A 107,312-nucleotide genomic window follows, 5' to 3' on the forward strand; every position below is an offset into this window, starting at 1 on the left:
ACCTTACCAAGCATCGTGATATTATATTACATCATAAAATTATGGCCAACTGTCTTATCGTAAGGACATTAGATACTGGAGAATTGAAACCCATGACCTTATCATTTATTTATTTATTTTACTATATTCCTTATGCTGTATTTTACATCCTATGACTGTTTTCTAACTACAAATTGATACTTCTTAAGCCCTTCACTTTTTTTAAGCAGATTTTTAAAAATACATATATTTTATTGATTTTTTACAGAGAGCAAGGGAGAGGGAGAGAGAGTTAGAAACATCAATGAGAGAGAAACATCTATCAGCTGCTTCCTGCACACCCACTACTGGGGACGAGCCTGCAACCAAGGTACATGCCCTTGACCGGAATCGAACCTGGGACCCTTGAGTCCGCAGGCCAATGCTCTATCCACTGAGCCAAACCGGTCAGGGCTAAGCTCTTCACTTTTTCACCCAGGCCCCCAATCCCTCCTCATCTCTGGTAACTGTCATTTTGTTTTATCCATCTATAAATCTGTTTCTGTTTTGTTTCTTCATTTATTTTGTTCTTTAGATTCCACATGTAAGTGAAATCAGATGGTATTTGTCTTTTATTTCACTTAGCATAATGCCCTCTAGGTCCATCCATGATGCCACAAATGATAAAATTTCATTCTTTTTTATGGCTTAGTAATATTCCACTGTATATAAGTACCACCACTTTTTACCCACTCGCCTATTGATGGGTAACTGGGGTTGCTTCCATATCTTGGCTATTATAAATAATGCTGCAATGGACATAGGGGTGCATATCTCTTTTTAAATTAGTGTTGTGGGTTTCTTCAGATAAATTCCTAGAAGTGGAGTTGCTGGGTTATAAGATAGTTCCGTTTTTAATATTTTGAGGACCCTCCTTACTGTTTTCCATAGTGGCTGCACTAATTTGCAACCCCACAAACAATGCACATATTCACCAATACTTGTTTGTTGATTTATTGGTGATACCTGCTCTGACAGGTGTGAGGTGATAGCTCACGGTTTTATTTTTTTTAAATATATTTTTATTGATTTCAGAGAGGAAGGGAGAGGGAGAGAGAGATAGAAACATCAATGTTGAGAGACAATCATTGATCAGCTGCCTCCTGCATGCCCCACACTAGGGATGGAGCCCACAACCAGGCTATGTGCCCTGACTGGAATTGAACCGTGACCTCCTGGTTCATAGGTCACAGCTCAACCACTGAGCCACACCTGCTGGGCGATACCTTATGGTTTTAATTTGCATTTCCCTGTTGATTAATGACCTTGAGCATCTTTTCATATGTCTATTGGCCATCTGTATGTCTTCTTCGGATTGGTGTATATTCAGGTCCTCTGCCCGTTTTTAACTGGATATTTTTTGGGTGTTGATTTCTTTGTAAATTTTGGATAATAATCCCTTATTGATTTATCATTGCCACCCATTGCCTTCGTTTAATGAATGAGTTCAATCTGTCTCTGTCCCACTTTTATAACCAATTCCCTGAACAGGAACAATGCCAACTGACTTGTGTTTCATCCTTTTTATTATTCCTAATTCACACTCATGTGCCTATTGTGGAATGCAGGAGTGAGAGGACTGAGAAACAGGGAGGTAAAATAATATAAAATCTGGATCACAATAGTCTGTATAAAAGATTTCGACTCTCCTGTGAGGGGGAGTCTACCAGGCTTTTTCATAATTCAGCTCAGAGATGGTTCTGTGGTTGTGAACTGGCCTCATAGGGATTCTTCACCAACTTGACACATCGAAAAATCATCACTGTTAGGAAAATAAACAGAAGAACAACAAAGGCAATGGCAAAGCCTTTGTCTACATCAATAGTGCTGGACAGGCTCGACTCATCCATGGGAACACACCTGTCCCGCTGTAGCTATCTCCTCAGGTATATCTTCAGACTTGTCATATTCCTAAACAAGAGAGGATAAAGCAAGTTTATTGGTTTGTATGTGTATGTATGTATTTTCTTAACAGCACTATGTGGAAACCAAAGAGGATTTGAAAAAAATAGGTCAGGCCCTAGCTGGTTTGGCTCAGAGGATAGAGCATCAGCCTGCAGACTGAAGGGTCCTGGTTTTGATTCTAGTCAAGGGCACATGCCCGGGGTTGTGGGTTTGATCCCCAGTAGGGGGCATGTAGGAGGCAGCCAATCAATGATTCTCTCTCATCATTGATGTTTCTATCTCTCTCTCCCCTCTCCCTTCCTTTCTTAAATCAATAAAAATATGTTTAAAAAAGAAAGAGAGAGAAATAGAAAAAAAAGTCAACAAGATTTATTGAAGAAGTGCTTATGAAATGGATAAAGTTAGTATAGGTGATGTTCAAGATCTGCACACACGTAAAAGCATTAAATATCTGCAGAATTTCTCAAGAGCAAAACAGAAGCAAATATGTATAACTCAGAAATCATCTGGGGCTCCCTTGCCCTGCAAGATCCAGGAAAAAACTGTCTTAAACATCCCCATTCTGTGTTAAGTCCAAATTTTTCTCTAAGATTTTTTTTTTCAAATTCTAAGAGTACTTATTGTAACTAATTTGTTGTGGATTCTAGAGATTGGCTGTATGACATTGTACCTATAGTCCATGGTAATATATTGTACACTTAGAAATTCAAGAGAGTAGATCCCATGTTAAATGTCCTTACCATAATAAAATACAATTTATAAAAAAGAAAGGAAGAAAGAGGTTGGCCAAAGCAGCTTATGGCAACAGAAAAAAGGGCAGAATTGAGATTGAATTGATCACAGAGGATTTTTTTTTACTTGTGCCCTGATCAGGAACTGAACCCTGACCTCCTGGTTCATAGGTCTATGTTCAACCGCTGGCTGGGCCAACTGCCTTTTCTTTATGCCTTTGGTCAGCACTGTACTCTAGGCCATCAAATGCTAGACTTCTGCAAACACGCTCTGATTTCCTGAAAACACTTTTAATCTCTCCAAACCACAAAGCAATCTTTATTTATTATTATTATTTCTAATCCTCACCCAAGGAGTGAGGTTATTTTTTTCATTGATTTTTAGAGAGAGTAGAAGGGAGGGGAGAGGAGGAGAGAGAAAGAGAAGGGAGAGAGAGGGCTGAGTCTTGGGGTACTGGCACAGCTGTGGCTTGAATTTCCAGAGTTTGAGGTGGTGGGACTCATCATTCTGGCCAGGGTGCTTTTTTTAAAAAAATATATTTTATTTATTTTTTACAGAGAGGAAGAGAGAGGGATAGAGAGTTAGAAACATCGATGAGAGAGAGAAACATCAATCAGCTGCCTCCTGCACACCCCCCAGCTGGGGATGTGCCCACAACCAAAGTACATGCCCTTGACCGGAATCGAACCCGGGACCCTTGAGTCCGCAGGCCGACGCTCTATCCACTGAGCCAAACCGGTTTCGGCAGCCAGGGTGCTTTTGGAAACAAGTGTTGTGGGGGCCACATGTTTGCACCAACCAAAACCTGGCGCCATTGGCACCGAAGAGTGAACACAACACAAGAGCGATATGCCATCTGCTCTGCCCTGGCTGCCTCGGCCTTCCCACCGCTGGTCGTGTCTAAAGGTCATCATATTGAGGAGGTTCCTGAACTTCCTTTGGTGGTTGAAGATAAAGTTAAAGGTTATGGGAAAACCAAGGAGGCTGTTTTGCTTCTTAAGAAACTTAAGACCTAGAATGATAAATATAAAAAAAAGCCTATGAGAGCTGGCAGGGACAAAATGAGAAACCGTCATTGTATCCAGCTCAGGGGAACGTGCAACATCTATAATCAGGCAACGGTATCATCAAAGCCTCCAGAAACATCCCTGGAATTACTCTGCTTAATGTCAGCAAACTGAACATTTTGAAACTTGCTCCTGGTGGGCATGTGGGCTGTTCCTGCATTTGGACTGAAAATGCTTTCTGCGAGTTAGATGATCTGTATGGCACCTGGCGTAAAGCTGCCTCCTCAATAGTAACTACAACCTTCCCATGCACCAGATGCTCAATACAGACCTTAGCAGAATCTTGAAAAGCTCAGAGATCCAAAGAGCCCTCCAGACACCGTGCAAGGAGATTCACCGCAGAGTCCTGAAGAAGAATCCACTGAAAAACCTGAGACTCATGTTGAAGCTAAACCCGTACGCAAAGACCCTGCCCTGGAACAGACCAAGAACCACAAGCTCTGGGTAGATAAAGCAACAGCAGTGCTAGAAGCCAAATCAGATGAGAAGGGGGTTCCAGGCAGGAAGCCTGTGGTAGGGAAGGAAGAAAAGAAGGCCACTGGTGTTAAGAAGGAAAAGAATCAGGGGGAGGGGAGGGAAGGGTGGGGGTAAAGGGGAGAGATCAACCAAAGGACTTGTGTGCAAGCATATGAGCCTAACCAGCGGTTAAGGACAACAGGGGGGTGGGGGCATGTGTGGGGAGGGGTGTGGGATGGGAATGGGGGGATGAGGACAAATATGTGATACCTTAATCAATAAAGAAGTAAAAAAAAAAAAAAGAAGGAAAAGAAGCCTTTGGTGGGAAAAAGGGCTGCAGCTTCCAAGAAACAGGCAGCTGAGAAGAAGCCCACAGAAAAGAAACCCACCACAGAAGAAAAGAAGCCTGAGGCATAAACTGAATTTTTTTTAATCTTTTTAAAAAAATATTTTATTAATTTTCCACAGAGAGAAAGGGAGAGGGACAGAGAGCTAGAAACATCGATCAGAGAAACATCGATCAGCTCCTCCTGCACACCCCCTAATGGGGATGTGCCCGCAACCAAGGTACATGCCCTTGACCAGAATCGAACCCAGGACCCTTCAGTCCGCAGGCCGACGCTCTATCCACTGAGCCAAACCGGTTTCGGCTAAACTGAATTTGTTTATTCCATAAAGGTCAAATCGCTTTGGACAGCTAATTTTGAATAAAAACATGATCAAAGGTAGTGAAGAGAAAGAAAAGAGTGTCAGCAGATTGGTAAAGAAAATCCAGAGTTAGTGGATTAAACAGGAAAGGGCAGTGAGAAAATGGAGACACTAAGATTTTAAATCATTTACGAGAAGTTCAACTAGGAAAGAGGTAAGTAGAATAGCAGCTAAATGTTGAATACAGAATCAAGTGAGAGATTCCTTTTCAAAGGCAGAATAGAAATTATCAGGGAGGATGTGTTTGGGTGCAAGTGACAGAAAGATCCACTGAAGTGAGATCAAATAATACATTAAATAATCTGTTGACTTATGAGGGTGAAGTTCAGAGTAAGGCTAATTTAGGTAAGGTTGCATCTGCAGATTCAAGGTGTTATCGGGGTTCTGCCTTTATAAGTTTATGATTTTTCTCAACCCCACCTTTCTTCTATGTTGATTGTATACACAGGCTTCCTAGCAGTAGCAAGGATGGCTCCAGCAAATCCAGACCTCACATAGTCCCTCTTCATATTATCTCCTCCTCCCCAATTCCAGAGGGAGAAAGAACACTTTTATATCTGTCAGGATTCTTGTTTACAAGCAACAGAAACAGTCCCTTACTTAAGCAGAAAAAATAAAATAAAATAAAAAATTAAAAATAAATAAATAAATAAATAAATAAATAAATAAATAAATAAATAAATAAATAAATAAAAGAGTTAACATGCAAATTAGGCTGGGACTCCGTAACGGGTCATGACCAGACTGGAGGAGGTTGCTCGCGCAGGTGAGGCCTGGAGCGGAGATGGAGACAGAGGCAGGGGGGCCTGCCTGAGCCAGTGGCTTGGGCGGCCCGGAGCGGACACAGGCGGGGGGCTGGGGGACGCAGTGAGTCAGGTGCCGGTCTGACCTGACTCCTGCGGCAGCTGGCGCTGCGTGAGTCAGGTGTGGGTCCCGGCCCCCCATGGAGTGCCTCCTCACACAGCGGGAGGCGGGGCACCTCCTTGCACAATTTCAATCACACGCTGGGCCTCTAGTTTATTATAAAGAGATCAGGTAGCTTCTGCAATCAAGTAGAAGGAGAACTGGTCTTATAAAAGTGGCAGAACCCAAGAGAGGCCAGGCATTGGGAAGCACAGCCAAGGGCAGCACAGGAAAAGTCTGGTTAGGGCACTGCTGGCACTGGCCACCACCACCATCGACACTGCTATTGCTGAACACTGCTCTACTGTCACCGGATACTGCTGCTTCTGTCATGCCCGAATTATAAATTGTGTCATCTCTGTGTCACTCAGTATTCCGGTTCCTGGCTGGAGCATCCAACTGTTCAAGGCTGAGTCACGCATCAGCACCTTAGCCACCATGGGATAAAAGAGCGAATATTTGGTTCCCCTAAACTTCTGTAGTGGGAATGAGGTTCTGTCTCTTACCGACTTGCCTAAAGGAAGATTCCCCTCAAATAGGAAGGGGGTTTGGGTGTTGGGCAGACAAAAAATGACATCTATTTTTTTGGTCTTGGCTGCCATATGCTGTTTATAAAAAAAACTCTCCTAAAATGTAAAGGCATGGAAAGATTTAATGGGAAAGATATTTTAAAAAGTATGCTAGATAAATACTAACCAAAAGGAAACTGAGATGTTATAGTAATATCAGACAAAATAGACTTTAAGACAAAAGCATTATTAGGGATAGAGAGGATTAATAGATTATAACAAAGGGTAAATAGAATTCAGAGCAAAGACGAAGCAGTTCTAAATTGTATGCACTTGGGGGGGGGGCAATGGTAAGATATGTACACATATAATACCTTAATAAAAAAATGAAAATAAAAAAATAAATTGTATGCACTTAGAGGAATGGGGGGAGGTAAGTGGGGGTAAAAGGGGGCAAATGGTGACAAAAGAAGACTTGACTTTGAGTGGTGAACACACAATGCAATATACAGGTGATGTATTATAGAACTGTACACCTGAAACCTATGTAATTTTATTAACCCATGTTACCCCAATAAATTCAATAAACATCTTAAAAAGTATAAAAAAAGAAAAGAAGAATAATCTAAAATCAATAAATTAAGCTTCCACCTAGGAAAACTAGAAAAAAGAAGAGCAAATTAAATTAAAAGTAAACAGACCACATTTGGCAGACAAAGGTGGAGCTCTTTGATCCCTCAAAGAAGGGGATAAATTACCAGGGTACGTTGTGCTTTTAACAGACTGGGATATATGGATTGTAAGTTCCTGGGTGAAATTCAAAGGAAATATTACACAAAAATGTTCAAAAATGATTGGTATAATAATCCGCAGAATCAGAAACTAACCAGAATTTAACTGTGAGCACCTGGAGTATATCTGAAATGATGAAAAATATGGGGAGTTTTTTTCCAAGATTCTTATACAAATTAGCCTTATTTTCATAATTACTTTAATAAATGTTAATTTGATGTTAAAAAAACCCCCACCCAAAACAAACAAAAAAATAAAAGCTAAATTGTATATACCTAATAAAACAGCCTTAAGCCCTAACTGGTTTGGCTCAGTGGATAGAGCGTCGGCCTGCGGACTGAAAGGTCCCAGGTTCGATTCCGGTCAGGGGCATGTACCTTGGTTGCGGGCACATCCCCAGTAGGGGGGTGTGCAGGAGGCGGCTGATCGATGTTTCTCTCTCATCGATGTTTCTAACTCTCTATCCCTCTCCTTTCCTCTCTGTAAAAAATCAATAAAATATATTTTTTTAAAAAACAGCCTTAAAATAAATAAGGAAATAATAGGACTATAGGGAGAAATTGGTAAAAAACACACCATTAAAGTGGATAGTCAACACATTTTCTCAATTATTGGTAAAATAGGCAAAAATCAATAAAGATATAAAATATTAGAATAATACAATTAACAAGCTTGAATTATTGAACACCTATAGAACCCTGACCCAACACTTAGCAAATCCATACTTTTTCATGTATTGTTTAATTTAGTTTGAATTGGATTTTTGTTTTATTATTATTATTTTTGTCATCTGAAACAAAGTATTCTAATTTCATGGTATTAAATCTCTTTTTACTTAAAATAGTGAGAATGGTTTCTGTTTTCTGCAAATAAACCTCAATGAATACAAATACCAAGTTGAGTTTATCCCAAGAGTGCAGTGTAGTTTACCTTGGAAAATCTGTAAATGATATGTATATATATATATGTATACACAGATTAAAAGAGAAAAAACATGTGAACACCTCAATGGTGGCAGAAAAAGCATATGATAAAATTGAATACTAATATACAACACCCATGTTAATATTCTTAGCTAAATAAGGATAGAAAGAAACAACTGTAACTTGATAAAGGGTATCAATAAAAAATGTATAGCCAACATCCCACATAATGCTTAAAAGTTGAAAGATTTTCCTTTTTTTTTTTTTTTTTGAGATTTTCCTTTTAAAATCAGGAACTTGACAATATGTTACTATCTACTTTTATTCAGTATGATTCTGGAGGTTCTAGCCTGTGCAGTAGAATAAGATAAAGAAAGAAAAAATAGGTATAAGGATTTAAAAAGAAGAAACAAGAACATTTGTTATTCATAGATCTTATTGCCTACATACAGAGTAATCTACAGAAAATATGAGAAATAAGCAGAGTTTAGCAAGGTGTCTGGATAACATATACAAGACAATTGCATTTCTAAATGCCAACAACAAACAGTAAGAAAATGTAATTTTTAAAAAGGCATTATTGGCCCTGACCAGGTTGCTCAGTTGATTAGAGCACTGGCCTTATATGCCAAGGTTGCAGGTTCCATCTCCCATCAGGGCACATACAAGAATGAATGCATAAATAAGTGGAGCAACAAGTCAATGTTTCCCTCGCTCCCTTCCTTTCTCTAAATATCACTAAATAAAATTTTTAAAAAGGCATTATTTACAATAGTACAAAAATATAGAGGGTATTTTAAAATATATCTAGCAAAAGTTGAGCAGGACCTGTTTGGAAGAAATTATCCAACTTTAACTGAAAGTCATTAAAGAACACCTAAATTAAATGAAGAGATATAACATGTTTATGGATTCAACATGGTAAAGTTAGATGGAATGCAATTCCACCAAAATCAGGGTTTTTGGAGAAAACTGACAAACTGATTTTCTTAAGTGTCAATGGGAACAATTTTCCTGCACTACAAGTATATTATCAGGAATCAGAAAGTTCTTTGGGATACAGTACTCATTGACTCCAGAGATCAGTTTGTGAAGGGGTGTGTCCTCTGAAGAGCTGAAGAGAGAACAAGCTTAGGGAGAGCTCATTGGAAACTCCTGCCTGCCCATGCAATGCTATATAATAAAAAGGCCAATATGCAAATCAACCGAATGGCAGAAGGACCGGTCACTATGATGAGCACTGACCACCTGGGGGCAGACGCTCAATACAGGAGCTGCCCCCTGGTGGTCAGTGCGCTCCCACAGGGGGAGCGCCACTCAGCCAGAAGCCAGGCTCATGGCTGGCAAGTGCAGTGGTAGTGACGGGAACCTCTTCCGCCTCCGCAGCAGTGTTAAGGATGTCCGACTGCAGGCCGTCAGTCGGGCATCCCCTGAGGGCTCCCAGACTGTGAGAGGGTGTAGGCCTGGCTGAGGGACCCTCTGTGAGTGCACAACATTCGTGCACCGGGCCTCTAGTAGAATATAAGCCTAGAAACAAATCTTCACTTACACAGCTAATTAATCTATGACAAAGGAGGCAAGGATATACAACGAGGTAAAAACAGCCTCTTCGATAAGTGGTGTTGACAAAACTGGATGGATATATGCAAAAAATGAATTGAACCACTTTTTTTAATATCATATACAAAAAATACACTAAAATTGGATAAATACTTAAATGTTAGATCTGAAACCACAACACTCCTAAGAAAACATGGACAGTAATCTCGGGACACTTCTCTTAACAATACCATTTTGGATATAGCTCCTTGAGCAAAGGAAACAAAAGAATAAAGTAAACAAATGGGACTACATCAAACTAAAAGTTTTTGTACAGTGAAGGAAACCATCAACAAAGCAAAAGGAAAACCTACTGGGTGGAAGAAGATATTTGCAAATGATACAGCCTACAAAGGATTAATATCTAATGATAAATAACTCATACAACTTAACATCAAAAAACCAAACAATACAATTTAAAAAATGGGCAGAAGACCCAAATAGACATTTCTTCCAAGAGGACATACAGACGGCCAACAGACATGTGAAAAAATTATCAATGTCACTAATTATCAGGGATATGCAAATTAAAACCACACTGAGATATCATCTCACAGCTGTCAGAATGGTTAACATCAATAAGTCAATAAATAACAAGTGTTGGTGAAGATGTGGCGAAAAGGGATCCCTCATATGCTGTTGGTGGGATTATAAATTGGTGCAGCTACTATGGGAAACAGTATGGAGATTCCTCAAAAAATTAAAAACAGAGCTGCCATACAATCCAGCAGTTCCACTTCTGGGTATTCATCTGAATAAATTCAAAACACTAATTCAAAAAGATATGTGCACCCCGATGTTCATTGCACTCTTCCTAGCAACCTAGCCAAGAGATGGAAGCAGACTAGATGTCCATCAATAGATATATAGTTAAGGAGGATGTGGTATATATATACACAATAGAATATTATTCAGCAATAAAAAAGAATGAAATCTTGCCATTTGTGACAACGTGGATGGACCTTGAGGGTGTTATGCTAAGTGAAATGTCAGACAGAGAAAGATAAATACCATATGGTCTCACTTATATGTGAAATCTAAAAAACAAAATAAGTTAATAAAACAGAAATAGAGCCATAGAATAGAGAACAAGCCAATGGTTGCCAAAGGAGAGGAGGTGGAAGAATGGGAATTAAAAACACACACACAACACAGTAGGGCACATAATTATATTTTTAAAAATTAAAAAAATGCATATGGTATCCTAGATCATATACAAAAGTTTGGACATATTTTCATCTTTGCCACCAAAATCCTTCTTGATGTATTTTATGGGCTTTTAGCCACAGAAGTCTATTATCCAAAGTCTTCATTAGAATGGTCCACTCTAACTCACTGAAACCTGATATAATGGAGCTTATTATCCTACAATTATAATTTGTATTACAATGCCTAGTTTCCCTAATTCATTAGTTTATACTCATCTTCCCCCAAATGAATTTTCAGGGCTATGCAAACCCTACACACATGAGAAATAGGTGATATATCACTTCTGTGGAATGAACTGAGGAATTCTGGGAGAGTACTTATAAAATTTTTTTAAAACAATAACAACAAAATACACAGTTGTTTCAGTGAGTTGGATTCTAGGCTTTCCAAGTCTGCTTAAGCTGCATTTATTTTTCCCCCATATGTGTGTGTCTAATTCATCTTCCCCATTGCAGATCCCTGCTAAGCTCCCTGCAGCTTTTTCCATCAGACTAATGTCCAGACTTCCAGGATATCCTGCCTCATGAAGGTAGGGAGATAGGCAGGGCTTGTCTACATAAATAGAATTTAAGTTGTTTTAAAACAGAGGTATTTGGAAATCAAACCAATACTGATAGCTATCAGTTGTCCTGAGATAAGAGAAGTCCTTTAATTTCCAGGATGAAAAAATGTTTTTGATTGCTAAAAATCTTTGTGAGGAAAAATAAGTCCTGTGAGAAACTAGAAAAATGAAATATATCAAATTAAACTTTTCATTATTGCATAATCAGAAATTGGTATCAACATTGCCATACACACAAAAAAGTTCTGTGGGATACCAGTACTCATTGGCTCCAGAAATCAGTTTGTGTGTATGTGGGGGTGGGGGGTTACTCTGTCAAAGTGAGAGCAAATTAGAAACTCCTGCTTATCCATGTGATTGTTTTTTGTTTTTTTTAAAAAATATATTTTATTGATTTTTTATGGAGAGGAATAGAGAGTTAGAAACATTGGTGGGAGAGAAACATGGATCAGCTGCTTCCTGCACACCTCCTACTGGGGATGTGCCCGCAACCAAGGTACATGCCCTTGACCCGAATCGAACCTGGGACCTTTCAGTCTCTATCCACTGAGCCAAACAGGTTAGGGCTGATTTTTTTTTTTTTAAATATGTTTTTATTGATTCCAGAGAAGCAGGGAGAGGGAGAGAGGGGTAGTAACATCAACGATGAAAAAGAATCATTGATCAGCTGCCTTCTGCATGCCCCCTACTGCGGATTGAGCCCACAACCTGGGCATGTGCCCTTGACTGGAAATGAACCTGGGACACTTCAGTCTGCAGGCTGATGCTCTATCCATTGAGTCAAACCGGCTAGGGTATCCATGTGATTCTTGATTTTGGAAGGGTAAAGGGCATTCTTTTCAGATAAGTCAACCCCCAATAAGAACAATTTAATGGCAATCGTGAAATGTAACATGGTGGTGAATAACATGGATTCTGGAGCCAGTTCCTCTGGATTTGGATCCTAGCTCTAATAAAGCTTGGTAATCCTGAACAAGTTACTTAATCTTTCTGAGTCTTGGTTTCTTCATCTGTAAAATGAGGATCCTATATAATAAAAGTATAATATGCAAATCAACCAGACAGAGGAATGACCGGTTGCTATGATGTGCACTGACCACTAGGGGGCAGACCCTCAATGCAGGAGTTGTCCCCAGCCCTCAGGCCCCAATCGATCGCCTGATCAGGGCCTGCTGGCCAACCTCTTGTTCCCTCCCCCATGGGTGGCAGGCTCTAATCGCCAGATCAGGAATGGGGAACCAGGGGTGGGTGGCGACAGATGCGGGCAGTGCCAGGCCAAGGTGGGTGCCACAGGGGCCCCAATCGCCCTGCTGGTCGCTCCCCACACAGAGGGCAACTGGCAGCAGTGGCAGGGGGTGGGGTCAGATGCTGGCAGCAGGGGAAGATTGGCCCTGATCACAGGCCAGTCCTAGGGACCCTACCTGTGCACAAATTTTGTGGGCAGGCCTCTAGTAATATATAAGAATCCTATGAGGTAGATGTTGATATTAGATAAATAGGTGCATGTAGAACACATAGAACAGTGCCTGACATATACCACCTGCTATGCAAGTGTTTGCTATTATTATCCTCTTAGGTTTACTATGTTCCTCATTTTTTTTCACCTTTTCTCTTGCTATGGAGTGTCTGAAAATTAATGCCATTTGAATGTTTTATTCAGTGGAGCACACTCTTTATATGTCACGGTTGTGCAGTATTGAAAGTATCTAAGATCAACAGCAAAGAGAAGCTAAGATGGTCTGGAGCCCCTGGGTTTCAGTTCATTGGGTACAAGAATGTAATAGATATCCAGTGTATGATATGACTTGAAGAAAGGATTCCAATTTGAGCTTAGGCTGTGTGTCCCCTAGAATTTTCCTGTTAAAGCCAGTTTTTAAGATGATTAGGAATCGGTCTTCCAGCCATCTGTCTTATCTCTAACCAGAGACTTTCCTGGTGAAAAATTCACCCTACGGGAGACAGTCTGGATTCCTGGGTCTGGCTACAGTCAGAGGAGATATGAGATTCAGGCAATATATAGCCTGTGAGACAATGTGTTCTTTGACCCACTCCCCTGAGCTTACTCAGACCTGAGTCCTAGGGTATGGGACAACAAGAGATACTCCTTGCCCAGCCAATGTGGCTCAGTTGGTTGAGCATCGTCCCATGCACCAAGAGGTCGCTGGTTTGATTCCAGGTCAGGGCACATGCCAGGGTTGCAGGCTCGATCCCCAGTAGGGGCATGCAGGAAGCAGCGATCAATGTTTCTCTCTCTCTCTCTCTCCCTCTCCCTTCCTCTCTCTAAAATCAATAAAAGACATTATTTTAAAAAGAGAGAGATTCCTGCTTAATGATATGTACTTCCCAATACATAATATAAGACCCAAGGTTATATAACTCAAGGCTTTTCATCTAGATATACTTTTATTGCTTAAGAACATAATGAGCCTTGAGAGCCAGCATTTACAAATCTGCAGCAAAGTCAGCTCTTCTTTCACCTAAAACTTCCCAGAAAGATTGGTCACTTCTTCCTTCCTTGTGTTCTCATCCCAAATAACTTTTTCTCCATCTGTAATATCTTATGTTTCTTAAAACAAAAAAAAAAAAAAAAAAAAAAAGACCCAGCTTTTCTCTCCTGGCCATAACTTTAGTTTGAAGAGAGAGATGATGATCAAGAAGTACAATAATGAAGCTTTCTTATTATAATCTTCAAATCAAAGACATCCTCTGGCTAATAGGACCAATAAAAGCCCTCTCATCCCCCTCACTTGCCTCAAAAACAAGACTATGCTTAAGATATCCCCTCTCAAATGAAAGTTTCACCTTTCCCCTCACCCCAAAAAAACTCGAAGAAAAAAAAAAAGGTCTTTTTTTCTGTCAGGTATTTCCCAAGCTTGTAGAAATGTACTATTAAATCTAGAAGAACTGTTGGAATTGTTCCGGTAAAAATATCACCAGGAAGGCACTACAGGTAGTTATTTACCTTTTGAGAGAATGACATTCAAGGCTGGCTGTCGCTAGCGCAGTCTCCTCCTACTCCAGTCCATCTCTTGGCAGCCTCTGCTCTTCTTGTCAACCCCCTCTTACAGAGGAGAGTGTTTGGTAGCTCTCTCCCTTCCCCACTCCCACACTGGGAGGCTTCATTAATAGTTCAGCTAAAACAGGATCAAGTTTCAGACACTCCCATAGTGAGTGAGAAAATGATCCCACCAGATTAAATTGGAGCCTAGATCAGTAGAAGAGTATTTCCACCACTCTGCCAGGGCTGGGGCAGCCAAGGTTAATAGCTCCAATGATACCTTCTAAGTAGGATCACATGAGTGGGAGAAGATGGGTCATAGCCAGCTATTTGGTCTATTCAGTCATTCTCTGGATTGGCAGCATCACCTGGAAAATTGTTAGGAATGCACATGCTTGGGCCCTCATCCCAACCTCAATGAATCAGAAACTGTGGACAGGTTGGCATCGGCGTTTTCACCAATTCTTCCAGGTGATTGTGATGTATGCTCAAGTTTGAGAACTACTTGTCAGCAAGATCAGTGACACGCTAAAATGTCTCCTTTTCCTCAAAAAGAATTTACTTAGGACATTTGGATCAGAAAAGTCAAAACGATTTCATTGAGCTTTAGTTATATTATACATGTTCATATATACCTTGAATGCAAAATTTACTACTGTTTCCTCTAAGGTTTTATTTGGTTCATTATAAAAACTTCTATAGGGTCTGTGTGTGTGTGTGTGAGTGTGTACACGCTCTCATAAATATACAGAATACTTATGGAGGGACACACTCCAGGGCTTCAAGATGAGAAATTGGGTGGCTTATACAATACCATGTGTATGTTATCTACTCAGAATTTCTTTTTTCAAGTAGATAAATTTTCAAAATATCACCTTAAAAAATAACACTCCTGAAAGATGTGCTATATTTAATAAATATTTACTGAATGTCTACCATGTGTCAATCACTGTGCTAGATGCTGGGGACAGAATGGAGAATAAAGTATAGTCCCGGCCCATGAACTCTTATATTTTGAAATAACACTAAATATAATAATTTAAAAATATTTTCAGTTTCCAAATCTCTCTTGATCTTGACCATATGAAATTGTGTGGAAAAGTTGAGGGGAGATAAGGGTCATACCTCTTTCTTTCCAGGACAGGAAAAACTAAAGCCTGAAACAAAACCAGACTTGGGCTTATTATAATAGTTATCATTTATTTAGTGATGGACCTTAAAACAAAATTACATCTTTTTTTTATAATTATAAATGTAATATAAAATCATATCACATCCAAACATTACAGAAATACATACCAACAGTTAGAGATCTAATAATCACACTCTCCAGAGATACACTGTTAACAGTGTGGTGGCTTTCTCCAGCTTTAATTTTTTTAAATTATTTTATTTTTATTGATTGATTGGAGAGAGAGAGTGAGAGCGAGCCAGCGAGAGAGAAATACTTCCACACACAGCCCTAACCTGTCTCCTTGTCTTCCCTAGGGCCTTGCTAACTTCTTTTCTTGTGCACATATATTTTCTTGCATTTTTTATTTGCCCCTCAGTCTACAGACATATTTTTTCTATTCCCACCTCTACCCTATTCTCCACCCAAGCTACCATTTGATCACTTTCTCTTCATTGCCATATTTCTTGAAAGAGTGGTGTATGCTATCTACCTGCCTCTATTTACTCACTTGCTATTCACTTATCACTCACTGGAACTATGGTTTCTCCTCCCTCTACTCTCCTTTGATTTGCTCTTCTCTTCTCTGAACATATGGTGCTGTTGCTTAAACTCTTTTATCTTGAAACTCCTTTGGCTCCTACTGCCCTGCTCTTTCCAGGTTGCCTCTCCCTTCTTCCATAATCTGCAACAAGTATTGTTGAGGCATCCTTTGTGTCCTTTTTCTTCTTTCCTTTAACTTTGGTGCTGTCATTCTCTGCAACTACTAGTCTCCTGCAATTGATGCACAGTTTAGATCTAGGTCTCTCTCTTGGGCAAATGCCCTATGATTTTATACGATTAATAAGCATTTTTACTTGGCGGTCCCAACAAACAGTCCACCAACCGAACAAATCTGAACTTCTAGTTAGCACCTTGTTATTGATATCATCCCAAAGCCTTCTTGGATATCACAGCTTTCTTTTATTCCATATACAATTACATAGAAGGCCTTGTTGGTATTGTCACAATAGCATTTATGGCAATCATTTCCTTTTCAGTATCACTGACCTGTGTTTAGTCCTTGAAATTCCTCCCCTGAATTTTTGCAGTAGCTATTTGCCCAAGTGGATTTCCTGCTTCTAGTCTCTCATCTTCCCAAAATAACCTGGATCAGTATTCTTTAAAATTTTAGCTGCCAGGAGTAGGGTTTCCAGATAAAAGATAAATAATTTTTTTTAGTATAAATATGTCCTGTGCAATATTTAGAACATACTTTTACAAAAAATTATTTGTTGTTTGAAGTTCAAATTGGCCAATCTGTATTTTTTAAAATACATATTTTGTTGATTTCAGAGAGGAAGGGAGTGGGAGAGAGAGATAGAAGCATCAAGGATGAGAGAGAATATTGATCAGCTACCTCCTGCACGCCCCACACTGGGGATCTAGCCTGCAACCCGCTTTGCTGCTGTTTCATTATCTGCAAAATGGAAATAATACAGTAATAGAATCGACCTCACAGTTTTGTTGTGAGGGTTAAGTGAGTAAATACATATAAAGCAGTTTTAGTCAGTGTCTGGCCCGAAGTACTCAATGTTTCCTATTATTAAACAAATCTGTGCAGTCCTCATTTTATCACTTCCTTACTAAAAATCCGTCACTATATCCCCATCTTTGACCAAAGAAAGTTATCTCCACTCAGTCAAAATACCTTCTTGCCTTCTGTTTTTGACTTTCGGTATCTCCCTTATTAGACCGTGAGCGCCCAGATCCTCCTGCACTACCAGTACCATAGCAGACATTTAAAAATTAGTTATTGAATTTTTTTTTTTTCACCAGGGACAAATGTCCTTAAAAGGGGAAAAACTATAGAAAGTATTCCAGATCACCATATGAAATTTAGGCATTAGAGCACCTAGCGCGGATTTTACAAAACCAATCGTCTGCAGAGTGGCCAGCTGGGCGAATCCACTACCAAGCGAAGCATTTTAGTAAAATTGTTTTTCACTGACGTTTCTCATCACTGACCTCTGACGCCCAAGAGGTGGGATTAGGAAGACAGCTGACTTCTTCCTCGCCCTCCCGCCTCCACTGGACCGGCTGGTTCAGTGGCCAGCCCTGCCTGTGGCCGATTTGGCGTTTCCATTGGCCAGTTTCCCCGAGGAGGCGGGCCCTGGTTATGACTCCGCCCCGAGTGGGCGGGGCCTCCCCGCGCCGTAGGGTCTGGGGACGGTGGGGGTTGTTGTGGCCGCCATCTTGGGTTCCGCGGTAGCGGTGGCGGCCGTAGGGTGCCGCGTCGGGGAGTGGCTCTTCCCTCCTGCTCCCCCCTCCCGCCCCGTTCGGTGTCAGTGGCTCCTCCCACTGCGGGGGGGGTGGCGGGACGGCGGTGGCACCTACGGCTATGGCGGCTACAACTGCTAATCCCGGTGAGGAGACGGAGGACTGGGGCTCCTTCTAGGGGAGGAGGGGCTGACGGGGTTGGCAACTGAGGTGGACCCTGGGCTGAGGGGCCGTAGTCGGAGCTGAGGGCACGGGGACGCGTGGGGGCCGGGAGGGGGCCATGGGGGATGGGCTTGACCTGGGGGAGGGGCCCGACCCTGGGGACTTGGGGAGACTCGAGTTGGAGAGGGAGGCAGCCGGCGGGAGTTGGGGGTTCCGCACCCCGAGTTCTGTTGGAGTTCGGTAGGGTCCTCTTTCAACCCTCTGCCCACTGGAGCTGCTTGACGCCAAATCACTGGGTAGAGTGGCTCAGCTTACTTTAAAAGTAGTGTAGACTCCTAAACACTGGCCCACGTTGCTATTTATCTGAAGTGGTACTTTCAAACGTTTAGATTTAAATGTAAAGTTAAGAATATCTGAATACGTTCGCACAGTTTCTCTAGGCTGCACCCTGCCCCCCACCGCACCCCACTGCGCCACGGGCTATCCTTTGAAACTTGCGTTTCTGTATCGGAGGTGCCTCGCAGTGTCTTTGGCTGCCGAGGGCGGAGGTTTGTGAAATGGTCTGAGTTCAGGGCAGATCTTAACAGCAAGCATTCAGAAACCCACGTGTAAATACTGTTAGGTGAGGGTCGAAGCATTTCCCATTTTAAAAGAAAAGTTCAGTTCCATGCCATTTCTCAATGAACATCTCTTCAAAAGGGGGAGCTTGGACATGGTAAAAAAAAAATAAAAATCAAGCCATTCATGTCTAAGAGATGGAGCGAGGTGTAGTGCATCAGGTCTAGATGGATCAGGTCTTCAAATTCCTGGTCCCAGTCCTCTTTCCACTGTGTTACAGTTATGCACCCATAGGAAGTATTTCATTTTAGGGATCCTAGTTTACCTTGGCCATTTTCTTGCAAAATGAAATCCCTTCTTAGAAATCCCTACCTCTAATAGACTTAAGAGGTGGGGATGAATTTCTTGAAAAGACAGTGTGGAAGGGATTCAGTGCTGTTCCCACGTTGCAGTTTAAATTGGGTTTCTTTCGTGTCTGCGAAGTCAGTATTATTTTGCAATACCCAGGTTTTGCTATAATAGTTGAATCACTGTGAAATTTACTGTTTCTTACCACATTTCTGGGAACAGAATTACTTAAGTTATTTTGTCAAATGTCGGTATCGTATTTTTAAATCTTCTAAGTTGTTTTATTTTTAGAGGAAAAGGAGATAAAATTTCATTGTAGGAAGTGCTTAGTGATGGAATCAAATCGGAAAGATGCTATTATTATAGCCTTTTAGTAAAATAACCTAATTCCTAACTGGGGAGTAAAGAAACAAGATTTTAAATTGATAACACATTGCAAAATACTTATATAATCCTAGTCAAGTTGCAAAGCATTTCTGTTACTAAGACGTTGCCTGGGTAAACAAGTTCAGTGCATATGTCCGAAATTAACCCCCCCCCCCCCAGTAGTGTAGGTGGGGTTGCTTTATTTTGTTGTATGTGTGTGTATTTTTTTAACAGTAACCAGAATGACAATCACTTGACCACATTTTCATTAGCTGATTAATATCAACTTAAATCTGTAAGCAAAAAAATATTGTCGAATCCTTGCTAATGAAAGTTGATTTTGTTGATTGTCCATTGACAGTCCACTTCTGCAATTTTTAGATTTACTTTTTGATGTTGAAAAATTCTTCAAACTCTTCCAAGTTATTGATCTCATGTTCAACACATTATAATTAAATTAGAAAATGTATTTTTTTCTTCATTTCTTTTGCTACTTTATATCAAAAGAAAGATCATAGATGCAGTGTGGACTTTTAATAGCCTGTTGCTTTTTGGGAAATGAGGACCATGAATGGAGGGACACAGGGTGGGCATGTACTATGCTCAGTGGAAAAAAAGTAAATAGTTTTCAAGTCAGAATTCTTTGTCATATGGTCAAACCTTTTCTTAGAGCCATTTTAGGGACTAGCGACATCATACCTATTTCTTTGAGTTTTTTCTACTTTTTTTGGTTGGTGGTTATTTCCCTACAGTTTATGGTCTGTCTTTACATATGTCTGCAAAGGGCTTTTGTACTAATTAACTGTTCTCTCTAAGCTTCATTTAAGTTAATTCTTAGCATTAATAACAATGCTTGATCATTTTAATTGTACGTAGAGTATGATTTAGGGACTCTGGGTGGCCCTTTAGTATCTTGCAGGGGACCTGTTTCCTTTGCATCTTCACTGTCTTAACATGATGCTGGATCAAGAGAAATAGTAAGAAACGGGTTTATATCTACTCTCTAATAAGAATTATGCTGGCCCTAGCTGGTTTTGCTCAGTGGATAGAGCATCGGCCTTTGGACTGAAGGGTCCCGGGTTCGATTCCAGTCAAAGTTCGATGCCTGGGTTGTGGGCTCGGTCCCCAGTAGGGGGTTTGCAGGAGGCAGCCAATCAATGATTATCTCTCATCGATGTTTCTATCTCTTCTTCTCTGAAATCAATAAAAATATATTTTTTAAAAAGTTATGCTGAGCCGAAGCCGGTTTGGCTCAGTGGATAGAGCAGCGGCTTGCGGACTCAAGGGTCCCAGGTTCGGTTCCGGTCAGGGGCATGTGCCTTGGTTGCGGGCACATCCCCAGTGGGGGGTGTGCAGGAGGCAGCTGATCGATGTTTCTCTCTCATCGATGTTTCTGGCTCTCTATCCCTCTCTCTTCCTCTCTGTAAAAAATAAATAAAATATATTTTAAAAAAAGTTATGCTGAAGTGATAGTTATAATATGATGATGGCTTTTTTTCTGCATGAATTAATAATTCTTTATATTCTATTATTTTTTACTAATTCTACTTCCATTGGCAAATACGAGTGGGTGGATATGGCCCATGAAGTCTTAGGCTATATTTTTCTTGTCAATAGAATACTAACAATTTTGAGAACACTTTTAAAATTGCATATGTGATTGACTAAGGTGCTGGTAGGGAAGACAGTAGGTATTTGATTTATAATTCAGTATACAAACCAAAGATATGAATGAGTTTGTAGGAGTATAGGTGTTTCCTCCCTTAATTCTGGTATTCTCTTTAGTAGAGTTCTTTTTTTGTGCTATCATTAAGTACCATTTATTGTGGATGGAAAATGTGGTAAAAGGCAAGGGAAAGAATACTGTTAGGGTTTGTAAGGCTGACATTTAGGGAAAAATTTTCACATAATTTTTGCCTACATAAATTACAGTTTTAAAAGCATCAATTAACAATTTATGTAGTGTAAAATTAAGATGCCAAGATACTTTGTATTTTATTCTATTACAAACACTTGAAAAATTACTAATTTACTAATTGAAATATAATTAACATTTTTGAAAAAGAACCTTAATCTGCATACTTTTTATACTATAAGATTTGTAGCATCAACCTGAATCTTCTCCATTTTCTTAGAAATTAAGAAGTAAATACTTCTGCTTTCTTTCGACTCTAGTTTTGTTGTTGTTTTGAAATAGTGGTCTTTCAGCTTGGTTTTTCAAATTCCAATCCTACCCTTCTATCAGCCCAACAGATGAAACTAATGTGTTGTCTTGTGAAAGTTTTTTGTGGTTTTCTGCTATGGATCACTATCTTTTAATGCAATAACAATAGGAATTTCCACTGTAGTTGATCTTCAAAACTAAATTGCAACACTCAAGAAACAAAACCCTTTTTAAAATTATTTTACTTAGTCCATGACATCTTGGGGTTAATTTCAAAACTAGTAAAATTTGAACTAAGCTTTCTTATTTAAAAGACATCTTTAGTTGAATAATCTTTAACATACTTTTTTTTTGCTCACCAATATTTCCTCATATCTATTTCCCTTTTTAACTTTATCTTTTATGATGATCACAGTTTTGTATTCTTTTATGTATTTATATAGTTATCATATCTTTTTTGCATAAAATATTTTGCATGTAATATTTAAATGTTTAAAATTATTATTATTTTTTATTGACTTCAGAGAGGAAGGGAGAGGGAGAGATAGAAACATCAATGATGAGAAAGAATCACTGATCGGCTGCCTCCTGCATGATCCCTACTGGGGATTGAGCCCACAACCCGGGCACGTGCCTTGACTGGGAATCGAACCCAAGACCCTTCAGTCCGCAGGCCGACACTCTATCCACTGAGCAACACCAGCTAGGGCTAAAATTATTTTAATCATAATTATCCATGCATATATTAACAACTGTTCTACATGATTTGTTGCAAAAACAGCAGTCTTCTCCCTTCTCTCAGTTCCTTCCCAGTGACAACCATGTTTATATCTTTTAACCAAACTTTTTGTTTAATTAAATGTCCCTGAAGTAAAAGACTCCAGTTTTCAAACTGGAGGGGCCAGACCAGTGAATGAAAACAAACCACATCAAAGCATATTATCATGAAACTGCAGCATCATATGCAAAGAGCATCCTACAAGCTCCAGAGAGGAAAAAAGAAAATGGGGCCGAAACCGGTTTGGCTCGGTGGATAGAGAGTATGCCTATGCACTGAAGGGTCCCAGGTTCGATTCCGGTCAAGGGCATGTACCTTGGTTGCGGGCACATCCCCAGTAGGGGGTGTGCAGGAGGCAGCTCATCGAGAAGACAACGAAGCAATGCCTTCAAAATTCTGAGGCAAATAATTTCCAACTTAGAATTCCCTATCTAGGCAAACTGTCAATTAGTGAAATAGAAGAAAGGTATTTTCATCCATCCATCCAAGGTCTCCCTTACACTCTTTTTCAGGAGCTCACTAGAGGATGTGCTTCACCAGTAGGAGAGAGTACCAAGAAAGAAGAAACCGAGGACAGGAAAGAGGCAGGACCTTAGGAGAAAACAATCATTTTACATACATTGCCGTTGGTTTCCCAGTTTTCAGTTTGGACCCTCGCTTTCATCTTTGCCCAGTGTTCTCCAGACTGGAGGACCTCTGGTTTACATTCTCCAGAGAATAAATCAGTCTTTTGACAGGGTGAAGGAGGGGCAGTTTTTCTACTAGAAGGAACCAGGGAGGGAGAGGATCTGGGAATCTACCTGCTGCTGAAACAGATGTTGAACCAATCCTTTTAATTTTGGCTTTTATTCATCCTGCACACCCCCACACCCCCACTCCCCCACTCCCATTAGTCACCAGTTCCTAGACTTTGGGAGATTTCACCATGTAAATTGTGTTTTGTTTTCTGCTTTTTTCCTTGCTGGCTTAGGAGTGAGTTCTTGTGGGTCTACCAAGGAAGTTGTTCCCAGTTTCCAAAAATTTATTGTTCCTTTCTTCCTCCCATTTTTCTGTCCATGTGGTTTTATATTGTATAAAACTGTTTTTCTCATATATATATATATATATATATATATATATATGTATGTATATATTTGGGGGGGGGGGAGAAAGTAAAAGTAGATGTATACATTTAATCCACTATCCTTATTAAGTTGCGTAGTTTTACAATTTTAGAGGTTCCTTTACCATTCCATTCTGCTATCATACTAATTTAGGCCTTAATCACCTCATTTTTAAATTTTTTAATTTTTATTGATTTCAGAGAGGAAGGAAGAGGGAGAGAGAGAAACATCCATGATGAGAGAGAATCATGGGTCGGCTGCCTCCTGCAAGTCCCCACTGAGGATTGACCCCACAACCCGGGCATGTGCCCTTGACTGGAATCAAACCTGGGACCTTTCGGTTCACAGGCTGACGCTCTATCCACTGAGCCAAACCGGCTAGGGCTATCACCTCATTTTTTATTAGTCTAATTCATCTTCCTACTTCTCTTACTTCAAACTTTAAATCTATCAGATTAATCTTTTAAATTATATTTTCTTATCATTCTGACTTAATGGTATATCTTTCAGTTGTTGAATCAGATCTAAGATTTTATCATGGCATTCAAAGCCTTCTCACAGTTGGGTAGCACTTGACATCTTATTTTTTTCTCCCAAATATAGACTCTAGGTTCTTTGTAGGCCTGTTTCCCTCAGCTCTTCACAGCTATTTGCTCTTCATGTCTTTTTGTCTATGTGGACTGTCTCCTTTACTTTTTTGAGGCCCTGCTTGACCTACCTTTTTGAAACTTCCTGACTGGCTGCCTGCCTGCCTTGTTTCCTTTGGGTTTTCCTTCCTATTGAGGACCTTCTCTGCACTAGGGACTATGCCAGACCTTAATTTAAACCATGCCAGAGTCCTCTTTTCTTTCTCTAAATTCTTCTAACTATTAGAGTCTATGTAAACCTATTACTAGAAGTATGAACTTTATTTTTTTAATGGGAACATTTTGCTTTTTCTTAGGAATGTTATTTATATTAGCTATTTAACATTTACAGAATGAAATAGAAAAGTAGACCTATAAATTAGTAAAATGCCAAAACCCAGTGCTAGTGGAGGAATGGATAATTTGTTACTGGTGAGGCTCTTAATTGGTATAACCTTCTTGGAGGGTAATAGGCTCTTGTATTTTCATTTGCATTTTAGTTCAGTGTATTTTTATTTCCTTTGAGACTTCCTCTTTGATTCATTTATTGTTTAGAAGTGTGTTTAGTGTCCATGTGTATGGAGACTTTCCTTTTATTTTTTTGTTACTGATGTCAAGTGTGATTCCATTGTAGTTGGAGAACTATAATCTATGATTTCAGATCTTTTAAATTCATTGATGTTTATTTAATGGCTTAAAATGTGGTCTATCTTGGTATATGTTCTGGGGACACTTGAAAAGAATGTGTATGTGTTGTTGAGTGGAGTGTTTCTATAAACATTAATTACATAATGTTAATGTTGTTGAGATCTATATCTTTGCTGATTTGTCTCTCTAATTGTTCCATCAATTTTAAAAAAATATGTTTTTATTGATTTTTAGAGAGAAAGGAAAGGAGAGGAAGAGAGGAGAAAGAGATATAAACATTGATGAGAAACACTGATTATTGCCTCCTGCATGCCTCCTCTTGCGAATAGAGCCCAAAACCTGGGCATGTGCCCTGACTGGGAATCGAACCAGTGACCTCTTGGTCCATGGATCGATGCTCAACTACTGAGAGGCGTGTTGAAGTCTCCAGCTATAATTATTTTCTCCTTTCTGTTCTGTCAGTTTTTATATAACATATTTTTCAGCTCTTTTGTTTGGTGTGTATACACCAGGTGTCTTCTTGGTGGATTGAATCTTTATTATATAACTAGAGGCCTGGCGCATGAAATTTGTGCATGGGTACAGTCCCTAGGCCTGGCCTGCGATCAGGGCCTTCTTCCCCGGCTGCCGCAGCCAGCCTCACCCCCCACCCCCACCCTCACCCCCAATTCCCCCGTTCACCATCAGGTGATCAGAGCCTGCTGGCCTGGGGGAGAAACTGAGAGGTTGGCCGTTCTGCCTGCTCGCTGGCCCTGCCCCCTCCATGGGTTGCCTTTTGTGTGTGGGGCAACTGGTGAGGCGGAGGCCTTGGCCTTGTGCCACCCGCGTCCCCCACTACCCACCCCGGGTTCCAGGTTCACCATTGGGTGATTGGAGCCTGCCAGCTGGGGAAAGGGACCGAGAGGTGGTCAGTGTGCCTCATAGTGACTGGTTGAGTGGTCGTTCTGGTTCTGGTCGTTCCACTGTTAGGGTCAATTTGCATATTACCCTTTTATTATATAGTATGTCCTGCTTTGTCTCTGGCAATTTTATTTGCTCTTGAGTTTGCTTTATCTGATTATTATTAATATAGCCACTCTTGCTTTCCTTAGATTAATGTTTACATGAAATATCATTTTCCATCTTTTACTTTCAACCTATCTCTACTGTTATATTTGAAACAAATTTCTTGTAGACAGCATACAGTTGGGTTATGTTTTTTAATTTGCTCTGCCTATCTCTCTATTGTAGATTGGCATTTAGACCATATACATTTAATAACATTATTTAGGTCACTAACATTTAATAAAATTACTGGTATGTTTGGGCTTAAGCCTGCCATTTATGTTTTGTTTTGGTCTTTGTTTCTTTATTTTCGTTTTTCTGCCTTCATGTAGATTATTTGAATATTTTCTTAGAATTCCATTTTGATTTATCTATAATGTTTGTTAGTGTATCTCCTTGTATATCTTTTTTTTGTAATTGCTATAGTGCCTGTTGCATTATATAAACATAACTTGTTCAGTCTATTGGTGGCTTCATTTTACCAGTTTGAGTAAAGTGTTGAAATCTTACCTTTCTTTACATTCCTTTACCCTTTCCATTTATAATTTAATTGTCTTAACTATTTTCCCTGTATACATTTAGAAACAGCATTGTAGTTTTTGTTTGAACTATCAAACATAATTTAGAAAACTCAAAAGGGGTTATTGATTTCATCCATATTTTTGCATATTCTGTTCTTTCTTGATGTTCCAAAATTCCTTCTTTTATAATTTCCTTTCTGTTTAGAGAATTTTGTTTAGCCATTCTTTTTAGGATAGGTCTGATGACAAATTTTTCTTAGTTTTCCATCGTCAGAGAATGTGGGTTTCCCTTTCATTCTAAATGATGTTTTCACTGGGTATAGAATTGTAGGTTGGCACTTCTTTTCTTTCAGAACCTAAAAAATGTTGTACTAGTATTTTCTTTTAGCTTCCATATTTTTGATGAAAGATATGAATTGTTTGCTATTTGAATTGTTTTTCCTCTATAGGTAAGGTGTCATTTTTCTCTAGCTACTTAACCAGTTTTCATTGCCTTTAGGTTTTAGAAGTTTAATTATAATGGGTATTGGGATGGATTTCCTTATGTTTATCCTGTAGAGATATACTCAACTTCTTGAATCTGTAGGTTACATCTCTTGCCAAATTTAGGAAACTTCAGATGTTATTTTTTAGTGTTACCTTCTTTCTCTTTTCTTTCCATGGTTCTATAATGAAAAAATATGTCTTTTGTTATAGTTATATAGATCTCTAAGACTGTTAATTTGTTTTTCTGTTTACTCCCCTCCACCCCCAGTCTATTTTCTTTCTGTTCAGAATGTATAATTTCTAGTGTTCTGCCTTCCATTTCACTGATTGGTTCATTTGTCCTTGCTGTTAACCCCATCCACTTAATTTTTTATTTTATTATTTTTTAGTTCTAAAATTTCTATTAGAATCTTTATATTTCCTGTTTTGTTTGTTTGGGCTATTTCTTTGCTGAGGCTTTCTATATTTTGTTTCAACTGCGTTAGTAAGAGCTTGTTGAAGCGTTTTTGTCATGGCTGCTTTTAAAATCTTTGATACTAGCGACCCGTTGCAGGAATATTCCTGCAAGACTTCCGGCGGGCTTCCCTCCCGCCACGGCCACCTGTCCTGCCCCACCACCTCTCCCGCTGTGGCGGGCGGGGTGGGCGGAAAGTCCCCCCGCCCGTCCCACCCACCCAACCTAGCCCATGGCCACCGCAGCCTCAGAGGCGGCATGCAATGCTACCACCACAGGGTGACCTGCCGCGCCCGCCTCCCCGGCTGCCTCCCGCCGCCACCGCCTCTGCACCTCGTCCCGCCCAGCACTCACTGCCAGTCCAGCACTCACTGCCAGTGCTTTCCCTCCAGCAGCCGCAGCCACCTTGCTTTACACTTTCCCTCTCTCTTCCTCCGCATATGCAAATTAACTGCCATCTTTGTTGGGTTAATTTGCATACTCACGCTGATTGGCTGTGGGCGTGGCTTTGTGGGCGTGTAGCGGAGTGATGGTTAATTTGCCTATTACTCTTTTATTAGATAGGATAGGTATATATAATCTGACGGGAAAATAAGAGATAAAATGATCTTAACTGATAACAGTGGTTCTTTCTGGGAAATGAGATTGAGTTGGAAGGGGGGGAGCGGGAATAAAAGGTGCAGGAAAAGGACTTAGAGTTTTACCCTATATAATTTTCTGAGTATTGGTAGGTGATATTTATTTTTGGGTTTTCTGTATATTTTAATAAAATAAAATAAATGAGCCGAAACCGGTTTAGCTCAGTGGATAGAGCGTAGGCCTGCGGACTGAAAGGTCCCAGGTTCGATTCCGGTCAAGGGCATGTACCTTGGTTGCGGACACATCCCCAGTAGGGGGTGTGCAGGAGGCAGCTGATCGATGCTTCTATCTCATCGATGTTTCTAGCTCTCTATCCCTCTTCCTTCCTCTCTGTAAAAAATCAATAAAATATATTTAAAAAATAAAATAAAATAAATGAAAGGAGCTAAGTTATATTTGTTGCATGAATGCAATGTATAAACCAATTTGTGTATAAGTTTTAGATTAATATTATGTAACTATTAGAAGTTTTTAAAAGTGAAGTCTGCAGAATATATATAGTACTTTCTCTTCCAACCTGGGAAATCTTTTACCAGTGTAAGAATTCAAGAAGAGCAATCTGGACATGAACATTTGTGTTTTCTAGCAAACTACTGTGATTTTTATCTATAACTTGAGCCTTTCTTCTGGCCAACTTGATCATGATGGTGATGGTGATTATGAGCAAGGACCATCTTTTTAAAATGTGTATTTCTGTTTTTCACTGATAGAAATGACATCAGATGTACCATCACTGGGTCCAGCCATTGCCTCTGGAAACCCTGGGCCTGGGATTCAAGGTGGAGGAGCCATTGTACAGAGGCCTATTAAGCGGCGACCAGGGTAAGTTTGGGGTAAATTGTGTCATGAGTGTCTCTCCTAATAACCAGCCTGACTTATTTAGTAGCTGAACCCTCTTGACTATTCCTAACCCTTTCACTTCAACTGGTTTCTTACTATACTGCTCTTAAGTAACTCTTTTTAAAATATATATATATATTGTTTATTGATTTCAGAGAGGAAGGGAGAGGGATAGAGAGAGAGAAACATCAATGATGAGAGAGAATCATTGATTGGATGCCTCCTGCACACCCTACTGGGGATTGAGCTTGCAACCTGGGCATGTGCCCTTGACCTGAATCCCGGGACCCTTCAGTCTGCAGGCTGACTCTCTATCCACTGAGCCAGATCAGCTAGGGCAAATAACTCTTTTTAGTCCCTGGATTTTTTAATGTTTATTTTATTATTATTTTTATTGATTTTTATTTATTTTTGTTAATCCTCACCCAAGGATATTTTTTTCATTGAATTTTAGAGAGGATGAAAGAGAGGGAGGAAAAGAGGGAGGGAGGGAGAGAGAGAGAGAAACATCCATGTGAGAAAGAAACATCCATTGGTTGCCCTCCGAATGTGCTCTGATCGACTGAACCTACAACCCAGGTATGTGCCCTTGACTAGGAATTGAACCTGCCACCCATAGGTCTGTGGGCTGACACTCTAACCATTTAGCTATGTGGGCCATGGCTGAATTTTTAAATTATAGAATTGATGTTTTTGTCTATTTATTTATTTATTTATTTATTTATTTATTTATTAATTATTTTTTAATCCTCACCTGAGGATATTTTTTCCATTACTTTTCAGAGAGAGTGGCAGGGACCCTTCCACGACCCTTTGGTTTCTGGGATGACACTCTAACCATTGAGCAAACTGGCCAGGGCTTGTCTAAGTTTCCTATAAGTCTTTTTAAAACCAAAAATTTCTGCAATGTAAAGGACTATGAATGTTACTGAGAAAACTTTTACTGCTTTCATTAAACTTTGTGTCTGCATTCTCAAAATGTTTTTGATAGGCTGTCTACTTTTATGAATTTAGAGAATTCTGAACCCTAGAATATTTCTTCTCTAAGTTATTGACATGTTTATTTTTTTTAAATATTTTTATTGATTTCAGAGAGAAAGGGAGAGGGAGAGAGATAGAAACATCGATGAGAGAGAATCATTGATTGGCTGCCTTCTGCACACTCCTTACTGGGATATCTGGGCATGTGTCCTTGACCGGGATGGAACCCAGACCCTTCACTGTGCAGGCTCTATCCACTGAGCCAAACCAGCTAGGGCTGGTATGTTTCTTGATTTCAAATGCAGAGTGTATTCAGTTCCAAAAGTATTTATGAAATGCCTGATTAGCATAAGGCATTGGGCTGATTGCTAGTAGGATATGGAGGTAAATAAGACACAGACCTTTAAGTTGCTTATGAACATAATCAACTGAGAGGGATCATCATTACATACATAAATATAACACAAGGTAAAATATGCCAAGTTTGCTAAGAAAGAAACAAATAGACTGCTGTGTCTCACAGTATGATAATGCCATAATTGGTTGGTAAAGATTGGGAAAGACTTCAGAAAGGAGGTTGCTTTAGAAAGGCCTAGAAGCATGGGTAGTATTTTTATCCATTTTTTGGCATTAAAATTTCCTATTTCCTTTTTATTTTTTAAATATATTTTATTGATTTTTTTACAGAGAGGAAGAAAGAGGGATAGAGAGTTAGAAACATCGATGAGAGAGAAACATCGATCAGCTGCCTCCTGCACACCCCCTACTGGGGATGTGCCCGCAACCAAGGTACATGCCCTTGACCAGAATCACACCTGGGACCCTTGAGTCCGCAGGCCGACGCTCTATCCACTGAGCCAAACCGGTTTCGGCTCATTTTTCCTTTTTAAAAATTATGTAGTTAATATTATAGCTAGTCTTTAAGTGATTCCTGGATTAAGGTGGTAACGTGAGTAACACATTAAGACTTGTTATGTCTCTAAGGGCTTTACACATTTTAGCTTACTTACTGAGGCATAGGGTGGATAAGTAACCTACCCAAGGTTCTAAAGTAAGGGGAAGATCTGAGATGTGAAACTTGGGAGGTTAGCTTTAGAGTCCACTCCCTTAAATATAGTGTTATGGCTATAAAAAAATCACAAAAATTTAGAAGCAATATAAATATCAAAATTAAGGGCTTAGTTAAGTTACAGTATATTTAAAAATGGAGTACTGGCCCTAGCAAGTTTGGCCCAGTGGATAGAGCATTGGCCTGCGTACCAAAGGGTCCCTAGTTCGATTTCAGTTAAGGGCACATACCTTGGTTTCAGGCTTCAAGCACTTTTGATGTTTCTCTTGAAATTATCGTGTTTTCTTTGATCACAAAATCCACATTATTAACCGGTACACCTGGTAGACAGATATTTAGGGACTGCAGGGAGGAAAGGGACAAACACTTTCAGGATTGATGCTGCATACTTATATACCCACCTAGAGGACCATAATACCAATTTGTCACACTAGTGTAGATACAAGAGATCACTGGGTTGAGGTGCTAATATAATGTTTAAGTTTAATAAGAGTACAGAGATTAATAGGAGATTGGTTTTACCTTGTTACCTATAATCTTCCCTAATTTCCTGAAATAAAAGTCACCTCTGCTTTTGGTACTTTCATTGAACAACAGTAGCACATTGATTATGCTCCTTACTTGTATTTGCTTTATATTTGTATTTGTGTATACAAATAGTCCCTTGAAGGCGAGTCTCTTGTTTTCACCTCATCTAGTACACTCAGTGTCTTGACTGTAGCATAAATTACAGGTTTATTAGAAAAAAGAAAGGAAAAAGCAGTATTTAACCTTTTGAGGTATTAAATCACTCTCTTATGTAATATTACTGTTCTGAAAGATGTTTCAGAAATCTGGTAACACAGCTTAGAGTAGATCATAGAAATGAGAAATGGACTTGAATTATTCATATAATTTTTTTTTTTTAGTGTGTTCCTACTCCTTTTGTAGAGATTGTATTACTCAGATGTAAAACTTGGCAAAGGTTGACTGCTACCCTGGGAGAATGTAAGGTAGCAGTAGGTACTCTTTTAAAAGGGAGAGAGGGAGAGATAGAAACATCAGTGATGAGAGAGAATCATTGTATTGGCTGTCTCCTGCATGCCCCACACTGGGGATCGAGTCCACAACCTGGGCATATGCCCTTGACAGGAACATCTGACCCTTCATTTTGCAGGCTGATGCTCTTATCCACTGAGTCAAATCAGTCTGGGCGGTACTCTTTTTTGATTGCCCAGTTTCTTTGTCCAGTTTGGTACAGCTAAGAAGAGGTAACATAGCTTTGTTTTACTTCTGTCTACTTCTTTCCTTCTTTCATTTGGGTGGGTGTTCAAGAAGTTTGTAGGTTGAGAATTTTTAATTTCTTAATGTTCTGTATTGTCAGTAGGCTTACACTATTTATTGTTGGCTTTCCCTAGGTTGGATTTTGATGATGATGGAGAAGGCAACAGTAAATTTTTGAGGTAAGATTTTGAAAAACTTCCTCTAGATTTCTGATGTTAAAAATTAGTTAATGATCTTTATATTTCTGACTTGTATTATTTTTATCTTTAGACCTAAGGAGAATGCTTCATCTTAGAACTAAGTTTTTCTATTATATTGTATTCCATGAAATTTCCAAGCATTCTTTTAATAGCTGCAAAGGAAGGAGCTCTTTGAGGGGAGGGCAGAGAATTTACAAGATCATCTGTGTTAGTTATCTATTGCTGTGTGTTTGGCTTAAAAACAATGATTTCTTATTTCTCAGAATTGTGTAGATTGGCTAGGTGGATAGTTATTCTGCTAATCTTTCCTAGACTCACAATACTGTGTTCAGCTGGCTGGTCAGCTGGGAACTTGACTCAACTGATGTGGGTGGATGTCTCTTTGTGGTCTTTTATTCCTTTTTTTTTTTTTTCATTAGTAGCTGTTTATTGATCATTGGTTTGATATAAAGTTATTTGAGATCTTCAGAATTTGCCCAAATGGATCACAAGCTTTACAAATTTTTATTTTTCTCTTAAAAAAAGGATAAGGGGCAGGTTGGGAGTACTAGCAGTAGTGACATTTGAGAATAAATTAACAAAAAAAAAAATTTAGTTGGGTCTTTTATTCTTAAGGGGGCCAGTAGGTCAGGCTGAGTTTCTTTACATGGTGATGGCTATAATCCAGAGGGTAAGTCCTTATCCTTTGTATTGTAGGATTTATTATACCTTATGATAACTAAATGCTTGTCAAGCCTCTGCTCTGTTTTGACATTTGTAACGTTTCATTGGACAAAGCAAGTCAGATGTCTACATCTGAGTCAATGTGGGGGTCCTATACAAGGGAGTAGATACTAGGGGGCGTAATTTGTTGGTGGGTCATTCTCTGAAACCCATTCACTTCTCCTATAGAACAGGAATTGGAATTTTTTTTAAAATTTCTTTATTGATTAAGGTATCACATATTTGTCCTCATCCCCCCATTCCCATCCCAAACCCCTCCCCATGTATGCCCCCACCCCCTTGTTGTCCATGACAGGAATTGGAATTTGTATTTTTGATTAATGACTCTGTTGAAGTACTGAAAATGGACTTTTCAGTATTTTGATGGAGTTCTTCCAGAGATGGGAAATATTTATTCTTGTGGAGATCAATTACTTGGCTTTGATTGTAAGTAAGGAAAGCAGTAAGAGTCAAATAAAGGAGGATAACCTTGACTGCAACCTGCCTTTTTTCTTTTTCTTTTCTTCTTTTAATTTTTTTATTATTTGGTAAACATCTGAGCAATGTTTAATGGGTAGTATCATACCGAAAAAACTCTAAGGCCTAGTATACATTGACACTATCAATATTTTTACAATTAAACATTATTACATTTCTGAAAATGCTAATTTTATTTATTTTTAATTTAATTTATTAGGGTGACATTAATAAAATTATGTAGGTTTCAAGTATACAATTCTATAATACATCATCTGTATATTGTACTGTGTTTTCACTACCTCAAGTGAAGTCTCTTTCCATCACCATTTATCCCCCTTACCATCTTCTACTCCCCAACCACCTTTCCCTCTGGTAATCACCATATTGTTGTCTGAATCTATGAGTATTTTTTTTTTCTTTGCTTAATCCCTTCTCCTTTTTCATCCAGCCCCCAACTGCTTTCCTCTCTGACAACTATCAGTCTGTTCTCAATAAGAAAATGCTAATTATATTTAGCCAGGTATTCCTTATCTACACTGCAGGAGGTCAGAAAAAGTAGTGTTAAATGATATTGATGTCTAGGCAATTCCTTGCTCTTATTTGAAGAAGTAAGTTTTATCTTCTCCCTTCATTTTATTAAACCTGCTAAGGGAAAGCTAATGACGTACATTCTTTCCCAGGGCCCACACACCCTCTGGTGGAGATGATAAGTAACCCAATCCCCACACACTGATGTCCTAATGTTAACTTTTCAAAGGTAACTCCACATTTTGTTTTACTCTCAGCAGCTTTTTGATCTTCCTAAAGATGAACAGGGCCTGTGGCCTTAAGCATTTATTGCCAGATGATGACATCATATTTGCTGAATATCCTTTAGAAAATGACTTAACCTTTTATCAGTAATCTATAAAATCATTATCAAGATATTTCTCTGTGTACAAGTTTGTGAATCCTCAGTGACCCTTTGCATCTGAGGAGATGAGATAAAATAAACATATGCCACATACTCACTGAGGCATGGCTTGACTTGGCATGAAATCTAGCCTCTTTGCTATTTTCATTATATCAGATTTAGTGGTTTCCATCATTTCTTTACAGAACAGTGTTCTTCCTTATCGCTAAACTTCTACACTCACAGTACCTACCTCTTACCGTGATTTAGACAATCCAGGCATTTCACATACTGTTCGCTTCTTAGGAGGGCATTCTTAGCCCTCATCATCCATATTCTACCCTCTTTTCTTTAAAAAAGAAAAAAGAAAAAAGATTTTTAATTGATTTTTAGAGAGGAAGAGAGAGAGAATCACTGATCAGCTGCCTCCTACATATCCCCCTCCTCCCGGGGATCAAGCTGGCAACCTGGGCATGTGTCCTGACTGGGAATGGAACTGGCAACCTTTCAGGGCATGTGGGATAATGCCCAACCAACTGAACCTCACCAGCCAAAGCAGCCTGCCTTTTTTCTTTCCAAAGTTGAAAATACTGGGCTGGAGAAAAGTAGGCTAATAATAATGCAAGAATAACTTCTGTGTTGCACGTACTCACATCTGTAAACCTGCTTTTGCCCACCTCTCTATGTATGTACATGCATTCAAGTTTGAGAAGCACTATTCTAGTTTCTACTAGTAACTCTAACATTGTACCTAGAGTTTCAAAGCCTTGACATTCTTTTTTTTAAAATATATTTTTATTGATTTTAGAAAGAGGAAGGGAGAAGGAAAGAGAGAGAAACATCAGAGAATCATTGATCGGCTGCCTTCTCTAAGCCCCCCACCGGGGATTGAGCCCCGCAACCCGAGTATGTGCCCTGACTGGGAATTGAACTGGGACTTCCTGGTTCATAGGTTGATGCTCAACCATTGAGCAACACTGGCTGGACAAAACTTCCACATTCTTAAAAACTTTTATAAAATATATATATATATATATTTTTATTGATTCTTTACAGAGAGGAAGGGAGAGGGATAGAAAGCCAGAAACATCGATCAGCTGCCTCCTGGCACACCTCCTACTGGGGATGTGCCCACAACTAAGGTACATGCCCTTCACCTCAATCGAACCCAGGACCTTTTTTTAGTCCACAGGCCAACGCTCTATCCACTGAGCCCAACTGGCCAGGGCTCTTAAAAACTATTTTATAGATGTTGTCTGGGAATATAAAATGATGCAACTGCTATGGAAAACAGTATGGAGATTCCTCAGAAATTAAAAACAGAATTACCATATGATTCAGCAGTCCCACTTCTGATTATATATCCAAAAAAATTGAAAGCAGGATATTGGAGACATATTTGCATATTCATGTTCATTGCTCCATTATTCTTAGTAGCCAAGAAGTGGAAGTGACCCATATATCCATTGATAGATTAATTGATAAAGAAAATGTGGTATATATATATATATCTAATGATTGTTATTAGCCTTAAAAAAAGAAGGGAGTCCTGTCACTACTACATGGGTCATTGAGGACATTCTACTAAGTGAAATAAGCAAAATAAGACAAACACATTTGACCCTTGAACAGGTCAGAGGTTGGAGCGCCAACTGCTGGCGCAATAAAAAATTGTAGTACAAATCCATCCTCTGTATGTGTGGAGTGAAAATAACAGTTAACTCTTGAACAATGCAGGTTCAAACTGAATGGATTCACTTAACTGCGTATACGTGGACCCGCCAGTTCAAACTTGCGTTGTTCAAGGGATAGCTGTGCTCTATGATTCTACTTATATGAGGTATCTAAAGTAGTCAAAATCAGAAAAGCAAAGTAAAATGATGGTTGCCAGGAACTGGTGGTGGTGTGGGAGGTTGAAATGGAAAGATGGTGTTCAGTGGATATAATTTCAGATTTGAAAGATGCAAAAGTTCCAGAGATCTTTTGCACAACAGTGTGAATATAGTTAACATTACTGAACTGTACACTTAATAAAATAGTTAAGATGGTAGTTTTATATTATGTGTTTTTTTGCCATAATTAAAAAAAACAACAACATGAAAACACCTATCTCTAACCTTAGAGAGATGCTGACAGGGAAGTTAGTCTTGCCCTTAAGATATTATCTTTGTACCTATCTTTTTTTTTTTTTTTTTTTTTTTTGAGTGCCTGATAAGTAAGGGGTTTACAAAGTTCTATGGGATATTATTATTATCTGTATGGATTTATGGTGCTTTTCCATTGGATTTTTCCCGTTGAATATTTTTACTCCTTTCTAGTTTTCATTTCAGAGTGAAATGGACATAAGTGTAATGCTTTGAACTAATTCTTTTTTTTCTCCTTCAGGTGTGATGATGATCAGATGTCTAATGATAAGGAACGATTTGCCAGGTAATACAGTAGAACATCTCGGTCTGTGTTGTAGGACCAGGCAATGCAAGCATACTAAGTTTTAATTTTATTTCAATGTGAGACAGTTTTCCTGTCCAGCCTCTTTTCTGTTCTGAAAGCTGACTAACTTAATATTATAATAAATACTAGAGGCCCAGTGCACGAATTTGTGCAGGGTGGGGTCCGGCCGGCCCGCCCCAATAGGGGCCTATCAGGGCAGGCCGGCAGGGGAGACGGGATGTGGGAGGTGGGCCGGCGGGGGGGGGGGGGGGTGGGAGGGAGGGAGTCCAGCCCTGCCCCCGATTGGGGTGGGGGGGCCAGTTGGGAGCGGGGCCTGGAGAAGACCCACTGAGCTAGAGCTGAGCATGGGCCCCAGGCTTTCCAGGGAGGATGGCCTCAGCAAGGAAACAGAAACCACTAGAAGGTTCTGCAAACAGTCCCTGAGCTCCCTTTGGCCAGGCAGACTCAGAGCTGGTATCTCTGTACATTAGACACAGCTCTGCACTCGAATTTGTCTGTTGGTCAAATCCATTGCATCAAAAAACTTGTTCCCCTTCTTCTCTTTGGGCCCTTACAACAAATACAGGCCAATTGGAAGACGCGGGCCCCAGTGGCAGAGCCAGGCCCCACAATCACCCAGAATTTAGGCCTAAGACAACTGGGTAGCAATCTCCACGGAACAGAACACCCTGCTTTAGTCTTAATTCTCCCCTAAAATGTGCCCAGCTGCTCCTCTTTAGCCAGGATAGACTGAACTAAGGAACCACAGACCAAGTTTCCTTTGAGGTCGGATCCACCGGGAGCCTGCTGGTGGCAAGGCCCCTCACAGGCGACTGCCTTCCCCCCAAGCTCAGTGTGCTCTGAACCAGTTCGTTTCTTGTGGTGCCGGGTCCTGGGCTGCTGGTTGAGTGGCAGGTCCACAGGGTTTCTCTCCACCGCCTTCTTGGCCTCCCGAGCAGTACCTGAGAGCGGTATCCTCAGGCCCAGCGTGCCAGGCGACTATTGCGAGAGCCGGGACTCGGAGAGCGAAGGAGCTGGACCCGCAGGTGGCCAGTCCATGCCCTCCCACCCCGCTTCTCAGTCTCGCTTGTGTGGATCGGGCCAACGCCTGCTGCCCGAGACTGGCACCATGTGGGGAGAGTCACACTGGGAAGAGGGCCACCCTGATCTGCCAGCCTTGGTGATGATCATCTCGGTGCTCAGCTGATTGAATTCATCCCACAGAGCCTTCATTTCAAGCTGCAGGCTCACACTGGCCACCTTTGCTTTCTTTACTAGCACCTTGGTGGCTGCCACACAACTGGCCCCAGGGCCCTCGGGCTCAGCAGTGGTGCTGGTGGCGGCCCCTGCGGCTGGTGCGTAATAGTGACCAGTCATTCTGCCATAAGAGTCACTGGGCTTTTATATATATAGATTGTTGATGTTTGGGTAACATGGCTTCACACTGTGACTTCAAACTAATGGTATATATTTTACAGTGTATTTAAAAAAAAAAATCTTCATGTGATGATGTTTTTATTGATTTTTAGAGATGGGGGAGGAAGAGAGAGAAACATCGATATGAGAAAGGAACATTAATTGTTTGCCTCCCACACGATCACCAGACAGGGGATCAAACCCTCAACTTGGGTACGTGCCCTGACCAGAAATTGAACCCACAACTTTTTGGTGTATGGGACAATGCTCCAACCAACTGAGCCACCTGGCTAGGGCAGTTCTTTTTTTTTTTTTAATGCTCATCCGAGGATATTTTCTCCATTGATTTTTAGATAGAGTGGAAGGGCGGCGGGGTGGGGGTGGGGGGAGGCGGGGCGAGGGGTGGGGGGAGAGAAACATCCACATGAAAGAGATTCATTGATTGGTTGCCTCCTACTCACACCCCAATCAGGGCCCAGGATTGAACCTGCACCTGAGGTATGTGCCCTTGACCAGGAATCGAGCCCACAATCCTTTGGTCCACAGGCCAACATTCTAACCACTGAGCAAACTAGCCAGGGCGGCAATTTTATCTTTTTATTTTTTAAATTTCTTTATTGATTAAGGTATCACATATTTGTCCTCATCCCCCCATTCCCATCCCACACCCCTTCCCACGCATGCCCCCACCTCCCTGTTGTCCTTAACCACTGGTTAGGCTCATATGCATGCACACAAATCCTTTGGTTGATCTCTCCCCTTTATCCCCTCCCTCCCCAACCCTCCCTCTGAGGCCCGACAGTCTGATCCATGCCTCCTTGTTTCTGGGTCTGTTCTTGTTCATCAGTCTATGTTCATCATTTCCCCTAGATGAGTGAGATCATGTGCTACTAGAAATACACTTATAAGAACCCAAATGAGACAAGCAATAATGGTTATGCTGAAAGGCAAATGAATCAGTCTGTAAATTTTATCTTTTAAAAATGAGAGCAGAGAAACAGTTTTTGTGGTGACAAGTTTTGATTGAAATAAATTTGTTTAAATTATCCATCGAGATAAAAAACACTTTGTTTTTTATTAAATAAATCCTTTTCAACTTATTGGTTTTATATTTAGAAAGTTTATTCTGTATATTATTAAGTAGTAAATTATTTTTTAAAAATAGAGTTATAGCAACCTCAGAAAAATGAATAATTCAAAATCCAGTGCTTAACTGCACACTTAGTACTTAATTTCTTGCTGATGCTGCTGGTCTGGGGACCATACTTTCAGAATCACTGATGTAGAGGGCTAAGAAATATCAGTCAGAGTAGTTTAAAACTTCTCTGAAGCACTAAGATGCTATCATAGGCTTTGAATGAGAGGATGCTATATAAAATGCATATGGGATTTTTCTATATTTGTAGTATGATAAAAGAAGCACTAAAGTCAGGGAGATAGCTAGAAAGCTATTGAAATAAGAAGGTAGCTATAAAATCATAAGGGCCAGGGATAAAGGTGGTAGCAAAGGCAATAGAAGAGTAAATTTAAGAGGTTTTTGAAGAATTTGTTTATCATAGTAGACACTTATAAACGCTTTAGGATGTAAACCATCTCTAAAATGAAAAGTTAATCATAGATATTTAGGTAATAGTTTTTCAAGCTGCATTAGAAAGTTAAGCCATCAAATAGGAGTGGTATAGGTTCACAGTCTCTTGACTGAAATTCCAAAAAGCTATGAAAACATGACTTGATCTATTTTAATCTTATTTACCCTGCATAAGGTGAATATTTATATATTTCATTCAGCAATATTAAAGTGGACAAGGGGTTATGGATCTATAGTAGTAGGAGGCAGTAATAATAGGAATTTTAGATATTTTAATTTTCTTCCAAACAGCACAACTTATTCCTCTAAGATATGATTTGTTAAGCTAATTCACCTCATATCCTCCTTGGGAATTTAGTAGAGGGTCTTCAAAATCTGAAAATGTATGACTTTTCTCAACTTTAAAAAAATGACTTGTAGTTTAAGGAACTATAATAACCGGAAACTTTAAGCTATGTAACATCACTCAGTTCTCTTTCTCTGCTCATTAGTATATATATATACTTTCACATACGTAAAAGTTCTCATAGTTATTTTGTTATTTGGAGTCTCTATTTTCCTGCTGGCTGTTTTATAGAAACTTTGTCATATATTGATAAAGTCATACATTGATAAAGTGTGCTTGTCATTTTTAAAAATTTTTTTTATTGATTTCAGAGAGGAAAGGAGAGGGAGAGACAGAAACATCAATGATGAGAGAGAATAATTGATTGGCTGCTTTCTACACGCCCCCAACTGGGGATCAAGCCCGAAACCCAGGCATGTGCCTTTGACCGGAATCTGGGGACCATTTAGTCCGCAGCTGACGCTCTATCCACTGAGCCAAGCTGGTCAGGGCTGTGTTTGTCATTTTAAATAATCTGTTAACATGTCATATATAGACATTTTATTTGGGGCTTCTTAATCTATTTACACTGTTTGTGTATGTGTGTTTGTGTTTTGGAATTGATTACTGATAACATTGGCCTACCAACACCTTGGTGTTTTTTCAGTTGCCACCAATCCTTACAGTATTTCAGTTTTCCACACAGATTTAACAGTAATCTTTTGTAGTCCCCTCCCAGGGAGGGAGAGTTGGTACTGGGGATCCACCAGGCTTCATTTCAGAGAAGCAGGAGAGTGGCTGAAGAGAAATTTACTACTTCAGGATCAAATCAGTGATAGGGGAAATGCCAGAAACCTAGCTCTTAGTTTAACTTACATACTTTTCTAGTAAAACCTGGTTGAATATTCTGTCTGAATACATGTATGTGTGCCTATGTGTTGTAGAGAGATTGTATGTGTGATCACTTATTTGACATAGTTATCATGATTTCCTCCTTGATTATCTACCTAATAAAAGAGCAACATGCTAATTGACCATACCTTCACGACACTCACCAGCCAATCAGGAGTGAGTATGCAAATTAACCCAACAAAATGGCGGGTTAATTTGCATTTTCAGGCACTGAGCGGCCGGGGGCAGGGCGGGACGCTTGCATCGTCGTCATGGCGATGACGCAGGCATTCCGCACCACCACCAGCCACTCTGGGCCTCTAGGCAGCGTGGGAAGGGGGAAAGGCGGCTCCGACCGGCGAAGGTGGTGCCAGCAGCCAGGGAAAGGAAGGCCCATTCTGGCATGAATCTTCGTGCATTGGGCTTCTAGTTTAGATATAATTTTCTTTACAGATTGGGACACTGTGTGAGAATGGTATTCCCTGGTTTGGTTCTTTTTCAAGCTATATATACTTGGTTTCTGTAGAGATTAATTGGCAAAATGCTTTCTGTGTTCAGATTATGTTAATTTATAACATTGCTTTTGTGTTGACCTTTGTACTGTAAGTTACTTTTTCTTTATTCTAACAGGTGGCTTTGTAGATTTACAGGCAAGGTTCCTATCCATATTTCCTTTTTTCCTCTGTTCTCTGTATATATTTTATTCTATTTCCTTTTCCCTTTCTTTCCTGTCTTTTCCTTCCTTCCTACCTTTTTTCTTTCTTTTTATTTACATTTTAGCTTAGTTCATTAATTCTGTTTTTAGGTCGGATGATGAGCAGAGCTCTGCGGATAAAGAGAGACTCGCCAGGTAGGAGAACAGTATCTTTTAGCATGATAAAGCAGATAATGCTGCTTTTTCTCTCCTTTTTCTTACTCTGCTCTTTTCTTCCCCTTCCTCTTTGTGTTTTTCCTTATCTGTGGCAAGAGGAGACAATAGTTTTTAGAAGTTTGTGTGTAATAGGAACTTTGGCTTCCTCCATCAGAAATTGAGTGGTGAGTTGAGGGACTTAGGAATTTTAAAAACTGCTATTAGTTTATGGTTTTCTCTTTTCCTCTTTATCTCAGCACTAAGTTTCAGAACAAAAAGCTTTTAGAAACATTGCAGCTGTGCCAGTTGGTGCTCTAGCAGGGACTCTTTTATCAGAAAGTTAATAAATATGCCTGTGCTTGCAATTAGTTCGGGGCCTTTAGGCCTCATCCTTTACTTCACACCTGTCTGGAAAGCTCGCCCTTATTTTCCCGTGTAGACTCACACCGAGGTTCCCATGTCACAGCAGTACTGGTGTTGCTCTGGTGGTTGAATCTTTGGTGGTTTCCCAGAAAATTTCCAGCAGCCTTGATGTGACTCTTTAAAAGATCACCCTTCTGGACTTCATTGTCAGGAAACTGTCAGGTAATAGGAAGAAAGGTGCTTTAAGTTTGAGAGCAGAATTTCCTATTTCTGGACCTCTGTGGTGAGACCTTTCCTCTTTTTTTCTGTTTTCTGGTCTCTGTTTATTTGGGACACTCAATAGGAGATAGCTTGTTGATCCAAACACCTATTTTTACTTCTTTCCCCTCCTTTTATATGTCATTACCTCTTTCAGCTGGGTCACAAGTTTATTTTGCTGCCATTTCAACTCATGCCTCCTACTGACTCACCCTTCTGAAAACTGATTTGCATGGTATGGTGGGAAGAGCTTTGCATTCATTGGTATGAAGGCAGCCCTTGGAACAGTCATCTAAGTAAACTGCTTGACCTTAGTTTGCTCTTCTCATAAAAAAGAGATTTATGTTAGATTAGTTCTATTTTTTCTTTTTGTTTTGACAGAGAACTTTTGCTCAAATAGAATCCTTATGTGATAATAGAAGTAAATAAAATAGAAGTAAATAAAGCTTCCTGTGTAGCAAAAATGCAGCATGTTCTTTGGTTCTCTCTTTGAGGCATCCCCATGAAAACACTGAGGAGCTATTAGGCTTTGCAGAAATCCAATTTGAGAGTACTGGATTATTATTTTTAATGATAATATTCCATCTTAATTTTGAGGATGTCAGTATTAGAGATGTAATCTCCTTACACTGATGAAATACAAAATGTCTATTTATATAGGCCTTTTCATCCTCCTCCCTACTCCACTCCTACTCCCCAATTCACTTTGTCCCAATCTGGGGACCCCATAAGGAATCATTAGTAGACGGTATCTTAACAATCTCTTGAGCTCAGTGCACTGGTACCACACCAAGATAGAGAAGGGAGGACTTTGTACAAATAGAATTTCAAAAATTTTAATAGTCGTCTAGTGTTGAGAATGAGAGGGAAGCTTAGAATAAACATTTTATAGACCAACAGTATCTATACTATCAATTCTTGTATCAGTTGTTGAGCAACATACTTGTGTTGGAAAAAAGTAGTCATTTTATGTTTTCAGCTTTTAAATATCTAAGACTGTCTTGTCTTAAAACATTTTTTTGTGTGTTTTGTTCTGAGGGAGTGGTAATTTACACAGAAGATGACATTTCCAGGAAATAGAATTGCTGATATCTGCTTATTCTCTGTCCCCCTTGTTAGTTTCTATTCCATGCTTGCTCTGCATGAGAAGGTTGGCAGACCTTACTCTAACTTCTGAGACTTAAGCATCCCTGAATCTAAATACCACATTTCTCCAGCAGCTCACTTGGTGTTCATATCACTCTCCTTGCTCCCAAATGTTCAGATGTGACCACCTGGATGGGACTTCTCCTCTCTTTCTATGCAGGGAAAATCACAGTGAAATTGAACGACGGCGACGGAACAAGATGACAGCCTACATCACAGAACTGTCCGACATGGTACCCACCTGTAGTGCCCTGGCTCGAAAACCAGACAAGCTAACCATCTTACGCATGGCAGTTTCTCACATGAAGTCCTTACGAGGAACTGGCAACACATCCACTGATGGCACCTACAAGCCGTCTTTCCTCACTGATCAGGTCTCTGAGATGTACAACTCTGAGAGAATCTAGAAACTCTTGAAAGTTTTTATCTTTTTGGGGTAGATGACCATAATCCTGAATAGAGGGTGTCATAGCAAAGCTGAATCTGTAGATTTTTTAAAGGATAAGAATTCAGCTCTTAAGGAAAAATTTGGACCATGGGAAAATTGAGTTTTGATTCCTGGCTATAACATATTAGCATTGGAACAGTGAGAAGTAGAGATGACTTGTGAAAACTATTTAGCAAGCTTATAAGTATTTTAAAACTTCATTCATAAATACAGCTTATAAGGTAGAAGAACAATGGAATCACCAGAAGTGATGACTATGTCTGTATAACCAGTCATCTTCCTTGGCTTTAGAGTTATAGAAGATGGAAGAAATTTATTTTTTATTCCTGAAGCATCTCCAGTTTTAGTGATTAAAGGAGTCTAACAGGCAGTTGTCATTGCTTAGTGATTTGCTGTTGCATTTGATGCATTATGAAAAGAATTGAGAAGGCAAAAACATTTTCAGCCTTTCATGAACTCAGTCTGAATATGAATATGTGAGTGGCAGAATACATACATAAGTGAAAAAAGATAGGAAAATGCATACAGAGAAGAAATACCTTTAAAAAAATAATTAATATGGGAATAGATACAGTAGATATATACTGGTGGGATTGCTGAAGTGAATAGAATGACCAGGCCTGAGTGAGGATGGTCAGCAAAGACTTCTAAGAGTAAGGAAGCCATGTTCTATTTTGATTATTAAAAATAACACAGGGTTACTGTAGAAAATTTTGGAAAATCTAGGAAGTATAAGGAAGAAAGAAATTGACCTATAATGCCACTCTTATTCAAAGGATTAAAAGAAAGGAAGGAATGTAATTTGGAAGAAAGCAATAAGAATTTTCCAAAAAAGATGATCTATATGAAAGTACATATAGCACAGATTTTATATATATATGTACATCAAAATAGTTAATCAGTTTGTTCTAATAGTACTCATACAGATATTGATCCAACGAACTCCAGTTATGTACCTTTTGTGGGCTAACCAGGTGCTTTGTGCTGTGAAAAATATAAAGAATGATAGGAGATTGTCACTGATGGAAATAACATGTAAATAAGTAAATCATAAACACAGAATCAGCTTTATAATAAAGGTACATTAATAAGTCCTGTAGAAGTGCAAGTATGGAAAACAGAATAGGGGAATAGTATAGTAAATTTTGGGAATACTGTAACTTGAGCAATGTGAGAACAAAGCCTAGTGAGAATGACTGGGTTATCAAAGAAAAGTAGTTTAGCATGCCTTGGGAGATGATAATAGGAAGGTGCTGGGAACTGGTGATGGAATATTTAGGAGATATGTTAAAGAATTTAGATTTTAATATTTAGGCAGTGGGGAGCCATCACTTAAGACTTGAAGGAAAGTATATTTAGAAAGGAAACAAAGGTTGGAGTATGATGTCATAGAAACCAGGGGAAAATAACATTTGAAGGATAGAATGGACAACATTGTCAGATTCTGAAGAGAGCTTGAGTAAAATGATAAAGAGTCAGGAAAGGGGATTTGCATTAGAAATTAAGAGGATTTGACTTGACAATTAGTAACCTCCTGAAAAAAATATAAATGCTATGGTTTAGAGTGAAGATTGCAGTGGAATTGTGGAATGAAAGATAAGAGATTTGAGCTAGTGAATGTAACATTATTCTTGGTATATAATCTTGGCACTGAAAAAGAGATGAGTCAGGCAAAGTTGACACAAGATTTGTGTAGAATTGAGAGAAGTTTATTATACTTACAGATCTGAGGGGCAAAAGAGAAAAAAATAGGAACATTTATAGAGATAGATCTTAAAAAGAGACCAGAGAGGGTGAGATAAAGAACTGTTAGTGGTATTATTTCCCATCTTTAGTCCTGAGGTAAAAAGGGTAAGGATGGATAGTAACATAGACACATTGAGGATAGTAACATCTATTGGGGAAAAAACATCTTGTCAATGAAGGTAATTACATTTAAGGTGCAAAGCTGTGGGTGTGGATGAGGCAGGAGCCAACAATTGCTTCTGGAGAGATACTTATGACTGGAAGTGTCTTCTTTCCATGAATAATAATTATTATTTTCTCAAGAGTTCAGTATTAATTTTTATTTCTCTTCCTTGGACAGGAACTGAAACATTTGATCTTGGAGGCAGCAGATGGCTTTCTGTTTATTGTGTCATGTGAGACAGGCCGGGTGGTATATGTATCTGACTCAGTGACCCCTGTTTTGAACCAGCCACAGTCTGAATGGTTTGGTAGCACACTCTATGATCAGGTGCACCCAGATGATGTGGATAAACTTCGTGAGCAGCTTTCTACTTCAGAAAATGCCCTGACAGGTATGAGATAGGTAGATGGAAATGAATGAAAGTCCTTTCTTTTCTTTCTCAGATAGAAGAAGTGTTTTAGCTCTTAAGTTTGTTCATTGAATTTGGCAGGGCTTCTAGAATTTTCTCCTTTAATGAATATAATCAGTTCTTTTTATTCACATGCAGAAAATACACTTTGTAGCTAGCTCATCCTTAGAAACTTTTCATGAGTGGCAATGCTTTTAAAAGTCTACTTTAATCTTAATATTAGTGTAAATAAAACAGTAAAAGTAAAAACTCCAATAAACTTTTTTCCATTCTGAAAGAATTAAATGATCCATATTTCTGTCTCATTTGTATGGGTAATTACCTGGTATTTTTTCTACTTCATTGTGCTTGGCTTTGTACTGGATTCTATGATAATAGATTTTTATTATAGAGGGGAGTTATCAGCCAGTGTGTAAGGCTTTGTTTTTTTGTATTTGTACTATTTTTCTGTCTTTTTTGGTTTGATCCCTCCCCACCCCCATTGTAATGCTCTTCAGTCTTTTTGCCGGAGTTTTACTAAAAGAAACAAGTCACATCTGTTTCTAAGCAACTCTGGAAAAAATTTTTGAAGTGGAAGCAGATCAAAGCTAGTAATTAAAATAAGACCATTTTGATTATATTAATGTTAGTATTTAGTTTCACCCTCTTTTATGTTTTTAATGGATTTCATTTTGCTATTTCCCCCTCCCCCGCAAAGTTGCCATTGCTTTCTATATGATAAAAGGAGGAGCAATTTTGGCTTGACATAGATACATGCTTCTATTGCTTATAAAATTGTTTTTAAACTAGTGATATTTACTGTTTGTGTGCATCTGTGTGTGCATGCATAGATATAAAAATAATTAGATCCAAGAATACAGCTTTGTCTCTTGCTTGCCAACACTACTTTCCACTCCTATCTTCCCTTGCACAAGGTTATTTCCAGTGCTACCTTTGAACTTAAGAGCAAGATTTATTGAAGGGAATTTTGAGGTACTTTAGGCTTGAAAAAAATCCATCCCCTCCTTGGCCCAGTCTGTTACAAGCAAGAAGATTGGAGGTCATGATTAGGTTACTTAACTATCATTGCCTTCAGTGTCTCTCCCCCTCTCCCTCATATACAAGAATGCACTCCAGGCTACTCTTCCGATTCCTTTTCAGGGCGTATCCTTGACCTGAAGACTGGAACAGTGAAAAAGGAAGGTCAGCAGTCTTCTATGAGGATGTGCATGGGCTCAAGGAGATCATTCATTTGCCGTATGAGGTGAGGGTCAAGCTGAAGATTGTGATGTGACATAGAGAAAATTAAGAGCTGAGGGTTTGATTTTCTGGTCAGAGGAGTTAAACTCTTAAATCCAAGCTTTGGTTGGATTAAATTTAACTCTCAGGACCCAATGGGTTGTAACATACAATAAAGTGTCGGATAAGGGAAGTAACTTTTACTAAATCCCTCCTATGCCAGACGTTATGATGGGTGCATTACGTTTGTCATCTCATTTCCCACAACTATCCTTTAGGGTAGAATTTATGGTTACTATTTTGCTGAGAAAAAAAAAAAAAGACTCAAAGAAATTAACTCCCCAGGATTGCATAATGTCTGATGCAGGATTTTATTTTAAACTCCAGAACCTGTTTGTTTTTTTCTCAGTACATCATGAGACAACATCCATATAGTCAGACCATTCAGATAATTTCTGCTGTTTGTTTTTTTTGTGTGTGTGTGTGTGTGTTTTCCTGTTTTGTTTTGTTTTTAAAGAAATTTGAGACTTTATGTCCTTTAGTTAATATTTAGTGTTTATAAATTTTATACTGTACATTTTAGGATTCTGAAGAAAAGGATGGTGGTACTTTCTACATAGGTAGAAAAAATCCCTTAAAGTCACAAAATAATTCCAGGTTGTATAATAGAAATTGACTACTTTGTTCTGAGAATACGCTTATTAGAAGGGATGAGTAGAATGTTAAGAAAGGTTTCCTAGGAAAGTTGCAAAATTGAATTGTGGCTCTGGTTTAAAGTAGCTTCAGATCCAGACTACTAGATTTGCCACTCACTATCTTTTGAGATCCTGAACAAATTAAATTACTACTTTGTGTTTTGATTATATCACCTAATATTGGGAGTTATATTAATATCAACTTCATAAAGATGTTATGAGGATTAGATGAATAAATATACATAAAGATGCTTAGAATAGTACTTGGCACATATTTTATGTAAGTTTTATCTATTATTTGAAATAAGAGAAGGAAAGTAGAGAGGATGGCAGAGAATGTCCCAGTATGTGGACATGGCTAATGGAAGGACGTAGGCAGGAGTAAGATAAATAATAATGAAATGCAGCAAACAGATTAGGTATAGAGTCAGCATACCACAACTCTTTTTTTGTTTTGTTTTGATAATTCTCACCCAAGGATATTTTTCCATTGATTTGTTTTTAGAGAGAGTGGAAGAGAGAGGGAAAGACAGAGAGAAACATCGATGTGAGAGAAGCACATCAATTGGTTGCCTCCTGCATGTGCCCTTGACCGGAATTGAATCCAGGACCCTTTGGTTCGCAGGCTTTGAATATAATCTGTTCCACTGTGAATATAATATATCCACTGAGCCAAACCGGCTAGGGCCCACAACTTTTTTTTTTTTAATTTTTAAATTTGTATTGATTTCAGAGAGGAAGGGAGAGGAAGAGAGAAACATCAATGATGAGAATCATTGATCAGCTGCCTCCTGCACGCCCTCTACTGAGGATCAAGCCTGCAACCTGGGCATGTGCCCTGACCAAGAATTGAACCGTGACCTCCTGGTTCACAGATTGATGCTCAACCAGTGAGCCATACTGGCCGGGCTCCACAACTCTTTATTTGTGAATAAACCTTTATTGGAACAGCGCCATGCCCACTTGTTTACATGTCTGTGGTTGCTTTCATGCTATAATGGCAGAGTTGACTAGTTGCAACAGATTATATGGCCAACAAAGCTGAAAATATCTACTAAATGGTCCTTTACTGAGATAGTATACTGACCCCTGATGTAGAGAATTTCTGCATTTGAAGAACATGCAGAAAATTTTGACTTCAAAGTCTAGGACTGTTACAAGTTTTGGAAATACATACTTGACTTCTTTACGCTTTCTTGTTAGGAGCATTGTTCAGTTTCCTGTGTCTGGTTGTATCCAGAACCTATAATCTGGCTGTTAATGGATGAAAAGGTCTTTGATAGTGCAGCTAATTGCTTTTAATTTATCTGTTCTTTGAAATAGGTGTGGCAGTAGCTCTGTGGACCCAGTTTCCATGAATAGACTGAGCTTTGTGAGGAACAGATGCAGGTGAGATTCTAAGCAGTTAAAACCAAAGGGATGGCCAAGTACCTGTAGAGTCATCACTTCTTCAACTACCTTACTGTAGTACTTCCTTCAGTAGTTCTCATCCTGATCCCTCACTCTCTGGAAGTGTTTTCCTAAAATTTTAAAGCTTTTGATTATCGTGTTTAAGGAAGTTGCTCTGCCACTTTATCTTCTTTTTTCTGCTACAGTACCTTTAAGTTGCTTGACTTTGGCAAGGGTCAGCAGCAATATGGTGGCCACTTTTGGGAGGGAAAGATCCAAATACAGTTACCCTGTTTTCTAAACATTAAGAGTCTAAAGTTAAAGGTTCTAAATCAGTGTTACCTTTTCAGTGTTACTGGGTAGAGTTTTCTCCTCACATCTGTAATTCTTCCAGGAATGGACTTGGCTCTGTAAAGGATGGGGAACCTCACTTCGTGGTGGTCCACTGCACAGGCTACATCAAGGCCTGGCCCCCAGCAGGTAGGAAAGTTGGGTAGTGGCTTCTCTCTTCATGCAGCAGGTCCCTCAGCGTCCAAGAAAGTTAGCTAATATTTAACATATCCCTCGTGTATGAAATGTACTTTGGTATAAACTAAGAAAATAGGGGAAAGAAAGTAGACTCTTTCCCTTCCCCCTTAAGGATTTATACTCCAATTGATGAGATGATTACACAGACTTGAAAATTACTCAGTGTTGGCTGTCTCACAGAATGTAGTTTTTAAATATGCAAATTCATAATAATGTATACTGAATACCTAAGTTCTAAGTATTTGTGTTTAAAAATAAGTTGGCCTTGAATACAGTTAATTTGGGAAAGCTTCCTAAATTAGGAGCAAGATTTTTCCCTGACTGGGTGGCTCAGTTAGTTGGAGCATCATTTCATACATGAAAAAATTTCAGATTTGATTTTTTTTTCTTTAAATGTATTTTATTGATTTTTAATAGAGAGGAAGAGAGAGGGATAGAGAACGAGAAACATTGACCAGCTGCTTCCTGCACACCCCCCACTGGGGATGTGCCCGCAACCAATGTACATGCCCTTGACCGGAATCGAACCTGGGACCTTTCAGTCCACAGACCAACACACTATCCACTGAGCCAAACCGGTTTCGGCCAGATTTGATTTCTTGACAGGACACATAACTGGGTTGCATGTTTGATCCCCAGTCAGGGCATGTACGGGAGGCAGCCGATTGATGTTTCTCTCTCTCTCTCTGAAATCAATAAAAACATATCTTCAGGTGAGGTAATGAATGAATGAAGTAGGAGCAAGATTTTGAGGGAGAAGGGAAATGGCTTGATTGTATTGACTTATAAAAGGAGTATTTTTTGTTAAGGCTTTAAGTCAGGATGTGAGCAGATTAGCTCAACTTGATGTCAAACAGGGAATGTGAGAAAGGTGGTTGGGATACTGGGGACTAACCAGCCTTTTAAACTAGCTTTTCAGAATTTCCAAATCTTAGCAACTTTATTACTTCATGCTGGATGAGTATAATTTGGAAGTGGATGTTGTAGGAAGACAGAAACTAAGAAAAGAAGCAAGATGGTATATTTTGGTAAGAGATTAAACTTTAGATTTGGAAAAACCTGGGTTTGACTCTGGCATTTACTAGCAGTATAACCTTGAGTAAATTGTTTGACCTTTGTAAAAAAAAAAACAAAAAAACCCTCAGTTTTCTCATCTGTATTTTGGAGATAATATATCTAATATAGAGTTATTGTGCCAGTTAGATTTAATGTAAGAATAGTACCCAAACCAGTGCCTGGTATATGGTAGGCACCATATGGTAGGCAATGAATGGTATTTAAATGTAATGAATTAATTTTAAATATTAATGACATTTGAACTTTTGAGCTAAATACATGGTCTTTTGTACTTCTGTATAGCTCTCAAAGCAATTCTATTTTTCTTGGTAAAAAGAAGATAACTATGCAAAATATAGAGAGAAAATGCAACCTCTTTTCTTTCCACATAAAACAATGAAACATTGGCTTCTCTGGTCATAGAAAGACAAAATACCACATGATCTCACTTAGATGTGGAATCTAATGAACAAAATAAACTGACTAACAAAGTATAGAAACAGAAACATAGGCATGGATATGGAACAGACTGACAGCTGTCAGAGGGGAGGGGGTGCTGAATGAAAGAAGGTGAAGTGATTAGCCAAAAAAACATAGATACATATAACACACAGACACAGACAACAGTGGTGGTAGCCAGAGGGTAAGGAGGGTTGGGGCTAGATGGAGGTGGGAAAATGAGGACAGAAAGAGACTTTGCGAGAGGCGATGACTGCATGATGCACTGTGCAGATGATTGAGTTGTACACTTGAAACCTATATGGTTTTGTGAACCAATGTCACTCCAATAACCTCAATTAAAAAAAAAAAGCATTGGCTTCTCTCTTCTCCAAAGGACATAAATAACTATTGGTGTTTGGTTTAATTTCATTTTTGGTTGTTTGCTTACTTTAAAGTTCATAGGTTGGGCAAGACATCTGTTTTCTGTCTATGATATGGTCACAAAATGAATGGCTATCTTTATATGTGTTTGGTTTGGCCAGCATAATTTTTTGGAATATTTTGGATGGGATCTGTATTCTGCAGCTTATTACAATTAATATGGGTAAAATATATGAATTTATACCTATACACATACATATATACATACTAGTGGCCCGGTGCACAGATTCGTGCACCTTGAAAGGAAATTAATTAGAAGAAAGATTTCTGCGGTAATTACGTTACTGCAAAATATTACGTGTCAAAATAGTATATATAATATAGTATTATAAAATTAAAACACATGTGTGATTGGCGCCAATGAGAGCTTTATATGTATTGCGCATGCGTGAGTCGACGTTTATTTTTAAATTGCCAGTGTGCGTCATATGTACCAGCCGGTCAATCGGATGATCAGATGTGCGTACAGTCAGTCACTTAGCCTTTTATATATATAGATATACATATATACATATGTACCTGTACATACATATATATGCATATATGTATATATATACACTCTTAAAACAGTACCTGGCATATATGGTAAATTCTACATAATTGTTTACCTTTATTCTTTTTTTAAAAAAATCCTCATCAGAGGATATGTTATTTTTTAAAGTTGATTTTCAGAGAGAGAGGAAGGGAGGGAGTGAGGGAGAGAGTGAGCGAGAGAGAAACATCAATGTAAGAGAGAAACCTTTTGGTGTATGAGACGATGCTCCAACCAACTGAGCCACCTGGCCAGAGTCCTTTATTGTGTGGTTTTTTTAAATTTTTTTATTAAGGTATTATATGTATACATATCTTACCATTGTCCCCCCCACCCCACTCCCATACTTGCCCTCACCCCCCAGAGTTTTGCGTCCATTGGTTATGCTTATATGCATGCATACAAGTCCTTCAGTTGATCTCTTATCTCCCCCACCTCTCCCTAACCCTTTTTTGTTTTTTTTCAAATTTTTTATACCAAGCACCTTTTAAAAAATATATTTTTAAATTAAGCACTCTTTTCTTTTGCAGTTTTTAAATTTTTCAATTTTTAAAAAATTATAGTTGACAAAATATGTTAGTTTCAGTTGTACAACCCAAAGATGTGATTTTTAAAAAATATATTTTATTGATTTTTTACAGAGAGGAAGAGAGAGGGATAGAGAGTTAGAAACATCGATGAGAGAGAAACATCGATCAGCTGCCTCTTGCACACCCCCTAACTGGGGATGTGCCTGCAACCAAGGTACATGCCCTTGACCGGAATCGAACCTGGGACCCTTGAGTCCGCAGGCCGACGCTCTATCCACTGAGCCAAACCGGTTTCGGCAGATGTGATGTTTATATACCTTATGAAGTGATCACCCTGATAGATCTAGTAACCATTTGTTACTGTACAAAGTTATTATGATATTATTGACTATATTCCCTGTGCTGTATATCTCCGTGACATTTACTTTATAACTTAGAATTTGTATCTCTTTTTTAAAAATTATTTTTTAAAATGTTTTTATTGGTTATTTTATAGAGAAAGAGAGAGGGATAGATAAATAGATAGAAACATCAGTGAGAGAGAAACATCAATTTACTGCCTCCTCCAGTCCCCCTACTGGGGATCAAGCCAGAAACCCAGGCATGTGCCCTGACTGGGAATCAACTGGTATCCTCTTGGATCATCGGTTGACACTCAACCACTGAGCCACACCAGCTGGGTGGAATTTGTACCTCTTAATCCCCTTCACCTTCTTTGCTTATCCCTGCATCCCAGCCATCAGTTTCTTTTCTGTATTTATGAATACCTATATCTTATCTTTTGGCACTCTTTATTGTTTTACACCTAGCTTCTTCATACCTGCATGTATTTTAAATCTTTACCTATCTGACTTTGAAGGCAGTTGAGTTTGAGATCCCTATTAAATCTTTTAACTTCACCTTCCTAAAGGTGTCTCCCTCCCAGATGATGACCCTGAGGCTGGCCAGGGAAGCAAGTTTTGCCTAGTGGCCATTGGCAGACTGCAGGCAAGTATGAATTTTCCATATCTGTATCATCCCTTTTCAATGAGAAGAAATCTCCTTCAGGACTTGTTCATGTTATTTTTCTTTTACTCTTTGATACAAATGAACAGTTCTATAAAAATCCACATATTTGAAGGAATATGGCATTCATAGTTAACAGTGCTGCTCTTGGATTTAACGGAAACTGAAGAGGATGAGAGAGGGAGGGAGAGTTTTTCCCCTTATTTTTCATATATTCAGCTTTACAATGCTGAATTTTCTATTTTCAACCAATTTCTTTTGCCTGTATACAAAAAAGAGAGAGATTTAAAATTTTTTATTATTACGTGACTAAAAGAGAGAAGTGATATTATTTTGATTCTTCTCATAAAAATAGATAAGTTTCTTGGTTACTTGAGACTATAATTTTCCAGTCTGAATAATGAACACAGGTTAGCTAATTGAAGGTAAGAGGGTTTTGGGTTGAATGAATTTTTCTTTTTTTTTTTTAACAAAGTTGTTAAAGAATATATATTTGGGAATGGGGCTAATGTGCTCTTTGATTGTGATTATCATTTTTTTCTTCCTGGATGAGGTGTGAAAGTTTTGAATTCCTAAAACTGGGAGCTTCATGTCTATGTAAATGACCATGAGGTGGTAGTAAATACATCTGTAGAGAAAAGATGCTATTTTATCTCATTTTGTCTCTTTATTTTCAGGTAACTAGTTCTCCCAACTGTACAGACATGAGTAATGTTTGTCAGCCAACAGAGTTTATCTCTCGACACAACATTGAGGGAATCTTCACTTTTGTGGATCACCGCTGTGTGGCTACTGTTGGCTACCAGCCACAGGTGAGGAGCTGGATCTGTTGCACCACTGATACTTTAGCCTCTTGTTTTCCCTTGGCTTTGTTGAGATTATTCAGGGATGTAATTCCAGAGACAGCCAAACATATCAGTCCCTAGCTCAGAGCTATATTTATTCTCAGCTTCTTATAAAAGTCTAGAGAAATATGGTTCTGAAGCCAGGTGGGAGCAGCAGGTCCGGATATATACATTTTTGTTAATGATGTTAATGCAGATATTGGTGCAAAAGTACTAATTTTAATTAGTTATGCTATGGCCACCTTTTGGTAATTCATCTAATCATTTAGATGAATAGTAACCCACGAGTTATTAGAATTTTATTTAGACTTATTCAGCATACCAGGTAACTATACCTCAGTTGAGAAATAAGTCATTATATAAACATTCAAAACTATAGTGGCTAGGAAGCAGTTCTGGCTATGGCTGTGTGAAGAGGTTGATAAAAAAGTGGTCTTAAAAAAGAAGAACAAAGTCAAAGGATTTACACTACCTGATTTAACAACTATTATAAAGCCATTGTTATCAAGACAGTGTGGTATTAGTATAAGGATAGGTACGTAGATCAGTAGACCAAAATAAGAGTCTATTCTCACATGGTCAACTAATTTTCAACAAAGATGCTGAGAGAATTCAATGGGGAAAAGAAATCTTTAAACAAATGGTAATGGATAAATTGGGATATCCATATGCAAAAAGCATACACAAAACTTAAACTCTTATAAAATTTTTAGAAGAAAGTAGAAAATCTTTGGATCTTGAGTTAAATAAGATTCTTATATGACACTAAAAGCATGATTTGCAAAAGAAATTGATAAATTTGCCCTCATCAAATTTAAAATTTGCCCTCATAAAAGGACATCATTAAGAAATTGAAGGCCCTGGCTGGGTAGCTCAGTTGGTTGTAGCTTTGTCCTGATATGCCAAGGTTGCTGGTTTGATCCCCGGTCAGGGCACATACAGGAATCAACCAATGAATGCATAAATAAGTGGAACAACAAATCAATGTCTGTCTGTCTGTCTGTCTGTCTCTCTCTCTCTCTCTGTTTCTCTCTGTCTCTGTCTTCCTCTCTCTCCTACCCCTCCTCTCTTCCTCTAAAACCAATAAAAAAAGAAAATGAGAAGACCAGCCGAAAACTGGGAGAAAATTTGCAAATTATGTCTGAAAAAGGATTTGTATCCAGACTATATAAAGAAATCTTTTAACTCATTAAGACAGCCAGTAATTTGAATGGACATTTCATTAAAGAAGAAATATAAATGCCACGTAAAATGATATTCATCATCATTAGTCATTAGTTAGGTGCAAATTAAAACCACAGTGAGATACCACTGCATGCCCACTAGAATAACTATAATTAGGAAGTGTTCACTGTGTTACCTCATTTAAGAAATTTAATTAAAAAAATTTTTTTTAAAGTATTGGCAAAAATGTGGAGAAACTGGAACCATCATACATTGTTGGCAGACATGTGAAATGGTATAGCCACTTCGGAAAAACATTTTGGCAGTTTCTTAAAAAGTTAAACATACGCTTATCTCATAACCCAGCAATTCTACTCCTAGTATTTAACCAAGAGAAATGAAAATATTGTTTCACACATATTTATACACAGCTATTCATAGCTCTATTATTCATAATAGCCAAAAAGTGAAACAATTTAAATATCCATTAACTAGTGAATGGATTCTCAAATTGTGGTATATCCATGTTAGAATGCTGCTGAGCAATAAAAAGGAATATATTATTACAGTAACATAGATGAACTTCAAAACTATGTTCAATGAAAGAAGCCAGACATAAAAGATTACCTATATTGTATGATTTCATTTATATGAAATTTCTAGAAAAGGCAAAACTGAAAAAGCAGAAAGCAGATTAATGGTTGGCTAGGAAATTGTACACTAAGAATGAGTGAATTATATATGTAAATTATAACCTCAAATCTATAAAAAATGTAGTTATGATAAACTTACAATGCTCTGAAAGGAAAATGCTCCAGAGGCCAGTTTAGCAGATTCCATCTGTTATTTTTTCTTTCCCCCTTCCACACTTATCAATAATCCTAGGATAAAGACAGGTGAAATAAAATCCAACCCCTCAGTAATGGGCCAGGAAAGTTAGATGCTCATAAAAGTGTTGTTCTTACTCTTCTTTTTCCCTTTTAGGAACTTTTAGGAAAGAATATTGTAGAATTCTGTCATCCTGAAGACCAGCAGCTTCTAAGAGACAGCTTCCAACAGGTAACTTTTTTTCCTGGTTTGGATCTGAGTAAAATTTTTATCACATTCATTCCACAAATATTTATTGACTACTGATTAATTGAGTATTGTGACAGGCACTACAGTTTTACATTCTATAGTACTTAACCTATATTTTTAAGGAACAGAAAAAGATCAGTCTTTGAAACTGAATAATGTCCAAAATATTTTAGTTTGGCTTTGGCTACTGACCATCTTAAATCTAACTAGCTGCATCCAAGGGACTCTTTAAAGTATGTAAAATATTCTATGCTTTACTGAACTGTGGATAGTATTAGAAAAATGCGTTTTATAGTTCTTAAATAGTTAACTCTTAATTGTAAGCGGTCTCTTTAATTGTAATTTTCAGGCCATATATCCTGAAAATATCTGGTGAATTAGGTAGTAGTTCTTACTTTGTACCAGACTAGTTAATTTTTCTCTTTATGCCTCAGTAGTGTCCTCATTGATACAATAGGTATAATAATAGTACTTAAATTCGGAGGGTTGTTGGGAAGATTAAATAAGATAATGCAGTAAAGCACATAACCCAACTTCTGGAGGAAATCAGACATTGGCCGTAAAAAGTCTGTCTCCCGAGTACTCAGCATTATCAGTTCCATCCACTCGGCTGCAGCTCACAGAAGGATCATATTCCTTGTATGTCTAGTCTCAAAACCTAGTCTGACTTGTGTGGAAATTATTCATAGCTAAAGATACGAACCTTCAGTAGTGGGAGAACATATTGTACAGTATATTTCAGTAGTGTCTTCATTGTATTAGTATAACGATGAAGCTTCCTTTTCTTCATTTTGATTATTTTAGTGCTTTGTTTCACACTTGATTTGTAAAAGTTTTAGACATATATTTAAAATGTGCTATTTTATTATTGCTAAGGTAAGTATGTCCCATTTTCTGCTATACTTATTTTTCAGTCAGTTTGTAAGATCAGCAGATACTGTTGCATTCATCAGCTGAAACATAAATGTTATCATTTATTTAAAAAAAATTTTAAGTGTGGATATTTTGAAGTACTGGGCTTATACATCATTGGAATAGATATGTACAGCAATAAGCAGGTTTTCAGAACCAGTACTTAGTTTGTGTACAAACATAATTATGTTCATTTTATACATATTATGCAGTGAATACATTTAAGTTTTAAAAGCTACTTACTATTGTTTAAATGCAGATATTTACATTACTTTTTTTTTTTTTTATTGATTTTTTACAGAGAGGAAGAGAGAGGGATAGAGAGTTAGAAACATTGATGAGAGAGAAACATCGATCAGCTGCCTCTTGCACACCCCCTACTGGGGATGTGCCCGCAACCAAGGTACATGCCCTTGACCGGAATCGAACCTGGGACCCTTGAGTCTGCAGGCCGACGCTCTATCCACTGAGCCAAACCGGTTTCGGCTACATTACATTTTTTAAATCATGTTAAGTGAATGATGGTGTTTTTAAAAGAAAAAACACAAAACCTAGTGGTTGACATATAGAAACTATATGATAAATATTACTGCTAATATTACTTTTTTAGAATGAGAATCAAAAGATTATTTCCTTTTAGACTAGAAGCTAAAATAATCTAAAATTAGTTTCTTTTGCAAAACTAAAGCAAAATAAGAACTAAAGCCAATTTTGTTTAATTTATAGAAACCTTCATGGGTGCTGTGAGAACAGAAATGCTTAGGTTTGGGGGGAAAGCGAGGATTAAGGAGCAATGCATAAGCTAAATTCAGTGTTATTAAATGTATAAATTTCTAGTTTAGACTTGTAAAGCTAGATCAGCATTATCTTTAAGGGACTTTCCAAGGGAAGTGTGGAAACATAGTCTGTCTTTCCTGGAAAGAATTGTTATTCCTTTTTTACTTTGACTAGAGAGGTCAGGTAGTTATGGGATTCTGGGAAGAAATATGATAAATATATCTCCTAATTATTTAGTCACTTAGTTTTCACTCCTCATACTGTTTTATTAGTAACATTGAAAGAGACAGTGACTCAGGAATCTTAGGGTTATAGAGTGGGAATTTTATTTTTTAATTTTCTAAGGATAATTTTTGTGGGTTTCACTGATAGCATGAAAACTTTTTCAGGTGGTGAAATTAAAAGGCCAGGTGCTGTCTGTCATGTTCCGGTTCCGGTCTAAGAACCGAGAGTGGCTCTGGATGAGAACCAGCTCCTTTACTTTCCAGAACCCTTACTCAGATGAAATTGAGTACATCATCTGTACCAACACCAATGTGAAGTATGTACCATAAAGGCCTTTTCGAATGTTGGGATTTCTCCTGGGCCAAATCTGCTTACCTCCTTCTCTTCTACTTTTCTAGTGTCAATAGCATTAGTTTGAAGTTCCTCATCTTCCAACTTCTTACAGTTTGGGTAGTTCATCCAGGTAGAATAAGATTTTAATCAGCAATAGATTAGAGATGAGGTTCTGAGATGTGAAAGGTTTGTATTTCAATTTTGTTTCAATCCTCTCTAGAAAGGATTTTGTTGTATACCCCATTTTATTGCTCTAGTCTGGCAGAATTTTTCTCTACAGCAGATATCTGAAGACTTTCTATAAAAGGCCAGATAGTAAATATTTTAAAGGCTTTGTGGGGCATACACTTGCTATTGCAACTACTGAACTCTGTTGTTATAGCATAAAAGTCCTAGACAAATAAAATGAGCAAAGATATCTATCTTCCACCAAACTTTTATTTCCAAAAATGCAATGGACTGCATTTGCCCCAGGGACCATAGTTTGCTTTAGAGCAGGTGTCCTCAAACTACAGCTCGCGGGCCACATGCGCGTGTTTTTGCCGTTTTGTTTTTTTACTTCAAAATAAGATATGTGCAGTGGGCATAGGAATTTCTTCATAGTTTTTTTTTAAACTATAGTCCGGCCCTCCAACGGTCTGAGGGACAGTGAACTGGCCCCCCGTTTAAAAAGTTTGAGGACCCCTGCTTTAGAGCATGGCTCCATCCACTCTTTTGTTAGCCTCTGTTCTCCTTTATTCCTTTTTTCTTTAAAATATATTTTATTGATTTATTACAGTGAGGAAGAGAGAGGGATAGAGAGTTAGAAACATCGATGAGAGAGAAACATCGACCAGCTGCCTCTTGCACACCCCTTACTGGGGATGTGCCCGCAACCAAGGTACATGCCCTTGACCGGAATCGAACCTGGGACCTTTCAGTCCGCAGACCAACGCTCTACCCACTGAGCCAAACCGATTTCGGCTCTCCTTTATTCCTTGATTTCTTTCCGTTTGAGCCTTCCTTCTTTGTTAAATATACACACAAAAAAAAAATTTTATTGAGCCCTAACCAGTTTGGCTCAGTAGAGCGTTGGCCTGCGGACTCAAGGGTCCCAGGTTCGATTCCAGTCAAGGGCATGTACCTTGGTTGCAGGCACATCCCCAGTAGCGGGTGTGCAGGAGGCAGTTGATCGATGTTTCTCTCTCATCAATGTTTCTAACTCTCTATCCCTCTCCCTTCCTCTCTGTAAAAAATCAATAAAGTATATTAAAAATTATTGAGATGGATTTCACATACCATACAGTTCACCTATTTAAAGTATACATATTTTTAAAGTATGTCACAGGATTGTTCAATTATTACCACAATCTAATGTCATCTATCCTAAATGAAATCCTGTATTTGTTAAGTCACCCCTCCAAGTCCTGTGCAAATAATCTACTCTGTCTCTATAAATTTACCTATTCTAGCTAGACAGTTCATATAAATGGAACCATACAATATGTGGTTCCTTTGTGACTAGCCTCTTTCACTTACTATAATGTTTTAAGGTCATCCATGTTATAGCATGTATCAGTACTTCATTTCTTTTTATTGCCAAATAGTCTTTTGTATGGATATCCCAATACTGCTGTGAACATTTGTATACTAGATTTTGTGTGGGTATGTTTTTATTCTCATGGATATATACCTAGGAGTGGAATTGCTGGGTCATATGGTAACTCTGTGTTTAATCTTTTGAGGAACTGCCCAACTGTTTTCCAGAGCTGCTCTCCCATTTTATGTTCCTGTCAGCAATGTATGAGGATTGCAGTTTCTCCACATTTTTGCTGTCCTTTTTTTTATTATACCTTTCCTAGCAGGTGTAAAGTTACTTCTTTTTCATTTAGTCTCTCTGTGTAGAATTGGCTTTGAATCCACCTCTTAAAGATCTGATTTTATAAATAACTAGTGACCCGATGCATGAAATTCATGCACATTAAAAGGGGATTAATTAGAGGAAATAATTTAATATTGCTATTTGCCCTTTCTCTATAATAGAAGTGTCAGAGATGAAAGAAAATTAGTAAAATGTATATGAAAACCTTCCTCCTGTCAGAGTCTAGGGCACACTACAGGACCAAGAGTCAAGTCCCCGCCCACCCACATGCACCTCAAAATCGCGTGAGACCCAGACCCGGCCAGTCCCACCCTTGTCAAGCCCTGCCAGGCAGGGGGCGTAGCCTGAGGTCCTCCAGCCCAGACCAGGGTGAGGGGCTTGCCTTGAGGTCCTCCGTCAAGCCCCCCAGGTGGGGGACACAGCCTGAGATCCCCTGTCAAGCCCCGCTGGGTGGGAGGCATGGCCTGAGGTCCCCCATCAAGCCCCACCAGGCGTGGGGGCGCGCAGCCTCAATTCCCCCAGCCCAGCACCAGGAGGGGGGCGCAGCCTCAGGTCCCCCGTCAAGCCCCACTGGGTGGGGGCGCAGCCTGAGTTCCCCCGACCCAGCACTGGGGGGTGTACCTTGAGGTCTCCCGTCAAGCCCATCTGGGTCGGGGGCATGGCCTGAGGTCCCCTGTCAAGCCCCGCCGGGCGGGGGCGCGGCCTGAAGTCCCCTGTCAAGCCCCACCTGGTGGGGGGCGCAGCCTGAGGTCCCCCGGCCTGGCGCTGGGGCGGGGGAGCAGCCTGAGGTCCCCTAGTCCAGCACCAGGATGGGAAATGCACCTTGAGGTCCCCCATCAAGCCCTGCCGGGTGGGGGGCGTGGCCTCAGGTCCCCTGGCCTGGCACTGGGGCGGGAGGTGCGGCCTGAGGTCCCCAGCCTGACACCAGGGCGGGGGGCGCAGCCTGAGGTCCCCTGTCAAGCCCTGCTGGGCGGGGGGCGCGGCCTGAGGTCCCCTGTCAAGCCACACGGGGGCGGGGAGGGCGTAGCCTCAGGTCCCTGCTGATTGCTCGTTAAGACTCCTTATGGGAACTTGGCCTCAGCTGTGGGTGCAGCCATATTTGTGATGGAGTGATGGTCAATTAGCATAGTCCCTCTTTATTAGATTACTAGAGGCCCTGTACATGAAAATTCATGCACTAGAGGGAGGATCCCTCAGTCCGGTCTGCCCCCTCTCACAGTCCGGGAGTCCTCAGGGGTGGGAGGTGACCCGGTGATCAGGGGAAGGTGATGCCCCATCACACCTCTGCTGCTGCCACTGCTGGCAGTGCAAGCCTCAGCTGGCCCTGGTTACCTGAGCCTCGGGCCAGCCCTGGGCAGCTGGGGGATTGAGGAGACCGGGCACTGCCATATTTGAGGGCGTGGCAGTCAGTTAGCATATTCCCTCCTTATTGGCTGTGGGCGCCACCATCTTTGCAATGGCGTGAGGGTCAATTAGCATATTCCCTCTTTATTATATAGGATTAGCAGTATGACTAGCACCTGGTGATGACATTGAGTCTATATTCTTCAATTCAATTGTTAGGGCTTGTGAAGTTTAATTCTCTGTTAAATTAACTTAGTATAATGGATTGAGTTAGAAATTTTTATTAACTTAGAACTCAGGTACATATGGTCATGGTCATTGTAGATTTTTGTTTATTTTGTTTTTGCATCTTTATATAACAGAACAACTATTGTTTTGTGTTTTCATTTTGTTTAAAATTTGAAATCTTTTTAGGAACTTTTTTCTGGAAATAATGACTTCCCCAATTTTACATAGAGTTTTCCCAACCACAATTAATTTTAATTAATTATTAATGTTTTAAAATAAATACTCTTTATAGAAAATTGGAAAGTATTGAAAACTATAAGAGAAAGTAAGAAAAATTCCCTATCCAGAAATAGTCCTTTTAAAAAAAAAGATGTATTTTTATTTGATATGTGCCCTGATCAGGAATTGAACTGTGATCTATAGGTTGACGCTCAACCACTGAGCAACATCAGCCAGGCCAGAAATAATCCTTTTTATGTTTCAGTATATGTACTTTCAGTTTTTCACTTAAGCTTTTTAAAAACACTATATGTATATTAGCGCATATCCACGCAACTAGGTACTGAATACCTAGGAAGAGTTAGAACCCAAACAAGAAGAACCCATGTGCCATAGGACATAGTTTCTCTTTGTGCCATGTTGTCCATAGTTGTGAATTATTTGTTGAATCTGAGGTCATAGGTTGCCTTTAGGATTGGACTTGAAAGGGAATTTATTAGGGCTCATCCCACCTACAAGTGAATATATAGAGCTTTATGCACAAGCAGTGTTAGATATATTTTTTCTCAGTGTTACCTTTTCTCCATTTTCCCAGGAATTCCAGCCAGGAACCACGGCCTACACTGTCCAACACAATTCAGAGGCCACAGCTAGGTCCCACAGCTAATTTATCCCTGGAGATGGGCTCAGGGCAGCTGGCACCCAGGTGAGAAATGTTGGAAGAATCATTTATTGAGCAGTGACTAGTCCAGTGCCATCTGCAATCTCATTATTTTTTTATTGTGTTAACCCTTTTCCCCAGATTCTTTAAAAAAAAATGTTTCCCCCCATTTCTCTCCTCACTGGCTTTAACATATAGGCAGCAGCAACAACAAACAGAACTGGACGTAGTACCAGGAAGAGATGGACTGGCCAGCTACAATCATTCCCAGGTTAGTGTATCTTCTTTGAAGAAGGACTGTGAGCATTTTTTAAAGAAATGTCTCCCAGTGCCAGTTAGAGTATAAATGTATCTATGTGAATTTTAGGGTTATTGGATTGTCATGTTAAACCTTCCATGGTTATTTTTATCATTGTATTCCACAGGTTTCTGTTCAGCCTGTGACAACCACAGGGCCAGAACACAGCAAGCCCCTTGAGAAGTCAGATGGTCTGTTTGCCCAGGATAGAGATCCAAGATTTTCAGAAATCTATTCCAACATCAATGCAGGTATGTTTCTTACTCATTCTCCTTTTAAATTCTCATTTTGATCACTTACTGATGGGCCTGCTGCTGCCCAATCAGTAGTCTTCCAACATATTCCCTCTTAGTCATAATACCTCATGAGTAAATAGGAACTTGCTGAACTAATATAGTACAGCCCCTTGACTGGCCCTCCCCCCACTCCTTTTGGTCCACAGATCAGAGTAAAGGCATCTCTTCCAGCACTGTCCCTGCCACCCAACAGCTATTCTCCCAGGGCAACACATTCCCTCCTACCCCCCGGCCGGCAGAGAATTTCAGGTGAGCCCCATATGTGTATATTGCTTTAAGGGCAACTGATGGATTCATTTGCTGAGTCCAAGTTTTATTCTTCCTTAGCTTTCTCTGGTTATTTCAGACAAAGCAGTGGAACTTATAGGGCCTAGGATGAGGCAAGCTGCTTTTCTTCCTCCTGTGTCTTTGCACTTTGCCTGTTGCCATGTTCTAGGTTCCATCTCTGTGTGTCCTGATCAGTGTGTGACTGTCAGTCTTTCTGATCTTTTCCATATTTTTTATCAAGTTTTCCTTAACCCCAAGGAAGTCAGGGGAATCTGAGAATAGCACTAGATTGTCCTGTGATTCCTAGATTCTGTGATAAACCCATCCTTTTAATCCTTTACCTTAATTATTTGTTCGCGCCTAGAAATAGTGGTCTGGCACCTCCCGTAACCATCGTTCAGCAATCAGCTTCTGCGGGACAAATGTTGGCCCAGATTTCCCGCCACTCCAACCCCACCCAGGGAGCAGCCCCAACTTGGACCCCTAGTACCCGCCCAGGCTTCTCTGCCCAGGTAAAGTTTCTCACCTGTCCCCTGGATATTGTTTTTTGTTTGTTTGGGCTGTTTTCCATATGTAAAGTTATTGTTGTTTATCTTAGGCTCCTTTTCCTCAACCCCCACCACCTACCTTCCAATTTTTATCTTGGTTGGGATCAACTAGATAATTAAAAACCATGGATAATCTAAAACTCAGAGTCTGTGGTGTTTACATACCCACTTTAAATCAGAATTGCTGCCCTAACTGGTTTGGCTCAGTGAATAGAGCGTTGGCCTGGGACTGAAGGGTCCCAGGTTCGATTCCGGTCAAGGGCATGTACCTTGGTTGTGGGCACATCCCCAGTAGGGGTTGTGCAGAAGGTAGCTGATTGATGTTTCTCTCTCATCGATGTTTCTAACTCTCTATCCCTCTCCCTTCCTCTCTCTAAAAAAAATCAATAAATTATATATTTTTAAAAAATAAATCAGAATTGCTCACATAAAACATCTTGAACAGATTTTCAAATGTGTTTTGGAATAAATTCTTTTTTTTCTAAGATTTTAAAAATATATATACTTTTTATTGATTTTAGAGAGGAAAGGAGAGGGAGAGAAAAATAGAAACATCAATAATGAGAGAGAATCATTGATCAGCTGCCTCCTGCATACCCCTCTACTGGGGATTGAGCTCACAACCCCAGCATAGACCCTTGACCGGAATTGAACCTGGGACCCTTCAGTCAACAGGCTGACGCTCTATCCACTAAGCCAAACCCACTAGGGCTGAAGTAAATTCTAAGAGGCTTCCACCTCGTTTAGGACTACAAAATATAGGAACAAAGGAGAAAATTATGAATTTAGACACAGGGATGTCTATTTACAAAACAAAAGTGTTTAAAAGTCCCTATATAGTCTATATGTATATCCTATATAATAAAAGCCTAATATGCTAAGTTTCCGACCGTTCAACTGTTTGTCCAGTTGCTATGTTGCATACTGACCTCCAGGGGCAGATGCTCGGACTGGTAGGTTAGCTTGCTGCTGGGGTTCAGCAGATCAGGCCTGGGTAAAACGAGCTGGACACACCCTGGCTGGTCAACCTCCCGCAATCCCTCCCTGCCTGGCTGGCCCTTATCAGACCCAATTGGGACTGTGCAAGATGACCCCAATCAGCCCCAATTGGGATTGGGCGAGACGGGCCAGACATGCCCTGGAGTCCTCCCGCGGGCCCTCCCTGGCCAGCTGGCCCTTATCAGCCCCAATCAGGACAGGGCGAGGTGGTCCCGATCAGCCCTAATTGGGACTTGGCAGCAAGATGGGCCAGACACTCCCTGGAGCCCTCCCACGGTTCCTCCCCACTCCGATCGTGCACTGGTGGGGTCCCTCAGTCTGGCCTGCACCCTCTTGCAATCTGGACCCCTCGGGGGATGTCAGAGAGCCGGTTTCGGCCCGATCCCCGTCTGCCAGGCCGAGGGACCCCACTGGAGCACGAATCCATGCATCGGGCCTCTAGTATAATATGTTAAGCTAAAGCTAATATCCTTTCATAAGTTCATATATACTTATATTAGTAATATATAACATATATAATAATATATAACATTCTTTATATGTTATATAATATAAATATAAATGATAATTTTTTAAATTTAAAAAGCTAAAACCAAAAGTAGGCTCCAGAATTATTATTATACAATGTGATCTCAATTGTATAAAAAAATGCATAGGAAAATAAAAACTGGAAGAAATTATCCACCATATGTCTTTGGTGGTAGAATTGTGATTAATTTTTAAAAAGTATTTTCTTCACTTTGCAAATATTCCATAGTGCATATACATTACTATTATGGTGAGAAAAATGCTAGTTACTAAAAAAATGGACATCATTAGAAACGAATGTGATACAGACTGAAAAATAAAATGATGCAAAGTGTTTATATATATATATATATATATATATATATATATACACACACACACACACACACACACACACACACACCATAGTGTTGTTAATGCCTCCATTTTTATATAACTTTACAATTTATAAAATGCTTTTATATAAATCATTTTTATTTAATTTTCACAACTCTAAATGTATACTTTTATTAATTTTGTAGTTCATTTCTTTTTGCACTTTTTACATTGCCTAAAGATAGTGTCAAGAGAGATTGGGGATTAATTGGAAGAAATATGCATTAGGAAATTGCTGAGTTTCGCTCAAAAGAATCCAGTGATTGACAGAGAGTGTTGACTCTCATAGGAATGGTACGTGCAATAATCTTAATGTTCCACTTATTGTTCTCTGTTCCTTTCTCTCTCTTAGCAGGTGGCCACCCAGGCTACAGGCAAGACTCGTTCTTCCCAATTTGGTGTGGGCAACTTTCAGACTCCATCTTCCTTTAGTCCCATGTCCGTCCCTGGTGCTTCCACTGCATCACCTGGTGCTACTGCTTACCCTACTCTCACCAGTCGTGGATCCAACTTTGGTGAGTTCAGTCCAGAAGATGGATAAAAGGAAAATCACAGCACTAAAGAGAAAGGATTTGGAGGTTAAGATGGTTTGCTGTGCACTGAGCTAATTATGAGAAAATGCAAGGTATTTGCTATGTAAAACCTAGCCACATGGCCCTGGCCGGTTTGGCTCAGTGGGTTGAGTGTTGGCCTGCAGACTGAAGGGTCCCAGGTTTGATTCTGGTCAAGGACACATACCCGTGTTGTTGGCTCAGTACCCAATAGGGGGGCATGCAGGAGGCAGCCTATCAATGATTTTGTCTCATTATTGATGTTTCTATCTCTCCCTGTCCCTTCCTCTCTGAAATCAATAAAAATAAACCCTACATAATAAAAGGCTAATATGCAAATTGACCGAACGGCAGAACAACCAGTTGCTATGATGTGCACTGACCACCAAGGGGCAGACGCTCAATGCAGGAGCTGTCCCCTGGTGGTCAGTGAAGCTGGGTTCACGGCTACCGTCAGTCGGACATCCCCCAAGGCTCCCAGAACTGCAAGAGGGTGCAGGCCGGGCTGAGGGGCACACACCACACACACACACACACACACCCCAGTGCATGAATTTTGTGCACCAGGCCTTTTGTAAATAAAATCTACCCACATGAAAAAGATCTATAACAAAAAGCTTGTAAAATATTATTAATTTAATATGCAAATTTATTCTAAAATGAGCAAAGGACTCTTTGAACAGCTTCTTAGAGAAGAAAAATAAATTGGGTTGGGTTTTGAAATAGAAGAGGCATTGATTGGCAGAAAAAAGGCAAGAGGTTTCTAGGTAAAATAAATGACTTGCATGTAGTTATGTGCTAGATTTTCCTCTCCAATGGAATTAGTAGATTGAAGTTTATTCTTCCTCGCTAGCTCCTGAGACTGGACAGACTGCAGGACAATTCCAGACACGGACAGCAGAGGGTGTGGGAGTCTGGCCACAGTGGCAGGGCCAGCAGCCTCATCATCGTTCAGGTTCTAATGAGCAACATGTTCAACAGCCATCAGCACCGCAACCTGGCCAGCCTGAAGTCTTCCAGGTGAGAGGATGAAAAGGCTTTAGAAAATCAGAGATTGGAGAGAAAGGGTAACAGAGGAGAGACAGAGAAGGAAGCATGCATGTATTAGGGTGTGAGTGGGAGAAGACAGTGGGGACATGTAGGGATAATTGTCATTAATAGGAAAGATTATGAATTTAGTTTGATGCACAGCCTTTAACCATAGTTAGTGATGTGTAGCACCATGCAAAGATGTCAAAGAAAGTAATTATAGCCCATTCAAGGAGAACCACATCCCCACTTCACAAAAGCTTGAGTATAAACATACTGATTATAGTTATAAAGGCCTGTTTACCTAATCCTGAGGGGACTGCAAGACTGAGTGGAGTAATCTTAGGACAAAGGAAGAGCTAGTTTAAAACACAGGTTGAAAGAAGGCAAAACAGATTTTGGTAGAAAACAAAGAGGATAAGAGATTCTCCATAATAAATCTATGGGGGAGGAGGTGGGATATGAAATGTGACAAGCAGATTTTTCCACTTTTGAAAATACTGAGTACTGGAAAAGAGGGAAATGTGTGTGGAACTATAGGGGGAAGACAGAGACGGGACTAGGACAAAAGTTCGTCATCTAAAGGAGTCAGAGTTGCTGAGACTGAGGAAAGCTAAGAGAACTCAGCACAGCAGAAACTCTTTGGGGACAGGAATGGTGGTTCAGGGGATTGTTGGGAAGGGAGCTTAATAAATGTAAGGGATCAAGGTGTGTGACCCAACTTACTTTTCTCTTATTAGGAGATGCTGTCCATGTTGGGAGACCAGGGCAACAGCTACAACAATGAAGAATTTCCTGATCTAACTATGTTTCCCTCCTTTTCAGAATAGAACTATTGGGGTGAGGATAAAGGGGTGGGGGAGAAAAATTACCATTTGTTTTAAAAAACAAATCTTTCTGTAAACAGAATAAAAGTTCCTCTCCCCTCCCTTCCCTCACCCCTATTGTGTACCCCCTTTCACTTCCGCCTTTCCCTTGCCCTCCTGCCTCTCTGACATAATTTATAGATGAGATGGAGTAAATCCTCAAGGTTTTGTGGACCGTTTGAAAAATTGAGGCTGGGTGAAGTTAAAAATGCCTTGCCTTATGTCTCCTGACCAGCAATTTGTACAGAGGTGATTTCTGCTAGGGTCAAGGGACAGATTAGAGAACCTGATGTCCACTATTTGCCTTGTACTGTGGCTTGTTTTTGGAAAGAAATTCTGAATAAGGCGGGGGAGAGGAGAAATGTCCTCATATTTGAGGACCATGAAACATGGTAGGTATATATGGGGCTTAGGAAGTGAGAATATGTTCTTTCTGCTGCCTGTGAGCAGTTCCTCTGGAAAGAAATGTGAGGAAATGAGAGAGAAGAGAGAGAAGAGAGAGAGAGAGAGAGAGAGTGTGTGTGTGTGTGTGTGTGTGTGTGTGTGTGTACACATGTATTTTTTTGTGTATTTCTTTCTCCCTATTAGGGAGTTATGCAAAATTTGTCCCAGATTTTATCTTTGTCTTTCTCTGTGTTTTTCAAAGAGTCCTAAGGAGTTAAATCTTCCAGATATTTTCTACTTAGTATTGCAGCCAAAGAGTATTTAAATAAATGTCTTTGCTGTACTTACATCTGTGCCCAGCCAATATGCAACTCTAAGCAGACATATAACATTTTCTGTTGATATGGTTGGTCTATCATCAGACATATTTAGTGATAAAACTGGGTCGTTCCTGCTTTTGGTGCTCTCACCTTATATGGAAGATGTGCAAACATTACAGAAATAGGCTGGCAGGATAAAACTTTCAGAAACGCCATACTTGGCCATAAGGATAATGCTGCATTTTTGTCAGAATTACATATATGTGTTCCATGGAGGTTATTTCTGCATGGAAACTCAACTTCTTGGATTAGTGGTCCCAGTGAAAACCCTCACTGGTGCAGTTTGAACCAAATACCAGCCTTCTTGCAAAGTAGCCTCTCATCCCATTCTCAGAGTATCCAGTCTGGCAAGAAACTGAGATTTAGGTCTTTTCTGACCTATAACTCTTTCCTCTTTGCTCCCTCTCAGTATTGAGATTGGATTTTGCTTTGTAGTGCAAAATAAATAAATCCATGTGATAGATGGGGCCTGGACTCCCATCCCAACAGGGTCACTTAGTAATTAATTAACTATAGCCATATATATGTGGATACAGGTTACTACTATCACTCTTTACCTTCCTCAGGTAACAGTCATGTGTATCAGCCTTTTTTTTTTTTTTTTAATTGGCTCAGGCCAGTATTGTAAGTGAAAGACTGAATTAATAAGAAGACATTTTAAATGTAGCCATAGGGGACTGAGGAGCATGGATGGCCTTGGAGAGGCTCAGAGAATGTCATTACGGGGTTTCCCTCCCTTTTGTCTCCAGTCTGGTGCCAGGTATTGGAGTGGAAAAGGAGACAGTTTATTTTTTTATTCTATGTGCACACATACAGTATACATATATATTTATATCACAATTTAAGAAACCAAAACGTTGAGTTTCCAATAAAGTCCTTGTTTTTTAATAATCGCCTGTTTTTAAATGTGATCAAGACTATAATATTGTATAGTTATTATAGGGCTTTGGGGGAGGGGTGGGGAAGGGAGGGAGAAGATGCTCTGGGGGTTTTGTTTCTGCTTTTCCTTCAGGGTTTTATTTTTGGTTGTTTTTCTCTTGTTGGCCATTTCTGTACTGCTGGCATCTGTGCTGAGCCTTACAGTGGCAAAAATAATGATATGTAGCAAGTATTTTAAAACAAAATATTTTTCCTTTTGTAAACTTTGTGTTGTGTCATCTTGATTGCGGCTTTATTATTCCTTTGCAGCTCATAAACAACAGACTCCCACAAATAGTTGAATCCATAGCTTTAGTTCCAAATATACAAAAACATAAAGCACAATGTGTCTATAATTTCAGAAATGGGAAATCATAGGGCTCTGATCACTCAGTATTCCTTGGTTGTCCTCCTGATCCTGACTCATTCTGAGTGAAGTTAGGGACATCTGACCGTGGGGTGGGGTTGGGGAATGCCAAAGTCCTGTGAGAGGGGAGAATTGGGACTGGAGACAAGTTGGGCACATCTGGATTTCTTCTCCCAGCATCTCCCCCTCTTCTGGATGAAAAGGAGTTAGGGGCAGGGATTTAAACTATTCAGGTCTGGACCTGGTTTCCCTATAGGTTCATTAGCAAATCTTAAAACGCATAGGCATAAGTCTGTGTTCTTGAGAGTCTATGTAATCTACCAGACACTGAATCTAGATCCCGTGTATTATTCTTTCTGTTCCAAGGACCCTCTTTCCTCTTCCCCCACATCCGTTTATGGAAGAATATGGAGTTTGGGAGTGTGGCTCATGATCTGTCACATGCCTGGATATTGGGGGAAGTATGTGGAGAAGCTCATGACTGGACCTGGTTGGGGATTTTAGTAATTGAGACAGATAATGTTCATCAGGCATCCCACCATCAGAGTTTAGCAACAAATAACTCACATGGGAGTTAGTCAGTGCCATGGCATTGATTCATGTGCTGTCATAAATTTCTAAGAATACTGATTTTTGCTACTTTTAGAACTGGTTTCATCTGGATTTTCTGGGCATATCCTTCCTCAGCACAACTGTATTAGGCTGGGAGAGCTGTTCCTGTGCGTAGAAGCAGTGACAACAGTTACCCAATAAGCTTATAAAAATACAAATGATTTTGAAGCCTATGTCTTCTCTTATATACTCTTCTAGCCTTTTGTTTTTATTCCTTCATCTCAGACACAAATTCAAAAACAAGGTTTAAAGTTGGAGAGATGGGTAACAGGAAAAGATAATAATCCTCCAATATAATAAAAATGATGGGAGAGATCAGGACTAGATCCCTCTACTGAGAGAAGATAAGCCCTGACTTGAGTACTGTGTATTGGGTCTGTTGTTGTCTGCCCTTGATGTAAAAGCAGCTCTCCACCTGGCTCACTCCACATGCATACAGAAACACTGCAAATTCGATGCCTCCTTCCCTCCTCCCTAATCCTCCTTCTCAGCATTTCTATCTCCGCCTCCCTCCCCTGTCCAAATTTTCCAGCCAACAGCTGGAGCTGACTTCCGCAATTCTGATGGAATAAATCCAGCAATCCTAGGCATCCGCCCACATTATCGACACTTCCCTGCTGAAACGAGCCCAGAGAACAGAATCCCATCAGCAGGTAACATTTTCAACTTCTTAGCTCTTGGTTTTTCATTCCTGCCAGTTCTACATTTTAGGGGTGTTAGGGATGTAGTGACTTGGGGATCAAAATGAACTTTGTAGGCTCTGTGCAAGAAAACAATGATACCCTTCGTAGGTCATTTCCTGGCCAAATAAAATCTGCCTGGAAATCTTTAGGATTACTTCTATGACTTGTATGTATACATGGTTGTTAGTAAAAGCAAAAATATAGGAATCCTTTACCCATGCTTCACTTAGAATAGCCTCTGGGGTTTTCTGTTTTGGCCAAAGGGACCAAAAGGGTTAACATAGCTGGAAGTGGAGTGGTGCAGGGAGTGGCAGCTCAGTATTCGCTACTCTGAGACATCCCAAAGCCCTTAACACTCCACACATTAAATGTCCTGCTGTATATTTGCCAGTTTGCAAAGATTACATAAAAATTGACTATAAATTCAAAACAACGCAAGCTGTGTGACTTGCTACAGACTGTAAATTGTTCTTAAAATGGAGGACGTAATTAAGCCACTGCAAGGAGTGAAGCTAGAGCAAACTAGGGAAAGCTGTATATTTGGTCATAGAACATTGCTTTACTGTCTTGCATTCTTTTAACAAACTTTGGTTCTGAGGCTATTTGTCTTGTGAGGCAGTCACAGAGGTTTTCGTTGTCAGAAAAAAAAAAAAAAAAAAAACCTTCCTGCCCAAAGCAGCTGGTTGAAATTAGGACAGTTTCCTGCCTGAGGGGAGGGAGCAGGAAGAGAAAGAAGAAATGCTTAAGACTAAGGAGACAGTAAAATATTCTCTCATAGTTAGCGAATAGAAAATACTGTCAACTTTTCCCTTGTCCTCTCCTGGCAAGGTCTGGAAAAATATCAGAACTTAGGCACGGAAAAGAAGGCCTTAAATGACCAGGAAACAAAATGTAATGGGCAGTCTTCCCTTTTTTGTATTATTCAACCACCATCATCCGCCCTGCACTTACCTACGTAACCTTGTCCATCTTTTCCAAGCCTGATGGGGATATGGGAGGAGACGGGTGCTGAGCCCATGCTGATAGTCCATTTTCTACCCTGTTTAGGTTGTCAGTGCAAGTTGTGTGTGTGTGTGTGTGTGTGTGTGTGTGTGTGTGTGTGTGTGTGTATGGAATCTCCCTAGGTCAAAATACTTAGCACCAGAAGTATCTGCACCCCATCCAAACCCAGACTCCTCCCGACTATCAGGTTTATCACATGGAAATCACCTTCAGTTGTTTTTCTATCTTCATGAAGCCCAATTTTCCTTTGCCTCATAGTCGATAGGAAGAGGTTCTCAACTTCAGGCTCATCAACACCCCAGAATTATTGTGTGTGCATGCGTTTTTTCTGGTACGAGGGATTATATAGTGGCTTGCTAATTTTTATTAGCTTCTGAAAGGAGTCTATGACTGCCAAAGGTTGAGAACCACCTGTCTGGGAAGATGGTTCCAGGTATTTCCTCCTAAGCCAGGCTAGGACTTCCTTGGCAAATAGAAGAGTTGCCCCTAATTATCCCATTCCTCAGGATGTGGGAGCTCAAGGTTCTGCTGCTGCTGCCCATGGTGAGCTTTGCTATATACCCCGAGGAGATACTGGACACCCAATGGGAGCTATGGAAGAAGACCCACAAGAAGCAGTATAACAGCAAGGTGCCCGGGGACCCGGAGGGGAGCATGGTGGGAGGGCTAAGTGGGACTTCCAGTCCAGGTTCCAGACTCCTATCCAATACTTGAACCACTCCAACCAAGCAAACCTGCCCTTGTTCCCCAGCTGTTAACATAGAGTTTTTATTCCTATTCCTCAAGTCACCATCAAGTCCTATCCTTACTCTTCTTCATATTTTTCTTTTGGGAAGACTTCTCAGATTAATGCTATTAATCCATAAGCAACTTTTCTGTACATCTCTCCAGATCTTTGCATTCAATTATTTGAATATGCTTATATATTTCTTCTTGCATGTTCTTAATAATTCCATGATCATTTCCCAAACTAGATTGTATACTCTCTATTATTGTAAGTTTTTATCTTTTCTCCTAAGTACCTCCATAATATTACATATGTAACTTTGCACACAGAACCCAGTCTATGCCAGTACTGACGATGCTCTATTTAGGTGGATGAAATCTCTCGGCGTTTAATTTGGGAAAAAAACCTGAAGCATATTTCCATCCATAATCTTGAGGCCTCTCTTGGTGTCCATACATATGAACTGGCAATGAACCACTTGGGGGACATGGTGAGTGAACCTCAGCTCTTGTCCTACCTGTCCTGTTTGCCTTAGTTTCCTGATTATGCCTGGCCTCTCTCTTCTTTGTCCCAGACCAGTGAAGAGGTGGTTCAGAAGATGACTGGACTCAGAGTACCTCCATCCCATTCTCGCAGCAATGACACCCTCTATATCCCAGACTGGGAAGGCAAAGCCCCAGACTCCATTGATTATCGAAAGAAGGGATATGTTACTCCTGTCAAAAATCAGGTACCCTCCTGTCTCCTGGGAATGGGTATGTAAGCTGGCATGACCTCTTCCTTTTGCTGTTTCTTTGTTCTTAAGATACGAGGGCATTAGGAAGGGTGTGAGGAATTAAGGTTACCTCTCCCCATGCTAATAGCCTATTCCATCATTTAACTCATCTATTTTTGAACTTTTAGGTTTTTCTGTTAATCCTCAACTGAGGATATTTTTTCCATTGATTTTTAGAGAGAGTAGAAGGGGGGAAGAAAGGAGGAAAGAAAGAAGACGATGTGAGAGAGACATCAATTGGTTACCTCCCTCACAATGCCCCAACCCCCAACCCAGGCAGGGGATCAAACCTGCAATCCAGATACATGCCCTTGACCAGGAATCGAACCCTCAACCCTTTGGTGTGCAGGCCAACTCTAACCATTGAGCAACACTGGACAGGGCTTTAGGTTGTTTCTGCGTTTTCCTTTTTACAAATAGTGTAAGCACCTTGTGCATATATTTTTGTATCCATATACAAATATTCATGCAAAATAAATCCTCTAATTAAAATGAATAGATCCTTTCCAAAAAGGTTTTACTATCTTACATTCTTATCAGCATGAGAATGCCAGTTTTCCCACAACCTTAACAATGTTGATTGTATGTGTCAACCAGATGAACAACTGATTTAATATTCATTCAACAAATACATTTTTTTTCCAGAACTTAACCAGATATGTGCTAGGCAGTAGAGATTCAAGATAACTAAGACACACCTGTGTCCTCAAGAAATCCTCAATCTTAAAAAATAGAAAGCAAGCCCTGGCCAGTGTGGCTCAGTTGGTTGGAGTGTCATCCCATGCACTGAAAGCTCACAGGTTTGATTACCAGTCAGGGCGCATGCGCAGGTTGCGTGCAGGCTTGATCCTCTGTTGGGGCGTATGGAAGGCAGCCAATGGATGTTTCTCACATCGATGTTTCTCTCCCTCTCCCTTCTTCTCTCTCTAGAATCAATGAAAAACATATCCTTAGGTAAGGACCAAAAAATAATAATAAAAATATAAAAAAGAAAAATCTACCACCTATCTTAAGAAACACTAATGATAGCCAGCACTTTTATTATCCACATTTTACAGATAAGGAAACTGAGGGAAAAAGAGGTTTAGTAACTTAACTCAAGGTTACATATCTAAGAGGTTACAAAGTCAGTACTCTGCTATACTACAGCTAATGGAACAATAGTAACAAAAATTATCAATAGCTATAATAGCAATAGAACAGTGCAACAAATATTAAATGAAAGGAAATAGGAAGCTTTCACAGCAAAGGGGACATGTGTGCTGGAATTTATAAAATCTATGGAATTTCATCAGGCAGGTAGAAGTGAAAAAACAAAAAGTGTGAGTAACAGTGACTGATAGTTTCTCTGTTATGCCTCTCAGGGTCAGTGTGGTTCCTGTTGGGCTTTTAGCTCTGTGGGTGCCCTGGAGGGTCAACTCATGAAGAAAACTGGTAAACTCTTAAATCTTAGTCCCCAAAACCTGGTGGATTGTGTGTCTGAGAACGATGGCTGCGGAGGGGGCTACATGACCAATGCCTTCCAGTATGTGCAGAAGAACCGGGGCATTGACTCCGAAGACGCCTACCCATATGTGGGACAGGTGAGACCATCCCACATAGCTCTGTAATGGATCCTCCTGCCCCGGCATGATATTTTGTACTAGAAACAATTCCAGAAATCTTGTTTTCGGTTACCTTATTCTGCTTTCTTACTGGGAAAATAGTCCACTGAGGCCAAGCCGATTCCCACACTCTGGGAGAATTTGGGGAACTTAGGCTACCATAGATCCCATCTGCCTCTGTGCCCTGGGGGAGTGGGGAGAAACAGGGGATAGGCTATTCCATAGATCTCTGAGAAGGTCTCTATAACCCTCTGTTCAACGCCCACTCCCATCACAAATCTAATTTCATGAATCATGTGGCTTTATTTTGTATGATCTCAGTGTGGGTTCTGGGAACATTTAAGCAAATTATGTAAGTTAACATGTATAAAATGAGAGAGAAAACAAGTTGCTTCATATTTGTTGTGAAGCAACAAATTTTAGAGGTCAACTCACTTCCTCCTATAAGCCTCTTTAGCAATAGAAAGCAGATCTTTCTTATCTAAAATGAAGAAATTCTGAGGGCTTTTTATAGACATGGGGTTGATAATATAATATGGGGCCTTTGCAACAGGAGCCTTTGGAGAAGGGATAACCAGTTTTAGTAATGAAAATGATGGCTACTATGTGCTAAGCCATGTGCTTGGTGCATTTTCTCATGTAATCTTAACAGCCCTGTAAGGTAGATGTATCCTCACTTTGTAAGAGGAAATTGGCACGAGGTAAAACAGCATATTCAAATTCATACCTCTAATTTTGTAGCAGAGCCAGCATTTATCTCCCAGATCTGTTTATCTGCTGCAAACATTGCCAGGCACGTCTTCTACGCATATATGCAAGAATTATCTAAGTCTTAAGTTATTTAACTTTGCTAGATAGATAATATCAAATATTTTATCAAAGTATTTGGAAAAATTTATATTCCCACATTCAGTGTATAAGAAATCCCATTGATTTACATCTTTTTAAAAAAACTTATTTTTCAATGACAATTAACATTCAGTCTTGATGTGGCTTCTTTATGTCCTTAGTTGCAGGAGTTCTGTTTATCTAGTCTGCAGGTGATTCTCAAGGGTGGTTGTTCTATGACTTAGTTGGAATTTTGATGTGGTCGTGGGAAGAGGTGAGCACAGTGTCTACTGACTCTGCCATCTTGACAGAAAGTCTCACATGTTCATTAGTGTGTTTATGTGGCCATCTGCATTTCTTCTTCAGTGGATTGAATGTTTATATCTTTTGCCCATTTTAATTTGGTTATTTTTCTCTTTCTTACTGATTTTTAGGGATTTAAAAAAGATATTTGGATACTAATATGTGTATTGTAGGTTGATGTTTGTCTTTTCACTCTCAATTTTAGTGTAGTAAAATTATTAATTTTTTCCTTTGTAGTTTGTTCCTTTAAAAATTCAATAACAATGAGTTTATTCATTAATGTTTAGTCATCTGAAATGATGTCTGCTGCAATAAAATGCTAAAAAAAAAAACAACCCTTATCTAAATATTAACAATAATGGTAGCCCTCCCAAGCTCACACAAACTATAGGGCCAGAAGATGAAACGTGCTTTTAAAAAAATCTTATTTCAGAAATCTTTACACTGAGGTAATAAAAAATTCTTTCTTTACCTGTTTTTTAGGTTTTACAGTGTTTGCTTCTATATTTATATTTTAAAACCACCTGAAACTGATTTTTGTGTATGGTGCAAGGTTGTCACTTTTTCACAGTGCTCTAAAATGGCGGAGAGAGAACAGACCTCTCTAGAGACTGGTCACTGCCCCTGTTAGTTCACGAACATCATTAAAACGTTGGTAGAGCCCTGACTGGATTGGCTCAGTGAATAGAGCATCGGCCTGCGGACTGAAGGGTCCCAGGTTCGATTCCGGTCAAGGGCATGTACCCTGGTTGCAGGCACTCCCCCAGTAGGGGGTGTGCAGGAGGCAGCTGATCGACATTTCTCTCTCATTGATGTTTCTAACTCTCTATCCCACTCTCTTCCTTTCTGTAAAAAATCAATGAAATATATTAAACAATTTAAAAAAAAACATTGGTAGAGTTTCTCACTCACCAATTCATTGCCTGTTGCTTTGTCCTACTCCTTTTTCAACTTTTTTTTATTTATTTTATTCCGCTGCAGGATGAAAGTTGTATGTACAATCCAACAGGCAAGGCAGCTAAGTGCAGAGGGTACAAAGAGATCCCTGAGGGGAACGAGAAAGCCCTGAAGAGGGCAGTGGCCCGAGTGGGACCCATCTCAGTGGCCATTGATGCAAGCCTGAGCTCCTTTCAGTTTTATAGCAAAGGTAAGGAGCTGCTCCAATGGAGCACAGTCAACTTATGATGTGGGCTTGGCAGCTTCTCAAAGGGCACTGAGCCTTTTCAGTACTTCGTTTCCATATTCAGACTGAGTCTGCCAGAGAGAAACTAACAGCTGCCATGGCACAGAGCATCTCTGATGTAAGCCCTTATGACTGGGATGGATTCTACAAAGGGTCACCAAGAGTGGGAGACCCCACAGGGCGCCCCTGGGAATACAGAAAGCTTTACCTTGATTGATTGTTTCCTAGGTGTGTATTACGATGAAAACTGCAACAGCGATAATCTGAACCATGCAGTTTTGGCAGTGGGATATGGGATCCAGAAGGGGAAAAAGCACTGGATAATTAAAAACAGGTAATGAGGGGAACACTACGTTTGTCAGACAATCACTCTCCCTCTCCCCTCCCCGCCCTCCAGTCTTCCATTCTCTCCACTTATTTCCTTAGCAACCTCATCCATTCTCATAGCTTCATTTATTTTTCCTATGGTTTTTATTCCCAAACTAAAATCACTAACTTCAGCCTCTCTTCCTTCTTTCTTATGCTCTAGACTCATGTTTTCAAGATTACTCTTCGTAAAGCACAAATCAGATTACATCACTCTCCCAATCAGAAACCTTCAGTGTCTCCTCCACTATGATGGACCACCGAGTCCAAGTCTTTATTTAGCCTGGCAGTAAAAATAACTCAACTTGATCTCGAGCTACCTCACCAGACATACTTCTCATCACACCCTGTCAGGCACCCTATTTTTCAGTCATAAGACTGTAACGCATGTCCCATGCTTTCCTGCCTGTTACTCATTGCACACTCCTCCACTAGCATCCCATTTCAACAGGCCCCAACTCTATCCAGCCTTTGGGCTCAGCTCAAATGCTACCTCTTATATTGTCTTTTTGTTCCTCTTGACCAGAAGCAATCTCTCCTATCTTTAAGACCTATAGTATTAGGCCTTCCATTTCTTGACTTTAAACTTTTTAAAGATAAAAACTGTCTTATTGATTTTGTATGCCATTAGTTCCTAGCGCAATACTTAGTGTTTTAATGTATAAATGAGGGTACTAAGTATTTTTCTTCATTGGTCCTACAGCTGGGGAGAAAACTGGGGAAACAAAGGCTATATCCTCATGGCTCGGAATAAGAACAATGCTTGTGGCATTGCCAACCTGGCCAGCTTCCCCAGGATGTGACTTCAGCCAGCCAACCCTATCCTGCTCGTCCATTCCTTCCATGATGGTGCAATGAAGTGATGTACTTTGGAAGGGAGTGGTATGCCTTTCTTGAAGCAGATGTAGTAATACAGAGATTGTCCATTCAGTCTCCTCATTCGTTTGTGCTTCGGGCGACACTCCTACTACTTTCCTTCTCTCCACCCAAGGCCTTTATTTTTCACTGTGACCACACGAGGAATTTTCCTAACAGGTGTGCATTCTTAGGCTAAGAGATGTGACCATAGCCTGCCCTGACTGTGTTGTCCTGAGGCTAATGCTGTGCAAACAGTTAGAAGCTAGACAATCTTAGATAGGCCAGATTCTCATTCACAGGGCCTAGCTAGCTTTGACCACTCTAGGGGAATAAGGTGATCTGACTTGTCGATCACCACGTTCACTTCTTCTATATCCCAAGGTAGAGAAATCTATGCACCCCAATTCATAAATCTATTTATCAATTTTTGGTACAAGTTAACATGATACAAGAAATGTGTTTTCTTTTTCCTTCTTTGCATTTTTTAAGTAAACCTCGTATTTATCTTGTCTATAACTTAATAAATAGCTATTTGGTAACAACTCATTTTGTGTTGGATACTGTCCTAGGTGCTGGAGACAAAAAGGTGAATAAAACATATTCTTATACTTGATGTGCTCATAGTTTGTCTGAAGAGATCATAACATAAATAATTCATCTTAATTCATGTATTTGTTCATTCCTTCAACCAACTTCTATTAAGTTCTCTGTACTAAGAACTGTACTAAATTTCAGGAATTAAATGGATCTAATGAGATTTCAATATTTAATTTCATTTTAGGGGACCAGATTAAGTGGCACATAATACTTGGGCCTTGAAAAATATCTTAGGGCCCTCTCAAGTTCTAGAACCTAAACTTATGCTGTCACCAGGAGAGGAAATTGAAACTTTTAAAAAAATACATTTATTTATTTTTACTTTTTTCTTTATTGTTGAAAGTATTACAGTTGTCCCCTTTGTTTGTTTATGGTTTTTTTTTTCCATTGACCCCTTCCACCCTCCATCCGCCCCTCCCAGGCCTTCACCACTCTATTGGAAACTTTTTTTTTCCATTGGAAACTCTTTATAATGGTTTCCAAGCAGTATTAATTCTAAAAGAATTTAGCAGGCTAGTAATAAATCTGCATAACTGATTTTACCATTTTTCACAAAATCCTCATTCTTACCACTAGAAAGAATTCACATTTAGAAAATGCTAACCATATGTCAGGCAGTATTTAATTTTATTCTATGCAAAATCATTTATTTTTATATGTAAATATTTATTATGTGGTATGCAGTGTATTTAAAGGCATGATGATGAAATATATTAGTAAGACACAGCCCGAACTTCAAGAATATTATAGACCAGTGATAGACATACAATTAATAATACCAACCATAATGAAATAAATACTAATTATGCAAGTTTGGAAATGAGTCATTCATTCTTAATGGGGACTTTAGATGAGGTTTCATTGAGAACAGAGCTTTGGAAGATCTGAATGGGCAGAGAAGATGGATGGGGAGTGGAGTGGGAGGAGAGAAGGCATATCAGGCCAAAGGTTCTCAGTGAACAAAGGCACTGAGAGAATTGTGTGTGTGAATGGTAAGGGCTGGGGTGTCTCAAGTATAGGATACAAAGACATACATGATAGAGCTGAGGTGAGAAAAGTAGGTTGGAGAAGAATCATGGAAGGCCTTGAATGCCTCCCATGTCCCAGGAAGTATATACGTTATTTTATAGATACACAGGCATTTAGAAGGCATCAGGTATTTTTGAGCAGGAGAGAGACATGATCAGATCTGTATTTTAGCAATATTCCTCTGGCAGTGGTGTAAAGAACAAAGAACATATGAAGAACAAAATGAAGATGCAAGAAAGTAGAGGAAAGTCAACATGTGATGAATACAGCACATACTCTGCTTCTTTTCAAAGAAGGGTCCTTCACAGAAAAATGACTCCTGAACTTTTCTGAAGCTTGTGTATATGTTTGCAGATGGGGTGTTAGGAAAGGCATTCCAGACCCAAAGCATAGCATATTCAAATGTGTAGGCAGGAGAGAGCATGGTCAGCAATAAGCATGTATTTATTCTGAGCTTTGAAAGGACCAAAGACAAACTTGAGAGATACAGACTCCCCACCAGGCAAATCTATACGGTTCTGTTATTTTGATTTGGAACTTTTTCCCTTCTGCCTAAGCATTTTTTTAGAATTTCCTTTTGTATGGACATGTGGGCAACAAAGACTCTATTCCTATATGTAGTTGGGTTTATTTTTAGTGATATGCTAGGGGAAGAATGATCACCCTGGTGGCAAACAATTGTTATTACTAGGCATCCAAGGCTTTTCACCCACATAGAGGGCACACCTCGAGTATCCAGCTTGGGTGAATGGGCAGGCTGTGCCACTGGACCCTATAGGACACCTACTGCATTAGCCTACTCTATCAAGCCTGGGAGATATAGTAGCTCTACCTAATACATAGAAACAAGTACAGGGAAACTGCCAAAATGAGGAGACAAAGAAAGAGGCCCCAAATGAAAGAACAGAAAAAGCTCCAGAAAAAATAATTAAACAAAATGGACACTAGTTACCCTGGCCAGTTTTGCTCAATGGTTAGAGTGTCAACCTATAGACCTAAGGGTCATGGATTTGATTCCTGATCGAGGGCATGTACCTTGTTTGCAGGTTCTGTCTCTGGCCCCAGTAGGGTGCGTGCAGGAGGCAACCAATTGATGTGTCTCTCTCATGTCGATGTTTCTCTCTCCCTCTCCTCCCTCTCTCCCACTATTTATTAAAAAAAAAAAAAAAAAAAAGGAAGAAATATCCTCAGGTGAAGATTAAAAAAAAAAAATGAGGAGAAGCAATCTACTAGATGCAGAGTTCAAAACACTGGTTTTAAGGATATTCAATGAACTTAATGAGAATAAAAATGGACATGAAAATTATAAAAAAGAACCAGTCAGAATTGGAGAATAGACTAATTGAAATGAAGAATAATTTACAGGGAATCCACAGTAGAGTAGATGAAACTGAGAATCAAATCAGCAATTTGGAATATAAGGAAGCAAAAAGCACCCAGTCAGAACAGCAAAAAGAAAAAAAAGGAGAGGAACCAAGATAGCGGCATAGTTAAACAACTAATCTGCTGCCTCACACAACAATTTCAAAAATACAACTAAAAGACAAAAACGTCTACCACCCAGAACCACGGGAAAGCTGGCTGAGTGGAAGATTTACAACTAAGAAGAGAAAGAAGCACAATCGCTGAAAAGCTGAGGTACGGAGGCACGTGAATCGGGCCGGCGGCGGGCGGCTGGGTGCGCGGCTTTTCTTCAACCCGCAGGGAGACAAGCTCCCGATCACTCTGAAATCCAGTTTCTGGGGACACTGGGGGACCCAGACACCTACGGGGAGAAGCTGGACTCTCGGCCATCGGGTCGGAAAGTGAGAGTGACTTTTTTGCAGTGGTGCGCCCAGCCATCATTGTTTACTGCTCTGGAGCGCGGGGCGCAGGGACTTGGAAACGTGGAAAGGCAGAGACGGCTGACGCCAGCCATCGCCGTTGGCCACGCCCCAGCCTAGTGACGCCCTGAGACCCTGCCCAGCCCTGAGGCCCCGCCCTGCACATTCTACAAACCCGCCCTGGCTCCACACAGCGGCTTTTGCATATAAATGGCCTGTTCTGGAGCAGCTTAACCAACTGCAGCTCCAGTCAGACTGCTCCAAAACCGCCCAAGCAAAGGAGGAGAAAACTAGCCCTTGCTGTAGCTCCTGCTGGGGGACACACAGTACACAAGGGTACACCAAGAGTGTCCACCTCAAGTAACTGGGAGGCTGACCCATTGAACCAATAGGACACCTAGTACACAAAACTACCCTACCAACTCAGGGAAGCAGAGAATATGAGAAGGCAAGGAAACAGATCCCAAACCAAAGAAATGGAGGAGAACAAGCGACTGGACATAGAGTTCAAAACCACGGTTATAAGGTTTTTCAAGAATTTCATGGAAAAGGCCGATAAGTTCAATGAGGACCAACTAGAAATTAAACATACACTGACTGAGATAAAAAATATTATACAGAGACCCAAAAGCAGACTAGAGGATTGCAAGAATCAACTCAAAGATTTGGAATACAAAGAGGCCAAGGACACTCCTCCAGAGAAGCATGAAGAGAAGAGAATTCAGAAAGTTGAAGATAGTGTAAGAAGCCTCTGGGACAACTTCAAGCGAACCAACATCAGAATTATGGGGGTACCAGAAGAAGAGAGAGAGCAAGATGCTGAAAACCTATTTGAAGAAATAATGAACGAAAACTTCCCCCACCTGATGAAAGAAATAGACTTACAAGTCCAGGAAGCACACAGAACCCCAAACAAAAGGAATCCAAAGAGGACCACACCAAGACACATCATAATTAAAATGCCAAGAGCAAAAGACAAAGAGAGAATCTTACAAGCAGCAAGAGAAAAACAGTTAGTTACCTACAAGGGAGCTCCCATACGATTATCAGCTAATTTCTCAACAGAAACCATGCAGGCCAGACGGGAGTGGCAAGAAATATTCAAAGTGATGAATAGCAGGAACCTACAACCAAGACTACTCTACCCAGCAAAGTTATCATTCAGAATTGAAGGGCAGATAAAGAGCTTCACAGATAAGAAAAAGCTAAAGGAGTTCATCACCACCAAACCAGCATTATATGAAATGCTGAAAGGTATTCTTTAAAAAGAGGAAAAAGAAGAAGAAAGATAAAAATTATGAACAACAAATACATATCTATCAACAAGTGAATCTAAAAGTCAAGTGAATTAAAAATCTGAGGAACAGAATAAACTGGTGAACTTAATAGAATCAGGCATAGAATGGGAGTGGATTGATAATTCTCAGGGGGAAAGGGGTGTCTGTGTGGGGAGTATGGGAAGAGACTGGACAAAAATCATACACCTATGGATAAGGACAGCGGGGGGGGGGGGTAAGGGAAGAGGGGGGGTAGGAACTGGGTGGTGGGGAGATATGTGGGGAAAAAGGAGAAACAATTGTAATCTGAACAATAAAGATTCTTTAAAAAAAAAAAAATTCCAAAAAAAAAAAAAAAAAGGAGCTTCTGGCACAACTTTAAGTGTACCAATATTTGCATTAAGGGGATGCTGGAAGGAGAAGAGAAAAATCAAGAAATTGAAACCTATTTGAAAAAATGACAGAAAACTTCCCTAACTTGGTGAAGGAAATTGACATACAAGTACAGGAAGTGCAGAGAATCCAAAACAAGATGAACCCAAAGAGGCCCTCACTGTGACACATCACAATTAAAATTAAATTGTGTTAAATTTCCAGTACAAAGTTAATCACTTGGGAAAATTAACAGAGAATTAAACTAGCATCAGTATTATCCTAAAATTCAGAGTCCCTTTTCTTTAAAACTAAATAAGATAGTTCCTTGGAGAGACTAGAAGCAGCTAACTTTTGGGGTGCATGAAGCTAACAGATGATGATTTCAAAACCCGAAGAAGGCGCTATGTTTCCTTATTCTGCTTTCATTTCCTTTTCCCACATTATTCAAATATTTCCTAATCTGTGATGGAAGGGAGTTAGTGCAATGTCGGAGGCCCATAAGACCAGCGTGACTGCAGTAGAGGTTGAAAGTTAAAAATTTGTTCTAAATTGAGTAGAGTGAGCAAGGATGAGTCAGATGATCGGGAATGCAACAGCATTTGTGGGAAATGGCATAATAGTAATATGCCTTAAGGTGCACAATTTGGCAGTAATATATAGGATGAGATTTCAAGATAGACTGGAATGAAGGCTATTGAAATAATTTAAACCATGTCAGCAAATATTTATTGTCTGCTGTATCATTGCACTATATACTGTGGAGGATACAAAGATGGTAAGAAATATATAACTCTAGTACTTAGGGCGCTAACAGGTGGACTTATATGGCAAAGAATAAATAATTGTAATATTAGGTAGACAATTAAGGGTATGATTTCTCTCTCCCCAGAATCTCTGAGTCTGCCACAAGAGTGCCTCAAAGCAATGCAGAAGCTGGAAAAAAAAAGACATCTGGCTGGAAATTTAAAATAGGTTTTTTGAAAAAAGTATCTTCTGAGATGGGCTATGAAGTTTGAACAGGATTTCAAGAGGCAGAGATGAGGGAAGGAAGTTCCAGACAGTGGGAAAACACTACTTTTAAAACTGGGTTCAATCCCAGGTCAGCAACCAGTTCTGTCCTCTTGAACAAGTTATATAATCTCTCAGAACTTTAATTTCCCTTGTATAAAATGAGGATAAGAATTATACCTACCTTATAGTGTTGTGAAATTTTAATAATAATACACATTCATTGGCATATAATCGGTGTCCAAGATTTGTTAGCTGGAATAGTTAAAATTATAAAATGAGTAAAAAAAAGTGCAGAGGATAAGTGTGGATGTTTTGGGAACATCAAAACTAGTTGCTTTGACTATAAGGTTTATGTGTGGGTATAGATGGCTTAGTCTGTTTGAGCTGCTGTAACAAAATAACACAAACGGGTGGTTTATAAACAACAGACATTTATTTTTCACAGTTCTGGAGGTTGGGAAGTCCAAGATCATGACTCTGGCAGATTCAGTTCCTGGTGTGAGCCCCTTCCCGGTTCATAGATGGCTATCTTTTTGTAGAAGGGCCAAGGGGAACTCTTTTATAAGGGCAATAATCCCATTCATGAGGGCTCCACCCTGGGAACCTAACCTCCTAATAAAGGCCCCACATCCAAATACCTTCACATTGGAGATTAAGTTTCAAAATCTGAATGGGGGCCGAAACCGGTTTGGCTCAGTGGATAGAGCGTCGGTCTGCGGACTGGGGGGTCCCAGGTTCGATTCCGGTCAGGGGCATGTGCATTGGTTGCGGGCACATCCCCGGTGGGGGGGGTGCAGGAGGCAGCTGGTCGGTGTTTCTCTCTCATTGATGTTTCTAGCTCTCTGTCCCTCTCCCTTCCTCTCTGTAAAAAATCAATAAAATATATTTTTTAAAAAAATCTGAATGGGGGAGGGTGGAATGTCAAAACCTCAGGCTATAGCAATAGTGAAGAGAAGCTGTAAAGTATAGGGTGATACTTTTTTTTAAAATTGATTTTATTTTTTTAGAACAGTTTTAGGTTCACAGCAAAATTGAGAAGGTACAGAGACTTCCCATATATCCTCTGCCCCCACACAAGCATAGCCTCCCCCATTATCAACATTCCCCATCAGAGTAGCACATTTGTTAACAAATGATGAACCTACACTGACACATCATAATCACCCAAAGACCATAGTTTACATTAGGATTCACTCTTGGTGTTGTACATTCCAAGTGTTTGGACAGATGTATAAAGATATGTATCTACCATTATAGTATCATACAAAGTAGTTTCACTGCCCTAAAAATCTTTTGTGCTCTGCCTATTCATCCCTCCTTCCCCTAACTCCTGCCAACCTGATTTTTTTAGTGTCTCCATAGTTTTGCCTTGTTTTGGACTTGTATAGTATGTAGCCTTTTTAGATAGGCTTCTTTCACTTAGTAATGTGAATTTAAGGTTCCTCCAGGTCTTTTCCTGGTTTGACAGCTCATTTCTTTTTAGTGCCAAATAATATTCCATTGCTGAGATCGGTTTGGCTCTGTGGATAGAGCATCTGTCTGCGGACTGGGGGGCCCCGGGTTTGATTCCGGTCAAGGGCATGTACATTGGTTGCGGGCACATCCCTGGTGGGGGCCGTGCAGGAGGCGGCTGGTCGATGTTTCTCTCTCATCGATGTTTCTAGCTTTCTGTCCCTCTCCCTTCCTCTCTGTAAAAAATCAATAAAATATAAACAAACAAACAAACAAACAAAAACTTGTAAGTTCCTTAAAAAAATAATATTCCATTATCTGGATGTACCACAGTTTATTTATCCATTCACCCACTGAAAAAACATCTTCAGTGCTTCCAAGTTTTGGCAAATATGAATAAATCTGCTATAAACATCTGAGTGCAGATTTTTGTGTGGACATAAGTCCCCCCCACCCACTAAAACATGAAAATATTTACGTCATATCTACACAATTTAAGTTTTGGCTATAATAAATGCTGTATCTTTTAAACAAGGTAGAAGGAGGAGGAATATTATGTTAAATCTGTACATTCTCTCTGCAGCATTAGCATGGAAGACTGACGTTTAAATTGGGCAATCGTAGATGTGAATTTCCTGATCATCTCCAATAGACACAATTTTTGAGCCATTTCCATTGTATTTTACTCCCCAGACCTGATCCTGGTAGTCGAAGAAGGTGTTGAACACAAGTCTTCGTTCCAGTGTCCCAGACTTTCACACTCTTGTCAGATGAACTGGAAACAAAGTGAGTGTTATTAGGATAGAACACCACGTTCAGCACCCAGGATGCGAGGCCACTCAGAGTGCCAGCTACGTTGGTGTGTTATACATCGTAGATCATGATGTAGCCATCATCTGAAGCAGTGATGAGGAGCTTGGAATCTGGGGAAAAGGTCAAGGAGCTAATGGGCATGGCATGGTCTTCCAGCATGTGCAGCAGTTTCCCGTTGCAATATCAAAAATATTGATGATACTTCCCATCAGGACTATAGACAATGCTAAGAAGGAATTGTCCAAAGAATATTCCTTTTTCCCACTTTCCACATCAAAAATGTTCACTTTCCCCACATGAGTTCCTGTGGCCAGATACTGGGAATCAGGAGAAAAGACCAAAGTCCAGGCATCCACCCATCCTGCATCTATGGACTTCATCTGTTTGCCATACTCCAAGTCCCAGAGAGAAATGTGGGCATCGAGAGAACTGGATGCAGTGATGGGCAGCGTGTGGTTGATGTCCACAGACACCATTCCCAGCTGATGTCCCTCCAGACTGCGCTGCAGGTCCAGCCTCTCATCACGCCATTTCCAGACTTTCACCAGGTCATCCAGGGACCCCATGACTACTGTCTCAGGGTTTTCCTTCTTGTTTGTCCCCCAGGCCACTGACTAAGTGACATCACCATGGGCTTGCTCTTGTTTGAAGAGAATACTGTACTTGTTGGTCATTTCCTTAGCCAAGGATGAAGGGCTAAAGGCCAGACAGCTCGCCTCACTGCCCCGTCGCATAGCACAGGTGCATATCTAACCTGGACATACGTTTTTAACTTTTGAACAAATACTAAGGAGCAGAAGATAGCCGATCAATTTCTCTCTCATCACTGATGTTTCTATCTCTCTCTCTCCCTCTCCCTTACTCTTTGAAATCAATAAAAAATATATTTAGCCGAAACCGGTTTGGCTCAGTGGATAGAGCGTCGGCCTGCGGACTCAAGGGTCCCGGGTTCGATTCCGGTCAAGGGCATGTACCTTGGTTGCGGGCACATCCCCAATAGGGGGTGTGCAAGAGGCAGCTGATTGATGTTTCTCTCTCATCGATGTTTCTAACTCTCTATCCCTCTCTCTTCCTCTCTGTAAAAAATCAATAAAATATATTTTAAAATATATATATATTTATTTTTTTAAAAAAAAATAGTAGGGAGCTCACAAAATCTCTGGGAAAGTCAGAAAGCCATTCAGGTTTGGAAATCAAGTAACCAGGAACATTTCTTAAACCACACAGAGAGAGGTGCTCAACCTAGGATGCTACTGAACAAAAACACAGTTGACATGAATACTACAACTCATACAGGCAATACTGGGGACCAGATGGCCAGAAAACCTGCTGCTGCTGCTCAGCTCTACCATTGTTTCTCTCTCTCTCTCTCTTCTCTTTCTCTCTCTCTCTCTCTCTCTTTTTACATTTTTTAAAATTTATTTTTTAGAGAGAGAGGAAGGGAAAGGAAGAGAGAGAAAAACATCAATGTGTGAGAGAAACCAATCTGAAAATTGGTGATTTTAGGGTAAAGTGAATTATCAAAATGATGAAGGATTAAAGGGTGAACTTGTAGTGCTCTTATTTTACTGAGTAGGTTCTACTGATCTCCTGTACTGGGGGCTCTTTTTTTTTTTAATATATATATATATATATATATATATATATATATATATATATATTTTTTTTAAATATATTTTATTGATTTTTTACAGAGAGGAAGAGAGAGGGATAGAGAGTTAGAAACATTGATGAGAGAGAAACATCGATCAGCTGCCTCTTGCACACCCCCTACTGGGGATGTGCCCGCAACCAAGGTACATGCCCTTGACCGGAATCGAAACCGGGACCCTTGAGTCCGCAGGCCAACGCTCTATCCACTGAGCCAAACCAGTTTCGGCATGGGGGCTCTTTTGATGCCTAGTGTACCCACTTTGTTTCCAAAATCATAGAGATAGGGCTGGAGGCAGCTGACCTAGCAGATTTTAAATGAAACTGAAATGAAAGTTCACTTCCTCTTCGGGATGACTCATGTGACAAGTTCCAACTTCTTTTTAAAGTCAAATTTAGCTGAAGTCTCTTTGCTGCCGTTGAAATCTTTGGATAGAGACCACCTTCAAGCATTCTTAATATGGGAGCATCTGCTGGTTCCAATATGTATGTACTGTCTGGGTTTTGTTTTCTCGCATTTGGTCTTTAAACCCTTTGTGTTTTCAGCTTGCTCTGCCTGCCAGGTTTTAAATCTTTGATTTCAGGAAGTAAACTAAAAAATCAAATGGCTCAATTTACCTCTTTGCTTTTGGACTAAAAGGAATTTATTTTTGAAAAGTTAAATGTGTGCTTGGACATTTAAGCCTGAGGCTGAAATGAAGTTTTCTTCGGCGTATAATTTGAAGATTTACATGGTTACAATATCAGTTATTTTAAATTAAAAAGAAACGGAATTAAAAGGAGAATCCAGTTTGAGAAAGGGCTAGTCACTGAATTTCTGTTAAAATGTTTTTGTATTAAATAGATAAGTGGTGTTTTCAAAAGTTAATTGCTTCCTTTGAAATCAAAGTTTTGATTGCTGGGGGTGAGTTAAAAAATTAACTCAATAAAATGACCTTTGGATGTGAAAAGAATACTTGGGAGTTGTCTTTTAACCACCTCTAAATGTTGTGAATATTTAAGTAGGCCAGTTAAGAACTTACGCATTCAAAAATTCTGAAGAAAAATGATTTTTCCAAGGTTTGCCTTCCCCTTAATGAGGAAAGAGGATTTCCCTTGATTAGATTTGTTGGCAAATCCTGGAAAATCCCTGCTTCCAGCATGCAACAATGCTAACCCTGTAAGTAAGTTTGGTTTACCAAATACCAGGAAATTTCTGAAAATCACTTTTTAAAGAGCTAATAAGCATTAGTAGTAGTATTTATGCCCTGAATCTGCAGTTATTCCCTGTGACTATACGGGGTGGGGCAAAAGTAGGTTTACAGTTATTTGTGTGGAAAATAATACAATAATTCATAAAAATAGCAAAGAATAAATTTTGTACACAAAACAGAGTTTATCCCAAGAATAAATTTTGTACATGAGAGTTGATTACAAGAATAAACTCTGTACATGAGTTTATTCTTGTATTATTATTTATTAATTAATTATTGTATTATTTTCATACAAACAACTGTAAACCTACTTTGCCCCACCCTGCATATCCTCCCAAACTTTTCCTGTACAATTCTGATTTGTAGTATTCTGTCCCTTTGACAGACTTTGCATTGCTATTTTTTGTTACGAAAGATATGGTCACAATAGATGCAGCTAACAGCTACTCTTCCTATGTGACCTTTCCTTTCACAGAATGAAATGGCTGCTCTGGGTTCTCCTGGGGTGCTCCTCTGCCATGGCACAACTGCACAAAGATCCCACGTTGGATCACCACTGGGATCTCTGGAAGAAAACCTATGGCAAGCAATACACGGAACAGGTAGACGGGATTGCCACTGGAGTGATTTGCTTTTATTCTAGTACTCTGTGCTTTCTCCCTCTCAGATTATATTCTTACAAGCAGTGTTTTCAATAAATGTTCCGTTCACACTTTTTGCAGATTCTGCTCTTGGTACAGCCGGAAACAAAACAAAACAAAGTTCCTGTTTTTATAGAGCTTATACCCTAGTAGAGGAGATAGGAAATAAGTCAATAAGTAAGCAGGTATATAGTAGGTTAAATGGTGATAAGTGAAGTAGAGAAAAACAAAGCAAGGCATGGAGGGTAGGAAGGGCTGGGAGAGGCTGGGAATGATTATTCTATAGAATAGTCAGGGAAGGCCTCACCTATAAGGTGACATTTGAGTAGAGAATGGACAGAAGCCAGGGAGCAAGCAAAGCAGATCACTAGAGTGAAGGTGCCAGGCCAAGGGGAAAGAGGACATGTTTGGGAAATAAAAGACGCTTATTTCCGCCCCTGGCAGATGGAATGCCAGATGTTGTTTCTTGACTCTCACTTCCCACTTTGTACTCTTGTTTTTATTTCAAAACATACTTATTGATTTTAAGTCCTTAACCCTAGTGCTCCAAATAATAAGTCCTGTAACTACAGGGTGTCCCCCCAAAAGGTATACATACTTTGAATAATTATAAAGTCAGTATTTATTAAAATACATTTCATTTTCAAAATGTAATAGAATCTACAGACATTGTATATATACATTTTGTGGGACACTCGGTATATAATACTAATGAGTTTGTAGACAAACATGCAATTACTTATTTGATGTATCATTTTTGTATAAAAAGATACTTTGAGTAGAACGTGCATTCTTAGTTGTTTTCTTGGGATGATGGACTTCATCCTCACTCTAATTTCAAAGTCCACTAGAATTAGATGTGCAGATGGCACCACTGTCAGGTTAAAGCTATCTCTCTTTTTAATGAATTCACTCCCTAAGGGGAAATAAAAATGACTTTCCATTGGTATCTTACCTTAATTTATTTAATTTATCCTACTTTAGTTATCTCAAAGTTCATTTCTTGTTTCCTTTCCTATACTTCATTATGTTTATTTTTCTTTATTCCATTTTTTCCGCTCCAGTGGTTTGGCAATATATCTGTACATGACCACTACTGAGGTAACAATAAAATCTTGCTCCAAGGAAGAGGGGGCTGCATCTAGACTTGCTACCTGGAACCAGAGTCTGGGCTTGGGCTCTAACACTTAATGAGATGAGGCAGAAAATAGTTGTTGCTGGTTGCTCATCGGGTTATCACTTATTGGAAACTATAGCCTTGGGCGTGGGGATGAGGGCTTGGAATTTTAGGAGGCACCGTATACGTTGTATTCCATGTACATTGATCCTATGTAAATGAAACTCCCCGAGGGCAACCAATTCAACAGTCAAAATATGGATTCACTCTGGATAAAATTAAAATAATAGAACCAAAAATGATATTAAGACAAATATATATATATACATATAACATACATAATAACATCCACACAAATGAACAAGAAAGTATAAAAGAAATTAGAAATTCAATTAGGAATCTTGAAAATTAAAATGGTAGTAATTGAGAATTTTCTAGATATGAAAAAAAAGTCCTGCGTCTTTCAATCAAAAGTACCCAAGAGAGGAAATAAAGAAGCTGCAAAATATCAAAGAGAAAGGGAATCATAAAAGTTACCAAAGTTAAAAGCAATAATCTGCTTTCCTATACTTCGTTATATTTATTTTTCTTTATTCCACTTTTCTATTCTAGTGGTTTAGAATAATAAATACCAGAAGAAAATGGAGAAATAGCTTCAAATCACTAAAGAAAAATAGCTAGAAATATATAATCAGTTAAACTATCTTTCAAGAGTGAGGGCAAAAAAAAATTTTTTTAAGCCTGTAAAGATGTCGTGAATTTACTACCTACAAAGGATATACTTCAACCAATAGTACTTTGTAAAACAAAAATCTTTTTAGCAGATTGAAGAAGTTCATTATATATCATAAAATAATATTAATCACATCAAGCAATTAAGAGCAAGAATTAAGATTAATATACAGTTTTACCAGTTATATTGAATATATTCATTTATTTACATGCCCCCTGGCAGATCCACATTTGGTAGAATGCTTCATAATATGTTTATTTTCATTATTGAACACTTATTTGTGCTGGATTCAGTACAACTATGTTCTTTTTCCTTACATATTAGAATGAGGAAGTAACACGACGTTTCATCTGGGAAAAGAATCTAAAATTTGTGATGCTTCACAACCTGGAGCATTCAATGGGAATGCATTCATATGATCTAGGCATGAACCACCTGGCAGACATGGTAGGTAAACCACAGATAATCCTACTCTTATCTCTTGGTAAGCATGATTTCTGTCTTTCCAAAAGCAAATTGAAAGTAAATGACAAAGGCAAATTATCTACATGTACGAAGTTAGAAAATGCAGAATTTAAAGACAAGAATTTGCACAGATTCCTTTAGTCCTAATGTTACCACTTTCCTTAACAAATCCCTTCTTTATTTTAAACTCATAGACTATAGTTTTTTCTTCTTATTAATTTTATAAAACATTGCCCAATTTTTTAAAATATATTTTATTGATTTTTTCACAGAGAGGAAGGGAGAGGGATAGAGAGCTAGAAACATTGATGAGAGAGAAACATCGACCAGCTGCCTCCCACACACCCCCCACCGGGGATACGCCCGCAACCAATGTACATGCCCTTGACCGGAACCGAACCCGGGACCCTTCAGTCTGCAGGCGGACACTCTATCCACTGAGCCAAACCGGTTTCGGCGCATTGCCCAATTTTTTAAAGCCTGGTAAAACTGCTCACAATCTTGTAGTTACCGTACTCATGTAAGTCTAAATTGACAATTTAATATGGTCCACCTGCTTTCTTAATATGCAGGCATTTAATATCACAAAAAATCTCCCATTTTAGATTCTGTACTACCCTGCAAAACTGCACCACTGTGGCCAAAATTAAGAATCATGGGATCATTTGAGATTTTGCTCCCTGGAACCCCTCCTTGGAAGGGAACACCCTAGGTAGATTAAATTCCCACTTAAATGTCAGACTCTCCTTTGTAATTCTTTCTCACAAGGAAAACCAGTTCAATCCACTTTTTAGACAGCTCTTTTATAGAATTATGCCTTACTTTGAACCAAAAATCTGTCTCCCTGTAACTTCTAGTTTTTATAATTTTCTTCTTCTCCTTCCTACTGTCTAACTGGGATACTAATGCAAAATGTAAGAGTAAAAAAGAGACCCAGATAATTCACCCACAAGGTATCTATGATGGTCACAACTACCACTTGTTTTTTCTCAGTTGTCAAATATATTCAGAGTTATTGTTACTAGGATATTGAAAAGCAGGATATACGTGAAAGGATGTATATTTATTTATTTTTGTTTTTTTATTTTTGCCTTGTAGACCAGTGAAGAAGTAATGTTATTGATGAGTTCCCTAAGAGTTCCCAGCCCATGGCAGAGAAATGTCACTTACAAGTCAAACCCTAATCAAAAATTACCTGATTCTATGGACTGGAGAGACAAGGGGTGTGTTACCGAAGTGAAATACCAGGTGAGTATCATCATGCCAGGCCTCTGCACCCTAGGTAGAGTTCTCTCTTCTGTAAATACTTAGTCTAGCTACATAATCTGGCAGTGAATCTCCCTTATGTACTTTATAATTATTTTTATTATTCTGTCTTCCCAACTAAATTGTGAGCTTCTAAGAGCAAGGACCACATATCGTACTTTATTTGTATTCCTCACTAATGGTTACAGCCACATTATACAAAAACTGTGAACTAAGCAAATAGGTCAAGACAGACTTTCAGTGCTCATGCTATCCATCGACTGCACTGGACCCTCCACCACTGCACACTAACTGCTTGAGAAATAGTATTGTGTGTGCGAGAATATCTCCGTCCATCTCACTTGGGAAATTCAGATTGGAAGGAGAGGAAGGAGTTAGAGCTCAGAGTAGTCTATAAATTACACAGTCAATTAATTTTTTTTCACAGTCAATTAATTTGATTAGGCTTGCATTGTTAGAATAAGAAATAAAGGCTTTTAAATTTTTGTTTCTAAGTTTTTATATTTCCTTTATTTTGCTTGTAAAAAAAAAAACAAGCTACAAAAATCCTAAATTAGGGATAAATAAGAGTAAAACATATGTATCACCTTAGAGATCTAGGTATGGAAGAATCAGAATATTCTAAGCACCTGCCCCAGCTTGTGACCCATAAAGAAGGTAAAAATTAATAAGTGAATGCTACTGTTAATCTCTTTTTTCACCTGGTTACTTTTCTTCCAACTAGGTTTGGGTTTCTTATAGGAGATTCTCTAAAATAAAAGTTTGGGAAGATCTGATAAACTGCTTATTTAGGTGTTGACTGTAAATAATGTATCGAACTTCTTTCCCTGGGTGCTTGCATTTCAATAGGTGATTTTGCTTTAACCAAAAGCAATTTCAGTGTGCTTTCTTTGGGTAGAGAGCAAGGTGGGATGAGAAGAGAAGAGAGTGAGAGCAATTATGATAGGGCTCAGGACCCTCTGTATCTTTTGTTTTTCTGTTTGTAAAATATCTTTGGAATTAAAAATTCAGAAGCTAAAATAAATTTTTGACCTTAGGTTTCAGGCATGGCATCATTTGGCAGGAGAAAGGGTATTTTAGATAAAGGGAATCATCCCAGCTCCTTTCAAAATCATTTTATTGTGGGCAACTATTTCCTTTATTTATGGGTGAAAATAGCTTGGATTTAGTACATGCTTGTAAGTACTGTTTCTTAATATGCTTGAATACGGTAATTAAGCTCTGAGCTCAGCCATTTGCAAATCTTTATCAAGGTTGAACCTTGCCCAGAGAATGAGCAAGGGTTTAGTCTTCATTCCCATTGTCTAAGACAATGGTTGTCAACCTTTTTCATCTCATAGCACAAATAAACAAATTACTAAAATCTGTGGCACAACAAAAAATATGGTTTTTGCCTATCTGACACAGAAAATAGGTATATTTTTGATTCATTCATACTGGACAGCTATTGTATTAGTTGTTGTCATTTTTGAAAAATACGTTTTTATTGACTTTAGAGAGGAAGGGGGAGGAGGAGAAAGAGAGACAGACAGAGAAACATGATGAGAGAAACATCAATTGGCTGCCTACCAAATGCCCCCCTACTGAAACCCTGAAACCCAGGCATGTGCCGTGACAGGGAATGGAACCCGTGACCTCTAGGTGCCTGTGGCAATGCTCAACCAACCAAGCCACATTGGCCAGGGCAGCTATTGTCTCTTTTTTATTTGACAATCAAGGGGAAAATGGTCAGTGCCCCTGACTAAATAGTCAGGTATTGTATGTTTTTAAAATTCTTGCAGCACACCAGTGTGTTGTGGCATACCAGTTGAAAATCACTGGTCTAAGAGAAGAGGAAATTATAGCGGGAGAGCTCTTCCGATAACTATCGACAGGGCTGACATGTTGGGTGTTGCCCAGTTTGGGTGTTACTGACTTTCTATGATTGCCTTTATGACCTTGTCTCTGTTTTAGGGTTCTTGTGGTTCCTGTTGGGCTTTCAGTGCTGTGGGGGCCCTGGAAGCACAGCTGAAGCTGAAGACAGGAAAGCTGGTGTCTCTGAGTGCCCAGAACCTGGTGGATTGCTCAACTGAAAAATACAGCAATAAAGGCTGCAATGGTGGATTCATGACACAGGCTTTCCAATATATCATTGACAACAATGGCATCGATTCAGACGCTTCCTATCCCTATAAAGCCATGGTGTGTCACAAGCAAATATTTTGGGCTGCCCCATGATCTTACATCCCTTGACTGACTGTACTAAACTCACCACCAAGCCAATAGCTAGAGAAACAGTGTTGTGCGTGTAAAAAGCCTGACTGGGAATTCTAAATTCTCAAGAGTTCTCTTTCTTATGCAGGAGGCTTCTTAATTTATCAGTGGCATATTAGTTTTAGACAAGCAAATACAATTCATGCTTAAAAATGGAATTTCAGCAAACCTTCCTTAAAATTCTTTCTATATATCTGCCTGGTATTTAAACTCTGTCCTGTAGCCTCCCATGATTACTCTGATCTCAAATCATCAACCACATCATTCTTCTAGCTACTAAAAAAACTAAGTAATGCTCTCTTCCTCCTCCTTGCAAGTTCATGATATATTTTATTAAATAATGTAAGTAATATATCCATCCATATTGCAGAAAATTTAGAAAAGAAAAAGTCACTCCAAAACCTCCTACCTTATCCACTATTATTTTGGTTTATTTCTTTCAAGTTCTTTTTCTACTAAGCACTTAAAAAGCGTAGTTGTAGAAACAAACATGAATTGGTAACCTCCCCTTTCCCACATGAAATATACTGTTTTCCATATTACATGGTTGTTATAAACCATTATTTAAACTGCAGATCATCTTGCAGGCATTATATTACCAAAAAGATTTTAAAGCTCTAGTCTAGAGTTTATGATCTTTATGTTGTACACCCCTACAATCCACCTTAGCGTCTGAGGACATTATCCGGGCAACTTATGCATATATGAAATGTGCACAATGTAAAACAATAGAATAATTCTGTACATCCTCTGCTATTGATGAAACATGGAACTGGGCTTTGGAAGATTTGATTTTTCTTTCTTCAAAAACAGGAAGGCACCTTAGATACTTGAAAAGGCTAATGAGGAAAGAAAAGATATTTGAAGTCCAAACTTAGGATATTGGTGATTTATGAAAGAAAGTGAAGTATACTTCTTTATCTAATTTATACTCTTTTTTTGCAGGATGGAAAGTGCCAGTATGACTCAAAATATCGAGCTGCCACATGTTCAAACTATGTTGAGCTTCCTTTTGGTAGTGAAGAGGCCTTGAAAGAAGCTGTGGCCAATAAAGGACCTGTGTCTGTTGCTATAGATGCGAGCCATCCTTCTTTCTTCCTCTACAAAAGTGGTAAAAACTCAGATATAGCATCCTCTTGTTATATTCTGCCCTTGCACTATTAGAAAGAATATTATCCACCTCTGAATGTTTTGAGTAGGATAAACAGAACCCTCCATTTCATATACACATTTTATACCCAGTTCTAATTGGTAAAGTAATACTTGCCAAAGTTTACTAACACTATATGCCAAGTACCATGATGAATTCTTCCTATGCATTATCTCATTTAATCCTCACAATAACCCTATTTTACAAATGAAAAAATTAAGTCTTAGGTTAACGTGCCTGAAGTCACACAGTCTGAAAACGGTTAGCTGGGATTAGAAACTGTGCTACTGACTCCAGCACCTGTGCTCCTAACCCCTGTAGCCTCTGTGTACTACAGGTGCAGCATAGCGGTATAAAGGAGGGCACCCACTGATGGGTAGAAGGCCATAATAATATTTTCTAAACCTCACCTTAAAAATAATTTAATCTAGCCCTGGATGGTATGCTCAGTGGTTAGAGTGTTGGCCCCACATACCTCAGGGTAGTTGGTTTGCTTCCCAGTCAAGGGCACGTACCTGGGTTGCAGGTTCACTCCCCGCCTCCAGTTGATGTGTCTCTCTCACATCAATGTTTCTTTCTCTCCCCCTTCCTCCTTCCCTTCTACATTCTCTGAAAAGCAATGGAAAAAATATAATCAGGGGAAGATTAACAGAAAATTTTAACAAAATAATTTAATCTAATAAAGAATGAAAATGCATGGAAGAAACAATTTAGGAATATTTACAAAGAAATTCAGTAGGCCCTGGCTGGCTAGCTCTGTTGGTTAGAGCGTCATCTGGATAGGCCAAGGTGGAGGGTCCCATTCCCCGGTCAGGGCACATATAAGAAGCAACCAATGAATGCACAGGTAGCTGGAACAAAAAAGCTCTCTCTCTCTCTCTCTCTCTCTTAAATTAAAAAAAAATACAATAACTATTTATGAGTTAAAAATAATTAGAAAAGGGTGAGAGTTTTATTAAAGAAAACTTTTTAGGAAACTTGGCAAAAAAAAACAAACCCTGACAAACACAGCATTGATGGCAAAAAATTATTAAATAGTTTAAAAATTAGAGCGTATGTTCCTAAAATTTTAATTAACCTAGCCATATATGCAAAACAATCTAATAAAAATAATAGAATTTTCAAATGTCCTTCATTGTCACATACCATTCACTCTTTTTCTGTATCCACCCATTTTATTCTCAGGTGTCTACTATGACCAAGCCTGTACTCTAAATGTGAATCATGCTGTATTAGTGGTTGGCTACGGTAACTATAATGGGAAAGACTACTGGCTGGTGAAAAACAGGTAATATATTTGTACTTTAATGTATACTTAATTAAAATCAGGAATTGGAGGGAGCCTCAACAAATGCTTTCTTGTGATTATGATGATGATCATGATATTGATAATGATAACATCTTATAAAGTGACATTCTAAATAAGTCAGTGCCCCCATTTCTTCAATTCCTATTGTGCCTTCAGCACTTTGTTTTCATGGCTGATCTTCTACAATACTTTTCTGATCATTCCTTCATGATCTCCTTTAAGAATACCTACTCCTCTGCTTAGCTCACCAATGTTGGTCTTTCCTCCAGGGCCCCATCCTTTGCCCATTACTCTTCTTCTACATTTTTCTTGGGTAACATCCTTCCATTCTTAGGATAATAGCTATATACTATACTAGAGGCCCGATGCATGAAATTCGTGCAAGAGTAGGCCTTCCTTCCCCCAGCTGCCAGCACCAGCTTCCCTCTGGCACCCGGGACCCGGGCTTCCCTCACAGCCCCAGCTTCGTCCGGAAGGAAGTCTGGAAGGACGTCTGGTCTAATTAGCATATTACGCTTTTATTATTGTAGATACTTTCAAATCTCTAACTCTAGTTCAGATTTCTGCCCTGAACTTCAGACTTATTTATCGGGACATATTCACTTCTGTGTATCTTATTTTCTCCAAACTCAATATATCCAAGGAATTCAGTACCCTCTCTACCATACTGTCCTTCCCCAGAGCTTCCCATATCACTAAATGACAATACCACAAAACACAGTCACCCAGTTAGATACTATGGATTTGTCTAGACCCCTCCAGATCCAATCAAGCAACAAGTCAAATTAATTTTTCCTCATATCTGTCCTTGCTTCTGTTCCCTCTCCATTTCTTCTTTTATTGTTCCAGGTCAGACATCTCTTGCCTGAACTAGGTCCTATAGCCTTCTAATTTTAATCTCAAATCCATCTTTCATACTGCTTCCAAACTGGTCTGTCTAAAATATGAGTCTGAACTTATAACTCTTCTACTTAGTACCATTCAGTGTAAAATTAATATTCCCTAGTAAAGAAGACAAGTTGTCTATGCTTTGCTCCCTACCTGCCTGGTCAGCCTCAACTCCTGGCGCTTGTTGTCTTAAATTTCTGATTCTAGTTATATTGGTCGGGCAGCTAACTTTTAATTCTGAGATGACTCCATAGGCTTTAGACCTATGTACTGTCTCACATCAGTTGATGTACATTCAGAAAGCATAAAGCCCTAGCTAATTTGGCTCGGTGCATAGAGCGTCGACCTGCGACTGAAGGGTCCCAGGTTCAATTCCTGTCAGGGGCACATGCCCCGGTTTCAGGCTTGGTCCCCAGTAGGAGGTATGCAGGAGGCAGCCAATCAATGATTCTCTCTCATCATTGATGTTTCTATTTCTCTATCCCTCTCCCTTCCTCTCTGAAATCAATAAAAATATATTTAAAAGAAAACAAAAAAACCATAAAGAGGCTTTTAATATAGTCCCAAATCAAGTTTAATTAGAAAGAAAAATTTTCATGGAGGGAAAAAAATCATTATAAAACCAAGTAAGTCTTGTTTTTGTAATGAACACCAAAATTATTTGATCACCATGAATAATTCAATGCTTTATAGAATGAATATATATATATATATATTTATATATATATATATATACTAATGACACTAAGTCACAAGACTAAGGCATATTAGAAGTACTTCTTTGATAAGAGAGGGAAAATCTGTTTTGATTCAGCTCCCATAATAAATTCTTAACTTCAATTCAAGTATACTCTGGGGATTAAAAAAAAAAACACAAAAAAAACAGACCTGCCTAACCGGTTTGGCTCAGTGGATAGAGCGTCGGCCTGCGGACTGAAGGGTCCCAGGTTCGATTCCGGTCAAGGGCATGTACCTTGGTTGCGGGCACATCCCCAGTAGGGGGTGTGCAGGAGGCAGCTGATCGATGTTTCTCTCTCATTGATGTTTCTAACTCTCTATCCCTCTCCCTTCCTCTCTGTAAAAAATCAATAAAATATATTAAAAAAAAAAAAAAAAAGCAGACCTGGAGGATGATCAGAATCTCAGCATTGTTCTTCTCCAGGGCTATGTCAAAGGCAGATTTATCAAACTTGCTGAAAGCATGGACATCAGCTCCATATTTGATAAGTAGCTCTACAACATCGCGATGGTGGTATTCTGTGACCCAGTGCAAAGCTGTGATCTTCAGCATATCCTTGGCATTCACATCTGCACCATTCTGTCATAGAAAAGTAATGTTTTCATATAGACACTGGTTACAACAGCACAGGTGCAAGATCTCATCAACAATACAGAGACTTTCCATAGGTTACACATATTCAAATTTAGATCACGTTTAAGAAATATCAAAGGGAAAAACATTTCTCAAATTATCCTGAAGCTGATAGACACTAGGGCAAATGATAGCTCATTTAAAATAAGCAATATTTTCACTTATATCTTATTAACTCTGTACAGTATTTATCTTTAATACTAAATATTCTAAATTCCCTTCTCCACTGAAACTTCTTAAAGATTATATATTTATTTTAGTGTTTAAATCTAAAACCTCTTTTCAGTATTTATTTGTTCAATAAGCTTTTACTAGGCATCTATAACATGACAAGCATTATCTAGGCTATGGAGATACAAAAGTTAATAAGAAATTATTCTACCCTGATAATGGGGAATTAGATATATCTTTAAATAATAAAATATAACACATGGTATAATGACATTTCTAAATGATTATGGGACCATAGAGGAAGAGATTCCTAATTGCCTCCACAGAGAAGACACTACTTGTACTAAGTTTTCAGATGAGAATTGCTCCTGTCCTGGAGGAGGAAAATGAGTTCCCCAATGACCTAAAAAGCCTATGCCATGGCACAGAAATGTGAAAGACTTCTCTGCTTTATAAACTCTCTGCTGCATTTCTTTCTCCTTTTTTTTAATCCTCATTTGAGGACATGCTTTTTATTGATTTTATTTTTAAATATGTTTTTATTGATTTCAGAGAGAGGAAAGGAGATGGAGAGCTGTACTTTTTATTGCTTTACTTTAGAATTCCCTGCCCTATGCCTTTTCTATAGTAGTCTCTCAAAAATATTTAATTGACATTCTCTAAAGGAATTTAAGTTTATAGAAAATGATCACCTATGATCCTATTATGCAAAAACATTTAGAGGGGGGCCTTGGAAAGAATAATAATACTCATTCCCTGCATAAGGCATATTTACAAAGTAGGAGGATTAAAGGTTTGGAATGGACCTTTCATTGTTTTCTTTACGTATTAAGTATTCATCAAAATAGGGTGAGGCAAAAGTAGGTTTATAATTGTTCATATGGAAAATAATATAATAAGTAATAATACAAGAATAAACTGTTTCACGTAGTCACAACTAGAAGCTTACTTTTGCCCCACCCTCTTTAGCACAAAAGCCTTCTAAAATTCCTTTGAAAATTGCCTGAAAGTCCTTGGGAAATTATTATATTATTTTGTTCTAATTTTGTTTTATAGCTTTTTATTTTTTTAAACAATTTTATTTATTGATTTGAGAGAGAGAGAGAGGGAAGGAGAGGGAGAGAAAGAAACATCAATTTGTTGTTCTACTTATTTATGCATTCATTAGTTGATTCTTGTATGTGCCCTGGCCAGGGATCAAACCCACAACCTTGGTGTCTTGGGACAATGCTCTAACCAACTGAGCTACCTAGCCAGGGCCTATACCTTTTTATAGAGTTGCTTTATGAGAAACACAGTCTAACAGATAAAAAATTGATAATGTGGCATTCATTTGTAATTTTGTGTTATTTCTTTTTCTAAAGCTGGGGCCTCCACTTTGGTGAACAAGGATATGTTCGGATGGCAAGAAATAGCGGAAATCATTGTGGGATTGCTAGTTATCCCTCTTACCCAGAAATCTAGAGGATCTCTTCATTATATAACAAGTCAAGAAAGATGTAACACTTTCTCTTCAATTTTACCTGCTATAACCAGTAGAAATAAGTGTGTCATGATCAATGTAAATATATAGTTTGACTCTTCTACTTTTTTAACTTTGCAGATCTTGAAAAAAATTGCAAAGTAAAAATTAATAATATATTGTAGATATAACTGTATGAGAATTAGTCAACCTAATCCAATTTATCATTGTCTTATTTTACCTCTTTGTCTTTTTATGTCCCTTGATATCCTTTTGTAACTTGATGAAATATGCTTAATAATTATCTATCTTTTCAACTTAGTATCATTACCACATAACATTCTTTTCTTATTCTTAGGTAATACTATAATCTGTCATGAGAATGTAAATTGTGGTATGCTGGTGATGGGCTATGGCAACTTCAATGGAAGAAACTATTAAGTTATTAATGTGGCTCAGATTGTATCTTTGCACATAAAAGTATTCAATAAATATTTTAAATGAAACATTTATTAAAGTAGACAAATGCTTAAGAGACTGTTTTCACACACTTTGCAAGATTTAATGATCAATAACTAATATACTAATTCAATTATTAGCAATTTGGCCAGGACCTTTTTGGAGCAAATAATGAAGTCAACCTGAATAAAATAACCAAACTGCATTTGTTTTGATATTTAATATTCCATTACTCATTTTTATCTACTTCAGATTGATCTTTCCTCACAACTGCTATAGATATGTAAATGGGTTCTGAAAAGGCAGCAAGAACTTTAAATTTTATAAGCTCATGCCTACGACATAAAATGTGTGCGGGATGATGTCATTAGTATATCTTAAACTGAACTTAAACTAATTTCACTATCTCTTAATCCCTCCCCATAAAGTACATTTCCCCCCATAAAGTACATTTCCCCCCATAAAGTACATTTTAAAGAACAAGGATTGCTAACTATAAAAACATGGTTATGCTATATAACTATCATCAAATGTACATATAGAGAAACATTATAATTAAAAAGTATTTAGTTAAGCTCTGGCCGGTGTGGCTCAGTTGGTTGAGTGTCACCCCATGCACCAAGAGGTCGCAGGTTCAATTCAGGGTCAGGGCACATGTCTGGGTTCAGGCTCCGTCCCCCACTGGGATATGCAGGGGGCAGCTGATCGATGTTTCTCTCTTTCTCCCTCTCCCTTTCCCTCTCTCTAAAATCAATAAAAACGTATTTTTTAAAAAGGTATTTAGTTGAGTATTCTTTTTTTAATTTAAATTCTTTATTGTTTAAAGTATTACATAAGTCTCCTGAGTATTCTTTCGTTTTTATTTTGCCCACAATTTTCCAAGCACTGTAAATGGAGTAAAAATATGGGTTCTTTACTTTTTCAGTCTAATGAAGCCTATGGACACCTTCTCAGAATAATGTTCTTAAGTGCATAAAATAAAATATATAGGATTACAAAGGAAGCTGATTATCAAAATGTTAAAATATAAATTTGTGCTATAGTAACATACTGTACATGCTTCTTTATAAATGCATTAAATAACAAGAATTAATAACTATCTTAAATTTGAAGTAGTGATGAACATATTTGAAGGTATCTGCAAAAACTAAGGTGATATAAAAATATTTGAGTTTTCTTTTGGTTGTAAAATTATAAGTATTGCTAATATTGTGGATTATGAACTACATAAAAGAAATGCGAACTTTCAGTTAGAGGTTAGGCCTATATATTCATGTAGACTAATGTCACCCAATAAAAATTTAAAATAAAAAATAAAATAAATCAGTTAGAGGTTAGTAAAGATAAAGATGTAATTTTTTGCCCGTCCAGTGTATCTCAGTGGTTGAGTTTACCTATGAAACAAGAGGTCATGATTAGATTCTCCGTCAGGGCACATGCTGGAGGTTGTGGACTCGATCCCCAGGAGGGATTATGCAGGAGGCAGCCGGTGAAGTCTCTGTCATCATTGTTTGTCTATCTCTCTCTCCCTCTCTGTCTTTAAATGGTAGCCAAGGACCCTAAGAAGAAGGTAGAGGAGAAATTATCCCTCCCCTACAGCATTATTCTGATTCTATGATTCACAGATGGGCATTTACGGTTTCATATTTTTGTTGTTTTTTTCCTAGAGTTATTAGTGACTCAAAGTAAATTTCATATGAAGCACCATACCATAAATTTAACATGTCGTCATTAGGGGTTTGGCTCCTCCTCTGCCAACACTGAAATTAGTTGTGATTGGGGCAAACCAATTGAATAGTTTTTCTCATCTCTAAAACAGAAGTCTTCCTCACAAGGCGCTTGGGAGAGACGTAGTAAGAGTAAGGTAGGAGAATGTGACCGTGAAGGTGAAAGCTCTTTATAAACTTCAAGTGTGTGAGAAATATAAACCACAATAATTTTTATACCAGGGGATTTTCACTATTTTTTGACCCTGAAAACAGGGTTCTAGTCTCCATTCCTCTCCTATTTGACCCTGGGCAAATCTTTTCATATATGGAGTCACTGTTTTCTAACTGGTAATACAGACATATCAAGATTATGAGTAATTACGATATGTTTACACCTCTAACCCAATTTATTCGGACATATAACAATCGGTAAACTAGGAAGTTTGTACTGCTAGACAATCTCAAATTACCTACCAGCTCTGGTTTTATTATTTTGTTTCTAAACGAGACATTCATGATATTCGAAGCTATCTGCTGTCCCCAGGTATAAGGCACAGGATAAACATCTTAAGTCGGAGACTGCTAGAGCAAACTGGTTTCCCCGAAGTCACGTGAGACTGTAAGGTGGTGATGCACTATATGGTAGATTCAATAACAAAATCGAAGAAAACGATCCGAGATTACTATGACTAATTAAATGG

General features: G+C 39.1%; 4 protein-coding genes and 2 pseudogenes across 7 annotated transcripts; 4 read left to right on the forward strand and 2 right to left on the reverse strand.

Annotated features, from left to right (window-relative positions):
* Nucleotides 1-1,532: 1,532 nt before the first annotated feature.
* CTXND2 (cortexin domain containing 2) lies at nucleotides 1,533-17,697 on the reverse strand. 2 transcript variants are annotated; one of them, XM_054711626.1, is made up of 2 exons: nucleotides 17,560-17,697; nucleotides 1,533-1,929 (listed from the first exon to the last, which is right to left on the reverse strand). In XM_054711626.1, the coding sequence occupies exon 2, from the start codon at nucleotides 1,866-1,868 to the stop codon at nucleotides 1,707-1,709; it is 162 nt and encodes a 53-aa protein (XP_054567601.1). In that variant the 5' UTR covers nucleotides 1,869-1,929; nucleotides 17,560-17,697; the 3' UTR covers nucleotides 1,533-1,706. The 2 variants fall into 2 exon arrangements, with proteins under 2 accessions (XP_054567601.1, XP_054567602.1); XM_054711627.1 differs by lacking the exon at nucleotides 17,560-17,697 and adding an exon at nucleotides 14,346-14,458.
* LOC129148018 (60S ribosomal protein L4-like) lies at nucleotides 3,093-4,595 on the forward strand (annotated as a pseudogene).
* Nucleotides 17,698-17,780: 83 nt separating the features above from the next.
* ARNT (aryl hydrocarbon receptor nuclear translocator) lies at nucleotides 17,781-71,312 on the forward strand. 3 transcript variants are annotated; one of them, XM_054711614.1, is made up of 22 exons: nucleotides 17,781-17,957; nucleotides 28,419-28,530; nucleotides 31,996-32,040; nucleotides 36,521-36,565; nucleotides 41,591-41,635; nucleotides 43,563-43,776; nucleotides 45,937-46,150; nucleotides 47,309-47,411; nucleotides 49,405-49,470; nucleotides 49,865-49,950; nucleotides 53,909-53,985; nucleotides 54,681-54,815; nucleotides 56,997-57,071; nucleotides 59,168-59,319; nucleotides 63,584-63,694; nucleotides 63,848-63,920; nucleotides 64,075-64,198; nucleotides 64,390-64,492; nucleotides 64,875-65,022; nucleotides 67,313-67,475; nucleotides 68,365-68,531; nucleotides 69,281-71,312. In XM_054711614.1, exons 1-22 carry the CDS (start codon nucleotides 17,933-17,935, stop codon nucleotides 69,368-69,370), a joined length of 2,373 nt encoding a protein of 790 aa, XP_054567589.1. In that variant the 5' UTR covers nucleotides 17,781-17,932; the 3' UTR covers nucleotides 69,371-71,312. The 3 variants fall into 3 exon arrangements, with proteins under 3 accessions (XP_054567589.1, XP_054567588.1, XP_027987451.2); XM_028131650.2 differs by lacking the exons at nucleotides 17,781-17,957; nucleotides 28,419-28,530; nucleotides 31,996-32,040 and having other exon boundaries at nucleotides 36,526-36,565; nucleotides 67,316-67,475; XM_054711613.1 differs by lacking the exons at nucleotides 28,419-28,530; nucleotides 31,996-32,040; nucleotides 36,521-36,565; nucleotides 41,591-41,635.
* Nucleotides 71,313-72,639: 1,327 nt separating this feature from the next.
* On the forward strand, nucleotides 72,640-80,468 carry CTSK (cathepsin K). The gene is made up of 8 exons (XM_008155841.3): nucleotides 72,640-72,720; nucleotides 74,259-74,382; nucleotides 74,847-74,969; nucleotides 75,054-75,209; nucleotides 76,619-76,837; nucleotides 78,971-79,136; nucleotides 79,401-79,506; nucleotides 80,242-80,468. Exons 2-8 carry the CDS (start codon nucleotides 74,260-74,262, stop codon nucleotides 80,339-80,341), a joined length of 993 nt encoding a protein of 330 aa, XP_008154063.2. The 5' UTR covers nucleotides 72,640-72,720; nucleotide 74,259; the 3' UTR covers nucleotides 80,342-80,468.
* An 8,097-nt stretch (nucleotides 80,469-88,565) lies between these two features.
* Nucleotides 88,566-89,447, reverse strand: LOC103298977 (SKI8 subunit of superkiller complex protein-like; annotated as a pseudogene).
* A 1,328-nt stretch (nucleotides 89,448-90,775) lies between these two features.
* CTSS (cathepsin S) lies at nucleotides 90,776-105,681 on the forward strand. The gene is made up of 8 exons (XM_008155837.3): nucleotides 90,776-90,909; nucleotides 92,092-92,218; nucleotides 94,432-94,554; nucleotides 95,671-95,820; nucleotides 97,792-98,019; nucleotides 99,037-99,202; nucleotides 100,427-100,529; nucleotides 104,346-105,681. Exons 1-8 carry the CDS (start codon nucleotides 90,884-90,886, stop codon nucleotides 104,443-104,445), a joined length of 1,023 nt encoding a protein of 340 aa, XP_008154059.2. The 5' UTR covers nucleotides 90,776-90,883; the 3' UTR covers nucleotides 104,446-105,681.
* Nucleotides 105,682-107,312: the final 1,631 nt, after the last annotated feature.

This window comes from Eptesicus fuscus, chromosome 22 (genome assembly GCF_027574615.1).
Source record: "Eptesicus fuscus isolate TK198812 chromosome 22, DD_ASM_mEF_20220401, whole genome shotgun sequence".
Taxonomy (NCBI): Eukaryota; Metazoa; Chordata; class Mammalia; order Chiroptera; family Vespertilionidae; genus Eptesicus; species Eptesicus fuscus.

Bases quoted from the DNA above. Each gene is read 5' to 3' on its own strand.
- CTXND2 (XM_054711626.1), bottom strand. From the start codon at position 1,868: ATGGATGAGTCGAGCCTGTCCAGCACTATTGATGTAGACAAAGGCTTT.
- ARNT (XM_054711614.1), top strand. From the start codon at position 17,933: ATGGCGGCTACAACTGCTAATCCCG. The intron at 63,695-63,847 runs GTGAGAAATGTT...TTTAACATATAG, and splicing joins TCAGGGCAGCTGGCACCCAG to GCAGCAGCAACAACAAACAG. The intron at 65,023-67,312 runs GTAAAGTTTCTC...TCTCTCTCTTAG, and splicing joins GCCCAGGCTTCTCTGCCCAG to CAGGTGGCCACCCAGGCTAC.
- CTSK (XM_008155841.3), top strand. From the start codon at position 74,260: ATGTGGGAGCTCAAGGTTCTGCTGCTGCTGCCCATGGTGAGCTTTGCT. The intron at 74,383-74,846 runs GTGCCCGGGGAC...TGCTCTATTTAG, and splicing joins AGAAGCAGTATAACAGCAAG to GTGGATGAAATCTCTCGGCG. The intron at 79,137-79,400 runs GTAAGGAGCTGC...ATTGTTTCCTAG, and splicing joins CTTTCAGTTTTATAGCAAAG to GTGTGTATTACGATGAAAAC.
- CTSS (XM_008155837.3), top strand. From the start codon at position 90,884: ATGGGAGCATCTGCTGGTTCCAATAT. The intron at 98,020-99,036 runs GTGTGTCACAAG...CTTTTTTTGCAG, and splicing joins CCTATCCCTATAAAGCCATG to GATGGAAAGTGCCAGTATGA. The intron at 99,203-100,426 runs GTAAAAACTCAG...TTTTATTCTCAG, and splicing joins TTTCTTCCTCTACAAAAGTG to GTGTCTACTATGACCAAGCC.